General features: G+C 39.9%; 2 protein-coding genes across 22 annotated transcripts; both read right to left on the reverse strand.

Annotated features, from left to right (window-relative positions):
- Positions 1-1491: 1491 nt before the first annotated feature.
- On the reverse strand, positions 1492-55924 carry IPO8 (importin 8). Of its 3 annotated transcripts, none has more exons than XM_087722952.1 (25): positions 55746-55924; positions 48396-48477; positions 46887-47043; positions 45412-45570; positions 44037-44193; positions 42728-42817; positions 41901-41995; positions 41497-41581; positions 40241-40375; positions 38006-38105; positions 35906-35982; positions 33770-33886; positions 32574-32663; positions 29173-29338; positions 27482-27642; positions 26545-26670; positions 26179-26245; positions 24216-24341; positions 21674-21747; positions 19099-19194; positions 15251-15471; positions 13189-13394; positions 11962-12186; positions 10593-10709; positions 1492-7298 (listed from the first exon to the last, which is right to left on the reverse strand). In XM_087722952.1, the coding sequence occupies exons 1-25, from the start codon at positions 55827-55829 to the stop codon at positions 7204-7206; spliced, it is 3108 nt and encodes a 1035-aa protein (XP_087579078.1). In that variant the 5' UTR covers positions 55830-55924; the 3' UTR covers positions 1492-7203. The 3 variants fall into 3 exon arrangements, with proteins under 3 accessions (XP_087579078.1, XP_087579076.1, XP_087579077.1); XM_087722950.1 differs by having other exon boundaries at positions 21650-21747; XM_087722951.1 differs by having other exon boundaries at positions 10493-10709; positions 21650-21747.
- A 2561-nt stretch (positions 55925-58485) lies between these two features.
- On the reverse strand, positions 58486-93875 carry CAPRIN2 (caprin family member 2). Of its 19 annotated transcripts, none has more exons than XR_015697697.1 (22): positions 91919-92921; positions 90944-91006; positions 89671-89757; positions 88362-88600; positions 86229-86311; positions 85062-85217; positions 84433-84476; positions 80028-80738; positions 76708-76824; positions 75788-75919; positions 75166-75241; positions 74539-74591; positions 72961-73056; positions 71151-71303; positions 70319-70502; positions 68168-68353; positions 65414-65517; positions 64759-64822; positions 62416-62435; positions 59972-60063; positions 59559-59608; positions 58486-58665 (listed from the first exon to the last, which is right to left on the reverse strand). XR_015697697.1 is itself a non-coding variant. In XM_087722962.1 (21 exons), the coding sequence occupies exons 1-20, from the start codon at positions 92168-92170 to the stop codon at positions 60001-60003; spliced, it is 2886 nt and encodes a 961-aa protein (XP_087579088.1). In that variant the 5' UTR covers positions 92171-92921; the 3' UTR covers positions 58486-58665; positions 59972-60000. The 19 variants fall into 19 exon arrangements, 15 of the variants coding, with proteins under 15 accessions (XP_087579088.1, XP_087579080.1, XP_087579081.1 ...); XR_015697696.1 differs by having other exon boundaries at positions 62416-62438; XR_015697695.1 differs by having other exon boundaries at positions 62151-62438.
- Between the last annotated feature and the right edge of the window lie 12502 nt (positions 93876-106377).

The following is a 106377-nucleotide window of genomic DNA, read 5'->3' on the forward strand; positions in this document are numbered from 1 at the left end:
AATACTTTTAGAAATATAGTCTATTTGGTGACTGAGACCCACACCAGACGGCTCAGAGCCTGGGTGTGGCTTACCTATAGTGTACCTATAGTTTGTCCAAGAGAACTAATCTAGTCTACTCTCTGAATTGAAACTGGAAACCAATCTCTCCTCTCTACCACGTTGGAAGGATCTGCTGTTGGTATTGTATGTTTATTCATGTGTTATTATGTATATAAAGAAGTAAATCAATCCCGCTGAATCAGTTCTGTGTGTGTGCTTTCTGGATTTGATTTTTGCAACAAACTCTGACAGAACATAGAAGCATAGACCTTGGAGATCTTCTAGTCCAACCCCCTGCTCAAGGCAGGAAGCTTTATACCATCGCAGTCAAATGGTCATCCTGTCTATTTTTGAAAACTTCCAGTGATGGAGCACCCTCAAATCTGGAAGGCAAACTGTTCCATTTATTGCTCTGTCAGGAAATGTTTCCTTACTTCTAGGTTGGATCTCTCTTTAGTAAACTTCCACCCATTACTTCTTGTCCTGCCCTCTGGTACATCTCTGTCCCCTTCTCTGTGACAGCCCCTCAAGTAATGGAAGACAGGTGTCATGCCCCCAATCTTTCTCTGATAAGCTTAGACATATCTAGCTCCCTCAACCGTTCATCATACAATAGCTAGAATGTCCAGCTTTGAGAAAGGTCCCAATCCCACCTTTAGTTTGGCACAACTGGTTTGACCTTTTTTGAAGGGAGAACCTGAATCTGAATGGCCTCCAAGTTTTCAGAATCTCCTTCTACGATAGCTGAGACCGAGCTGCCATTCATTAGAGGGATTGCATCCAGGGATGACTGTCACTCAAGAATTTCCACTGATCTGAGGATGGGGAGAAATATCCTTCTCTTTTATTCATTTAAAACCCATCAGCACAGGATCTTATCTGGTATCTTCATGTATTTGTTTAATCAATATCAAACTTCTAGAAATATTTAAAAATGGGAAAGATTATTATGCGCCTAGTGAGATTCCCTATTTACTTAGTAAAGTTTACTGTGCTGGTTGAGGCTTTAAACTGGGAATGGGGAGATCCAGATTCCCCACTTTGGACCAGACATTCTGTCTAAGTCCAACCTATTTCACAGGATTCCTGTGGTGTGGAAAAATACAAGGAGGAAGTGCTATGTATGCACTCTGATCACCTGAATTAAAGGTGAGATATAAATCTAATACATAAATAAATACAAACCCTAACCAGTCCTATAATAGAGTTAGTTACGGTCCTTGAAAACAATTTCAGCTACCTTACTAATAAGTGGATTCCTACACAATGGAATATTTTAAGCAGGTTTTAATAAAACACTATAAACTGTATTCAACTGCCTGCTCTATGTTTTTCTTGTAGGACTTGGTGTAATGTTTTGTTTATTTTGTGGCAATAAATATGGTTTCTATTGTAAACTCGTGTATGTGTGTGGGTTGTTGGTGTGAGGGAATTGACACGCAGGAGCCATTTGCAAGACAGATCTTTATTAGTACCAGATGACAAGCGATTCAAAGATTCCCTGCAACTGTCAGGGTATTCATACTAGCCAGAAGCAACTGTCAAGCCCAACTGTCACGAGGCCAGCCAATCAGATGCTGTGCCTTGACCAACCAATTAGAATGCAACACAGGTTGTTGCTGGGTTATAACACTCCTTCCCCCCAGTTATTTGTATAATAACCAATCAATTGTACATTGTACATTTGCCCTTCTGTGTTGTACAATTCATTCACATTTTTTTTCTTCCAGTTTTACCATTTGCAATTGTGTTCTCTCCTTCCCCCCAGTCAACCTGATAACTGTAACCACTTGTAACCACTTTAATGTAATGCTTAACTTTGTAACATAAGTAGAAATTTAGCAACTCAAACAGAAGTAGAAATTTAGCAACTCTGTCCAGGAACATTCTGGGCTAGTAGCTTCAATTAGTTTTGAAAATTACATTTGCAATAACAAGCAACTTTGAAAATTACATTTTTTTTCTATTTTTCCCTCACAATCCTGCGCATGCCCAATGAATTCCCCAGTCCAGGCTCGTTGAAGGCCTCGATCAGTGTGGGAAGCAGGTTTGTATCTTAGGAGACAGGCAGGACAGGAGGATTTCAGGCCCTTGGAGGCAGCTAAGACAGAGGAACGACGGAAGGCCGAGGAGGCGTCGGGAGTCCGAGAAGGCAGGCTTCTCCTTTCCCTTCGTTGAGGCGCGGAGCTGAGGCCAGGAGGCCGAGGAACCAAGGCAGGAGACGGATGGCAGGGACACGCTTCAGTCCTCCTCCTTCTTCCTCTCTCTCTGTCCTGGTCAGGCAGGCATCGCGGGGAGAAATTCGTGCCCTGGAGGCAGCGAAGTGGAGACAGGGGCTTTGAGATGCTTGCAGAGGCATCGCAGGGAGGAATTCGTGCCCTGGAGGCAGGCAGGACAGGAAAGCAGGCCCTGGAGGCCTGTAGGCGCCGAAGGCTTGCAACGAGCGGCTTCGGCAGGAGTTGAGGCACGGCGGCAAGGCTCGCAGTGGGCGCAGGCAGCACGGCCGGAGAACGCAGGCAGCGACAGGCTTCTGGCTGTCCTGTGGCTCCTTACTAGTTGGCTGATGTTGTTTGGCTCCTGCGGGAATCACATATCAATCCCACCTTCATCGCCAGTATTGTAAACTCGTGTGTTGTGTGTGGGTTGTTGGTGTGAGGGAATTGACACGCAGGAGCCATTTGCAAGACAGATCTTTATTAGTACCAGATGACAAGCGATTCAAAGATTCCCTGCAACTGTCAGGGTATTTATACTAGCCAGAAGCAACTGTCAAGCCCAACTGTCACGAGGCCAGTCAATCAGATGCTGTGCCTTGACCAACCAATTAGAATGCAACACAGGTTGTTGCTGGGTTATAACAGTTTCAGCTATGGAAAGATGTTTTCGAGGATTCGTGGGTTCGAATTGAAAAAGCAGATACTGTATCAATTATGATAACCTATCCAAAAAGTTAGAGTCAGAGGTGGTATTCAGCCGGATCGGACTAGTTCAGGCGAACTGGTAGCAGAAATCGCGGGTGGGCCGGCCCACCCGCCCCAGCTCTATGCGGTCCTATTTAGCCACGTTTTTGAGGCCGGACACATGTGTGAAAGGCGCATGGCGAACTGGTGGTAGAAATAAGTGAAACCCACCTCTGGTTAGAATGACAGATACTTACCTTCATGTTGGAAAATGACCCAAGTGGTTGACCAAAAGAAATCAAGCACAGAGTGGGGAGCGATATGATTTATATCTGTAACGCTGCATCTATGATAGCTGATTCATACATGCATGAAGCACCAACAATAAACAGACACGTGTGAATCAATCACTCAATCTCTGGATTCCCAACAACTGCTTTACACATTGAGCTTTTTAATTAAGGAAGAGCTCTCTCAAGTTACATTTGTCATAACCCAACGTAACATAGGCAAAACAATGAAAGACATATTCATTGGAGGGAAGGAGGGAAATAGAGGTGGAAACGTGTCATCAGCTGATGGGCTCCTGATGTTCCCTAGGCATCAATGAAGTGTAGGTATCTGCATGCAATAGCTGACAAATCCATGCAATTGGACCTTCTTATACATCATCCCCAAATTGCATGTTTAAATGGCAGAATCCTAAATCATCTCTGCACACCCACACCAAAAACACCCCGAAAAACCAACAACTCCAGGACATAAAAGGAAGCGTGGAGGTAAAAGCATTTCATGCCTTTGTCCTCCTCCGTCTGATGAAGTCCAAGGGGCAAGAAATTTGCAAAGTTATGTAGCGATTTGGATGCCACAAAACCGATCCTCCCTGAATCCCCCAGTGATATTTTTTTGTGATTGTTGGATGCATTAGGATAAAATTTGGGCAAAATCCTGGAAGACAATTAGAATCTTAAGACGCAAAAACTAAAAGAATTTTTAAAAAGCCAAGCTGTTATCCCTATGAAGCAGTAGTCTTAAATGCTACTTAATATTTTAAAAATGGTTTCCCTTCACGTATAGATACAAACAAATAAAAAATATACTTTCTTTTGCAAACATATTTTTCACAAAAAATCCCAAGAGTCAGAGCAACAAATTCTCTTTTCGTTTCTTTTTTCCTCTTGCTTTCTTAAATATTTTCTAGCAAATGCCACTGGTCTATCAACTGTGCAGCAATAAATTCAAGACAGATGAGGGACCCAGATTTTAGCTGATTTCAACCAGCTAAAACACTTAACAGGAAATTTCTTTGGGACATAAAACACAGTATTAGTAAAGAACCAAAATAAATGTAAATGAAGGGGAACTTTTATCCTACTGTATTAGGGGGAGTAGAAACCAAATATTTACATTCTAATTCCTCTTCATCCAAAGTAGTTAAGAATTGTATCGCACATGTTTTTAAGTGTATCCCCAAAAAGCATCCCCACATCTAAATGTGACTATTGGGTGCTTGCAATAATGGTATTTCGGGGATATAAATTCCCTGTGTTAAATACAGATTTGCATTTGCCTTGTGTGAAGTAGTTTTAAGCTAGCATTTTGAGAAGGAGGTTTGATTCTCCATCTACGAAATGCCAGGTTAGCAGGAAAAGCTTTTAGTCCAAATTTGGTAAATGGTGGACTAATGAGCAAACTCTTACCTCAAAATTAGGTTGCTCGTTTCCCAAACTAGCATACTTTATGTTTCTCCTTAAAGATTCGAAGTTCGATATGTTTCCTTTGTATAGTCGTCCCTGAAATGGGCATTTTCTAGATGCTGGGCACTACAAGTCTCATTATCCCCGGCCAAGGGTCTGTAGCTTTATAAATGTGGAGGGTGCCAGGTTTGTCTTGATGTGGAAGCCTGGGATAGCTAATGTATCCCTATGGGATATATAAGTAAAAAGAGCTCAGGAAAGGAGATGTTTTCATCAAGCTTCCTCTTGATCAATTGATATAGGCTTCTAACCCCTTCCCCTTCTTCTGTCATGTTAAAAGGGGGACAGTGCACTTCCATAACTGCCAATGTACTGTTTGTCTGAGAAAGTTTAGGCTCCTAAAAAACTTGTTTTGGAGAAATGTAGAAAGTTTGCAGTGTGTGATGGAAAATAGATGTGCTTGTAATGGGTTAATGGAGGACAGAAGCTCAAAGGTGACAATCAAGTGTCTTTTGTTTTGAGATAAGACAGCTGGAATACAAAGATGCAGTCCATTGCCCTTAACAACATTTGTGCAAGGTAAGCCACTGAATGTGATCGCATTAGGCTCTCCTATAGAAACCTGGCAAACATAAGTCAGGAAGGAAGGAAGGAAGGAAGGAAGGAAGGAAGGAAGGAAGGAAGGAAGGAAGGAAGGAAGGAAGGAAGGAAGGAAGGAAGGAAGGAAGGAAGGAAGGAAGGAAGGAAGGAAGGAAGACACTTCCTTCCTCCACAATAGGCAGGCACTATTGTGTTATGACCCAAGCTGTGCCTTTTGGGAAGCATGTATGCAATGTCATGACCCCTATGGAAAAGAGGGGCTTGCATAAATAACACTGTATGCATCGTTTGACTCCTCCCTCTCCTTTGCTCCCCTGTGGTTGCAACTGGAATGGAGGGAAATGAAACCAAACTCAAGTGCTGGGCAAAAGGCAAAGACCTATATATGCAATTACTGAAAAGTTTAAAATCTCACCATAATATGGCTAAAAGAACGATAATCGTGTCATTGAAACAGTCCAAAGCAGCAACAGTACAGTACAAAGCTGATTAACTATTTACATAGTCCACAAGCTCATTACTGATACAACACAAAATCCACAACGGCACTGGGGAAAAGCTGGGGATCCACATTCAAAAAGATCCAGAGCTGGAGATTAAATCCTGTTAAAGCAGTGCTTTTCAAAAGGGTTTTGGAGAACCCTTGGAGTCCCCCCCCCCCCCCGGAGAGTCAACAGTGGCAAAAGAGAAACAAAACATATCCTGCTCACGGTTACTGATCTTGCTTTACAAAAGTGGGATTTGGGGTTGCTGCCCGCAGGCTTTCCTGATGGTTAGAAGTCGCAGGGTGCTCCGGAGTTACTCTGTGGCATCTGCGATGAAGTAAGAGCCAAGGAAATGCAGTCTGTAGATTGCAGATAAAGAAGAGCAGTAGCAAAACCTTAGATAAGCCAATTAAAAAAAATAGAGAGTGAAATTTTTTGGGGAAAAAAAACCTAATTAGCTAGCTAATTTGGAGGAGAATTAATTTATGCGTCCAGTCCTGATCGGACTAAGTCTAAAGCTGGGAGGAGTCACCAGATGTCACAGCTGCAGACTCAGTCTGATTGGTCACTGGACAGAGACAACCCCTTCTGGCTGCTGTCTCCACCAACTGGGGAGAATAAGGCCACTGTTCTTGGCTAGATAGGACAGGTGTCTTCATAGGCCAGATAAGGTCCAAGGTAAGCAGAGTGATCACTTTAAAAGGCTTACAACATGCAGATGGGAGTCCGTGGTAAGCAAGGAGGATGTTTTGCAAAGTTTGGAAGACAAAACAACCCCCCCCCCACACACACACACACAAGCATAAAGCCTGACCACTCTAAAGAAGAATTTTAAAAACAATTCACCATCTGGTAACAGCAGTGAATGCGAAGACATTTTTCGATAACTCAATGAGGCATGATGTAGAAGCCAACACACACGCAGGGATGTTAACAACGGTTTCTACAGTTAACTGTAAAATGCGTGACGGGGCACAATGCAGCCATGATTTCTTCCGAGGAAGTTAACGCAAGAGTATATGGAAAGCAAGATATGAATTATGACCTTTTTCTGTGCCTTTTCTCTTTTCTTTTAAATGGGAAAAAAAAAATTGCGTTCCAAAACTCTTTTGTTGGGCTATCCGTATATACAACAGAAGGCACTGTTATCCATAGGACCCCTTCAATGTCACACGTCAAAAACCTGAGAAGTGCAATTTCCATTCGGTTTCAAATAGCCGCCCCTTTCCCAAGGAGAAGGAAGAGGGGACAGAGGCTTTCTTTTCAGTCCAACAACTTATAAAAATACCCACAAGAATTTATACATTACAGCAGCTGGTTAGAAAGAATATCTTAATGAGAGGGGGAAGAGGGTCAAATGCCGCCTTTTCCAAAGGGGAAAACTTGCAGACCTCTTGATTACCTTCCCTATTCATAAGTCACCTTTTTTTTTTTTAATAATGAAATGTTTTTGCACAGTTCTTTAAGCTCTTTTCCCCTTCAGTTGCTTCCTGGAGCAGTGCCAAAGTTATATCCAGAGACCAGTCCTTTGTTATCAAATGGGAAGCCCGTTTGTTGTTCTATCCTCTTTGATTCTAAATTGAAAAGAAACAAATGAATATTAAGAGACAGGCTGCAAGGATATGCGTTACCAATGATACCGCCAATTTCTTTTTAAACAGATATGTTATAAAGGTAAAGGTTCCCCTCGCACATATGTGCTACTCGTTCCTGACTCTAGGTACTTGTACTTGACGCCTCTTCACCCATCGTGGGTATAGGCGACTTCCATGGAAATTTGACGCCACTGTTTTCGGTCCTGAGCTAGGGTTGTCAGGTGGTGCAGCCAGTCGCTATTATATGATTTTCGGCTAAGATTGAATGGGCGCATGACTATATCTTCGGCTTTCCGTTTGAAGTGACGCAGAGTGGTTAGACGAACACCTCCTTTTGGCCGTTTCTGATTGGAATGGATACGGCGATCCATGGAAGCTGTTTCGGCTGGATATACCCAAGGGGGCGCCAGTCCCAAGGGTCGACAGAGCCCGATTGGTGGGAACGGGGGGCACCACGTGAAGGCCGGGTTGTCGTTTGATAGCTGAGAGGCTTTGCAATAAGCGTTGCAATGTATATTTTGCGCATCAGCTATCCTTGCCCGCCCCCTGACTCTAGGGGGCAGTGCTCATCTGTTTCAAAGCCAAAGAGCCAGCCCTGTCCGAAGACGTCTCCGTGGTCATGTGGCCGGCATGACTAAATGCCGATGGCGCACGGAACACTGCTACCTTCCCACCAAAGGTGGCCCCTATTTTTCTACTTGCATTTTTACATGCTTTCGAACTGCTAGGTTGGCAGAAGCTGAGTCAAGTAACGGGAGCTCACTCTGTTACGCGGCACTAGGGATTCGAACTGCTGAGCTGCCGATCTTTCTTATCAACAAGTTCAGCATCTTAGCCACTGAGCCACCGCTCCCCTCTAAAAACAGATATGTTAATGATATGCAATTTCAGAAGACCCTCTAAATGAGGAAAAGTCAAAACAGTAATTTGAATTCCCTGTTATAGACACTTCTAGATCAATGTTAGAATAGAATAACAGAATTGGAAAGGACCTTGGAGGTCTTCTAGTCCAACCCCCTGCCTAGGCAGGAAACCCTACAACACTTCAGACAAATGGCTATCCAACATCTTCTTAAAGACTTCCAGTGTTGGGGCATTCACAACTTCTGGAGGCAAGCTGCTCCACTGATTAATTGTTCTAACTGTCAGGAAATTTCTCCTCAGTTCTAAGTTGCTTCTCTCCTTGATTAGTTTCCACCCATTGCTTCTTATAGCAATAGCAGTAGACTTATATACCGCTTCATAGGCCTTTCAGGCCTCTCTAAGCGGTTTACAGAGAGTCAGCATATTGCCCCCAACAATCTGGGTCCTCATTTTACCCACCTCGGAAGGATGGAAGGCTGAGTCAACCCTGAGCCGGTGAGATTTGAACCGCTGACCTGCTGATCTAGCAGTAGCCTGCAGTGCTGCATTTAACCACTGCGCCACCTTGGCTCTTCTTGTTCTACCCTCAGGTGCCTTAGATAATAGTTTGACTCCCTTTTCTTAAAGGACATGCTGCATATTTAGATCCCCTGCATCCTTCCTACAGCTTCTTTGTCGCTTCTTTTGGAAATGGTGATAGAGGTAGGTAGAGTAGAGGTGAGAGATTTAGCACTGGAGGGTTCCGGATCCCATTGCAACAGGTACTCAAGGTCTGGGGGGGGGGGGCAGATCTGGTCCGCGGAGTGCTTTAATCTGGCCTGTGGGGCTGCACTGAAAACAGCAAAGAACCAGGTCCTCTTGAGCTCCATTTTTATTGGCAAAGGGTTGCAGGACGTAGTTGCAACCAAAAACAGAGCTCAGGAGCCCATTTTCACTGGCAGAGGACTCAGGCCACCACAGGCGCTCCCCACACAAGTGATGCCAAGCTAGTCATGCCCACCTTGGCTCCCTGAGATCAAACACAACCTTGATGCAACCCTCAATGAAATCCAGTTTGACACTCCTGATCAGTGGTGTGTTTCTACCGGTTCGGACCGGTTCGGCTGAACCGGTAGCGGTTTGACGGTCTGGGTCGCTGGAACCAGCAGCAACCCAGGCCTGCCACAGCGCTGAACCGGTTCTCCGGGTGCCGCTATAGGCTCTGCCATCTTGTTTTTCGGTTCTGCGCATGCACACAGCAATTTTGCGTGCACATGAGCAAACCAACAGTAGTGCCTGCCAGAACCCATCCCTGCCCGATATATAGGAAGCATATGTACATACCACATAAGTCTATACCTACACACACACATACACACCACATAGATCATGAATGCTCTGTCTCATCGGAAACAGTTTACTCCTTGGCTATTAGACAGTTGTGTCCAAAGGAAATTAACGCCCAACTAGGCTGGTAAGCATCTTAAACTAAACTCTCCCTGGCACCCACCTCCACAATGTGAAGCTTCCTAACAGTGAGGACAATTAATCAGTGGAACAGTTTGCCTTCAGTAGTTGTGGGTGCTTCATTAGTGGAGGTTTTTAAAGAAGAGACTGGATGGTGTCTTATCTGGAATGGTATAGGACCGTGATGGCGAGCCTATGGCATGCATGCCACAGGTGGCACACAGAGGCCTCTCTGCTGCCACGTGAGCCCCAGCTAAGCTCCACCAAGCATGTGCTGCCAGCCAGCTGATTTTCGGGTCTCTACAAAACACTATATAATAGCAGTTAGCAGTTAGACTTATATACTGCTTCATAGGGCTTTCAGCCCTCTCTAAGCGATTTACAGAGTCAGCATATCGCCTCCACAGTCTGGGTCCTCATTTCACCCACCTCGGAAGGATGGAAGGCTGAGTCAATCTTGAGCCGGTGAGATTAGAACCGCTGAACTGCAGATAACAGTCAGCTGAAGTGCCCTGCAGTACTGCACCCTAACCACTGCGCCACCTCAGCGCTGTAAGCCTGTTGTGAGCACGCAAGGACAAAAAGGTGAGCCATCCCTGGTATAAGATCTCCTGCTTGAGCAGAGGGCTGGACAAGAAGACCTCCAAGGTCCCTTCCAGCTCTATTCTGATTCTGACTCACTGTGGATTCATTATTTTGCTTCCCAAAGCATCTGCTCTCGTTCTCTTAAAAGGAGTAAAAAGTATGTGACGGGCCGCCCCACACCTCCCAAAGCTTCCACATGAAACAATATCCACATGAAAAAACAATACATTTTTAAAAAAAAACTTCTCATAACAGACAAACACACAAACAAAACTAACTTGGGACAGTTTAGATTATTTTACAGGGCGGCAATAACGGAGAGTTCCTGTTGATAGACTTTAGCTTGTGAAGCTTTCTGCAAACGTCCTGGCAACAGACCTGCAGAGTTTCTCCGGAGTTCAGCTAATGCACAGATTTCCTGCAACTGGGTCTTCTGATCAGCGCTGAGTGGTCTAGTCAACAAATGGTACCAGCCAGCATCTCGGCTTTGTACAGCTGAAAACACAGAATACATTTCTTTCATGGGACGTGCAACTTGCCAAATTCCCAGTCTATATCGTTAAATCACCATTTTCTCAAGCAGAGAGACCTACTTTTAAAGGGAGTATACACTGAGCCGAGGTTTCTGCTGTGTGTGAGATGGACGGTTTTAATATTCTTAGTGACTGATCTCCATTAACCATTCAGTTCTTCCAACAGCTTTATTTCTAGAAACATGAACTCTTTTATAAATAGTATTATATCTTGCTGTCATTCTTAAGTTCTCCGAGTGCTTAATTATAGCTTTGGATAGTGAGATGGGAATTGTATAAATGTAATAAATGAAATAAAACAAAACAAAACAAAACAAAAATAAACAAATTATGAAGGACAAATAAAAGTAGCAATTAGCTGAGAAGGACTTACCCAGAGCCAGCCTCCTAGATTCATAGCAAGAGTTTGTGATTATGATTACCCTGAATATAACAGACTTTTGTACATCTGGCTGATGATTGATATTTAATGAGCTGAATTTTTTATTGAATACTGGTTAATCTTGTGCCCCCCCCCCCATGGAAAACACTGGAATCCTCTAGATCTGTGATGGTGAACTATGGTACAGGTGGCACATGGAGCCATTTCTGAGGGCATGCGAGGCATTGCCGTGTCAGCTCCAGCGTGCATGCGTGTGCTGGCCAGCTGTTTTTCGCCCTTGCTTTTAGGCCATTTTTAGCCCTCCCCAGCCTCCTAGAAAGCCTCTGGAGCCTGGGGGAGGGCAAAAAACAGACCTATTGGACCCACCAGAAATCAGAAAATGCGCTGTTTCTGGCCTCCGGAGGGCCTCCAGGGAGACATGCGTGCATGTGCGGGGCAGCGGGGGGGAGGGGTCATGCGCGCATGCACAGGGGACACAGCGTGGGGGGCATTAGATTATGGGGGTGGGCATGCCTGTGTGTGTGTGTGTGCTTTTGGCACCCGAGGTGAAAAAGTTTCACCACCACTGCTCTAGATGTTGCTGGCCTCCAACTGTCATCAGATAGAACTAGCACTGCTGTTGTATTTCAATAATTATTGTTGAATTATTATTTCAATAATCCTGGCAATGCTACAGGTTTTCCACTCCTGATGTAGCAGTTATAAAACTAATGTTATACAACTAATTGAAATTAGTTTTTTTTTTCCAAATCAGCTGGGTTTTTTTTTTAAAAAAATCTAAACATAATAGCAATCTTAGAAAAATCAGAATCACTGTAATAAGCATCTATACCTAACAATGCTTGTGTGAAGAACTGATATTCATCCACACCATCTTCTAGATCAATAGGCGTGCTGAAGCCTTCTAAAGCAGTTTCTTCTAATGCTTCATCATCCCAGTCTTCATCATCGTCATCATCATCATCGTCATCCCCTGTATCGCCACCACCACCAGCATGGTTCTCCTGCATGTCTTGATTTGTTTCATTCACTTCCTCTTCATCACTTGGAATCTCTTCTGCAAATATGTTTTTTTAAAAACAAGAAAAAGAAGACAAGGGAGACAAAGATGTATATTTTTAACCAAAAGCACCATTTCAAAATTAATGACTCCTCCAGGGAGTACCCTATGGACAAACATTGTTTAAATTACCATCTTACAATAGAATACAATAGCAGAGTTGGAAGGGACCTTGGAGGTCTTCTAGTCCAACCCCCTGCCTAAGCAGGAAACCCTATACCGTTCCAGACAAATGGCTATCCAACATCTTCTTAAAGACTTCCAGTGTTGGGGCATTCACAACTTCTGGAGGCAAGCTGTTTTATATCTTGATATAGATTGATCATGAAAACAAATTGTTTTTTTTTTTAAAAAAACTGAGGAAGGCTAGTTTATGGGGAAAGTCACTTCTGATTAATACAGCTCTGAATGGATGACCACTTTTTAAATAACCTTTTCCAGAGAAAGCTAGATTGAGGAGTGTATCAGGTGTGCCATTATGGGGATAATAACACACTTGTCCTTTAAAATAAGACGACTATTTTGTCTCACAGCTAAGGGAGTGTAATGGACTGGTGTTGAAAGAATAAAGTTCTATACACACCCAAAAAGTTGCAGTTAAGAGAATAACGTCTTGGCTAGTTTGATCTAAAATTTTCCTGTAGGGGAAACTGCTTGGGAATATTCAAAACTATTTGGAAAATGCAAATATCTTCCCTTTAAGCCTCAAGTCAATCTTGGGCCATCGTGATACAGTGGTTAGAATGCAGTATTGCAGGCTAACTCTGCTTACTGCCCAGGGTTCGAATCCCTCAATCCTGACGGACTCAACGTTGACTCAGCCTTCCATCTTTCTGGGGTGGGTAAAAGGAAGACCCCCAATTAATATGCCAATATTGTAAATTGCTTAGAGAGTATAAGTCTAAGTGCTATTGCTAAGCAGAAGTGAATTGTATTATAAGTAGCATGTTGTTAATAAATGCTTATCACAAAAGCCAGGAAACTGATATTTTCTCGTACCATTATCTTCGGCATCGTTCTTTTCAGCTTTCCCGTGCTCTTCGTGTTCTGTATGTTGCTGGGTGGCGCACATTTGCTTTAGTCCCAGGAATAGGAGGAGAACCGAGGGGACAATCTGGGCAGCCACAGCATCCACTGCAGGGGGTCGAGAGGGCAGCCCCATGAGGATGCTCAGTCCGATGATGCACATCTTCCTGTCATGAAGCCTGAACGTACAGAATTCACTGGTGAGAATTAATCTTCCCAAAAGAATAGCTTTCCGTAAGTTAGGCGAGGATTGTGAAACATGGGGTCAGAAACATCTGATGGATACTCACTTGAGAAGGTAGTTACAGAGGCTTTTAGGTAGAATCCTGAATGGATGTCCCTGTCATTTAAAATCCACTTGGAAAATTATATAGCTAAAACTCTAGGTTTTAGCTATATAATTGAGAGCAATGAGGCCCTAGTCACAGCTCTTTTAATGACAATACCACAATATTCTTTTCCAAAGAGACCTCAACTAGGATGTTTCTTAACATTGTGAGAAGCAGACACTGAGCCTGCCCCCCCTCCAAATCTGTGTGTGTGTATGTGTTTGTGATATGTATATATACATATACATCTATCTATCTATCTGTCTGTCTGTCTGTCTGTCTGTCTGTCTGTCTGTCTGTCTGTCTGTCTGTCTATCCGTCCATCCATCCATCCATCCATCCATATATCCATATCTATATCTCGTGTTTCAATAAGACAGGGTCTTATTTTCTTTTGGCCCCCAAAATAAGCACTTGGCCTTATTTTAGGGGAGGTATTAATAATAATAATAATAATAATAATAATAATAATAATAATAATAATAATAATAATAATATATTTTTATTCCTTTTTCTTAAAAAAAAAAAAAACACATACAAAACAAAAGCAAGAAAAAAAACCAACTTTCCTCCATTTCATCAAGCATGTCGTTTGGTTACAAGTTTTTGTGCATCAATTCTTAAGATTAAGAATAACATCACAGGTTTTGCATTAAACGTAACTGAATATTTCGCTGTCATTGAGCATTATGTGTTCAAATTACCAGGGAGATCTTATTATTTTTGAGGTGCAGGAGGCGGTGAGCGCAGTCACCACACGGCTTCTGCTACTGTGTTGCAATATTTTCGGGGAGGGCTTATTATCCAGGGAGGTCTTATTTTCCAGGGAAACAGGACTTAGAAAATAAAATACAGGCAGTCCTCGACTTACAACAGTTCATTTAATGACCGTTTGAAGTTACCTTGGCACTGAAAAAAGTGGGTTATGATCATTTTTCACACTTACGACCGTTGCAGCATCCCCACGGTCACATGATCAAAATTCAGATGCTTGGCAACTGATTCATATTTATGCCATCGCCTTTTGCAAACTTCTGACAAGAAAAGTCGGTGGGAAAGGCAGATTCACTTAACTGTGTTACCAACTTAAAAACTGCAGCGATTCCTTTAACAACTGTGGGGGAGAGGAATAGGTCGTAAAATGGGGCAAAAAGTCACTTAACAAATGCCTTGCAGAGCAACAGAAATTTTAAGCTCAATTGTGATTGTGAAGTTGAGGACTACCTGTACAAAGTAATTTACTTTTTAAAGACAAAACATATATTTAGTGTCATGTACAATCAGTAATAAGTGCCAATGACAAGTTGCCCAACTCACGAAACTCATCCAATTCCCCATAAAATACGTGTATTAAACCAACTGTAAAAGTCTCCCATTTTAAATGCATTACGGTTTTAAATATCTTGATTTGATTTGGCTAGATTATGTTAATGTATGTGCTTTCCTTCTGAATTTGACATCATCATGGCTAAATTCAAGCAAAATGAAGACCTCAAGCTGTAGCTTCGTGCACAGAATCTTACTCCGAAGAGGAGCACATCAATTCTATTTTGTCATGCTGTTCCAAAGGTTACTATGTAGTATTTCATGCTACAATCGCACACCTTAGGGGCAGGCAGGAAAGCAAGACAATCCTAGCATTTCCTCTCAAAGTAAAGTCTCCCAAACTCTCGAAGGTGTCGAAAAAGAGCGCATCACACACCTACCCAAGAAAACAGTCTGTATCGTTCATCCACTGGTTTATAAACTGCGCAGTGATAGGCTCTGGGTTATGAGGAAACCGGATGTTCTCCAAAGTGTGCAAAAGGAGCTCAGGGTTGTAGTAGAGGGCAGCAATGGCAACCTGGAGGCACATGGTGCGGAGCTCGCTGGTTTTAACCCCTCGCGTTAAGCGCTCAAGCACAGCTTCTACAAACAGAGGGATGCACTAAGGGGAGAAGAGAGATACGGGGAGAAATAAGTTGAAATATTTCAGATACTGAGCCTATTCAAAACAGGATTCAGACCTCTGGTTGAAATCAGTTACAATTCTGTTTTCAAAGTACACACTTTCTTAAATGACCTTGAGGGATGCCGAGTTTCCCTGAAAATAAGGCAGGATCTTATTTTCTTTTGAACCCCCCCCCCTCCAAAATAAGCACTTGGTCATATTTTTGGGGAGGTCTTATTATTTTTGAGGTGCAGGAGGCGGCGAGCGTGGTCAGCTCATGGCTGCTGCTGTGTTGCAATATTTTAGGGGAGGGCTTATTTTCAAACGAGGGATTATTTTAGTGCATGCGCTCAAAAGCCAGATTGGGCTTATTATCCGAAGAGGTCTTATTTTCAGGGAAAGAGGGTATATATGTTTTGTAATACTGGATGGGATACTGGCTACAGAATTCTCTTTCTTTCCCTTCCCTCCCTCTCTCCCCCCCCCTTTTTTTAAAGGCACTGTTGATAATCACTGTTGGGATTTATTACAGGAAATACCAGAAGCAAGAGGAACTCTTGTGTAAGATTGTCAGAGGTCAGGAAGTGAAGTAGCACTCTCCTTTCTGCTCCACCCCATGGTTAGGAAATTCTTTTAAAAGGGAAAAAGAAGGGCACCAAGTAGAAACAAATCAAACTCTTCTGGTTATTCAACCTTGATTAGCATCTTTTTTTTTAAAAAAAAAATTCAATTAATATTCATGTAATATAGGCCAAACCTAACATTCCTCACTTGGCAATCTCATGTGCTTTGTCCAGATGTACTGGACAATATAATCCTGGTTATATATAATGTGGATTCAGGTTAAAAGGTAAAGGTTCCCCTCGCACGTGCGCTAGTTGTTCCCGACTCTAGGGGGCAGTGTTCATCTCTGTTTCCCAAGAGCCAGCACTGTCCAAAGATACCTCCGTGGTCAAGTGGCTGGCATGACTAAATGCCGAAGGCTCACAGAACGCTGTTACCTTCCCACCAAAGGTGGTTCCTATTTTTCTACTTGCCCATTTTTTACATGCTTTAGAACTGTTAGGTTGGCAGAAGCTGGGACAAGTAATGGGAGCTCACTCCGTTACGCGGTGCTAGGGATTCGAACTGCCGACCTTTCTGATTGACAAGCTCAGCGTCTTAGCCACTGAGCCACCGCGTCCCTTAGGATTCACGTATAGCGGGATATAGCCACTATATCCCAAAACAACGGCAAGCTCTAGGTTCCATTCTGAACTCTCTCGATCTTACTCGTGAACCTCTCGTAGCAGCATTTGGGTTTCATTTTCAAAGCTTGAGCGCCATCTGATGGGTGAACGCAGAAAATAAACACCTCCTCATCAAATGAAGAGCAAGTAGTGTGGGTAGGAAGCCTCCAACTTGTGACCTCCTCAGTTCTTCCCCTAACTACGTGACTACTTCTTTCCCTTGTTTGTCCCGCCAGAGTCTCCTTCACACTTTCAACATCTTCTCAATCTTGCTGATTAGCTAGAGCAGTAAGTCACTGTTTAATATATTCCTCTATATGGCATTGAAGTCCACAAGTCTTAAAGTTGCCAAGTTTGGGGACCTCTGGTTTAAGAGAATAAGTGACACTCCTCTTATTGCCTATATAGAGACTCTTAAGGAGAAGCCACTAACATCTTTGGTACGAGGATGTTAAAAGAAAAAAAAAAAAGCCTATCAAATTCCCACCCTCGGTAGAGCCAAAGCTAAGCCATGTTTCGAGAGTTTTCAAGTGATCCAAACCAGCTTAACTTTTCCAGTGTGTCATGAAACAGTTCCATCGTGTTTTGCCCTCTTGTTAATAAATATTGTCAAGAAGTGAAGGCCTTCCATTTGGGAAGTCCTGCAGCCTTAGAGACATGATAGCAGTGTTCTGATATCTCAGAGGCTACCACAAAAAAGAGGGAGTCAAGCTATTCTCCAAAGCACCTGAGGGTAGGACAAGAAGCAATGGGTGGAAACTAATCAAGGAGAGAAGCAATGTAGAACTAAGGAGACATTTCCTGACAGTTAGAATAATTAATCAATGGAACAACTTGCCTCCAGAAGTTATGAATGCACCAACACTGGACGTTTTTAAGATGTTGGATAACCATTTGTCTGAAATGGTGTAGGGTTTCCTGCCTAAGCAGGGGGTTGGACTAGAAGACCTCCAAAATCCCTTCCAACTCTTGTTATTCTATTCTAAGATGCTTTAAGAGCAAATGGAACATTATTTTCACTCAGCTTAAGACACCCTTTCATGCATCTATGGAACTCTTCAGCAATCTTTCCCTCGGTCTGCAGATCCTTGTACTGCAGTTAAGTTTAAATTTTCTATTGTTATTGAACTATGACTGAGGAAAGGCACACCAGAAAAAATTCAAACCAACCCCACTTCCCTGATGGCTGAAACAAGGGAGAAGGGAAGAAAAAAGAACTCTTTTCAAACCAAGCTGGATTCTGTATATGAGACAATCCCATTCATCCCAAAAGGGAAAAAAACGTCACTGGGAAGATTGGCAAAAATGTTTAAAGCTAAATCAACAAGTGCTGGAAGTGCCACCAGAAGCCAGGATCATATTATCTTATGTGGTTGACATGTGCAGAGGCAAAAAAATATTGGGCAAAAATTCTTATGTGGTTGGAAAGGATGATACAGCAGTATATTGATTTAAAACTGGAACTGTTTTTGTTGCGTGTTTTTCCAGAGAAATATAGTAAAGAAAATGTATGTTTAATTATTCATGGAATAACTGCAGCTAGAATTGTATTTGCACAACATTGGAAAATGAAAAAAATTCCCTCAGAGGGAGAGGTAATTAAAAAAAATTAGACTGTGCAGAAATGAACAGATTAACGTTGGCAATTAAAGAGAAGGAAGAATCAGAGTATTATAAGATATGGGGGTGTTTTAATCACTGGATAGAAAATCAATATAAACAAAAAGAAACAGAAAGTTGAATAATTTGGAAAAGAACACAGAATTATAGAGGAGTTGAATTAAAAGGCAACTGAAATGTAAAGGTAAGATAAAAATAGATTAAAAATGATATAACTGTTAAATATGATGACACAAAGATTGCAGCCAGATGACACACACTGTAAGTTTAATGATGTAAGAGTGATTATGGGGGGGGGGGGAACTTTTTTTAAAAAGTGTCTGTCTACATAGCGCAAGCTTCATTCCATCTAAATTCTTTTTCTCAGACATAAAGGTTCCCCTCATACATATATGTTCCCAACTCTTGGGGACGGTGCTCATCTCTGTTTCAAAGCCAAAGACGTCTCGTTGTCATGTGGCCGACATGACTAAATGCCGAAGGTAACAGTGCACTGAGCGCTGTTACCTTCCCACCAAAGGTGGTTCCTATTTTTCTACTTGCATTTTTACATGCCTTTGAACTTCTAGGTTGGCAGAAGTTGGGACAAATAACAGGAGCTCACTCCGTTACACGGCCATAGGGATTCGAACCGCTGAACTGCCAACCTTCTGATTGATAAACTCAGCATCTTAGCCACTGAGCCACCACATCGGTTTCTCGGACATACAGGTCTCCAAAATTCCAGCTAATGCTTACAATCCAGGCAAAGAAAAAAAATCCAGTCAATAATTACCTGATCAATACCTCTTCCTTTGCATTGCAGTATAATAATCTCTAAGAGCTTGGCTGCATGGCATTCAGCATCTTCCCCTGCATCACCAGTTAGGACCTGTCAAAATAATCAAAGATCGTTTTAATCCTTCAGAGGTGTTGTTCTTGGTGATTGGAAAAAAAATTGTTGCAACACAACGTTTTAAAAAGTTGTTTCATTGGATTTGTGTAATATTTGACAACACTTTTTCTGAATAATCAACAAGGCATTTGAATGAGTTTCCTGACACCTGAAACCACTAGATATGAAAAAAAATTGCACTCAAACACCCAAGTGCCAATTATGTGACAGGTTTTGATCAGGCAATATGGCAAGAAAATTTATTTTGTGTCAAGAAAACACGAAATCATCACGAGTGAAGTTCAATTTCAAGGAATTTTTATGTTATACTAAAATAAGACACACAGTTGTCCTGACCAAGTATCCGGCCTTAATAATGTAAATATTTATATTTACATGTAACAACACTACCCAGGCTAGCAATAGCAATAGCACTTAGACTTATATACTGCTTTACAGCCCCCTCTAAACAGTTTACAGAGTCAGCACATGGGCCCCAACAATCTGGGTCCTCATTTTACCAACTTCGGAAAGATGGAAGGCTGAGTCAACCTTGAACCTGGTGAGATCTGAACTGCCAAATTGCAGGCAACTGGCAGTTAGCAGAAGTAGACTGCAGTACCGCACTCTAACCACTGCGCCACCGAAGCTGATCTAAGCTAATTCTCACCGAAGCTAATTCTACTTCCAAAATATTAAATAAAGAGAAATGTTGTCTAATTATATATTTGAATATGACAAATCTCCAAGGGACCAGACACTTGTCTTGCCTTAATGTCGAATCAGGATTAGAACACTGAGAATTGGTGATTTTAAGATATTTCCATAATGGATGTGCTTATTATATTCCAACATTTTATTTATTTATACTACTTTTACTTGTTCATCTTGAATACTGCCAAATACAGAGATACACAGCAGTTCACAAAATACATAACAAAGACCTCCATTAGCCATTAAAAATGTCCATGGTAAATAATAAACAACTAATAATTAATCAAAATTGATTCTATTGTAAACAATAAATAACTGGTGTTTTGTTTTTCACACTAGGAACATTTTCCAAATCAGATTAGATCTCTTTATAAGAACTGTTTGAAAAGAAAAGATTCCACAGAAATCAATGAAGGAAGTGAAGCAAGCGAAGCCACATTTTTCATTCTGTTCTCAGGTTTGGTTTCTCAGATTTATAGAAGCTTAATAGAGCAAAAGTCCATTTAATCCAAAACTCGTGAGTCAAAATCATCAATCCCCATACAGTGCCCTACTAACTCCATGAGCTACAAGCAGAATAAATACCGGGCCGAGCCTCTAGTGATTCAAATGTAACAAATCAAGACAGAGCCTTTTGCAGCAGGAAGATAACCCATATTTTCCTCAGCAGGAAGCAAGCACGGGCATTCAAGAAGAGAACTCATATTAGTCAAAAGCAGGAGGAAAAAACCTCCAATAGGGCTATGAAAACAAAAATGAAAAAATATTCTTGCGAATGTACGTGTCAGGCCTGCAGCCATCTTTTCTTTTGGGTCTTTGGCCAGCCACACTTTCTATTATTCTACTATGCATTTTCTATTGTGGGAAAATGGGAGATCGTAAGGAGTCACATACTATGTAGCCATAACAAAATTCTTTCTAGAAAGCCAAGGTCAGCCATCCTTTGTCTCTGCACCTCTGCCCCTGACCGGAATTGCGTGGGTGGAACTGCCAGCATGGCAGTGGGAGATTGGACCATGTGATGGACTTGTGAATGTGGGGGCAACATTTGGAACTTTCAACTGGGTGAGGAAAACCGGGGAGCTTTCAGATTCGGGTTTTCTCAGATGTGTCAATGTGGCTCTCTTAATAAATTGGAACTTTGAGGAATCCTTTGCCTTTGACTCTGATTTACTTTTGAATGCTATTTGGAACGCTGACAGTATGATATGAATGCACTAAATGGCAAAATGTAAGAAAATAAAGAGCTGGGATGGGTTCCTTCAAGTGGAAACGATTCCCCTACATTTTTCAGAAAAATCCTGTTTTAAAAAAAAGGCCCACTTCTAAATCGTGACATGAACAGTGCATGCATATTGTCAGCAGAAAACAAGGGCAGGCCTGAGTTCTTGGTTATAAAAATTGGAACTTTACCTGAAGACAGTCTTTTATTTGTTTCTATCTGTTCTGGCCTTTACATACTATATAATGTAATATTATATTGTATTCTGTCATGAGTACGTAAGTCTTAAAATGTAAGACTTCCTACCCTAAACCAAACACCTTAAGCAATAAACTGCACGTGCTACAGACTGGAGGTCTGAATAATGTAACCTTGATCATTAAATTATTATGAAAGCAAAGCTAAGCATGTCTATCTCATGGGCTTAAAGAGTATTCAGTCATACTTTTCATTCATGTTCTCACATTCACCATGGACAGCAGGTTGATCAAAGTATGAGAAACTTTGAAAACTTACCTTTTTACACATGGTATAAATTACCTCCAAATTTTTGGAATTTGACAATAAAATATCAGTATCAACAGTGATGTAGTTGTGCAGTAGGGGCATCATATCTAGAAGGAGACAATGAAATTCATCCTGAGAATGAAATAAATTAATTTACCCTACAGAATTATCTGTGTGTTGTTTTATAATCACTCACTAAATTCATTCATTTGTAAATTCTTTAAAATTCTATAGTTAGCACATACCCCAAGTCATAGCAATAGCAATAGCAGTTAGACTTATATACCGCTTCATAGGGCTTTCAGCCCTCTCTAAGCGGTTTACAGAGTCAGCATATTGCCCCCAACAACAATCCGGGTCCTCATTTTACCCACCTCGGAAGGATGGAAGGCTGAGTCAACCCTGAGCCGGTGAGATTTGAACAGCCGAACTGCAGAACTGCAGTCAGCTGAAGTAGCCTGCAGTGCTGCATTTAACCACTGCGCCACCTCGGCTCATGACATGTTAATGTATTGTAAAAACATTTACTGGATTAATTCAGGCCCTCCTAAGAATTTAAGAAAGCGTGCAGGACTTAATCCCACATTATGCTCACAAAGGCTCCAGTTAACCTTTGTACCGCAGATGAGGCTCAAAATCCCAATACAAACTTCCCACTCTCTTCATCAAAGATAAAAGTGCCTCTTGCACATATGTGCTAGTTATTCCCAACTCTAGGGGGCGGTGCTCATCTCCATTTCAAAGCTGAAGAGCCAGCGCTGTCAAAAGACGTCTCCGTGGTCATGTGGCCGGCATGACTAAACACCCTTCCCACCAAAGGTGATTCCTATTTTTCTACTTGCATTTTGTATGTGCTTTCGAACTGCTAGATTGGCAGAAGCTGAGACAAGTAACGGGAGCTCACTCTATTATGCGGCGCTAGGGATTTGAATCGCCAAACTGCCAACCTTTCTGATCGACAGGTTCAGCATCTTAGCCACTGAGCCACCGCGACCCTCTTCTCTCTTCATTACAACGTATCAAATAATATAAAGGAAAAATGAACGTAGCTAATACAGATTGTATTATTTATTCTGGGCTAAGCTTTCATTTTTATATCATTGTGGAGCTGTTGCTAGAAAGCTTCTTTTAAGAAAGGAACAACATTGAGGTCAACAGTGAACATGGATAACCGGGGGGGGGGGAGAGGAGAGGGAGAATATTTCTTCATTCTAATCCTCCCTCTCTCCCATGGGAAATTTAGCAAGGGGATCTGAAATGAATCTCTGCACCCAGAGAGTTCTATTTGCATGCTAGGGCAGCAGGCACGTAAAGCCACTGTTACCAGGACATGCCTGGCCCCATTTTTCCTCCCTTTTAAACACAGAAATCTTCAGCAGGAACAAGGACACAGCCAAGCCTTCTTAAAACCCAATTTTCTGGTGCAAGCGATAAAATGGGACTGGGTACAGGTAGTCCTTAAATTAGAAGTACGGTCATAAATTGTGATGGTGGTTAATGACCACTGTAGTTGTTGAATGAGTACAGTGGATCATTAGACTAATTCATTTTATCCAACGACCCCTTTTTGCAGGAAGCCAGAAGTAAATGCTGGAAATCGGCAAAAAAACCTACAATCATGTGACCGCCAGGCACCCAAAATGCAATCGTATGACTGTGATATGTGTATGCATAAACGTGTGTGGCTGTAAAACTCCAGAATTAGGTTGTAGGTACCATTTGGGGGTCCATTGTAACTACGAACAATCACGAAGCCACTGGTCGTTAAGCAACCAGTCATTAAGTGAGGACAACCGGTACAAAATTTAGCATGGACACGGTGTCTCAGTGGCTAAGGCGCTGAGCTTGTCAATGAGAAAGGTTGGCACTTTGGCGGTTCGAATCCCTAGCGCCACATAATGGAGTGAGCTCCAGTTACTTGTCCCAGCTAGCAGTCCGAAAGCACGTAAAAAATGCAAGTAGGAAAATAGGAACCACCTTTGGTGGGAAGGTAACAGCGTTCCGTGCCCCTTAGTCATGCCGGCCACATGGTCATGGAGACATCTTCGGACAGCACTGGCTCTTCGGCTTTGAAATGGAGTCATTCCTGCCCCCTAGAGTCGGGAATGACTAACATATATGTGTAAGGGGAATATTTATCTTTAAGGATCTTGGCTTTCTTCCTTGCTGTTTGTTATCTAAGGTGTCTAGTCTTGTAAATGACAAAAAAAGCAAAATGGGATAATTCTTAAAAGTCAGATGATTCATTGAATACGTTCTGAATAACTCAGTGGGCAAAACTTGAATACATTCCTGATCTTCCTCACAACCAGCAAAATTCTGACCCCAATACACCAATTTCTTCAACTTCGGCATTTTAAAGGCACACAACTCTACATTGGATATTTAAGCAAATCTAATCCTGAATTTATAGCACTGGGGGGAACAAATCAATGTTCATTCCACTAAGACAAAGTGACAATTGAAACATTCCATCAAAACTTCCCAAACCGCAGCTAGCCAGCATTCTTCTACATTCGATTTATTCCTGCTATTGATCGGTGCACTTTTTGAGGAAACGGCAAAGCTCATTTACCTGCAAAGTACTCAAAGCAATCCTGTTGAAACACCTCGTATAAGACACCCAGGAGGTGCCACATTTGGGGTGAAATAAGATGGCATGTCAAGCTGTACGCCAGAGAGAGAATTTCTTCGTAGAACTCTGAAAGGGAAAGGGGGAAGCAAGCAAACAGACATAAGAGATATAGAAAACATGCCCACAAATGCCACCCAGCCTATTCAAAGCTATTTTAAGTGAATTAGAGAAGATCGCCATAACGTATTTTGACAACACATTTCCCAGGTCTAAAATGTGGTGCTAGCCTCCCAACTTGGAGGCTAGCACCGCATTTATTGGCATTGTACAGTCTTAAGCCTGGAATTAATCATATTGCATTTGCTAGATACCAATAAAGATACTTTAGTGGGACTAAACAAAATTTCCTATGACTACACAATATGCCTCTAAATTTCCTTGAACATGGAATAAATAATGCCTACAGGTTTAATTTCCATTTATGAATGTGCCTAATATTATATGTATGATTACTTCTAATTAAAGCATATATCTCAAGATTTTCAGAAAGAAGACAGGAACGACATAGAATGCAATAAGGAAAACTTCTGAGAGACTGCTAGTTCTGAGGTAAGTTTATTTAACCTTAAACTAGTTTTCCATCCAACTGCAGCACTTAAATCCTAAAATCCACTCTGGAGGACTGAATCTCCGCTGGGACAGATCAGGAGAACCTGCAAACATGATGGGAGAAGTGACCCTGAATGGACACCTCTGCTACTCATGGACACTTATTATGGGATTCTACCTTCAGTGATATAACAGGGAAAAGATGGGAAAAACCAAGCAATATTTCCTCACTATTGTAGAAATACCCAAATGCCATCCTGATTTTAAATATAAGAAGTCAACTTTAGAAATAGGCCATTGACAAAGGGTGATTTCGCTTCCCTCTAAAGCTGCTACTTCAACAATTATTCTCATTTTTTTCCCTACAGAAATTACATCTAATGATATTCTTCCACAGATAAGATAACGTCTTATCTAAAATCAATGCCCAGTGTTCCAATATTTGAGTGGCTGCCACAAAGAAGGGGTCAACCTATTTTCCAAAGCACCAGAAGGCAAGACAAGAAACAATGGATGGAAACAAATCAAGGAGATAAGCAACCTAGAATTAAGGAGAAATGTCCTGACTTAGAACAATCAATCAGTGGAATGATTTGCCTTCAGAAGTTGTGGGTGCTCCACATCATTGGATGTTTTTAAGAAGAGTCTGGACAGCTATTTGTTTGAAATGATATAGGGTCTCCTGCTCAAGCAGGGGGTTGGACTAGAAGACCTCCAAGGTGCCTTCCAACTCTGTTGTTCTGTTCTGAAGAAGATTGTAGTCCAATGTAATTTGAACTGACATCCCCATTTGTCAAGTTTCAAATCTTATCTTTGATTCTATTGTCCCTCCTCTTTCTCCAGCCAGAAATGAATTGGCTATAGACTATGTTGCATTCTAAGGATGAATAAATGATATAACTTCACAGTAACTTTGGCTTAAGTCTAGATGGAGGGAAAATGGACCAGTGATGGGTTCTGGGCGGTATGGCCTGGTACGGGCATACCCGTGGCTGCTGGGAGCAGCAGCCACCATACCGGAACAGTCTTCCAGTGGGCCCATCTGCCCACTTGCATTCCTTACCTCTATTTGAGGGAAACGGGCCAATTGCGCCTGTGCACACAGAGTACGGCACCTGCGCGACCTCTCTGAGCAGCTGGGGTGTCGCAGGGCAGTGGCGTGCACATGTGTGCACAGCATGCATGCCCGAGGTGGATGTCCGGCCCCATCGCAGCGTACCAGTTGCAATGGGATCCAGAACCCACTACTGAAATGGACAATGAGCTGTATTGTTACAGCTGGGTAGAGAATAACTTAACTCTCTGCCACGTTAAATAAGAAAGCAAATATTGTCCGATTGGCTTTTCAATGTACCTATTACATGCTTCTGTAAGACAAGACCAATGATTTGCAGGCAAATGCTCTCCAGTTGTTGAGTTATCTGAAGAAAAGAAAGAAGCCACTTAAGTAAAGAAAAAAGACATTTTTTTCTTAAATAAGCAACTATTCTAAAGCAAAGAGTTTTTCTAAAGTAAAGAGTCAAGCAAAAAGCCCTCCATATTTGAAATGTTTTACATCATTACTAGGTACAAATTGCATGCAAGTATCTCATACATTTGTTAAGTCTACGGTGCCATCTCCTGGCACACAAGGTTTCCTTCGTTTACAGAAAGGATTTCTGTATCACATCTCTTTGCACAAACGCTTGAATTGAGTTTTCAAAGAGTTGAAAAGATTCACCTCCTTGTGATCCTGCACCACAGTTAGGATTGTGTCAATTGTATGCAGGATCCCCATGGCCATCACAGTTTTATCTTCCATTTCTTCATACTCTTCACTCTGAAGAACTTTAACAAAAATCTCAGCCTAAAGAAATTAAATGCAGAAAAAACTGACATCATAAATCACAAAATCCTTGCGTCAACTTCAAATTTGCATTTTGAGGTTTTTTTAAAAAAAAGTATTAGAGGTTTGCTTCCTCTAGCCCTCCCCCCAAATAGGAACCCATCACTGCTTCCCAAGAACATGAAGCAAAGTCCTTGTCCTGACAAAAAAAGGAGTCACCAACCAATTAAGCGAACTAATTGTCTCCTGCAAACTCCACTCCCCTTTCGCTCCTCTTTTATTTCCTCTGGGAGGGGCCATTCATCATCCACCTGTGACCTTGCTCCCAAATTGACCTCTGTTCTTTAGCTGTTCCCTTCGTCTGGCAACTCTGCGCATGCGCACAATGGCAACAGGCTCTTGCTGTTCATCTGCCTCACTGATGTTTGACTCTGATAACTGGCATATGATGATAACTGGCTGTTAACTGGCATATGGCTCTGGCCTCCTTTCTGCTTCTGGCACAGAGTCCTCATCAGAGCCTTCCCCAGACTCCAGGCCTCCCCAACCCCCTCACTGTCTGAATATGCTGCCAGCTCCGCAGGCCACTGGCGGGCCACAACAGCCAGTTTAATATGTTTGGTTTTATCCCCCACTACAATTGAATGACATTATTTTTCGCCTAACACTGAAAATTAAGTCTAGATTAATCTTCCGTAATCTAAAGTGATAATGGGAACCTTTCAGGATGGCTGGTAAACCTCCCTTTGTAAAAATGACGTTTTTACAAAGGGACTTAAAGCAAGTTTTATCAGTAGCCTTCATCCAAAAGGGAATCCCTGCCCTCACTTACCAGATGTTGTGTCATTTCCACAGCAATGGTGGCTACTTCTTGGCTGTATTCACAGATCAGCTTCTGAATTACATTGGTAAGTTCATCGTTCTGTGTCTCTCGAACTACAAGCAGCAGCTCCTGCATAACAGGCCTGATGTAGGGCTTAATGTATTCCTTTGCTAAAAAGAAACCAAACATACATTCAAACATAACACAGGGGAATTTTTTTTAAAGAATAGATACAGGAAGTTCTGGACTCACGACAACAATTGAGCCCAACGTTCCTGCTGTTAACAGAGACATTTGTTAAGTGAGTTTTGTCCCATTTTACAGCCTTTCTTGGCACAGTTATTAAGTGAGTCACTGCAGCCGTTAAGTTAGTAACATGGTTGTTAAGTGAATCTGGCTTCTCTGTTGATTTTTGCTTGTCAGAAGGTCGCGAAAGGGGAATCACGTGATTCCAGGATCCAGTGACTGTCATAAATAGGAATCAATTGCCAAGCATCTGAATTGTGATCATGTGACCATGGGGATGCTTCAACGGTCGAAAGTCACTTTTTTCACTGCCGTTGCAACTTTCAATGGTCACTAAGTGAATTGCCATAAGTTGAGGATTAAAACGGATTATGAGACAAATATCTGCTTGTCTGAGTGAGCTCTTTAATTGCACTTGGTATCTTTCTTTTGTCTTTGGTAACAATGTTCTGTATTTCTACCTGTCCATCTGCTTCTTTTTCACACAAAAATGCATTAACAGGGAATGCTACATTTGGAATCTTAAAAAAATAATCCCATAAGAGATGCAAATCCATACTGTTGACCAAAACCCCTAAATTCATAAAGTCACCAGGAAGACTTACTCTGATATAAATGCAATTATTATTTTTAAAACAGTTTGAAACTAATATTTTTGTATGTAGCAATCCCTGTATTCAACCACATCTAAATATATATATATAGCCAGATAGACAAAAACTGAGACAAAAGGTAGAGTTAAAATAGAAGCCCAAATAGTTTAATATTAATTTTTAAGTATATTGGGGAAAAACAGGAAATAGGATAATCTATAAACTAAGAAAGGTGTTTGATAAGGTGATGGATGGATGGATAGAGGAAGGAAGGAAGGAAGGAAGGAAGGAAGGAAGGAAGGAAGGAAGGAAGGAAGGAAGGAAGGAAGGAAGGAAGGAAGGGTCAGAGTGCACACAATGTGATATATGAAATAATCCAGGAGCAAATACAGTAAACAAAGGTTTGTATTTAAATAATGGTTTTATCTACAAAGAATATATACATATACGTACTTTAGTCAGACCTCAAACAAAGAGCAATCAGCAATTACAACACAGAAGCAAACACAGAGATATACCCCAACAGGGCCTCTTCTTATTACAGGTTCTTAAAGTGATATCAGCCCAAAAACCTTGCTGACTCAGTCCTAGCATTACATCATTGTAGCAGCTGGTCAGCTCCTAAATCATTACCCTGATAGATAGATAGGAAGGAAGGAAGGAAGGAAGGAAGGAAGGAAGGAAGGAAGGAAGGAAGGAAGGAAGGAAGGGCAAATGAACAGAGATAAGCAAGAGAATATTGAAAATAAGATTCATTGCATATGATGATGATGGTAGGAAAAGGAAACAAAAAAGATGGGACACAAATAAAGTCCATGAAGAGGAACGACGGTGGGCAACCAAGGAAAGTGAAAATCAAACCTTGCTCCTGATGGCTTATCAAGGACTGAAGTGCAATGGCAGCTTCCATTTTGACAGGCATTTCTTTGTCTTCAATCAAGCTCTTTTTTATCAGTTCAACAGCATTCTTTAGATTGAGCTCATTGTGAAATTTTAAGGTGCTGAATGAACGAATGGTCCAACAGGACTGTGGCACAAGAAAAAAAAGCAAATCAGATGCTATTAAAGATTAGATACTCTTGAGAAAGGTAAGGGAAGAAGGAAGGGAAAGGAGAGGAGGAAGGAGGAAAGGAGGGAAGGGAGGGAGGGAGAAAAGAAAGGGAAAATAAGGTGGTGTTACAACAGGAGAAAGGGATGGTAAACAAAGCAAACCAAACTGCATCTGTATATTATAACCTATAAAATGGAATCACAAATGTATAAAAATGATAAATGTAAAGAAGAAAAATAATTATGTGAATGTATACTTAAAATGATACGTAAGAGAATAAAAAAATAAAAATTTTCTGTAAAAAAATAAAATCAGATACTCTTACATTTGTGTGTTAACAGTTATGAGTTCATTATATTTTATCATTTTCAAGGCAGTCCTCTCCACAACACAATTGTCCACCCACCCCAAAAGAATTCATAATAAAGCAGCACTGAAACCAGAGTCCGAGATTCAAAGAAATCTTTGAACTTCTGCTCAAGGCTTTTCTATACAGAATACTATCCTTCACCTTCTATATGTAATTTAGAGGAAATATGGGAGACTGTGATAGAAATGAAGGACTGGAATTACCTATTGTGTTTTTCTAGATAACAACAAATAAAATAACTACAACTGCATAAAATAAGATGACACATGAAATAGCAACCAAGATATCATCTTGTGTGGCTGGTTTCTTTTGGGAGCTGTTATTTTTCTTTTCCATTGGTATTGTGCTACAAAAGCCCAGTCTAGCACAATACCAATGAAGAAGAAAAATAACAGCTCCAAACAGAAACCAGGATGGCTGCATAAAGAACTCTCTGACAAATTGAAAGACAAAAAAGATAAGTATAAAAAATGGAAAGAGGGGGACATAACTAAGGCAGAATATCAGCAAATAGCCCGAGCCTATAAAGATGAAGTAAGGAAAGCTAAAGCTCACAATGAAGAAAGGCTTGCCACAAAAGGAAAAAATAACAAAAAAGCTTCTTCCAACATGTTAAAAACAAGAAAAAAGTTAAGGAAACAATTGGTCCATTGCTGGGAGAAAGTGGCAAAAAAGTGACAAGCAACAGGGAGAAAGCAAAATTATTTAACTCATTTTTTGCATCTGTCATTACACAAAGAGATAAAACCGTCCAACCTATCAAAAACAGCACCACAAAAATCAGATTAGGAACACAAATTGAAATAGGGAAGAAAATGGTAAGTGAGCACCTCTCTACCCTAGACAAGTTCAAATCACCAGGACCAGACAGATTACACCCCAGAATTCTGAAGAAACTGGCAGACGAGATCTCAGAACCACTGAACTATATCTTTCAGAGATCCTGGAGCACCGGGGAACTGCCAGAGGACTGGAAAAGAGCTGATGTGGTTCCCATCTTCAAAAAAGGAAAACAAATATATCCCGGAAACTATAGAACTATCAGCCTGACCTCAATACCAGGAAAGATTCTGGAAAAGATAATCAAGCAACGAATTAGCGAACACCTAGAAGTAAACAAAGCAATAGTCAAAAGCCAACATGGGTTTGTCAAAAACAGATCATGCTAATCTTATTGCATTCTTTGACAAAGTGACAAAATTAGTGGGCCAGAGGAATGCCGTTGATATAGTTTACTTGGACTTCAGTAAGGCATTTGATAAGGTAGATCATAACCTACTACTAGATAAAGTAGAAGAACGTGGGTTAGACAGCATCACCACTAGATGGATTCGTAACTGTCTGACCAACCGCACTCAATTTGTAGTCCTCAATGGAACTGCATCTACATGGAGGGAAGTATGCAGTGGAGTACCCCAAGGCTCTGTTTTAGGCCCAGTACTCTTCAACATCTTCATCAATGATTTGGATGAGAGAATAAATGGGGAACTCATCGAATTTGCAGATGACATCAAGCTGGCAGGAATAGCTAACACTCCAGAAGATAGGCTTAATATACAGAAGGATTTTGACAAACTTGAACATTGGGCACTATCTAATAAAATGAAATTCAATGGTGAAAAGAGTAAGATTCTACATTTAGGCACAAAAAATGAAATGCACAGGTACAGTATAGGTGGTACCTTGCTCAACGGTAGTTAACTGTGAGCGGGATCTTGGAGTCCTAGTGGACAACCATTTAAATATGAGCCAGCAGCGTGCAGCAGCTGCCAAAAAAGCCAACACAGTTCTAGGCTACATAAACAGGGATAGAATCAAGATCACGTGAAGTGCTGATACCACTTTATAATAACTTAGTAAGGCCTCACTTGGAATACTACATTCAGGTTTCGTCGCCACGATGTAGAAAAGATGTGGAGACTCTAGAAAGAGTGCAGAGAAGAGCAACAAAGATGATTAGGGGATTGGAGACTAAAATGTATGAAGAACAGTTGCAGGAACTGGGTATGTCTAGTTTAATGAAAAGAAGGACTAGGGGAGACATGATAGCAGTGTTCCAATATCTCAGGGGTTGCCACAAAGAAGAGGGAGTCAAGCTATTTTCCAAATCACCTGAGGGTAGAGCAAGAAGCAATGGGTGGAAACTAATCAAGGAGAGAAGCAACTTAGAACTGAGGAGAAATTTCCTGACAGTTAGAACAATCAATCAGTGGAACAGCTTGCCTCCAGAAGTTGTGAATGCCCCAACACTGGAAGTCTTTAAGATGTTGGATAGCCATTTGTCTGAAACGGTGTAGGGTTTCCTACCTAGGCAAGGGGTTGAACTAGAAGACCTCCAAGGTCCCTTCCAACTCTGCTATTGTATTGTATTCTGGGAATCAGCCTATTAAACTGTATAAATATAGAATAATCTTTGTCCCAAACTTACAAAAGCTTATGCCGAGTTCTGCTTTTCAATAATTATGTTAAAGGGAGTAGTAATTTTTGTCCTAACATGCCGGCCTTCCAATAGGAGTGGTGCTGTGGCCTAGAGGTAGAACTCTCACCTCACAATCAAGAGGCTGTGAGTTTGATCCTAGGTAGAGGCAGATATTTCCCTCTCTGGGTACAATGAGAATGTATCTACTTACTCCACCCTTCAAAGGATTATGGGGTTGTTAAACAGAGATGATGATTGTGATGGCCTTCCAAGCAAGCTTTACAGCTTCAGTGTGAGAATGAGTAAGATGAATGTGTATTCTTCTAAACACATTATTAGCTCTCTTTGCAAATACCTATTTATCTCCAGGCACCAGGTAACCCAAACCCTCCTGTAAAAAAGCATATGTTCTATTCACTTACTCTTGCTCTTAAATATCCAAGATTTGACATGAATAACGGAAAGACATGATTCTGCAGCATCAACTCCATCTGATCCTTGAACACGCTTTTCTAATAGGGGTAATAATTAACAGAAAAAGAAGTGATTTGGTCTCAATTTTTACAATAAATATTCTCATGTAATTATTAAGCGGTTACACCAGCTTCAAATTAATTTTTAGAAAACATCCTGATATCAGCAAAAGAGCTGCCAAAACGTAAAATTGAAACTACTCAAACTTAAAATATCACACTACTTGGGTTGTCTAACAAAATGCGGTGACAATGTTTGTTACTGCAATCAGCTTAGCCACGTGAGCCTGAACAGGAGTAATCTAGTCGATTCACTAGCAATAGTACTTAAGATTTATATAGCGCTTCACAGTGCTTTTACAGCCCTCTCTAAGTGGTTTACAGAATCAGCACATTGCCCCCAACAATCTGGGTTCCCATTTTACCCAACTCGGAAGGATGGAAGAATAAGTCAATCTTGAGTCTGGTGAGATTCGAACTGCCAAATTGCAGGCTGCCAGCAGAATTACCCTGCAGTACTGCATTCTAACCACTGCGCCACCGTGGCTCTTAAATAGTTGGACAGAAGCCTACATGGAATGAGTACTTGTAAAGGATGTGGCTTTGCCATAACTCATTATTAAGAATTCTACAAGGGTATGCAATCATAACCCAAAGCTGAGTTCCTAATTATGAGAATTAGCTTGAGGAGATTCCCAATGCTGCATGGCTTCAGCACATGCCATGCAGATTATGAACTAAATACATAAGAAGCCCTTAAAAATGTCAAGGTACAGACATAGACATTCACTATCAGCACTGATTCCTCTGGCAGGAGGTTGAGAAATACAAAAATGAACTCAATCTTGTAACAGGGAGCAGAATTCATTGTTCAACTAGTGGACAAATTCAACCTTCCATTTTTTACAGAGGCTACAAAGCATCACTGAAGCCTCTCTTTTTTTGGTTAAGTCCAGGATGTTAATCAGGAGGCTCCGTTTCTGCCCAGCCTGACAGCTACATAATCACTTTTAATCAAGGACACTTTTATGCAGCTGGGCTCTTTCATAAGGCTTTTTTTTTTTTTTTTGAAGTATCACAAATCACGGGTGTCAAATTTCTAGAGACAAGACCATTATGCATTTCACACAACATCATTGCTTTACCTTCAGCAAGATATCTGCCAGTGATCCAATTACATGTAATGCCCCGTCTTTCTTTCTTGGGTCAATGTTGGGCTCAGTGAGAATCTGATAACAAAATGCCATCATTTTTGGTAACACCTAAAAAGTAAAGAAATGAAACCTCAAGCAAATTTATTAGGAAAGTCGCCAACGTTAAGTCACCAACATTTAACTACTGTAGATGATTGTTTCAGTAAAACACATTGTACAACATATAGTTTAATTTATAGCCTGAAATTCTGAAACTATGTACTTTTTTAAGAATAAAAAAAGTATAAATTCTAGAATTGCCTTGGGGTCAAATAAACTGACAATTGTCTTAGAGGTGTTTTTTACATTTAAACAAAACAGTCAAGAAAATTTAGCAGAGTCCAAGGGAAATCTATTAATATCTCAATATTGGAGTGGAGAAGGAACACCACTGTCTTCTATGGGTATACAAAATACTCCACATATTTTCCCTTGGATGCCAAAAAATACCTGCTGGATCTGATGGCAATTGAAATGTGAGCCCGCACTCTGGTATCAACACAAAAATAAAAATCCTAGAAGATCTTAAGCCAATCCTATTCCTTACCTTAAAATAATCTAGCGCATTTTTCAGAGTATAAGACACACATTTTCCCTCTTAAAAGAGGCTGAAAATTTGGCTGCGTCTTATAGTCCAAATGTAGCCCCGCCCACCCGCCGTCCCCTACTCTTCGCCTCCGTGTGTCCTCTTCCTGGCTGCAGAGATTGCCACCAACAATGGCTTGTGTTTTTGGGCTCCGCCCGTTGCACTTTCAGTCTCCAAATGCTCGACATGCGGTGCCCAAAATGGCTACCCAGAACAGCTGCAGCCTTCTCTTAACCCTTCCCCACTTTGCCTGCTTTAGTCACTGGAGCTCCCTCCGAGGAACAGCTGTGCTTTTGAAGCCCAAACACGAGCTAAACGATCTTCCGATCTTCTGTGCTTTGCCTGCTTTTCTAATTGCTGCTCCCTCTGACAATCAGCTGTGCTTTAGAAGCACAACTCCCATCATCTCCAACCTCAAAACCAGCAAGCGAACTTATGTGCTGAAGCTGATGCTAGCCAGATGAATACCTGGTAGGCAGAATCCCCCCCCCCCATTTTCCTCCCCAAAAACTAAGGTGTGTCTTATACTCCGGTGCCTCTTATACTCTGAAAAATACAGTAGTTACATACAAAGATAGCATTCCAATTGTAGAAATGGTACAAGCTATATACTCAAGCTAGGAGGTCCTAAAGATAAATATATATTTAATATTATTTTTAACAACTGGAAGGATATGAATATAAATGCCACAACTGCTGTTAAAGAACAGACAGACAAATACTACCGTGTTTCCCTGAAAATACGACAGGGTCTTATATTTTTTGACCCACGAAATATGACCTTGGGCTATTAGAGGGGGAAGGCTTATTGTTTTGGGGTTGCCGGGTGGCTGCTCCCTTGCAAGTGGGATCCCGAAGATGCCAAGCCATGTGGCACTCTGCCCACCCCCCAGCTCCCGCGGCTTGGCACATTTGGGATACCCCTTAGGTCAGTACATGGAGCTCTGCCCAGCTGGAGAGGGGAATTGCGCAAGCACCTGCTCCGTCCCCAGCTTGCATGCTCTATGGTTATGGACAGGCTGCCGGAAGACTTTGTCTGGCAGCCTGCCCATAACCATAGAAAACACTCCTAAGCGGCGGCTGGAAGAATCGGAAGCCGAATTCCGGAATTTGGAAGCCGGAGAAGAAGTTTTGCTCAGAGCTTGGCTGCAAGGACAGCTGGCCCAGGGCATGTTGAGGCAGGGAGGCATGCCGCCCGGCAGCTCCCCTCTCCAGCCAGGCAGAACGCCACTCCCCAACCTAGCGGTATCCCGAAGGTGCCAAGCAACGTGAGTGCCTTTCTTCCACCCCTTCCCCTAGCGCCTGTGGCTTGACACCTTCGGGATACCGCTAGGTCGGTGGGGGGGTTGTGCAGGAGGCTTATTTTTTGGGGGTGATGTATTTTTTTGCCCACCCAAAAAATGTGGCAAAGCTTTAGTTTCAGGATATGTTGTATTTTTGGGGAAACATGGTATTTGACCATTTAAAAAGCCATCCTATTTTGACAAAATTATGACACGTACCTCCTTTCGTTTTTTTGCCGCAGTGTACAGAAGAATCTGGGCTGCTGTTGTAGGGGATGCATAATCCTCAAGCGCATCTAGAAAAATTTGAAAAAGGATGTTATTACACAACCGCTGACAATTTAACAAATCATTATAAATGTGACAAAACATGGACAAGCTAGTAATTGGTTTTTCTGGAAGCTCTTCTTTTGCTTTAGTATATAAAAAAAAAAGTAAAGAGGATAAGAAGAAAAAGCAACAAAAGAAATATAAAGAGCAAAAAGCACAAAATCAAGAGTTTTAAAAGGCCACGAATCTCCATTACATTTTTAGACCTTTCATTAAATGCATGGAGTAAACATTGATCAGTTTTTCCCCAGCCTCAATAAACAGCCAATTCATGAATAGAAACAATTATATATCAATCGTATAAAATGGTAAATCTGAAGTCGGTCTTTCCATCATTGAAAAATAAGACTTTCTTTTACCCTCACACTCAATAAATTAACTAATTCTTAGTATAGTGACGAACACCTACATTTTTATATTCAATATTGGAATGAAGTGAGAAAATAGCCATGTGTAAACAAGTTGTTATTAACAGAAAACAGTTCTTGAACTTTTGTTCAAGAAATCTGATGTTAAATAAGATATGTTGGAATCTATTAACCACAATAAAGTTTGATTCTCTTCAAGCTTTTAGTATATTACCTTGAACTTCCTAAAGGTAACGGTAAAGGTTCCCCTTGCACATATGTGCTAGTCGTTCTTGACTCTAGGGGGTGGTGCTCATCTCCGTTTCAAAACTGAAGAGCCAGCGCTGCCCGAATAGGTCTCTGTGGGCCTGTGGCCGGCATGACTAAATGACAAAGGCGCATGGAACTGTGTTACCTTCCCACCAAAGGTGTTTTTTTTTTCTACTTGCATTTTTACATGCTTTCGAACTGCTAGGTTGGCAAAAGCTGGAACAAGTAACAGGAGCTCATTCCGTTACGCGGCGCTAGGGATTCGAACCGCTGAACTGCCGACCTTTCTGATCGACAAGTTCAGCGTCTTAGTCACTGATCCACCTCAGCATCTTAGCTACTGAGCCACCTTCAAAGTCCTTCTTTGAACTTCATAAAAGTAGTCTAAATCCTGAGCAGCACTGCACTGCCAAAGTCATTGTTCTATACATCAACCAAATACTTTACTATTTCATTCTTCATCACCTGTCCATGGCATAATCTTCACCTGGAACAAGCATGTTTATCATTATTTTATTTATTTATTTATTTATTTTATTAAGCATTTATAGGCCGCCCTTTTCCCTGAGGGGACTCAGGGCGGCTTACAATAATAGGGGAGGGGAGTGCAGGACAAAACACAAAAAGAAAATGTGAATAAAAATAAGTAGCAATAAAAGACCCAACATTCATTCAACATTCGGGAGGGGCGAGAGTAAAATCTTATCCCCAGGCCCGACGGGATAGCCAGATCTTGAGGGCTGTGCGGAAGGCCTGGACGGTGGTGAGGGTGCGGATCTCCATGGGGAGATTGTTCCATAGCGACGGAGCTGCAACTGAGAAGGCTCTCCTCCGCGTAGTCGCCAGTTGGCACTGACTGGCGGATGGAATTCGGAGGAGGCCTACTCTATGCGATCTGATGGGACGAAGGGAGGTAATCGGCAGAAGGCGGTCTCTCAAATAGCCAGATCCACTACCATGGAGCGCTTTATAGATGGTAAGAAGGACCTTGAAGTGCACCCGGAGACCAATATACTAATCGTTATAATATACTAATCGTTATTGGGGATGAACTACTCACAACAAATGTCTTATCTTTTTACTATATCCTTATTTTGCTTCTGTCAACTTCCTTTCCCGTTTTTAATACACTTTTCTCTACAATCATAGTTCACAAGGGTTATGGAAAACAGGAGCTTAGGAGGGGGATGGACTGCGTAAGGAATCAGATATGCAGGCATTCTGCAATACAGTACAATATCCCCTCCAGTTTTGTGCAAACAAAATACCCCCCCCCCCAAAGTGTTGGCTGACCTAAATGCACAGCAATGTGTATCGTCACCAGGCATTTTCCAGGAGCAGATACCAGGGACAACTGACAAATAAAAATTACCAAATTTAATGCGGATGTATTCATACGGGTCCTCCTGCCAGAGCTCTTCATCCTCATCTTTATAACACATTAGAGAAAAGATGACGTCTTCACATAAAGTCTAACAAGAAAAGCAAAGAGGAAATCAAATGTAACTGAATATGCTTGCTGTCCAACTTATATTTTTTATCTATTCCAGGGGTCGCATGTGGCTCTTTCATCCCTCTGCTGAGGCTCCCTGTCACTCAAAATACGCATCACAACCGCCTGTATGCGACACCCGCTGGCATGCGATTTATTGAGCTTTTTGACCCACAATATGTCAACCATGGATAAATCCAATAAAAGTTTCAGAAGAAAACAGAATGTTTAATTCAACTACTTATGCTAGTTTTGTGGCCACTCAGGAAATAGTCAGGCACCGGAAGAGTTTTGTGGCTCCCAGTGTTTTCTTTTCTGTGGGAAACGGATCCAAATGGCTCTTTGAGTGTTTAAAGTTGCCAACCCCTGCCTTAAAGCAACTGCTTCTTTTCCTGAGATTGTAGGCCACCTCATGCTCTATAACTCCACTTGATAAAATCTCAGGATTCAGGAATTACCATATTTTTCGGAGTATAATACGCAACTTTTTTCCTCAAAAAAAGAGCCTGAAAATCTGGGTACATCAAATACAGCATTTTTTGCCTCCCGAAGCCCCGCCCCTTCACCAAAATGGCCACGCATAGCCTTATGAAGGCTTTCAGGCTGGGGGCTGGGGAGCGCAGAAATAAGCAAAAAACGGGCTGGTTTTTTTGCTCTTCCCCTCCAACCCCCCAGGAACACTCTGCAAGCTCCCCCAAGGCTATTCATGCCTTTTATTTGAAAGAAAAAAAAACGTGCCCGTTTGTGAAAAACGGGTTGTTTTTCGGAGGTTTGCAGAGTGCAAAAACTTTTTTTTTCCTTTTGGAAAGCTCTTTAACTGATGAGAATTACACTGTTCAAGTGCTGTGCCAGCAGAAACAAAGTCTTAAGGTTTGTTAGCTATTTCCTTCTCCAGCACATGGATAAATACACCTGGAAACATCTACCTACCTACCTACTCACTCTCTCTCCCTCCCTCCCTCCTGTATTTCTCTCTCTCTCTCTCAATCCCTCTATCTATCTACCTACACACACTCTATCTCCCTATCTACTGTATTTCTCTCTCTTTCTCCCTCTATCTACCTACCTACTCTTTCCCTACCTATCTATTTCTCTCTCTCTCTCTCTCTCTTTCTATTTCTCTCTCTATCCCTCTACCTACCTACACACACTATCTCTCTCTCCCTACATATCTACTGTATTTCTCTCTCTCCATTTCTCTCTCTATCCCTTTATCTACCTACCTACCTACCTACCTACCTACTTATCTACCTACTGTATTTCTCTTTCTCTCCCTCTCTATCCCTCTACCTACCTACCTACCTACCTACTTTTTTTAAAAAAAATTGCCTCTTCAAAACCTTGGTTCGTCTTAAAATCCGGTGCATCTTATACTCCGAAAAATACGGCAGCACTTTAGGACTTCAGATGAATCTTTACATTGGATGGAGGAGTTTTAATGCTGGGGAGAGGATGGTGATTGCTACATCCCACTCCAGTTCCTTTATACAAGGATGTGCTATTTTCTACCCATTTAGAAACGGGCTTAGAATGCTAAAGCCAAGTTGACTACCCACCTTGGCACATTGTGACTAAAACGGCAATAATAGTTCTAGCACAATTTGTACAATTTGTGGGAATTAGCACTGCAGTGAATCATATCACACCTTTTACATAACAACGTGGGGGGATAAATGGCAAAAGAAAAGATTCACTAGGTAACAGCCTTACACTTGATGCAATAACTTGTAGATTAAACATGACTATTTCTGGAAATTGACCTTACAGGCACTGTGTAAGAAAGAAATACAGGCAAATGAAACAACTGTGTAATTAATTGATTATCTGAGCCGCAATGATGCAGTGGTTAGAATGCAGTATTGCAGTCTAACTCCGCCTATTGCTAAGAGTTCAATCCTGACCGGCTCAAGGTTGACTCAGCCTTCCATCCTTTTGAGGTCGGTAAAAGAAGTCCCAGATTGTTGGGGAAAATATGCTATCTTTGTTCCCGCGACCGTGTTGCCATTACAGCGATCACTTTCTCAATTGTTACCTCAATTTCAAAATTATCATAAACGTTCTAACTCATGTTTTCAGAGTTTACCCACAAGCTCAAATTGCTACTCTTATACTGACCTGCATATGGGGTTTCATCTGCTTCCAGGTTATACAGTGATGGACTCCCTGGTTCAGATAGTTTAATGTTTGTTGAAGGACACGTGGAGCTACGTAGTCTTTCTGCCTGTATTGATCCAAGATTTTTAGGAGTACCTAAAGGAAAGTTGAAGGCATTGTGACATAATCAGAACTCAACATTGACCCATCATGTTTGAAGTACTGAAAATAAAATCTGCACAATCATTTTAAGCAAAGGATAAAAGCTAATATGTTTCTCACACCCTAGATGATGTTTTAATTTTAGCTAACAGATTGATATGATGGAGAAAGATATGACTTAAAAAAGTAAAGCTGGCAATCACATTTCCATAGAAAATGTACTCTGGATTTTCCTAGACTCCTAAGGAGGGTATTGATCCATTAACAATTTCCTGAATGAACATGAAATCCTTTAAAGACGATTTCTGTAATAATATACAGCCTATTCCCGTGATGGGGAACCAATGGCATGTGTGCCGGAAGTGGTATACAGAGCCATTCTCTCCGGGCATGCTAGCCGTCATCTCTTGCTCTTCCAGATTCGCACGCGCAGCTGGTCTTCGTATGTGCAGGAGTGCTGGAAACTGGAAGAGCAGCTCCCTGGTGCACATGCGCACACCCAGGAAGTTGAGCTTCCAGTTTCCGGAGCACACATGTGCGCCAGCCAGCTGGTCTTTGCGTGTGCATGCATGTCAGAAACTGGAAGACCAGGTGACCAGCATGCCGGAAACTGGAAGCTCAAAGCTTCCCAGCATGCGCATGCACACTGGGGAACTGCTTTTCTGGCGCTCCCATGTATGTGCCCTGAGGAGCTGCTCTTCCAGTTTTTGCTGCTCCCCCCATGCGTGCTCCTGTTTCATCAGCTGGAAACTACGGGCCAAATCAGTTGACCTCCAAACAGTCAACTAACTGATATCTCAGAGATGAGAGCTACAAACATTGCTTCCCACAATAAAACTTTCTGATTAAATGAGGTTTCAGCAAAATTAGAGGCTTTTAATGGGTTCTAAATGCTAAAATGTAGGTTGTTTTGACTAAGAAAACACAAGCAACCTCATTATCCGTAACAACAGTTTTACAGGATATGATCAGTTTTCTTCCACACCTTCTTATCCGGGGCTTATCCAAGTGCTGTATTCATTTACTCTTTTACCTAACGATGTCTTCAGTGTATGCTACAAAAGAGCAAGTTAAAGTATTGTCATGTTATTTCACGAAATAAGACAAGCCTTTACCTGCTGGATTCCCGCAGCATAGGTTTTCAAGAAGAATTCAGAAAATTCAAAATATTCTTTTGTTACGTTTCCAGGACTACCATACCTTTAAAAGTGTCAAAGCAAAAGAACATCAATATATTACTTTATAAAAACATACTAAAGTATACCTCACTATCATTGAACTTCCCATTAATTTTCACTCATGCAATTAAAGGCCATCTTTATGGCAAAAGGAACGCACAAATTCCATTAAAATCGCCACATTTTTATAGCCGATAGAGTAATTTTTTTTATTTTTTTTTTAGATTTGCTGATACTTGAACTTGGGGCAATTTTTTAAAAAAACATTTACAATTTGGAAACATTATAAACATGCCAAAACAAGATTTAGTAATGTCATTCTTTGTTATTAGCATAATAACCTTTCAAAAAGACGAGCAACAATCCGAAAAGCCCACTTCTTACATTTCCACCACACCAATTCTGGCCGGTCATCTTCATCAACCTGGAGTGTTTCCTAACCAAAGGAAAGAACTATCAGCCATCAATGCAGTTAACATCAATGGAGCATGATAAGAAGAATCTACAGCCTTCGTAGTCTCTAGACACAACTTAGCAATAGCATTTAGATACCTGAGTGGCACGGTGGCCTAGAGGTGGAGCTCTCGCCTCACAATCAGGAGGCTGTGGGCTCAATCCTAGGTAGAGGCAGATATTTCTCTCTGGGTACAATGAGAATATATCTGCTGAATAAAATTCCGCATTGGTAACAGGTAGGGCGTCTGGCCAGTAAACACTCAGCTCCATTCAGTTGCCCAGACGCCATCTCACAAGGCGAAGGGAAGATAATATATAGGACAGGGCGAAGTGGGGCAGGGCGAGGAGGGTGGGGCTAGCTGGTGGTCGATTTTTACCGGTTCTCCAAACTGTGCAAAATCATAAGAACCAGTTCGCACGAGCCGGTCCAAACCGGCTGAATTCCACCACTGCCTTAGTCAGACCCACAATTTAACATACCTAGATTTCGAACTGCTTTGCTTTTAGTACATGATATTCTTGCTGAGTGAAAAGCAAGGGAGTGTGAGCAATGGCTCCACTTCCTCCTTACACCTTCTTTTAAAGTACAAGAACACGGCAGAAGCCGAACACGCCCTCCGTATAGTTGGATAAAAATGTTCCCCAACCTACACTTCCCTTTTTGCCAATGCACTCAAAGAATATTAAAGCTGTCCAGTAATGTAAACCTTACAGGAGGCACATTTCTGTCAATGACAGTCCGGAAAATCTCCATCCACTGAGTCATCGTTTGGTTATTCACCAGCTGAAGTGGCAAAGCGTACTGAAGTTAAGAGGAAAAAGAAAATATCAATATTATTGAATACGTAAAATATACAGTCCCTGACTGTATATTACAAAATATACACACAATATTTAGAGAATGTATTAACTGGAAGCTGTGATACCTTTTTTTAACCTCCAATGACCATAGACTATTTCTTTGTTGTCTTTGAAACCTATGTACTAGGACAGCCAGCTAGTTAGCCATTGGAAGCAGCCAGTTATCATCTCAATGTTTTTCTGTGCTAAAAGGCTTGGAATTTGCTTTTTGTTATGAGAGTGAGCTAATAGTTTTCGGAGTATAAAACTCACTTTCCCCCCGCCCCCAAAAGAGGGTGAAAATTGAGATGTGTCTTATAGACCGAATATGGCGCTTTTTGGCTTCCCGAACTAGTGGGTTCTGGATCCTGGCGCAACCAGCATGCTGTGATGGGGCCGGGCATCCTTGTCAGGCATGCACGCTGCATGCATGTACGCATGCCACCGCCCAGCGACACTCAGCTGCTTGGCGGAGGTCATGCAGGCGCTGTATGCTGTACGTGCATGCACAATTGGCCCGTTTGCATCAAAAAACGGTAAGCAACATGAGCAGGCAGGTGAGCCAAACGAACCACCATTCTGGTATGGTGGCCGCTACTCCCAGCTATCACCAGTACACCCGAACTGGGCCGTACTGCCCAGAACCCACTACTGTCCCATACCCTCCACATGTTGTGTTTTTATCCCCCCCGCCCCCAAGAAGCATTCTGCAGTACTCTGCACAGCCCGTTTTCACCAAAATGGGCCCATTTTGGGGCTTCCAAGCCCTCCTAGCGTCACATTTTTGTCCTCCCAGGCCCCCAGAAGCACTCTGCAATGCTCCGCACGGCCTGTTTTCGCCAAAAATGGGCCCGGCCCAACCCACCTCACAGGATTGCTGTTGTAGGGTAATAAAGGAGGAGGAAGGAATACTAAGTATGTTCGCTGCCCTGAGTTATTTAAGGCATGATAAAAATTAGATAAAAATCTAAAAAGTAAATAAATAAGATACAATCTTATTACATTTTTTAAATCAAACACTGTACGTCTAAAAATTAAGGACACAGGTTTGAAAGTAGCTGCTCTGAAATCAATGAATGCATACTTCAAAATATGCATTTGTGGGTCACAATTCTAAAAAGGGGTTCTTGCATTTTGGAAATTCTTCATACCGTTGCTGCTTTCAGTATACAGGGCCATACCTGAACGAGTGCATAGAAAATTTTTAAGATCTGTTTCTGAAGGAGCACAGAATAATGGGAGTTGTCAGGAAGAAGCTGGATCATCTGCTGCTGAATTCGAGGCAAGAATATTTGCATTGCGGCAATGAGAGGATCTCGTTCCTCAGCTTTCTTATATCTATGGAAGGAAACAGACCAAACACATTTCAGGAGTAAAGTTTACTTTTGTTGCATTTTGCTTCGTTTTGATTTTTAAAAAAAATCTGTGGAGATGAGAGAAGGTTGTAATCCTTCTCTCATCTCCACAGGACAATACAATAAATCCAAATAAAACAGAAAGGAGAAGCTATTTTAATTTTCCTAGTGCAGCACACTAGAGGTCATTTTAACCATTTTTCTTAGCACCCCAGATCTGTGGCGTTTTGGAACACAGCCTCAGAGTAAATAAAAAGATATGAGTTTGCAGGTCCGAAACAGAAACTTACAACTGAGTCACCCCTTTCACTTGATCTCTCATTATTTGGGTGATCAAACTTTCCCAATTTTACCTGGAGAAAATCCATTGTAGGCAAAAAGGGGAAAGTTTGTGTTTCCAGGAATTAGATTCTCATTCAAAACTTATTTTAGTTTGTGTGAGGAATCTTTCTCAACTTAAATATTTTTCTCTGTGTGAACAACACCTTCCAGTCTCCACCTGTATATGTTTACATCAGGGGTGTCAAACTCGATTTCACTGAGGGCTGCATCAGGGTTGTATTTGACCTTAGGGGTGGGCATGGCCAGCTCAACGTCACTCGTATCGGGGGTGCCTGTGGTGGCCCGAGCACTCTGCCAGAGAAAATGGGCTCCCGAGCTCCATTTTTGGCTGAGATAGCCTCCTGCAAGCCACTGCCAGCGAAAACAGAGCTTGGGAGGGCCGGATGCCAGTCAGTCCATTTTCTCTGGCAGGGGCACTGCAGGCCAGTCCTTTGTTTTTTCCAGGGCACCCACACAGGCCAGATCTAAGCATCCCGTGGGTCAGATCCATGTTCCAGGCCTTGAGTTTAACACTCAACCTTCAGGAGGCTTCCCTGAAGCCTCCAGAGGGTGAAAACAGCCCAACATGTAAACAGGAAGTCCATTCCCGAACTTCCGGTTTGCACATTGGGCAGTTTTTCACCCTCTGGAGCTTTAAAGGAAGCCTCCGGAGGACGAAAAATGGCCAAAAATCAAGGCCAAAATCAGCTGGCCAGCACACGCATGCGTCCTGGAGCTGACAGGGCAACACTCTCATGCCCTAAGAAATGGCTCCATGTGCTACCTGTGCATGTGTCACATAGGTTCGCCATCACGGAACTAGGAGGTTATTTCTAGACGTTTAGGAAAGGCACCTTCTCCTTGAGGAAGATCCACTTACTCATAGGTTTTTACCAATTGGTACAGGCACAGGAGGCTTCCAAGCCAGCTTCCGCTATTGGACGACTGCAGGTAATACCCAATCTTGTCCACCACTGCTGTCCAGTGGCCTGGGAAGTCATGCTTAATAATAGCACGAAGGCACATTGTCAACTGGGATCTGGGTGGAGAAAAAACAGCTTGAGAAAGGATGGAGTGAAGGCAAAAACTGAAAGAGGGTCTGATAAAGGACCTGCTTCATCAACTCCTGAATTACACTATACCAGAAACAATGCATGTATCTTTTTCTCTAATAAGAGCTAACAGCAAATTCTTCTGAAAAAATAAATATCAAAATGCTTTTAAAGCAGCAGTCCCCAACCGTTCCAGCTTTTTGTTCCAACCGGGGGGCAAGGGAGCGGGAGGAGAGAGAGGGTGGTTCCATGTGGATGGCGGGCCAAGCATGGCACAGCTCCACTTGCAAGAGTGGCGGGCACACACCTGCATCACTTGCGCAAATGGAGTTTCACACGCATGCACGCTCGCACAAGTGGAGCTGCACATGTGCCCACGCTCACGTGTGCTTCCGTGGCTCAGTTCCAAAGGGGCCACAGTCTGGTAGTGGGCTGTGGCCCCGTAGTTGGGGACCTATTTTAAAGGATAGGCCAAAAAAAAAATTTCAACATGAAATGTAATTGTAGAGAAAGGATCCCTCCTTTCTTCTCTCTGCTCCTACACTTATTGAATAACAAATAATATATTCAAATTAATATTCAGCAGACACAAAAGTCAAGACGTACAACTATAAATGGCTTTGGAAATAACAACAGTGAGATTTCCCAGCTTTCAGATAACAATCTCACTTATACAATCCAGAAACAGATAAACTTTTCCAAACCCAAGATATTCTGTGCTTGAAACTGGAGGTTTCAAATATAGGCTGGATCTATTGGGGATGGTGTAGTGAATCCTGCAGAATGCATGTGGTTGGAATAGATGACCTCTTCGCTATTGTTATTATTGTGTTGGATGTACAATTCTGAAATCTTAAGGTATTTCCTGAATTATTTGCAGTATTTTGTACAAGGTATTTTAAATTTCTACTCTCCTAGTTTTATCTGGAAAACGATTTTGCCCTGATGTCCTAAAAGGCACGAGGCATATTTTAAGAACTGTAATTATATTCTTCCCTTTTTCTATCCCAGCAGTTCTCTACGTAGACTTCTACAAAAATTGTTACTATCGTCTCATTTAGAAAAAGTTCTGGAATACGCTTCCACATGAGAACGATTTCAGAAGTGAATCATTTGGCTCACTATATGCTTTTATAACCTGATACCCGTTCAAAATACTATTTTTCAAAACAACACTCTGCTGAATAAACATCTATTCAAGTTATTTAAATCTGCTCACTTTATTCTAAGAAGAAGCATCTGTTTTCCTTAGTGTAAAATTCAGGCCTTTCTGGGGCCTGTCCCAGTGTGAACCTTGACATACCTCACTAAGTCTGGAGAACGAATAATTCCTTCTACAATATTATCCCGAATCTGCTGACGATCATTTTCATGAATATTGAATGGAAATATCACCTCCCCTGGCGGGGGCTCTCTGTCTGGCCAATATTGTGTCACCATGTTTTTCAAGTAAATAGCAGCTGTATTTAAAGAATGAGGTAAAGGAGGGGAGGGGAGGAGAGGGAGAGAGACATGCATAAAAAGGGCTATTGATAAATCTAGCTTTAAACAAGAGTCCGGTCCATCTTGTAAAAAGAATAACAATTCAAGACCAATGACATGCAGGAAACTAGGAACTTAAATCCTGGTAATGAAATTCCCAAAATGCAGATGCCATTGAGAAAAAGATAACTCAATACATAAAGTATAGATCTACCAGTAGCAATAATAATCAAAAATGGCTTTTCCATTTTCAGAAAATTCATACCCCTAAAATGAGCTTTCTTTGTTGCATGGACTGAGGTATCCCGTGAGATCAAGATGGCTTTCATACTGTTGGCCTTCCAGAGGGCCATAAATACTCTATAAACAAAACCCATAAAGTTGATTTCCCAGACCCTGGACTAGGGTGCCTTCAGCCCCTCTGTTGGATGATGGTAGGATGTTCTGGAGTTTCTGCAGGGTTCACCATTTTGTTCTTTTTTCGTCCCTGCTTTTCTATTTTGTGGTGTCTTATTTATATAGTTTTTATATTGTTTGATTCATTGTAAACTGTAGAAAGGTGGCTCAGTGGCTAAGATGATAAGCTTGTCGATCAGAAAGGTCAGCAGTTTGGCGGTTTGAATCCCTAGTGTCGCATAACGGAGTGAGCTCCTGTTACTTGTCCCAGCTTGTGCCAACCTGGCAGCACAAAAGCATGTAAACATGCAAATAGAAAAATAGGACCACATTTGGTGGGAAGGTAACAGCGTTTCGTGCACATTTGGCATTTAGTCATGGTGGCCATATGGCCATGGAGGCATCTTTGGACAGTGCTGGCTCTTCGGCTTTTAAACGGAGATGAGCCCCCTTTGATGGAATGACTAGCACATATTTGAGAGGGGAACCTTTACCTTTACCTTTAAACTGCCTGAAGTCATTTGAAGTCAGACAGCATAAATTGAAAATAGGTAGGTAGGTAAATACACAGACAGACAGACAAGTTTTTAAAAGTATAATTTCAGTTTGTTTCAGGGGTGGGTTCCGGCAGAGACTACTGCCGGTTTGCTCAGGGGTGCTTCACACGGGCGTGCATGCGCAGTACAACTAAAATTGCTCTGCACATGAGCAGAAGCAAAAACCAGGATGTCAAAACCCAAGATCTCTCCTACGGGAGAACCGGTTCAGGGGCGTGGCAGGCCTGGGTCGCTGCCAGTTTCAGTGACTCAGTCCGCCACGCTATTACCGGTTAGGCCGAACTGGGCTGAACCAGTAGGAACCCACCACTGGTTTGTTTACTAACAACTCAGTTCTAAACATAATAAATAAGAGGCAAGCTACAGAATTCACCTACCTGCTTGCCTGACTGGGAATTCCACTTGATCAGAAACAATGATTTGTAGCAGACTGGGAGCAAAGTTTATTATCTTGTAGGACTGAAAGGGACATAAAAGGTTAATCAGCAAAGTATAGATAGCAGCATTAAGGAGTCTTACGTACTTCAGAGAATTAAGCATCACTCTCCTATTGAAAAATAATTGAGTTAGACTCAACAAAGACCGTGTGGTTTTAAGATTAAGAAGCAATTCTGCTATCTTTTGCTGTGGAGGTCTCCAAAGCAAGTCAGGAATTTAATATCCAATCTGTTAATAACCGCAACACTTTTTAATACTAAAACATTCACTTGATATTGTCTGTTTTCATCTTATATAAGTATAAGTATAATCTTTATTGTCATTGCACTGGCTGCCTATTGGTCTCCGGATACGCTTCAAGGCGCTAGTCGTCACTTATAAAGCCCTTCATGGTATTGGACCTGGGTACTTGAGAGACCACCTGCTGCCAATTACCTCCACTAGACCGATTAGATCCCACAGATTAGGCCTCCTCCGAATTCCATCCGCCAGCCAGTGTTGACTGGCGACTACCCGGAGGAGAGCCTTCTCTGTGGCTGCTCCGACCCTCTGGAACGAACTCCCCGTGGAGATTCGAACCCTCACCACCCTCCAGGCCTTCCGCAAAGCCCTTAAAACCTGGCTGTTCAGACAGGCCTGGGGCTGAAGAACTATTGCCCCCGTCTCGAATTGGTATGACTGTTGTGTATTTTAAATTATGTATTGTTTTTGTGTTGTTTTTAATTTTCTGTTTGTATCCCCCTTCCCTGGTTGAGTTGTGAGCCGCCCTGAGTCCCCTTCAGGGGAAAAGGGCGGCATATAAATAAAATCAACATTCAACATTCATTGTACTTAAATACAACAAAATTGGTTATACAACAGGAATCAACAACCCAACTCTACATGTAGCCCTCACGCACCCCCAAGGTAATGCCCCTGAAATTCAACAGCAGAATGGTTTAATGGCTGAGGCACATGGCTGGTGTGCTGCTTCATTAATAAAGAAAGGAGCAAAAGAGGGAAGCTACCAGGAAGCAAACTATTACAATTCCCACTCTTAAAAAAAAAACCCATTTCCAGTCCAATTTTGTCTCATTTTAAGGATGGGGCTGGGAATGGTTCAATAGATCTTCTGCAAAGTTGGACACAGATGTCTCAGAACTGCATGCAGAGCCGCTTCACTTTGTCGGCTGGCGCTTTCTACAACCAGGTGTAGATAATCTGGGAAGCCATAGGGCGAAGGAAAAACTACACTGAGCCAAATGCATTTGGCAAAGTCCCCCTTTGAAAGTTCTGCTGTGATGGTCACAAGAGGCCACTTTTGGAATGCATGTAATTGTCGAAGAGGGGCTGAGGGAGTCATAAACTTAAAACTGCTACGGATTTAAAGTTTGTGTGTCTTCTCTGATTTACTTTAGACAGCATGTAATTATGTACATGTAATGGATAACATGAAGCTCTATGCTGACTTTATGTATTCAGATCCAAAGCCCCTGGAGAAGTTCTTGGCTCAAAGACATTCAACAGAAAATCTGGGTTGTCACCGTTCAGCAAAATATACTTTCTGTTGTGGCCCAGCAGAAGCCATTGGAGCTGCCACCAGACTCCGACAGCGAGGGGCCCGATGAGTCGGCTCTGGAGGACCCTGGACAGGGTTCAGACTCCGAGCAGGGCGCAGAGAGGCTGGTTGGCCACCAGGAGGCACCTGACATTGGACCAGTGGGGAGAAGACAAGGGAGAGTGAACCAGATGCCAATAGTGAGTTGTTCCTGGATGCACGCCATCGAAGAGCTACTAGGCGTCAGGAACAGTTGCGCAGTTACAGGAGGTAATTGCACTCAGCTGGTGGTCATTAGGCTCCTCTCTAGACTATAAAAAGACTTCTTGTGCACACGCCCGTCTTTGCAGAAGTCAACACAGGCTTGAATGTCAGAGGACATAACTGTGAGCTTGGCAGGCTGGATTGCTGCCAAGCCTTATCTGTGTTTATTGCTGCCCGAGCTTGTCTGTGCTGGTTTGCTGCCAAGGATCTGTCTGTCTGTTAATTAAATGCCGTAGCTTATCTCTGGCTCGGAGTGTGTGTTGGTGTGGGACGAGGGGGGGTCAGAACACTTTCTAACATTGAAAAAATCAGTCCATGAGTGTTTTGCCAAGTACAAACTAAGCTAGCTTTTTCTAAATGAAAACAAATGGAGTATATTAAAATGTAGAACTGCGGGATATTAAAATAGAGGGTCTCCTGCCTTTCAGTTAGGAGCAAATTGAAATATCACTAGATCTCTCCGAGAATAGGTTTGTGATGGTGAACCTATGACCCGCGTGGCACAGGTGGCATATCTCAGCCATATCTGAGGGCACGCGGGGCATTGCCCTATATCAGTTCCAGCGCGCATGGACATGCGGGCCATCTGATTTTCGGTCTTCCGGAGGAAGGGGAAGGCCATTTTCGCCCTCCCCAGGCTTCAGGAGGCATTCTTAAAGCCTAGGGAAGGGCAAAAAACGGCCCAACAGGCAAACTGGAAGTTCATTTCCAAACTTCTGGTAGGCCCGTTGGGCCCATTTTTTTTTTACTATCCACAGGTTTCAGAGGCTTTTCTGAAGCCTGGGGAAGGTGAAAAACAGCCCAACAGGTCTACCAAAAGTCCAGAGGCTTCAGTGAGGCCTGTGCGCATGCGCGCCGTGGGGGGAGGGAGAGGCGGTGTGTGTGTGTGTTGTGTGCGCATGCTTGCGGGGAGGACATTGCATTATGGGTGTGCACACTCTTTTGACACTCGAGCAGAAAAACCTTTGCCATCACTGGAATAGGTCATCCAGTTTTATTCTATTTTTTCTTCTTTTCTCCTCCTTCTTTATTTTCTATTTTATTATTATATACTTTTGAAAGAATGTAACAAATAGACGGCACAAATAAAACAGGTACAAGTACTGAAATATGGGCAAGAAAATCTACGATATGACAAAGAATTTAATTCTAATTGGAAACATTCCTGCACTACAATCATGCATGGAATAGAGAAACATCCAAAAATTGGATTTTAGCATTCATATGTTAATTTGATATATAATTTATAGCACTAATGGAATACATTATTTACTATCTGTAAGTTTCTCTATCCACAGTATAAACAACTTAAACTATGTCAACCAAGTTATTTTAGCTTGAAATTCAATAAGGAAGATTGAATATAAATTTTATACTATTTCAGTTTTAATTTTAATTTATTCCTAAGGGACAGACAACCAATTGTATTGTAGAGGATATTTCACTATCTCACTTTATCTTATTATAATCTAAATATCTTTTGATGCAATGTGCTTAACCAATTGTGTTTAGAATATCGTATTGTCTAAAACAAGGCCCTAGATTTCCCAGAAGACAATGATACTGGCATTTCTTGGAGATGCTCAACTCAATTATTTTTCAGAGTATAAGATGCACCTTTTTCCCTCAAAAAGGAGAGTGAAAATCTGGGTGTGTCTTATACACTGAATACAGCATTTTTAGCCTCCCGAAACCCTGCCCCCTTTGCAAAAATGGCCGTGCACAACCTTTAGGAGGCTTCCAGAGTGCTCCTGAGAGAAAAGCAGGCAGTCTTTTGCGCATTTTTGCCTCCCCACCCCCACCCAGGACCCAGGAGCACTCTATAAGCCTCCTAAAGGCTATGCATGCCATTTCTGTTAAACCAAAAATGGGCCTGTTTTCGTGAAAGACAGGCTGTTTTTGAAAGGTCTGCAGAGTGCAAAAACTTTTTTTAAAAATTTGCTTCTTTGAAATCTTGGTGCGTCTTATATTCTGAAAAATATGGTAATTCTTCAAGTTGCCATCATGCAAGTTGCTCTGCAAAATAAAATTATACATAACGGAAACCTAAAAGACATGTCAATGCATCAGCACTAGGTTCTCCTGGACAGCACCCCACAGACTACAAACTAAAGTTTTCTGTGAGTCAATCTTGACTCCTGCTGACTTCAAGAACATGCCAGTGTCCATGCAACTTTTATGACAATAGAAAAATAATTGGCCACTATCTTTTTTAAGGGTTAAAATAAATCCCAGTCTAATCTACAGTTCTGGAGTCATTCAAGAATCAACTAAGGCCAGACATTTTGATCTGAGACAAGGTTAGCGTAGAACGGTGGTGGGTTACGACCGGTACGCCCCGGTACAGGCGTACCGGTGCCTGCCAGGAGCACTGGGTACCGTTCCGGTATTTGAGCTCCAGAGCTGTAGATTAGACTGGAATTTATTTTAACACTTTAAAAAGTGGCCACCACAAGACAAACTAGAAAAACCTGCATATGGATTCGAGAACAAATGAAAATATGCAATGCCCTCAAAAGAGTAAAATAATTGAAATGGAAATGGGCTGGTCACGTAGCAAGAAGCAGGTGAACTAAGGCAGTCACAGAATGGAGTCCAGTTGATAAAAACGATCCACAAAAGAGGCCTAAAACAAGATGGAGTAACAACACCAGCAAGTATTGTGGGCCCAACTGGCAAAGAAAAGCTCAAGACCATATTGGTTTGAAACATGCGGAAGAGGCCTTTGTCCTGCCATGGATAGACAATGGCTAGGACTGTAATGGCGAACCTATGGCACGCGTGCCGGAAGTGGCATCTCTCCAGGCACACGAGCCGTCACCTGTTGCTCTTCCGGGTTTCGGTGCGCCGGCCAGCTGGTTTTCATGCACGTGGAAGCACCAGAAACAAGAAGAGCAGCCACCCGGTGCACATGTGCATGCTGGGAAGATGATCTTCCAGTTTCTGACATGCGCATGTGCACCGGCCACCTGGTCTTCCGGCACATAAGCATGTGCACCCCGTAAACCATGAGATTATCTTCCCAGCAAGCACATGCACACCAGGAGTCTGGTCTTCGGGTTTCTGGTGCATATGCCAGTGCAACGACCAACTGGCTGGGCATGCACATGCCGTAAACCGGAAGATCATCTTCCCAGCGTACGCATGCGCATCGGGCGGCTGCTCTTCCGGTTTTCAACACGCCCTCCCGTTTTGGCAATTCATTGCCAAAAAGGTTCGCCAACACTGGGCTAGTATGATGATGATGATGGTGATAGATCAAGATGTAAGAGATACCTGTATACTTTTGCAAACAGTCTATAACAAGAACATGAACGTGAACATGTTCACTAAGAACATGAATGATTTACAGCATACCATTGGATTGCATGCTGCAGTATGAACCTTCTTAGTTGAAAGACAAAGGTTTGAGAAAACATAGGGAAAATGAATGCAACATAAACAGCAACACGCTAGAGTAAATACATGCAATTGTCTATGTACCTTGGTAGAATGTTTAACAAAGGCGGGAATGGCTTGAGAAATTTTAGGACGCTTAAATAGTGGCAGAAAATGCATACTATATAATCTGCTGTGAGGAATCTTTTTTTAAAAGAAAACAACAACAAAGAAGTCTGTTTCTATCCATTTTCTTATACAGAAATGAGAGTTGGGTAGTCAGACAAAACAAACCCTTAATATAACGGAAGTGTGATGGGAACAGGAAGAAGAAGCGTAACTGGCAAAATGAGTAAACTATACATAAATGGGCACTGGATAAATGAGAAATGAATACAGGAACCCATGACTGGCATGAGGCGGTTACAGAAAGAGGTGAACTCTGATTGAACTGCCCACTAAATATATTAGGAAGGGGGGGGGGGAGAAAGCTGTGATAGACAGGAACAGATAAAATCCTGAAAATGTGAAAGATAAGAACAGGCCTGAGGAGAGGGGGGGGGTGCAGCCGGTACATTGTTCTGGGCGCATGGAGCTCAAAGGGGGGGCCATGAAGGGGATTTTTTAAAAAATTACGAAACCAATTTTTTAAAAAGAAAAACAATATTGGATATATACTTTGAACTCTAGACTTTGTGTGTATAGCAAAACCGCCTTGCAGCCTCGCTTGACATAACCTTTATCAAATTGAAACTCAGCAAACAGTTATTTATGTAATTTATTGAATTTTAATTTCATTACTTATTTATTTAAGTTTGTAAGTTTAGTTTCATTCTGTTTATGAATATATTTTATATTTCACTTCAGTTTATGAATGGTTATGAAATGGCGTCTCCAAAATCTGGAGCTCAAAAACGCTGTGCATTGTAAATGTACAATTAGGACATTATTGATTTATTTGCCCATGTGTAGGGGAGGGGGGGCCATACTAGTTCTATTCCAGCACTTAATAATCCTCTTGGAGGCCCTGGATAAGAAGTTTAAAGAACAAAAGGTGACACAGGCAGCAGGGAGAAATTGAGGTGTGTGTGTGTGTGCATGAACCAGATTTATACTACTACATAACCAATTTTGTTGTATTGATTATGTACAATGACAATAAACACCATACTATAGTTTCTCTTTTTCTCATCTCCTCCCACTTATGACTGCAGGACTGTAACTTTGTTGCTTGTGTCCTTATGATTTATATTGATATTGTTTCCTGATTGCTTATTTGTACCCTATGACTATCATTAAGTGTTGTACCTTGTGATTCTTGACAAATGTATCTTGTCTTTTTATGTACTGAGAGCATATGCACCAAAGACAGATTTCTTGTGTGTCCAATCACATTTGGCCAATAAAGAATTATATTCTATTCTATTCCCATTCTTTCCTATTCCTATTCCATTCCCTTCTTATTCTATTTCTATTCTTTCCTATTCCTATTGCTTTCCATTCCATTCCAGTTCTATTCTATTCCTATTCTTTCCTTTTCCTTTTCCTATTCCAATTCTATTCTATTCCTATTCTATTCTATTCCTATTCCATTCCCTTCTTATTCTATTCCTATTCTTTCCTATTGCTATAGCTTTCCATTCCATTCCTATTCCATTTCAATTCTATTCCTATTCCTATTCTTTTCTTATTCTATTCCTATTCGTTCCTATTCCTATTCCTTTCCATTCTATTCTATTCCATTCTATTCATCTGTTGCCTGCATTTCTTCAGCTTTTAGTGTCTCCCGTTGCTTTTGTGTCCCTTTGCACAACGTTGCCTATGCTGAAAGCGACAAGAAGATGTGGACCTTCTGGATGCGCCTGAAACACGGAACACCCTAAACTAACTTGGATTCACACAACCGCCGGAGCTAACCTACGAGGCTGTAGATTGGGAATTAAGGCGGGCTTTCTCCTCCGAGGCGTCGGCAAGAAGCAAAGACAGGCGCTCCGCCCGAAGGGGACGAGGCTGGCGGGCGGGAAAAGGGGCGGCGGATCTAGACAGAGACCCTCCGGAGCCCCTTCCCCACCCCCGCCCGGGCCGAGGCCCGAGCCCATCGCGGACTTACCTGGTTGAGCTCATTCTCGGCCGCCAGGCGCAGCTTGGGGTCGATGGTGCCTTTGAGCGCCTGGATAATTCGGTTGGGATCCATGATCTCTCCGCGCCTCAGCGGGAAGGACAGCGGCCGCCGCACACGCTCGCCGGCTCCCTCCTTCCCCCCACTTTGGCTACACGGGAGCCATTCACCGGTTTACGACAGCCAAACTGTCGCGAAGACGAAACTTTGCGGCTCCAGCGCGCCCACCTCCCTCCCACCCCCCAGTTCTCCCGACGCGCGTACGTTGGGCGCCATGTTGCTGTACGGAAAGAAATTGGGTGCCCGGTACAAGGAGCTGGTCGCTGCGGGGGGGGGGGGGGGGGGAGAGGATCGTAGTAGTTCCCTGAAGGGAAACTCAGGCTTTCTCTTATCTCGCCTTTTCCTATACAGATAGAATTCTCAATAGAATAGAATTCTTAATATAAAATATATATATTTATATATTATATATTATATAAATTAAGTAAATATAAATTCAGATAATCCTCAACTTATACCACTTCATTTATTGATCGTTCAGTTATAAGGGCAATGAAAAAAGTGACTTAGAACCATTTTTTTCAGTTATTTTTGTAGCATCCCCATGATCATGTGATCAAAAATTCAGAAGCCAGGCAAGGGACTCATGCTTATGACAGACACTGTCCCAAAGTCACATGATCACCCTTGGCAACCTTTTGACAAACAAAATCAATGCCGGAAGCCAGATTCACTGAACAATTGGGTTATTAACTAATCAGCTGCGGTAATGCACATAACTGTGGCAAGAAAGGTCCTAAAATGGGGCAAAATTTAAATGTCTCGCTTAACAACAGAAAGTTTGGGCTCAATTGTGGTCATAAATTGAGGACTATGTGTAAATTTCTATCCGATTAGAAAAATGGTGCAGACAAAAAAAAACTGCTTACAGAGAACTGCTTATGGATATATATACATATATATATACTATATACTATTTATCAGCACAAATATATACTATTTATCAGCACAAATTAAAAAAAAACAAACAATATATATATATATATATATATATATATATATATATATATATATATATATATATATATATATATATATATATATATATATATATACACTGTATATACATACATACATGAATATGCACATCCTCTAAGCCGGTAGGCTGATTATATATTAGATAATATCCCCGATTATATATAATCAGCCTACTGGTTGTTTAGAGGATGTACATATTCATTTTATTCCAATAAACGATAATCTGGGGTTTTGTAAGTTTGTTAAATGGAAGTCCCCTTCATTTCCAAACACCCGTACGTTATTCTACATTGGCTGAATGGCTGGTATATGTTAGAAGTCACTCGTGAAAATCAAGAGTTCTCCTTTGTAACTCATTGAACTGGATTGTGATCTGGGACCAAGTGGGACGCTGGCCCAGCATACTTTCAACATTTTTATTCTTCTCCTAAAGAAGCAGATAAATACCTTAGCTAGTTTGCAGCTGATGGAAAATGAGAGGGTAGCTAACAGTCGAAAACATAAACTTTTTAACTTACTGAAGTACTAAATGTAACAAGACAAATGCAAAATGCTTTTAGGAAATTGAAAACAAATATAGATATAGGATGGGGAACAATAGCACGTATGTTGTGTAAAGGACTAATTTTCATCTTTATCTAAGGTGGCTAAGGCCTAAATTTCTTGAATTTCTTGAATTGTTCAGATGCTATGTAACTAATACATAGCTTTCATGTTATTTACTAAATAAAAACACAATGAGACACATTGAAATGATTTTAAGCATTTTTAAGCATTTAATTCTGGCACTGAAATCTGCACAAAAAACCCTTGTAATATGCTCTGCATAAAATTCAGGATCCCAGTGCTACACATACATGTGCCAACCATGCTCAGAGACATTATCCCTGACATGAGTTTGAATGTTTCCAGTATTCTATAGAGAGATATCAGGAAGCTTCTTTATGTTCAACATATGCACATATCATTCAGTTAAAAAGTATTTGGCCCTTTGGATGTTCTCAATCTTTTTAGCTCAAATCAAGTTTGGCTCAGTTTAACTACAGATCCTACTGATATATACCTAATCTAAATGAACAAAGAACATGCTTGTTTCCTTTATTTCATAAACAAATCAACCAATGTGTAACAGTAGGAGAAAAATCATGCCATCAATTAAAGGGCATAATTATGGCTAATGATCAGAGCCCAACATCACTGATGTTCACACCACAAAAATTCTAAGGCACATCTCTCTCACCTCAGAAGAAATTTCTGAAGACATCTGTAAATCATCGTTGATACCCATTTGTCTGAAAAGGCTACAAAAGCATTCTAATCCTCAGAAGCTTCACCAGAGACAATCTTGCAACTAAGATCAATTGAGATAATTGTAAATCTTTTTTAAAAAGTGGCTCTTATCACTGGATAGAACTAGCTAGGAAGTCACAAAGAACCCTAGAATGCCATCCAAGGATCTGGCCAAATTTTGACTGTACCATTAGAAAAGGACTGTGTAAAACAGAGTAATGAGAAATGAGAAGCCATAGATATTTAAATTTTGCCAAGCAGCTGGATGAAGCTCCAGACTCCTGCAGAAGTGTTCTATGGGCCAATAAATCAAAGGTGGAACTTCTCAAGTCACACAGGTTCAATTAGGACTGGTGGAAGCCAAACACTGCATTCCACAATAAGAACCTCATATGGATGGGGTAGTGTCATAGTTTGGAGATACTTTGCTGCTTCAACCTCTGGATGACTTGGTATCATTGAATAAAGCATGATTCTACTTTTAATAATTCCTCAGAAGAGTATCAGGCCATCTTTCTGACAGCTAAAGTTGAGGTGAAGTGGTTCATGCAGCAACAGAACGATCCCAAACATACAAGCAAATCTGCAAGAGAATGGATAAAGAAAAACAAACTCAGTGTTCTTGAGTTGCTAAATCAAAGTTCAGGCCTAAATGCCATTGAATTGCAGCAGTTCCACTAAAAAAATCCTAGAATGCTACCAAATTAACACACTACACCATGGAGGAATTGGCCAAAATTCCTACACAGCAATATGAGGTTAATCTCCAATTATAGGAAGCATTTGTTAAAAGCATTCGTTATTGCAGTTAAGTACAATAATACAATAGTAGAGTTGGAAGGGACCTTGGAGGTCTTCTAGTCCAACCCCCTGCCTAGGCAGGAAACCCTATACCATTTCAGACAAATGGCTATCCAACATCTTAAAGACTTCCAGGGTTTGGGGCATTCACAACTTCTGGAGGCAAACTGTTCCATTGATTAATTGTTCTGTCAGGAAATTCCTCCTCAGTTCTAAGTTGCTTCTCTCCTTGATTAGTTTCCACCCATTGCTTCTTGTTCTGCCTTCAGATGCTTTGGCGAATAGTTTGACTCCCTTTTTTGTGGCAGCCGCTGAGATATTGGAACACTACTATCATGTCTCCTAGTCCTTCTTTTCATTAAACTAGACATACCCAGTTCCTGCAACCATTCTTCATGTTTTAGTCTCCAGTCCCCTAATCATCTTTGTTGCTCTTCTCTGCACTCTTTCTAGAGTCTCCACATCTTTTTTACATTATGACGACCAAAACTGAATGCAGTATTCCAAGTGTGGCCTTACCAAGGCATTATAAAGTGGTATTAACACTTGATCTTGATTCTATCCCTCTGTTTATGCAGCCTAGAATGTGATGCAACAAGTTACCGAAGGAAGCCAACCACAGTGATAGGCTGCAGATTGACTGACTTTGGGAAGTAAATGAAACAAGTACTTAACTTTTAAATTTCTTCATTCTCTTTGTTTATCAGATGGATCCACGCGAAGCCCTGATCATATTCAATTGCAAAGGAAAGCAAATATTCAGAACATCCAAAAGGGGCCAGACACATTTCCATACAGCTATAATTCAGGAATAACTTTTGTGGATTTGCTACTTGCAAATGAAACAATCCACAAGATTTTATCAATAAGATTGCTTATAACAGAAAACTGTTTTCAAGAAACAATTACTGTACAATTAAAACCCCAACTGTTTAAAAGAACTGCATACTAAACAGGCACATTTCAGGTGTGTTTCTTTTTTACTTTCAGTAAGTCCGACAATTATAGTTTAATATTTGTTAACCTGTTCATTGTTGTTTTTCTTAAAAAAGGGTAACACACAGAGCAAGTTTAAAATGTTTTATTACCTCACCATACTGAGATGTTTGCAAGCTTTTCAGTACCGCACACATTCACAAAAAGATCTGGAGGTGCCTTCAGGACATAAGCCAACTGAATCCTTTGATGGAGAGAGAGAAAAGGCTAGAGCTTGTGATGGAAGCTTCACAAATAATTCAACTAACATAACTGTCATTTGGAAAAATAGGAGGGCCTTTAAGAATTTATAAAATGCCAAGTCAAATTAAATGGGAACTTTTTAAAGAGAGAAAGAGGGGGGAGAGGCACTTTCTAGATGGTTAGTAGTTGTTCTTGTATACCAATACCAGGAAAATAAAATAAATCAGAACCAAAGTTGTAGAGAAAAGGTGGAGAATGCAGAGGAGAATTTACCATCTCTGCTTTACGGTATTCTTCCAATCTGCTCTTCAGGTAGTTTCAAATAAAGTCCTCAATTGTGATTATCTCCAGAGTGGTTCCACGGTGATGCTATAGTGCAGATCTTGAAGCCTTTAGTCTTCCGGTATCCAAGGCAACAGTTCCTAACAAACACCTTGAGTGACATAGCCACTCATTTCCAACAACAGAGTTTTATAATAAAAGGTGTAAAATCTGAAGCAAAGTGACCAACAGAACTAGTGGTTTAATAAAATAAGATGTAACATTCCTGCTTGTGTAAAGGTCTACCATCTCCCCATTTATTTAATTACCTGTAAGTTATTTTTCTGCTGCAGCATTGGCATCAAAAGGGCAAAGACTATAAAACTCAAGATCTCCAACTTTTAGGGCTTATGAACACATTTAGAACTTGAGGAACATCTTATGGTCTCACACCATGGTTAGTCACAGTGCCCAATTATATGGTGGCTTGCCCCATTTCTACCACTTTAACTTACTTTATTTTCCCCCAGGCAGTAAAAGTATAGCTCTTAAGCCCTGAACTACTGCCAGGTAAAATACAAGGCCAGAAGCAGTTTTAGAAATGATGATGATGCTTGCAGCTGATGTTTTGCTATGTGGGGTGCTAGTTTCCCAATCCTGGGAATCAAGAGATGTTCTGGCAGCTGCTGTGTTGAGAACTCAAATTTTCTACATAATTACATAAATAGGAAATGAATCTTAGTCTCAATATTCCTCTTGCTTTCAACGTTTAAAAAATAAAAATGTTGCTGCGTTACAGATTTGGGGGGGGGGGGGGAATGTCCATCTAATTTTTAGTAGTAATTCTCCAGGCAACACCATCATCTGCTATTTCTTCCTCCTACCAGAAGATTTGGGGGATCGAATCTGCAACTTTTCACCCACAAGGAACATACTTCCTAACCGCATCTGTTTTCTTTTTCCAGTGGAATCCTTTTTTTTTTATTTTTATAAACTTATATGGCCGCCTATCTTGTATGTGATAACCCTTGGCAGTTCAAAATAACATTCAATTAAAAACAGAATGAAATCTGGTCAACACCACCATATTAACTCAATCTCAGAACTATCCCACTAACTCTAAATTCACACTTGTATTTAGTCACTTCTATCCTAGCATAATGCCCGGATGAACAAGCCAAGTCTTCACAGCCCTCCAGAAAGTTAATATGACCCAGAATTATCACAGTAGCAGAGACATTGATACTAAGGCATATTAATTGTTTTTATTTAGGCACAAGGCGTTGCGAAGAGCCTAAACTTGAGGCAAATTTGAATAGCATAGTAAGCTGATAAATTACAGTTCAAGAGTAAGTGCAAACATAACATTCAGAGCTTTACTATCAAGGTTATATCACAACTGATAAAGTGCCACATTAGTGCTGATCCAACTCCAACTCGTTGCAAGACAGATCACCATTTTCCCACTTTAGTATTTAGTATGCAATGTGAAACTAGCCCACCAGTTTTAACCTTCCTTCACCAAACCGTTGGAGCAGCTTAATGTTCAGTCTTGATACAGGAGATATCCTGAGAAGGTAGAATATTTCCAACTACTTCCGTAAATAGCTCCTCTATGAAGGCGTAGCCAAATCTGGTCTCCTTGAAAGAGCTGGAGGACTGCATGGTTGCTTGCAGTCTCATGATCTGGAGCCCCATCATTGGCATACGCAGAGACTAAAACCTCTTCATTTTTCATGAGGTTCACGTATAATGGTACATTCACAGCTAGCTTCAACATATGGAATATGAATACATAAGTACCATTAACAGGACAATTGAACCTACCAAGTTGTATATCAAAGGTTTCGCCAAGATTGTTTAACAAGAGGTCAAACACGATGGGTTGATCTAAAGTTCCAGGAGCCAAGTTAGAAGTTCTAGCAGCAGAAAAGGCAACTCTCATCTGCTGTGGGAGGGGATAGACGTGTACAGGTAGTAGGGTGGCTGCTTGGCTTGTCACAGGTATATCGACAGGAGTGATGCTGCGGGAATCACCCTGCCCAGTCTCCCCACTGTTAAACATCTCATTGTCACGCTCTGGACTGCTCACCTGAGAAGAATCGTTCCATCCTGCTGTTGGAGATCATGAGCAATTGTTAGTTCTGATATAACCATTAAGAAATCCATTTTTAGAAGTCTTCAAAGTTCAGTTTGCCAAGATTTATAAAGTAGATCAGCTTTCCCCAGCTGAGCATCTCCAATTCTGTTGGAACTACAATTCCCCACTATTAGCCACAATCATAATATGGATGGCATCATATCTGAGAAGGCTGATATATACAAGTGCCAGTTACTGGTTCGTCCCTAGTTTTTACAAATTTATGTTCTTCAAATTGTGAAAAGAGGACATATGGCTTCAAAAATGAATACTGTATATTTTTTTTTAAGGCTGAGAGACGTAACACTGTTACCTCTGGCTCCAACAATTAATTAACAAGTATAACCATGACTTGTGAATATCCTACAGTTTACTAGGTTGTTTTATTTTTCCTGACTTCCAATTTTGACCATGCTTCTCTGCCCCAGTATTTTTCTTTGCCATGATAAAATTAGCTACCTTTGATTGGCTCATTAGTTTGCTTATTAGTTCCTTGTAAATCCAGACTCTCAGAATAGTACCATGTTTCCCCGAAAATAAGACAAGGTCTTATTTTCTTTTGACCCTTGAAATAAGTGCTTGGCCTTATTTTCAGGGTGGTCTTGTGATTTTTGAGGTGCAGAAGGTGATGAGCGTTGTTGCCTCATGGCTGCTGCTGTACTGCAATATTTGGGGGAGGGCTTATTTTAGCGCATGCACTCAAAAGCCTGATTGGGCTTATTATCCGGGGAGGTCTTATTTTGGGGGAAACAGGGTATTATTTCATGAAAAAACAATTCAATTAACCATGCATGTTTAAGCTAGAAACAGGTTTTTCAACCTTCATTCTCTAAAAGCTGGGTAGAGGTGATATATGCATTGAACATACTTTTGCAATGGGTTTTAGACACCAGAAATTTAAATACATCTGCAGTATCTTTAATACCATGTTGAGAAATAATTTTTTTCCATTCAGACATTTTTGTATAGTTATCAAACTATATTATTTTCCTCAAACTATTGCCCTGTAAATGTTCGGGGAATTCTGAAAATTATCATCCAAAACATACTTGGAAGATACCAGGTTGGAGACAGCTAGGATATTATGAGTTATTAAATTTGATTTCCAGAACTACTTCATGTTATATGATGCTCTTCAAATTAAAGCTTAATTCTCACAACTTCTGATCATGAAAACAGAAACTGAATGGTTTACTCCAAATTACTACAACCCATTGATTTACATAACAGAATGCCTAAAAAGTAAAAACCCATAGATAGAATTGCAATGTTATATGTATTTACATTTTATCATGAATATATAGTGGCTGCTAACTCACTCAACTAACCATAGATGCTTAAATATTATATTATACAATAGGAAATATATTTTGTAAGGATGCATTGCTCTTACTTCCAAGAAAAGACACATCTTTAAAAATGTGTTTTTATTTAGTGTAGAAAACCAAGTTACCAATCTGTCAACTATATTGTTAATCAGCACTAACTGAATTGGTGCATTTTGGCAACTACAAGATTGTTTTCAGACTCTGCTTCTTTCTCATTTTTCTCTGTTTTTCTCAATTCCCTTCTTCTGAAGTATTTTTTACCACGTGTTCTACCTCGAGCTCTACCTGCTGAGCAGTTTTCTTCCTGTCTGTTTTCTTGCCTGTAACCTAAAACACAGAAGCTTTAAGGATTTTATATTTTATATAAAGTTGATATGGCTAAACTGGAATTAAATATTTTCTTCAATAGCCTGAAAAAAATGACTGTTTTAGATGGGCAAAATGTTCTGTGCCTGGAATCACTGATTTCAGGTTATGTGAATCCAAATGGATACTTTTTAAATGTTTGCATTCAAACATTGAATAAAGTGGCTGCCAGGCACAGAACAAAAAGTAGATATCAATCTGGACAGAAGTGGTTCAGAGGAAGGTAAGAGCAGAAAAAGTTAAGAACATGTCATCCCTGTTGAGGAAAGGTGGGGATGGTCATTTTCCTCCCTGCTCTTTGCAAAAGTTTTGAATTCCTAGCAGTTATTAACTGTTCAAAATAGCACCTAAGTATGCAATTACTGTATATTGTTAACAGGACTGAATGGGTAGTGATTCCTTCGGAAGGGTCTCAGATTCCTTTCCAGGCATATATCAGATAAAATGCCTAAGAACATGGTATCTGTCCTTGATTGCTTAGGCAACAATGCACGTCATCCGTAGTGTGCTGGATTGATTAATCATAGTGGAATGCAACCTGAGCACTGCAGTGTGACTTAAAAGAGACTTACATTTTAAATCATGTTAATAGTAAACTTACCTCTTGAATTAGTTCGACCACTATTAATACCTCCTCGCTTATAGTTTGGTTGGTAATTCATATCCTAAAAAATAAACATTTGTCTAAATTTAGTAAAGGGCAATAACATCATTCTTACCATCACTTGAAGTTAGTAGAGTGGGAGGGAGCTGTGCTGTGTCCTGCATTAAAAGTCTGTTGTTACCTGGCAAATATCTGCAGTCCAATATCCTTAATTAGCACTAGTTTAATTACAATATATCATATGTCTGAAAATTTTAAACTACATCCAATTCTTGTTCTGATTTTCCAGCATACTTAATTGATGGTTATTTTCAAATGCATTATTCATAAAAAAAGACTGTTTAATATTCAAATAGGCAAAGTAAAAAAAAATTCAGATATAAACCCCAAATTAAAATTCATCAATAGGATACGATATACCAACCAGGTGTGAACTATGATATATTAACCATTATTTATTTATATTCCATTTATTTGCTCTAGATAGCACTTACTATTAACCATACTAAATTAGTAGCCACAACCTGCTGTCAGGTTTTATGACATCTCTTATGTCAAGTTAATGCTCGATTTTGACTTTTGCACAGAACATAGGGTGCCAAATTATATTAAAGCATATTTGGTCTGTAACAAAGCTTGTCAAGTCATTTACCCTCTGAGAATACTGCACTGAAGAATAATCTCTGCCAGGAAGCTGTAATTGGCTATAGGTTCCATTAGGGATTGAAGGCGATCCTCTGTAAGGTTCAAAACCTGCTGGAATAAAACATTCATTTAGTGTGAAACACTTCATATTTCCATTAAATATTTAAAATGTGCCATGTGCCTTTCTCCACTGGTGTGTTAAGAGAACTTTAATACTCCACACCTTGTGTCATGAAAAAGAACAGACCCAATTTGTTGTCCAAGAGGAAGTGACCACAATTTTGAATATTCAGTAACCTTTATTGTAGTAACCATGGGCAAAAAGATATGCAACTCTTCCAAGGACAGGGAAGCCAATGTCTAAGATGGACTTTAGCAACCAGCATCCTTAGCGTTTCACTGGTACCTTGACTTCAAGATTTGAGCATGTTAGACTGGGTCTGTTTTATGTGATTAAATTGATAATTCAAATATTCTGTGAAGTACAAAATAGCATCCAAAAATCCAGGCATTTGATACCCTTTTTTTTTTTTTTGCTTTATCCTTCTGAGATGGGTGGCCATATACAATAGAGAGAAAAAGAGAGATGGAGGAGGTAATGATAGATAAGTGATAGATAGATAGATAGATAGATAGATAGATAGATAGATAGATAGATAGATAGATAGACAGACAGACAGACAGACAGACAGACAGACATGGAAAAGAGAGGGAGGGATATTATCAGTTGTGGTGAAATGTGCATCTGGAGAAGTGGGGGAAGTAGTAGTTTTGGCAACAGCTTTCCAGATTAAGAGACTATGTGATCCTGAGTTGAGTTGGAGCAGGAGGAAGGCTCAGGGTGGTTCCACCCTAGAATCTCTCAGGATATATCTAGTAGCTTAGAAGCTTATAGTTTTAGTTTGGCAAGATTTTGTCCATTAAGTGTAAGCAAATAAAGGATTGGATTGGATTTTGATCTTGGACCTGACACCAGGGGTTAGTCTGATCATAAATACTACCCATTTAGTGCAAGTTGTAAATTGAAAAAAAAAATCCTAAATGTGTGGTTGCTAAGCAAGGACTGCATGTATAGGCCAAAAGCTTACTGGAATAGTAGACTTCTAAGTAAAATAAGGTTTGGAAACACCCATACTTCTGGGAGATGAGATTAGGTCCATCACTAAGAATCTGTCACCCGGATTACATCGAGTGAATTCAGATCTACAGAGATGCATAATCTGCAGTCTAGTAGAGTGTAGCCTCCTACCATGTTTCCCCGAAAATAAGACTGGGTCTTGTATTAATTTTTGCTCCAAAAGACACTTTAGGTCTTATTTTCTGGTTAGGTCTTATTTTCAGGAAAATATGGTACTAAATGCACCCATCTGGCTGACAATCTTACCTGGGGCTTATTTTGGGGGTAGGGCTTACATTATGATCACTCTGAAAAATCATCCTAGGACTTGTTTTCCAATTGGGTCCTATTTTGGGGAAACAGGGTATATTCCTCCTAGCTATTGGTTGTCAGCAAGAATTCAACCATCACTAACTGTGAGACTCTCATAGGTGAGAATATATGCATGCATGAGGTGGAGGATTAAAGTCTCAATATACATGGGAGAACATGAGTGCATGGAAGAATAATTTGGTGCTCGCACATTTATTGAATTATTTTAAATCTGAGCATCAGTGTAAATGCATAAGAAGAGAGCCACTGTGAGGGCATACTTAACTGTCAAATAATTAACATATAATTGACACCTGAAACAATATTTATATATTGCGTTATATATAACCTAATTCAAGCATGTATGCCGTGCCCTTTCTGCATTGTGCCGTGGACATGCTGTCTAGAGTGGTATTGTTCATATTTTAAAAATTACTCACTGATCCACCATAACTTCAATATTCCAAATGTGTAGGATTACTAATAACGCTAAGTATTAACACTATTTGATCAGTCTCGGGAGTGTATCTCAAAATCCTCACAAATTTCTAATCCTTACTATTTTAGATTCACATTATACTTTAACATACTGTTAATATTATTAATGCAATTAAATTACCTAATCCTAAATTCCTACCAATATTAAATGATAGGACTTAGCAGGGGATAATAAATGTAGGGTGCAAAGAAATGTTATTTATGTTTAAATGAATTAATGGGAAAATGATAAAGGATTATGGAAAGAGACTAATATTGTTGAAGTTGGAAGATTAGAATTATACATATTTATTTGTATCATTATTGTTAATGTTTAAAAAAGACTTGACAGTCAATGTACTGTCCACAAAATATGTATGTTTATACTGGAAAAAAAATTAAAAAATATTTTAAAAAAGAGTGGCATTGTTCTTGTTCCAATAAGGACTGTATTTCATATTCTACAGTGTAAGTCCACAGAATCTCAACTACAATTAATGATTGTTCTTTCAGGATTCATTTCTGAACAGGACTAGTAATAGATCTGCATGGATCCCGTTGCAACCGGTACACTGCAACGGAGCCGGGAGTCCACCACATGCACACGTGCATGTATACTTACCCCCGCGACGCTCCAGCTGCTTGGCCGAGTGTCACGCAGGCGCCATACGCTCCATGCGCCTAAGCCCTGATTGGCTCAAATACAGGTAAGGAGGGTGGGCAGGCCCTCCGGAGCGCTGTATCGGAACGGTACCTGGTGCTCCCAACAGGCACTGGTACGCCCGTATCGGTCGCATCCCACCACTGGGTCTACATCAAAATATACACCAATGTTTTCATAAAACTGGAGCTTACCTTTGTATCCACCAGGAGAGCGATAAGAATTGTTCATCGATCTTACACCCCTGAGAGACCCTCTGATAGATCCACGGTTTCCAATAAAAGGCTGTGATGGTCTAGGAAAAGTGGCTGTCTGTGCTGCATAAAAAGTGAGGGTACCATTGCTGACAGGAACAGCTCCCTCAGCCTGGCAAGTACCTGCTTAAGATGAGAAGTACACATCTTACATACTCCTGTAAGTGACTGCAAAGGAAAAGAATGTGGCTCCTGACCTTTTTCCTCAACCTTTATTATACAGGATTATTTGCACTCTGCTTGTTACACCCAGGAGTTGTTGCACACTTGTTATGGTTCATAACTGTTTAAAAATACATTTGTTGAATTTAAAACTTCATTAAAGTAGTTGGGACTTAACACAAACTAGTCAGTCTGGAGGCTTAGCAGTATTAAGACAGACAATGATAAGTTTAAATGTACCTAACGCTTCTTGCTACGAAACAAAACAATGTATTAAAATAAGACATTAAGAAAACAAAGTTGGCAATTTAAGTTTTCCTGCCATTCATCTCGTCAAAAGGGGTATCATCCACTCTCTACTTGTTACTAATTACTAAGGAATTAATTTCAACATTCTATTTTCCCACAGTAGAGAAGAGTACAAGGTACTCAAAAAAGCAGGGGTCTCCAATGTTGGGCACTTTAAGACCTGTGGACTTCAACTCCCAGAATTCCTTGTCTAGCCAAAGCTGGCTGAGGAATTCTGGGAGTTGAAGTCCACAATTCTTAAAATGTTCAAGGTTGGAGACTGCTGCTCAAAAGCAACATTCATCTCAGAAGTGAGCAATTCCTTTGCCTAGCTCCCACAAAGACACCACCTGCATCTAAAAATAATTTGGAAACATGCCAAAGCTGTCCAGAACATCTATTTCCCAAAAGAGAATATTCTACTATAGGTTCCCAACTAAGGGAATGGAGAAAATGGACACTTTTATAGCTTTGCAACAAAATTTACTGATCTCTCTCCTTGCCCATATAATCATAGCAGACAAAATCAAAACCTTTCATTGGAATGCATGGTATACGACAAGAAAAATCCCAGCATGGGGTGTGAGTGTGTTTGGGTGTGGAGGGGGGGAGATGTAGAAATGATAATAAAGAAGATGCCATAGTAGGTTATTGAAGATTGTTATGCAGTAAAAGCTCCGACTGTCTCCAATTATACTCCCATGGGAGGTATAAGTGAGATTACAGGGAAGGAGGAGGAGGAAGCTGAACATTTTCTAGCTTTTTAGATGTAGGTGGAGATTGGAGGACATAAGGGAGGACTGAAAAAAATCAGAACAGTCTGGCCAGGTTGGATGCTTCAGCTGAGAAATAAATCTCCTTCAAGAAGTTCAAAGCAAATGAAAACAATTCAAAGTTCTATCATAGAAATGCTTCCAATTTTCAGTGGTCATCATGTTTATCCTCTTGACTTATTATTAAAATGCACTTGCTTTTACAATTGTTTTCATGGGAGATACATACTGGTATATATCTATATCTCTATAAATGTAAAGGTTCCCCTCGCACATAAGTGCCAGTGATTCCCAACTCTAGGGGGCAGTGCTCATCTCCATTTCAAAGCCGAAGAGCCAGCGCTGTCGAAAGACGTCTCTGTGGTCATGTGGCCAACATGACTAAACACCGAAGACGCACGGAACACTGTTACCTTCCCACCAAAGGTGGTCCCTATTTTTCCACTTGCGTTTTTACATGCCTTTGAACTGCTAGGTTGGCAGAAGCTGGGATAAGTAACGGGAGCTCACTCGTTACATGGCTAGGGATTTGAACCACTGAACTGCCGACCTTTCTCATTCATTCTCTCTGTCTCTCTCTCATCCTTTCTCTATCCCCCTCCCTCTCTCCTCCCTTAGATCATGGGACTTTCCAGTATTGGGGTAAAAAAAATATGGTCAGTTTAAAATTTAATGTTCACTTTGGTCACATCAGACTACACTATCTTTTCAAAAGATGAAACCAAAAAACCAAATATAAAGACTTATGTTTTTCTGTCGTTTTTGAAGCAATGTGTGTTAAATATTATGGGATGTTCAAAATGAGTTTAGAATCATGGTCATCTCTTGCATTATCAGTTCAGTTACCAATTTGCACTAAAATTCTTACCATTTGAAAGAGACTCTTGGGAAAAAGTTGTTTGTTCTGCATTTTGAGTTGATGGTAATTTACATGGGGGTGGCGTCTGTGTGCTTGCTGTTGAAAAATTCTGATTGTATCCTGTGGAATGCAGAGAATTCTCTTTTGCATCCTGCTCTCTACGAGGTGGCAAAGGTGCATTCACTTTGAACACCTACAAAAGAAGACATAATGTTATGAACCATCTAGGGTTATATGTTGGGATTTCTAATTTACTAACATTCTAATTTCTAAAATGAAACATTGTGAAAAATAGATTACAGGTAGTTCCTGACTTATCATAATTGAGCCCAGAATTATGGTTGTACGCTGTGGAGTTCTTTAAGCAGGTTATTACACAAGTGTGGCTGATTTTACTTTATTTCTGGCAGTCATTAAATAAATGTGGTCATTAAACAAATCCATTATATCCAATCAGTGGTTTTGGCCAGAAATTGGAAATAATAATTGAAACGGGAAAAAAAGCCAAAAATCAGTAATGTGACCGCAAGATGATGCAAATGGCTGTAAATTCAAGCCAATTGCTAAACACCCAAAATATGATCATGACTGCAGTGTGTGCATGCGTGCACAGTCATCAGAACTCTGGTACCAGATCAAAAGTATCTTCTGAAAGGGGGCCATGATAACTTTGAATGGCTGTTAAGCGAAGATTATCTGAAATGTCTATTCAACAAAATGTGATTTTGTTGTCTTATATCTCATATGAAGACCATCTGTTCTTTGTAAAGGAGCTGCCAGAAGCAAAAAATGGGGCCAATATTTTGTTGTGTTGTCTAACATCTAATTATATTATACTTACAGTCTGCATAGCCTGAAAAGGAGGTGCTTTTACATTAACCGCATTGCTACTTGATGGAGGAGATTGAAAAACGTTCCCCTGATGTACTGGTGATACGGTAGTTCTTGAGGGTGTCAGTGGGGTCTGTGATTCACTTGAAAGTGGAGTAGGAACCTTGAAGAGAGGAAGCAGAGTGGAACAGGTTAGGTTGTTAAACTCTTGAATCAGGGGTGTCAAACTCGTGGCATCACATGACGTATCTCGACTCCCCCCCCCTTTGCTAAAATGGGGGTGAGCATGGCCAGTGTGTGATGCATCTGGCCCGCGGGCTGGAACTTTGACACCCCTGCTCTAAATGATCAAACATCAGCAGTTTCTGCAAGAAATGATATTGTATAGTTATATTTATCTTCAATAACCTACATTATTATAAATATTTGGAAGGATTCTCTGAAACAATGTTATATAAAAGTAAAAAGAGCAAAAGGAGGAGGTTTTTTTACTCAATTCCTATTCTTAATATATTGTTTTTTTAACTAGAATAACTACGCTCTTTTATGACATAAACTGCTTGGTAATTTCTTGACTTATGTTACACAAAGAATCCTCAACTTACAACTATTTGTTCAGTGAAGTTACTACAACACTGAAAAAAACTGACTTACAACTACTCCTCACATTTACGACCAGCACAGCATGCTCTCAGTCACATGATCAAAATTTGGCCACTTGGCAACTAGCTTGTTATGATGGTTGCTGTACCCCGGAGTCATGTGATCATCACCTGCAACCTTCCAAGCCAGCAAGCAGTCTCCTCAGAAATAAGATCAAATTAATAAATAGCTAAGCTTCTTAATAAACCACTTATTGAACAATATAATAACAATCCTGTCTAGTTCTATCTCTAGTAAGAACATTGTACAATTGAAAAAAAGCAAAGAATGGGCAAAAAAAAGCAGAGTTCAATTTGTTTTAGTGATCTTTTTATTTTATTTTATTACAAACCATAGATACCCTGAGGACTTCTCCTTTAATGACAAAAAGAACCACAAAATGGGTTTTCATTTACTTCTCTTAGAGCTCCCTTCTTTAACTATATGGGCTGGGAACTCTGGAAACTCTAATTAAGTCACATTCAGGAAACAGGACATTTGCGGAACTCATACCAAGAATTTGTTGTGGCCCACCAGCAGAGCTGGACAGTGAGGAGGCTGGGAAGGAACATGGGCCAGTCCTGGAGTCTGGGGAAGGCTCTGATGAGGGCTTTGTGTCGGAGACAGAGATGGGGCCAGAGCCGTGTGCCAGTTATCACATGCCTTCAGAGACAGACATCAGTGAGGCAGATGAACAGCTGGAGCCTGTTCCCAGTGTACGCATGCACAGAGTTGCCAGACGAAAGGAACAGCTAAAGAACAGGTGTCGACTTGGGAGTAAGACTACAGGTGGAAAATGAATGGGCCCCTCCCAGAGGAAATAAAAAAGGAGCAAAAGGGGACTGGAGTTTGCAGGAGACAATTATCCTTCATGCAGAACGAGATCAATATTTAAAGAAAGGATCACTAATAGTGTATTGGGGACATCATACTTCTCAGAGTTTATTGCACAGTAGAGATAGAATGTAAATGGGGCTCTGGAAAAGAGGTACAGGGTGCTTCCAACCTGCTCCCCCCCCCCAATCACCCATCCATTACTGGCAAAAGGCCACATACTTCTCAAAAGCTATCACAAATTGGTGGAGTTCTTCAAAGGCAATCCCTGATTGAAGGTGGGAAATACATAAATTAGGCTCAAGAGAATCAAAAACAGAGATGAATTGGTAAAGCTGTCTTACCTGTGGTGAATGAAGTTCAGTTTCTGATCCAGACAAGGTGTTATCAGAAATTAAGGAAGTGTTTGATCCATGCAAGGTCACAGGAGAAGAAGCACTCTGACAATAAAAGTTGCCACATGATCATTAAAGGAGATCTTTAAAAGTATAATTTGAAATACATTATGACATTTGCTTCATCATTAAATGTTCACTTAGACATTGTTCTATGATTTTTTTTTTAAAAAAAATGTTGTAAGCTGCCTGGAATCACCTATGTATTCATGGCTATATAAATTTGTTTAATAATTTTTTAAAAATCAACATTTGCCCATCCCAGGTCCTTGGGAAGGACTTGGTAGCTGGATAAAAATGGCAATTCCAGTTTGAACATTTGGCTGACAATGCAATGAACCATAATAGTAATGATAACTGAAGATACTGGGTTTCGGCAAAGGTTTATATTTTATCACAGTGAGAAGGCTAGACAAAGATAATTTGGCTGCCTGTTGAACGTTGTTATGCAAGCCATCCTCTTTTTTCCTTTCTCAATGTTATCCTCAATTATGTATAAGATGGCAGATAACTGAAGGCAAGATTTCTTTGGAAAGAATGACTTTTGTTCTGTCCAATCATGGAAAACATTCCATCACCGATAACTAGATTAAACGAGGAAGGAATTAAAACATGTCTAATTGTCCAACTTCCCAATGATTCTGGTTTGAATGTTGGAGCCTAATTTAGTTTCTCCTTGGTGTGCCATATAATAAGTAGGATTCAACAGGAACAGGTGTTCTGGGGAAAAAAATTCCAAAACTCCATTTATTCACGTCTCTTTTGGAATCAGACTAGATAAAACACTTTTCACAGGAGGAAACCCTAATCCTAATCTAAGAAAATACAGGTAGTCCTCAATTTATGACCACAATTGATTCCAAAATTTCTGTTGCTCAGTTAAGCCAGCTCATTTGTTAAGCCAGCACACATTTAGTTCTGATTGCCTTTATATGAATCCCACAAGTAGAACATGATGGAATATAATCTTCCCACTGAAGTTCTCCCAACAACTGGGAATCAGGCATACTGTCCCTGATAGTACAAATTATACAGATAGTCCTGAACCAATTATCATAATTGAGCCCAAAATTTCTACAGCTAAGCAAGACAGTTGTTAAGTGAGTTTTGCCGCATTTTACCTTTGTTGCCATAATTTATAAGTGAATTGTTAAGTTAGTAACACATTTGTTAAGTGAATCTGGCTTCCCCATTGACTTTGCTTGTCAGAAGGTCGCAAAAATGACCAGTGTCACGGGACACTGAAACTGTCATAAATGAGTCAGTTGCCAAGTGCCTGGTTTTTTATCAAGTGGCTATAATGGTCCTAAGTGTGAAAAAATTGAGGACTACCTGTAGCAAGGATCCAATAAACCATTTTTTTCCTATTGTCCTTCAAGGGGCTTCTACTTTTTCCTGACACAGAAGAGTAAATTTAGCCCTGACACTCAATGAAGAAATAAAAATAAAATTTGAATCAAATAAACCATATAATAATATATTTAAAAGTTGACACATTTTGTCACAAATGACAACTTTCGATTTTACCTGCATTGATTGTTCAGGGAAATCATTTTGGCTTGAAAGTTGTTCATTAGAAGCTAAAAAATAAGAAAAATATAAGAAAAATAAGAAGTACAACTGTTTCCAATAAATTAAGAAAACAGTCATTTTGTAAGTCCTATATTGGGTAACACAGTGTTACCATTTCTAGATTTAAAAAGGCTGACAGCTATATTTATATTTAGCATTATTGATTTCCATCTCAATAGCTAGTCGAGACTAGACAAGGATAGAGTTTTAAAGTCTTCAATCTGAAATCAAAATTAGAGATGTTTCATTAAATAAACAATAAAAATACTGCAGTGTTTTTTTTTTACACACCACATTATCTCTTCAATATGTTGATATAATTTAAATGCAGCTTTGATACATTCATTTCAATTAATGTTGAAATAGAAATTTTGGGCAAAGATTCAAAATTACGTTTTCATACAAACTTAGTATTTATTAAAGGCCATAAGTCATCTTTGTTTGCCATAAATGTAAACAACTAGTTAAAATTAGAATATGAATGCTAAGCAACTGTTTTATGTTATTTCTTATTTTATTTTATTGTTTTATTTCATTATAATATATGTACTTCATTTATTTAAATGTATTAAATAGAATTACCAGAAGAATCAACAGAAGATGCTTGTGATGAACAGCCAGCACTTTGTGAAGGTTTATCAAAATCCAGAAGTGATTCCTTAAAGACAAAGTTGTTACTCTTTACATGTGTGTATAAAAATATACACATTTATATACACAGCTAAAAGATGCAAAAAGCGAACATTCAAATAATCTAGAAGTGTAGCATTAGTTTAACAATGAAATAAATGGGTAAATATTACATATTTAAGTCTAATTAATGTCTTACTGAACACCTTGTTTTTATGACCATAAAGCTGATTATTGCCACTATAATTTTAGCATCCTAATTTATAAGTAAAATTTTAACATACTGAGAAATATTTCTCCCTGGTCTTGACTTTAAAATAATATCCTGCTGAAAATTCACAATGCAAAAAAATATAATTCACCTTTTCAAGATCATTGATATTTCTTTTGGCCAATATATTTTGAGAGATGGAAAATTTCAGAATCTGCCTTTTGGTATATTTGATGCATTCACAGATAGATATGGCATTAAAATTTTGATACTGAAGTCATTCTTCCTTTATATTCCTATCTTTCCTGGTTCATCATTAATTCCCAGTAGTTCCAAAGCTATTGTATTAACCAATAAAGCTACCTGCATGAAATTGTAAGTCCCCTGAATTTGAGTCATCAAATCTTGCAGTTTTTCCCTTCTGAGGATGGGATCCTTTGGAAGGCTAGAAGTAGAGCAAAACTCTGCAGCTGTTTGGTGCACAGGCTTAGCTACCTAATAGGACAGAAAAAGGCAAGCAGTGGGGAAGAGCATATAATTGCACAGAGCACTCAGCTCTTTTCAGTTTGCTTAAATCAGACTTCCTAAACTCTTATCCATTACATTTCCCTTAGAGTGTAATTTAAATGTATACCCCCTCCTAAAAACCCAAACAAGCAAATCTGAGCCATTTTATCTGTTGGAGGCTTACAACAGCCCTTATAGTGACTCAGTCCTCAGGACCTTCCTTACCTAGGAGGAAGCTGGCCACCTAAAAGAGGGCCACTGGCCAGCTACCATAGATGCAATGAGAGCAGAAAAGCGAAGCCATTTTGCTGCTCTTACTCTAAACTCAAGCCCTAATATAGACTATTACCAAGTTGGCACAAAACACCGAGTCAAAGCAAAACAAACGAGATTAAGGCTCAGCATAATATATGAAGCTAACCATTGTTTACTGTGTTAAAAGGAGCTTTTTAAATGTTTTTCAGTGTCTGTCTATTTGAGATCTTGCCTCAAAATTCTCAAGGGCTAGGAATAATATGCATAATATAAAGCTGTTTTGAAGGCAATACGTTAATTGATTTTTATACAATGATTTTTACCTAGTCAACAATTTGAACCTGGAACATGTAATCATTTAAAAACACTGACCCTCCTGGCCTTCCATAAGAGCCTAAAGACATGGCTCTGCCAGTTATTTTGAGCTAAAGCAGAAGACTGGATTTTATGCAGAAATATAACATCTACTCATAAAAATATTTTAAATAGTCCAAAATATTGTAATAATCTAACTAGCATACCTGCATGACGTTTTGGATATTCCTGGGTAATTTACATGGTTCTCCAATTGACTGAAAGCTCCCTTTTTTCTTTGACCCATCAATGCTGTGTTCATTTACTCCACCTGTCTTTCCACCCTATAGAAGCCAAAAAAAAAATCTATTTATTAGAACCCAATTCGGCAAGAAATTTTGAAAGCCAAGATTTCCTTCTGCTAAAAACTGATGTATGTCAAGTGCTTGTATTGTTCTGTGAACCTCAATAATTTTGTTTTTACATACAATGCCCAGACATCATTTTATTTCTACTTCTATTTCAACAAATAGATGAGAAATTTGTCGACTAGTCTAGAAAAAATTGATATACGTCTCTTTAGGCTGGACTGAGTTAAAAAACTGACCCCATCCAGTCAGAGGAGGCGTGGTCAACATTTACATAACTCAGTCTCTAGGGTAATGGACAAAGTTAACCCATGCTTGGATTCCCCAAGCAGTGCACAGGAGAAAACAATGTTATGGACAACATGCAAGATTAGTTTACTTTTACAAATTCCATCACCATATTTTTTTTTTACTTCACCCACTTTTTTCACACCTGATTCAAGTTTTGATCTGCATTCTCATCTCTTAAATTAAAAAGCATGCAAAATATTTGACTAAACTTATAATAAACGTTCTAATTTCAATGCCTATCAATAGACATAAAATCAGCTTACTGTATTTTGAAATATTCAAATAAGAATGAAGAACAAACAAGTTATCTATATTTCCCCCTCTTTAAATACTTTAAATTACTGTGTTTCCCTGAAAATAAGACAGGGTCTTACTTTCTTTTGACCCCCGAAATAAGTGCTTGGCCCTATTTTGTGGGAGGTCTTATTATTTTTGAGGTGCAGGAGACGGTGAACATGGCCACCTCATGGCTGCTGCTGTGTCGCAATATTTTCAGGGAGGTCTTATTTTGGGGGAGGTCTTACTTTAGCGCATGCGCTCAAAAGTCTAATTGGGTTTATTATCCAGGGAGGTCTTATTTTCAGGGAAACAGGGTAGTATTATTTACTAAAACATTTATATGGCTGCCCAACTCAGACTATGTGTCTTTGAAAAATGTCCAAAAGAAAAAGGAAAAAAAAAACCATAGAGCCCAACGTCTCATTAAAACTTACTAAAACACTAAATGGCAATTAGAACTGAAATACTCTGTAACCCATCAAATGGGAACACTTGTTCATCTTGACCCCAGACTAAGAGTAAGATACAAATAACTTGCCAAAAGGAAGTTTCAATAATGCATGCCAGATTGCCCTTTTCATCCTGGTTTAAATCCCAGATGAGTGAGCTTTATCAGACCGGCCTGGCATTCAGAAATAGCAGCTGGAGTCCAGAGCTGCTCAAGGCTTGACCATTGGAAAGCAGGAAATGGCGGGGAAGGCAGAACTAGTAACAGGCATTAGACTTCTGGCAATTTACAAAATTAACCCAAGCACAACGTTCTTACATGCTTCCTGTTTTGATCTGCTATCTTTTAAATTTATTGTTTTTAAAATCTGAATAATATTGTTGTTAAAGCTTTTAATTTTCTTAGTTTCACTGGAACTAAGCTTTTATATGGCAATGTTATCAATGAAATAACAATTGTTTATAGACTTTTCGCTTAAAAAAAAAGATGCAACAGTGAAATTTTGTTTTCAGTGAAATACATCTTTAGGACTAAAATCAGTTAAAACTTAATTAAAATATTACTATTGGTCAAATCTAATAATAGGGGAAGAAAGTGGTGTTCAATATATTTCTTTTCTATCATATAAAATTGAAAGCCTCTAAGAAATTATCTGCTTTGTCCTAAGTATATGTCTAAGTACACAAAGATTTGCTTTGTAATTCAAAAACAATTATTCTTTAGCAAATATAATCAATTAGAAATTGTGTGGTTTCACCCTGCATACATAATCATCTCAATACTTATGGATATCAATAATATATTGAAAGTTGTAACATAAAGAAAGCCACAATTTCATCTCCTATGCATATTTGTTATGAAGCTGCCATATGACTCAAAAGATGCTGTTACAGCTTTTAGACATAAGTGCCCATATGTTTTTTAACTAGAAAACTGCAATTCTCAAAGTTTAAATATAAATAAAAAAGAAGCTAAAGGTCCCAATTTCCACTGTTATATCCCTCAGACAGGGTTCGCAACTTGGGAGTCCTCCTGGACCCACAGCTGACCTTTGACCACCATCTGTCGGCTGTGACCAGGGGGGCATTTGCCCAGGTTCGCCTGGTGCGCCAGTTGCGACCCTACCTGAACCGGGAGGCTCTCACAACAGTCACTCGTGCCCTTGTGACCTCTAGGCTGGAATACTGCAACGTGCTCTACATGGGGCTGCCCTTGAAGAGCATCCGGCGACTTCAGCTAGTCCAGAATGCGGCCGCGCGAGCGATTGTGGGTGCACCTCGGTTCGCCCACATAACACCTATCCTCTGCGAGCTGCGCTGGCTACCTGTTGATCTCCGGGTGTGCTTCAAGGTGCTACTCACCACCCATAAAGCCCTTCATGGTAGTGGATCTGGGTACTTGAGAGACTGCCTCCTGCCAATTACCTCCTCGCGACCTATCAGATCACACAGATTAGGCCTCCTCCGAGTTCCATCCGCCAGTCAGTGTCGACTGGCAACCACGCGGAGGAGAGCCTTTTCAGTAGTAGCTCCGACCCTTTGGAACGATCTCCCCGTGGAGATTTGTACCCTCACCACCCTCCAGACCTTCCGCACAGCCCTCAAGATCTGGCTATCCCGTCAGGCCTGGGGTTAAAGATTGTAATTCGTCCCCACCCGAATGATGAATGTTGTTTCTATTTTTAATTATGTACTGTTTTTATATGTCACTGTCTGTATTCCCTTCCCCACAAGTTGTAAGCCGCCCTGAGTCCCCTCAGGGAAAAGGGCGGCCTATAAATAAACTTACAAATTACTGTGCATCAGGAAGAAAGAGGGCAGTGGACTAGCATAGAGTTTAGGCATGCAACGTAAAATGGAAGTTTTCTGCTTTGCCAAAACCAGACCGTTATTTTGATTTTGCTGTTACATTTAAAGCAAAAGTAGCATTCAAGGCAGCTACATTATCAGGGGCATTGGAAGATTAATGTAATATGAAATGTCAAGGTTCCCTTATATTCAGCCCCTAGGATCTACATAGAAAAACCATTGAATTATCCAATAGCATATTGATCAATGTTCCATAGCAATGGATAATAGGTATAGAAGCAATTAATTTTCAGTAAGCAAAATAATGTGAGAAAAGCACGTTAATTTGGATGCTGTTGTTTATGCTAACTCACTTCTTTCAGTTCCCCGTCAAGCTTCTTTGGCTCAGTCTGATCCTTTGGTACAAGATTCCCAACTCCCCAGATCTTAGGAGGATTCTGTAATGGCTGCTGGACCACTTGCTGTGATCTTTCAGATGTTTCCCAAGCTTTTGGAGGCTGGGATTTTTGCTCATCCTCTTCTCCTATATGCCCCACCCATGGCTTTTCAGGTTGCTGTTTCTCATCTTGGACACGTGCATCCCAAGACTTCACAGGTTCTGTTTTTTTCAAAGTGTCCATATTAGTTTGAGACACCCACATTTTTGGCTTTTCCTGGTTTTGTTCCAATCCTCCTTTAGTTTTAGTTACCCAAGGCTTAGGATCTTCTTGCTTTGGTTCCTGCTGTTCTTTCTCTTTTGTTACCCAGGATTTGGAAGAGGCCTGCTCTTCTCTAACTGGGGCCACCCAAGGCTTCGGAACATCCTGCTTATGATCATCAACTTCTTGAAGAGGCAATTCCCAAGGCCGTGAAAGTTCCAGCTTCTTCTTCCCTTCCTGGTTTACAGATTCCAATGACTTCGTGGTGTCTGGATTTTGCCTTTTCTGTTCCTCTTCTTCAGCATCAACCAGCATTTCCCAGGATTTGGGGGGATCACTTTTTGTAGTATGTTCTATTTCCCAGTTTTTGGTTCCTTCTGGCTTGACAGTACAGTCTGCTTCAGGCAAATAGCGCCTATTAAGAAACTGTGTAGTACAGACCAAAACAGAAACAGAACACTTCAGTAGAGCAGCATAAAATTCAGCATAAGCTGTATTAATATGCACAGTAGTTCTCATCAGAGAGGCCAATAAACATCAATCAAAATATACCTTATTGCTAAAGCAACAAGTAAAGATGATAGAATCTCTAGTTTGTGGGAGGGCATGTCTTAAGGCCAGTGAGGACATTTCCAAATTTTAGAATACATTCATGGTACTCGTATAAAATGGCAGTCGTTGCAGCAACACTTATTAATCCCAAAGTGGATACTGTATATGCAATCAAAACATATCCACTTACCAAAAGGTAAACTAAAGAGGCTGTTGTCAATCACTCAAACTTATTTCCCCCCTTCCAAATATACTGCCTTCTCCTTTTGCATTTAGGACCAACATAAAGCAACACACTACAATCACACACTTGTTCCAAAAATGCCTATAAATATGTTAAACACAAACACTTTGCAGCAAACTGGCTTCCCCTTTATTTTTTTTAATTAAAAAATATATTAAAGGCAGGGGGCAGGAAGCTATCAAGGGAAGTGTGTGAAAACATTGGTAACTATGGAAACAGTATCCTTTCCAGTCCAAAATTAAGATGCTCTAATTCTAGCATATATAGAAAGTCACCTAAGAACCAGCTTTTTGGGGTTCAGCAGAAGATAAAAATCTAATAAATCTACAGGTTAACAATTTGCCTGTGAAGTAAACCATCTACTTGCAAGCCACTGGTATCTAAAACTGCCATAATCCTGTAGTGGCTCAATCCTATATAAGATAACATTATTAGGGCTATTTACTCCAGTAAGTTGTTATAACAACTTGCAGTTGAAGAAATGAATTAGGCAGTGTATATGGACAAGCGGAGAAGGCATTAATAAGTGTATATATTTTGTGTATATGCAACATCAGTCAAATATTCATCTCATTCTTGAGCTTTATCATAATGCATCTGATAGAGGTTGCTATTTTAGAAATAGTACTGGAGTTTTGCTTTATATTGTTTCTTTCTTTAAATATATCATATTTTGAATAGGGAAATGGCAATCAACTGGACAACTCGTGATGGCTCGTGTAACAACAGAGAGCTTAATCAGATATTCTTAAATATGTTTCCCCAATCTAGTTTGGGAGGATTCTTACAGAGAAATTGTTATCTGGGATAAAAATGTTATCTGTCATCTTTCTGTTCTCTTGTATTTCAATTCCCTCATATAATTATTTGTCCCTACCACTTCCCAAAGCCCATTGCTGATATAGCCTCCCAAATGATAAAGAGGAAGAAAGTGTCCATGTAGACCGGTGGCCCATCTGCAAAAGGAAAAATATATAATGTATTTGTTCAGCTCTTCAGTTGTTCCTTGTTAAAATTTAAAATTAGGGGTATAAGGAAATGGAGGTTCACAAAATGTCTGGTTTCCAATTTGTGAGCTGAATTCAGCCTGCCAAGCCTAGTCATGCAGACTTCAACTGAGACCCCACTTTTCAAATGTTGTTATCTTGCAAATGGACTAACTCTTTGCCTTTTTCATTGGCAAAGATGACAGACAGATGAGACTGGAAGGAGGGGAGGAGAATGACACATTACTTCAAGGTATTCCCAGCTCTCTGCCGCAGGGCCTCCCTGTGAACTGTGTTTATTAGTGAATGGGGCTTTTAATTCCATCATCGTGTTTTGCTTCATGAGAAGTGGCCAACTAACAAGCTTGTCATTTCAGATTGGGTCATTTTCCACTCCACTATTATTGCATCTGTAAGAGATTGCCAAATTTAAGTATCTGCTCAGAGTTGTCTTCATAAATAAGCTGGGCCTTCAGTTCTTACTTCTGAAAAATTTAGATTCCCTTTTCTGCATAAAGTTAAAGGAACGGATCACTGTTTTAAAAATATTCAAGGAAACATATGAAAGAAATAAAACATGTTTCCTTTTCTTTATTTATTTGTATCCCACCTTTATTATTTTTACAAATAACTCAAGGCGACAAACATATCCAACTAACAGAACCTCCTCCTCCTGTTTTTCCCAAATACCAACTCTGTGAAATGGGTTGAGCTAAGAGAATGCGACTGGCCCAAAGTCACCCAGTTGGCTCTCATGGCTAAAGTGGGACATGAACTCATGGTCCCCTGTTTTCTAGATTGGTACCTTAACCACTTTATTTACAAACCTTTATTTAGGTCAGCTCAACAATTATAAATTTAATGTAATCTATCACTAAGATATAAAAGCTTAATTCCTGCTTTGCCTATATACTAAGAAGATAAATAAAAATAAGTTACTTGCATAGCCAGTTTGTATAGACAATTTCCAGTCCAGTTACTGCCTATGGCAAATCTAATAGATTTTAATGGATGTGAAATATTATTCTTTCAGAATTAATGAGATGGATTCCTTTTACTACTTTATCCAACTATTGGTTATTTTTTTTCATTTACTGATTATATGTCAGATCAGGGGTGAAATCCAGCAAGATCTCACAGGTTCTAGAGAACCGGTAGCGGAAATTCTGAGTAGTCTGGGGAACCAGCAAATATCACTTCTGACTGGCCCCCGAGAGGGGTGGAAATGGAGATTTTGCAATATCCTTCCCCGGGACTGGGGTGGGAATGGAGATTTTACAGTATCCTTTCCCTGCCATGCCCACCAAGCCATGCCCACAGAACCGTTAGTAAAAAAAAATGAATTTCACCACTGTGTCAGATCTTGTAATTGAACAAATTAAGGTTGAATTGTATGTTTTAGCTTCTTAAATAATTTATGCAATTTTCTTCTAATTAGGTTCAGTTAAACACAAATTTTGATCAAGGATTTAGGATAAATATAGTGCTGTATTAACAGATTTCTTTCAGCGTATTCTAAAAGTCTAATAAATCCAATTGTTGGATGTGACCTGGGACAAACAGGCCTGTTAAATCAGAATTCACAGAAAACTTTGAATCTTCCCAGAAGTAGCAGTTAGCTATGAGGAAGAATGTAAACATACTGTTAAGACCTGGGAGGAATCCAAGCCCCACAGATATAGTAAGTAATTTAGAGCAGGTCAAAACTTTGATTTTATATTGTACTCAGTTTATTTTAGACATTTTTAGTTTGAGCTTCAATCTATATTCTGCATGGGTCTACTTTTATTTGAACTTGCTTTGTGGCTCATTTGTGGGGATTTTTGCTGGTGTGGATTTATAATTTTACATTTTTTGTGCCAGTTTGTGTCATGGACCCTTGTAAGCTTGTAACATGCCTCAGAAAAACTTAGGATTCTTCAGAATTACCAAATACCGATGATGCCCTGATACTTTTTTACTTTTTCAAATAATAGAAATAGACATTTTCCATCATTGACCTTGCTCCTAGAGAGGAAGGAAGGGAGGGAGGGAGGGGGGGGAGGGAGGGTTTGTCTTTTTATTTTTATAGTTATAATGTACACCGAAGACAACATTTAATTTCGTTACACCATGTGCAATGACAATAAAGTAAAGTACACTAAAGGAAGGAAGGAATTTAGCAAACACAAGTTGAAGTCAATAATTACAAATGAAAATCAATTTATTTTGTTGGAACATAAAGTTCTTCAAGATTTTAAAGAGATCTTGTATTATGCAAACCTTATAATTAAAGTTATATTAAAAGCTACTTGTAACCCCACTATGTACTATGTACCAGATAATACGATGGACTTACTTCTTGAGGTTGTATTTCAGATTTAACATGCTGCCTCTGAGATTCTGGAAACGAAAAAAAAAAAGCAACTTTAATTCAAGTACCTGTACAAGCAAGTGCTGTAATTGCATGAAGAGGGTGAAGTTAATTAACACAATATATTGTAATTTGTTAACCATAATTTGATGAAGACACATTTGGCCTCCTTCACACAATGTATTAAGCCCAAATCATTACATTACAGATTAGGGTAAAATATGAAGCTAGACTCAGACTTTGGATTGAATGGCTTCAACCCCAATTCTGTTTCCTACTCCAAGTTAGCAATGGGCAATTTATCTTGGTACAAAGCACACACATTGTTACTGTTGCATGCATAGGTTTAGACAATCTTGGTCAAAACGCATGTTCAGTAAATCTCTAATTGAGCAAAAGATGACAAAACAATTCCTGCAGATTTGTACTTAGGCTTATGATTTTTGTGCAGATTCCTACCAATGCTTTATTACTGTTATATTCCTCAAAAATTCTTAAAATCCTAAAAATGAAGAGAGCACCATAAATGCATATAGCCTTGATACAAGCCCATCTTAACCTGAAAGTCCAGACAAGGTCAATCATATAATTTAAGATTTAAATGTATACATTACCTATTTCATTGACAGACTCTGGTTTTGATAATTGTTTTGGTTTTTCAAGCATTTCTTCTCTCAGTTCTTTTTTTTCTGGTTTGTTGCAAGGGGTAGGAATGTTTTCAAAATATCCAGAATCTATTAGTTTTGATAACAAATCTTTCAGATGCTTATCTAAAAGAAAAAGTGATCAATGTTGAATGATATTACTAAAGTATTTCAAAACTTTGGCTAGCAGAAATCACTCATCTGAAAAAAATAAATATTTCATGTTAGTGACATGTATTTTACAGCTACCTAAATCAGGGTTTCCCCAATAGCCAGTATCCCACATTACTGTAGAACCTCTGGTAGCGACCATAATTTGTTCCATAATTTTGGTTGCAACTTGATTTGGTCGTGACTCAAAATTTGGCGCTTACCAAAAAATGATGCGGAAGGGAGAATCGGCCGCGACTGTGTTTGATCACCGTCCAAGCATGTGTTTGTGACCAAATTCAAAAATTTTGTGAATTTTTTGATCGGAACCCGATTTGGTCATGGTCAGAAGCGTTCATGACCAGAGGTTCTATTGTACTAGAAACACTCACACACGATACAGACAAATGCTAAGCAGGGATTTCAAATCATGCTTTGCTAAACAAGCCATAATGACCTAGTTTCCAATAATAGGTGGATTTTCACATGCTAAGTAAAAAGCAACTAAGCCATATTATAGTTTGACAAAATGTGGGATTCAGTGTTAAGCCAAATGAGATCACAAATTAACAGAGAAAACCCTTATATATCCCATGACCATGTTCTCAAAAAAATATACCTTAACACAAGGGTATCAAGGTCAAATTGCTTCACAAATTAAAAGTTCTATCTTCCACACACAATGTATAGATGCTAAAACTGATATAAACCACAGGTACTACTGATGATACTACAGCACTACTGAATCCCATTCTTCTAATATGGTCTTCTCTTTTATGCCTGATTAAAACCTTTGCCCTAGTGGTCAACAACATTTGTAAGTCTGGCAATATTCCATTTCAGAGACAATGGAAAGACCAAGCAATGTAGGCAATAAGGCAAAGGCCTTATGGACTGAAATAAAAGTTGCTATCTCAGTTCTGCCTTTTACCTTAAATATTTACATCCCACTATAACAACAGAGCCTCTTTTTATGAAGCTACTCACAGGTTGTCCCAACCACTACTTTTTCACTGCCTTCTAGCAGGTCCCAGAAATAGAGTGATGACTGCTCCATTTGGTCTTCAATGCTTAAAGCAAAAAGAAAGAAACAAAGTTTTCAAAAAATAGCTTGCAATTAAGTTTTAACTAATAGGCCAGCTTGCTATTTATTGCAAACTAGGGTTAATTACCATATTTTCCTGAAAATAAGAAGGGTCTTATTTTTTTTGACCCACGAAATATGGCCTTGGGCTTATTACAGGGGAGGGCTTATTATTTTCTGGAGCAGACAAGAAGCGAGGCGGGCCTTTTACCTTTCCAGCTCCGTCGTGTTCCTCGCCATTGTGTCCAGGGAAGCTGCTGGTTAAAAAAACCATCCCTTCTCGCGAGTTCAATCTAACTTCTTGAAGTTGCGAGAAGGGTTCCTTTTTTTCTTTTTTTGAACGAGTTTTTTTTACAAGGGGCTTCACTGAACGAATGGGTGAGGAACACAGCGGGGCTGAACAGGTAAGAGGCATGCCTCGCTTCTCCCCCACCTGCCACCCCTTGCTAAAGGGGCGGCGGGGAAGGGAACCAGGCAGGCTACCTTTACCATTGGGGCGAGGTAGGCAGTGTTGGGCCGTAAGGCGCGCTCTTACCTTTCCAGGTCCGTCGTGTTCCTCACCCTTTTGTCCAGTGAATCTCCTTGTAAAAAAAACCTCGCAAGTTGAACTCATGAGGTTTTTTTTGCAAGGGGCTTCAATGGACGGAAGGGCGAGGAACACAGTGGAGCTGTCAGTCTGGTAGCACTAGGGCGCGCGCTTTGCTCCTCTCCCCCCCTCACCTGCCACCCCTAGCTAAAGGGACGGCGGGGAAGGGAACCAGGCAGGCTGACTTTACCATTGGGGTGAAGTGGGCGGTGTTTTTTGCACGAGAGGGAACAGGCAGGAGAGGGTGATCGCATTGCTGGCCTGCCACTCTTTTTGCGGCGGGCTCTTTGCACAGGAGGGAATGAGGCGTGAAGCACTTTGCTTGGCCTGCAGTTCTTTTTCCGGCCCTCTTTTTGCCCTGGAAGCTGTACCAGTAGGTGGTACAGTGGTAATGGCAGCAACCAGTTGTGCATGCACTTAAATAGTTGGAGGTGGGCTTATTTTGGGGGAAGGGCTTATTATGGCGCATGTTCTGAAAAGCCTGATTGGGCTTATTAGCAGGGCATGTCTTATTTTCGGAGAAACATGGTAGCTGGCAACAGGCTTTTTCTTAGTAAAGTTTGAACCTGGCAATTGATATAAACTTCATTCCAGCTAAAAACGCCAATCTAATTTCTTGTGCTGCCACCTCAGTAGGAATGGATACTAAAACAAAGTTCATTTTTTTCAGAATACTAATAAATAATACATTTTTTGTCTGAAATCAGGTTTTGTATTTGATGGCAGTATGACAATGTCCATTTATATACTCCAATCTAAGAGAATTTAGCTGAGCCTAAAAGGCTACATTTTAAGGAATAATACATTTTAATAGGAAAATCATGTTTGTAAAATTTCTGTAAAATTAGGCACATCAATCTGAATTTTTTGACTATGAATGTGATTGAAAAATGTTATACCATAGTTCTAGACTGAATAGGTTAAAATAACATCTAAGAGTAATAAAACAATATATTGATAAGTCCCAAAGTAGTCATAATAGACCGCATATTACTAAAATAAATTTGTTTCATTTGGTACTGTATGAAGTTTCCTTGTCAAGGCAAATGAGTACACATGGGCACCAAGTTATCTTAAGGTATGTATTATGCCAGAATTATGGAGGTTCTCCTCCTACAGGTTTGAAAGGTTAATTTAATCAAACCCCATTGCCCAGTAAAATCTACCTGTTGCTCAAGGTGATGTCTCTTATGCTGGAAGCATAGCAAGCTAAGAGCAAATAACCACTTTTCTTGCAGTTATGCCACACAAGAGAAGTGAGACAAAAAATACAAAAAGAAATATTTCGTTACTCTTGGTCAAGGAAGCAAACTATTTCAGGGAATACATCCTGAAATGGTGCCCAAAACTGAACCCAGCAACAAGACAATCCAACAACAGTTTAAAACCAAATTTTCAAAATGCTATTGGCAAGATGTATTTGATTTAAAGGTAAAGTAAGAAAAGTTACCTAACAGTTTCATTTCTTTCTGAACATGTCAATTTTGCAAACTTAATGAGGTAGTCTAATTCTTTAGAAGGCAAGTATATTGCACCATTCAAGCCACTTCTGAAGTCTTTCTGCACATGCTCTTGAGTGAAATTCTGCAGCACATACTGGACCTGCAGTATTGTGCGGAGTTTTTTCTTCTCGGCTTCAAGTTTCAGTAAGGTTTCTCTTCGTTGCGCTTTCCGCTGTGCTTTTAGTAGCTGTATCAATGTGAGGAAGAAATTGGCAGTGGGTTCATAAATAGTTTAAACAATGGACAGACTGAAGCTCAGGAAAATAACTTCAGTCAATGATTATTTTAATCACATTTATGAGGAAGTTCCCAAGTCCCAAATTTCAAGCCTTTACAAACATTAATGCCTAAAATGCAAGAAATTTAATTGTCACAATAATATTCTATATCTGTGATGGTGAACCTATGGCACACATGACAGAAGTGGCATGCAGACCCATCTCTCTGGACACACCAGCCGTTCCGTTGCTCTTCTGGGTTCCAATGCATGGGTGGGAGTGCCAGAAACCAAAAGATCAGGTAACGGGCACGCATGCGCACGCCGGAAACTGGAAGCTCAGCTTCCCAGTCCACATTCATGCAGGCCAGGGATTCCCCCATTTCAGCACTAGATGCAAAAGAGGTTCACCAATACTGTCCTACATCAAAGCAATAGGAGCCATATTATGCAAGTTTCTTTTGACTGTTTGTAGATACAGGTAGACTTATGACAATTGAGCCCAACATTTCTGCTGTTAAGTGAGACATTTGTTAAGTGGGTTTTGCCCCATTTTATGACCTTTCTTGTCCCAGTTGTAAAATGAATCACTGCAGTTGATAAGTTAGTAACACGGTTGTTAAGTGAATCTGGCTTCTCCATTGACTTTGCTTGTCAGAAGGTCACAAAAGGGGATCACATGTCCCTGGGACACAGTAATGGTCATAAATATGAACTAGTTGCCAAGCATCTGAATTTTGATCACATGAACATGGGGATGCTGCAAAGGTTGTAATTGTGAAAAATGGTCATAAGTCACATTTTCCAGAGCCGTTGTAACTTTGAACAGTCACTAAACAAACTGTTGAAAGTCAAGGACTTCCTGTACAATAAAACATCCTACATATCATGACTGGTCAAAAGCAGCTTCTCTGCCATGAAAGAGGCATAATTCAAGACTGTGATTATCTTAGCAATGGGGAAAAATATATCCAATTCTTCACACATTTTCTAATGAGTCAACTTAATTACCTAATAACACAATTATATGCTCTGCTCACCTCTTGACTTAGTCCAGAAAATGTCTTCTGAAGTTCTTTAGCAAACTCCAAGTTATGTATAACTTCTTCATATTTTTCAACAGCTTCCTGCAATTAGTCAATTTTTATTCATTTAAAAATGAATCTAGGTTTACAGAGATGGGTCTTGAAGCATCTCAAATAAAATAAATGTAAGGCATCTTTGGGTGGATTAAAACACTAACTTGATTTTACTATGCAAAGTGCATATATTGAAACAAAATGTTTTCTGCCCCTGGCTTACACTCAAAATGAAACATGTGAAAAATCAACCAATCTTATTTGGTCATGCATGATTATAATAATGCATGATTATTCACCAATAATCCTAATTTATTTCTTCTGAAGTTTCTGCATTATAACTTTTCTGTGTTTTTGTTTACCAATTTAAACGCCATTCATAAAATCTTTAGCACAAATTTCCTCTCATCAAAACATTAATTCGTCTCCCATAGACTCCTCCAAGTGTCATCACATTTCATTACTTTTTGCTATTCCATATGAGGAATTTTAGAAGCTGTGGTCCCAATACAATGGAAAGCTCCCAGGTTATAAAAATCTGCATTACGATATTATTTGAAAGATCATGGCTATTGATTTTGCTAATACATACAGATTAACCAACTTTGTTCAAGTACCTTAAATTTTGAAATCTCTTGAAACACCCAGAAACATATTATTTGGCTATATTGCAAGGTACTCAGACAATGCTGCAGGAAATAAGAGAAGGCTGTAAAAGAGCAGATGAGACAGGTCCATTCTATGGCAATATCCACAGCTCTTTTGTCTAAGTGTTATAAGCTATGATTTGCACAACCATGCTAAGTTAACATGTTGTTGGCTAGTTTGTTGATTAGCATATTGTTTGAACCCAGTACCACTACTTTATCCCTTTATCAACTAGATTAATACAACAGGCCAATGTTAAGTAAATTATAGGTTAACAATGGGGTGGGAAACTTGAACTACAGTTTCACTGAAAGGAGTACATTTCATTTCCCAGAAGCCTTCTATTCCATTAGTGTCAAACTCCATCCCATTTTATTTATTAAAGCCTATAACATGTCAAGTCTTAACAAAAAAACAACACTATATACACTCGGTTTCTAAAGTTAAACAGAAATTTAGCCTAGCTAGCTAGATATATGCACAAGTGCCATTCCCACCAAGTGCCATTTAACTGATCAAGAAAAGCGTAGATGTAAAAAAATGTTTACAAAACAGTAAAAATGAGGTATAAAAACAGAAATCTTACCAACTGATCTTGATTGAGGACCTCCCCCCTTTTCAGCCGATCCCTGTAGTCTTCTAACTTGAGCTGCAAACACAAGTATGAACAAGTTTTTTCTTCAGGTACAGGCCAAGTTTGAACCACTCAAACCCATCATTAATTGCAACCTTCATTCCTACCATATACTATACCATGCTATTGCAAGGTTAACTTTCAATCTGGCATCTCTGGAAAATATATTTAAGTACACTGCCTTAGGTATCAGTGAAACAATGAATAAAAAAATACCCTTTATAATTCATTGCTGCAGTCTAGGCTCTATACAGGCAATTGCAAACAGAGCTAATATGACCTAGCATTTCTCTAAACACAGAAACAGTGTTTTAAGACTGTTGATGAATAGAAATGTTAGAACATCAAAAGCACCATTGTGATTCAGAGATAATATATATTTATAGTTAAAACTATAGCCTTTTAACATATTTAAATTCAAATCTCTTGCAGCTGCATTGTAAAGCAATCTTTCAGCAGAAAGAAAAGGATTAATGAAGCATGAAGTAATTTCCAGTCAGGCAGGTTTCATTATACTGACAGCACAAAAATTACCCAGTAATTCTATACAACTTAACTTATATTTTTTATTACAAGGGACTGTTGTATAATAAAGGAGCAAAGAAATGAATGTGTATGTCATATCTATTTAAAAGCCATTCCTGTCATCACAAAGCTATTTTAAAATTAAATGTAAAGTCCATCTTAAAATTTATTTTAAAAGCTGCAAATATCTAAAGTAATTACCTATACACTTATTCTGGACCAATGGATAGAGCAAATTATTATTTTTTATAAGCAGTAAGTATAGATTAGTTTTCCTGAGCACCTTGCTTTCCAAATCAATAAAGGAAGATATAGCCATAAGCAAAGGAAGCTTATTCAGTAAAAGCAATATGGTCTTACAGTATTATTGAACTCTGTTAATTTAGAAAAAAATATACCTACCTTTTTTTTTTCAATATTCCTAATTTTGTGTTTCAAGCAGATAAGTCCATTATCAATGTAAGTCTCGTATGCCTGAGAAGCTGTGGCTGCAGAATTCAAAGCTGCCTGCAGGGGGCTCATGGGAGGCTGGTTATCCCCTCGAGGACCTTGGGTCACCTGCTGCTTATCTGGCTTCATGCTCTTCTCTTCCCCTTCCTCAGAGTGGCATGAAGGTGAAGGGCGGCGGAGGGGGGACTGTGAAAGTTGCACCATTGAAACGGCTAGGGCTGCAAAGAAATCGGCACTGATTAGCTGTTCCCTTCCTCACAGCAGCTTTAAAGCAAGCGTTATGCGAGTGCAATCCAGGGAGATCTGCTGTGTGCCTTCAGCAGAAAAATTGCCTTATACACTGCATTGCAAAAAGATGTTTCCAGAACCACAGAACTTTCAAGCGACAAACTATTTTCTCCTTTAAACATGAAATGACGGGCATCACTTTAGAATCCTCAAAGACACCAACAACAGCATTTCAATGTTAAAAAAATTGCAGACTTTATAGCTCCTTAATCAGAGTCCTAGAAGAACCAACATCCTTCATGCTTTAATTTCTCCCGATTTGCTGTTATTGCCCTAGTTATAGTGCTAACAGCCATATCCACCAAGGACCATCCACAATTCACACCAAGCTAAAAGCACAATATCGTTTCATATACAGAATTCAATTCCAGATGCTTCTTTGTTTAAAATTCCAAAGATATTTAAAGAAGCCTGTAGGATCTTGTCAAATGCACTAAAAACACAAGATCTGGAATGAAATGTTAGCAGCAACCTATAGGGAGAGACAGAGGGGAGAGAAAACAGCATAACCTCTGCCCTTCCTGTCTTCCGATGACCAGGGAAGCATAAAATAATTACTACTGACAGTTAGCACATAAGGTAGAAGAAGGCTACACTGCACCAGCATCCCTCGAAATAAAAATACAAACTTCCAAAGGGCTAGAAGAAGCCCTCCAGATGCAGAAGAAAACAGATCTTGGAGTACCTTGGTAAGCATGTGTGTGCTTGTATGCATGCTTCTGGGCATAGACAGTTTTAAGTGTGCGTAGAGTGTGCTTTTGGAAACTAAAAGTCCCATTTTACATACAAATGTTATACCAACATCCAGTGCAATGACCAGACAAGGAGTGAACGATAAACCAATCAGCATTTTTCCCCCTCTTTCCAAAGAGAAACAAGCAACCCCTTACTCTAAAGATAATTAGAGCAGTGTTTCTCAACCTTGGAGACTTGACATCCTGTGGACTTCAACTCCCAGAATCCCCCAGCCAGCACAGCTGGCTGGGGGATTCTGGGAGTTGAAGTCCACAGGATGTCAAGTCTCCAAGGTTGAGAAACACTGAATTAGAGGACTGCAGCTCCACACCACCTCATCCAAAGTCTACTAGGGACTCGAATAGACCATTTTCCTAGTTATCCTCTCCATCAGTCTAATTCCCACCCAGGTGGAGACACCAATTGGCAGCCCACCTCCCATTATTATTATTTCTGAAAGCAGGTAAGGGCAAAGAGAGAAGCCAGGAAAGTCCCATCCCTGCCAGAACCGGGGAGACGGGGGGGGGGGGAAGAGGGACTTTCATCAGTGCCCCTCAGCCAGCTTGGCGGACACTAGTGACGAGGCAGCGCTGGGTCATCCTCCGCTGAAAGCCGTCCATGTTGTTGGCGGACCGGAGCTGCCTGCCGGAGACATCCCTTCGTCGAATCGGATTGGGACCGTGACAGGGCTCGTCTCCTCTTCCCTCGACATCCTTCAGTCAAGCCAGGAACACGCGCCCGCAAAGGCTCCGCGATCCGTCGGCATGACAGCCCCCGAGCGGTCCCTCACGCCCGTCCCGCCTCTACCCACCACCCACCGGCGACGACTCACCTCAGCAGCCAAAGCAGCTCAAGCCCACCCGCCCGCTCGCGTCCCCGCTTATAAACCCTACGCCCCCGGAGCTACGAAAGGGGCGGGGCCTCCGGGGAAGGTCAGCCGACGGCTCGCCAATCAGCAGCCGGCTCCGGCCGCCCTGTCCCACCCCGGCAACCGCATGGCCTTCTTCTCCGGCATTCGGGGCGTCGCCACGTGACTAGACGGACCGTTAACCGCGGGGGGGGGGAGGGAGAAAGGGAGGGGGAGCGAAGGAATACCGAGTTCCAACAGCGCTGAGGGGAATTCGGCGCTGCGGTTCTTCATGGGGTCCCATAAGGGTTTTGAAGGAAGAAGGGGAGGTTTGCGAAGCGAGGCAGGAGCCGCTCCCACCAAGTTAGGGTGTTGGGGGGGGGGGGGGAAGCATCCTTTGGCTGGGTCGGCGCAACCCGGCTTGGAAAAATAGAGCGGCGTGTGTCAGAAACGGATGAGCCAGCAGACCGTAGTTTTAAGCTTCTGTGCTTCTCTGTTAACGCGTGGAAGCCGGCAAAAATGCATATTCGCCTCGCTTCTCATGGAAGGAAAGGAAGCCACATTCAGGAGTGCACCGAAGTGGGGGGGAAGCGATTGGGGTGGGGGACTGAATGGGGCTTGCGCTAGGAATGAACAGTCCTTGTGCCCCTTACTCGTTCAAAGTTATATTACGTGCAATTTTAGTGACAAACCTAGAATTGTTTTTCCATCAGAAGAAGCAATATTTCCCCTCACTCGGAGCTACTGCTCCCCCGTTTCAACGTAATTGTGTGATGATCCTAATCCTATAGGATTGTAGGCAAGATATAAACCGCCCCAAAATTTAAAGGGATTTTTACTTGTAAAGCATTCCGGCTGCCTTTTAAAGTTGCTTGGTTTAAGACTGGCAATTGATTCTAAGTACTTTCGATACTCGCCTAGGTTTTTCTGTCATAATCCATGCTGAATATTTTATGGAAAGGGGGATGACCAAAGATTAGGGGGTCCTAGGCCATAAAGCTTGACCCTCATTGGTATCTAAGAGTTTTTCTTTTTAAAAAAAGCATTTCTTTATACCAGGGGTTTCTTTTCTATACCTTGCACCCATAGAATGTTTCTGATACATTATCACACTGTTAAAAATAATTATATGCATATAATTATACACACACACACTATAATTTTGAAACTTCTAAACCCAAGTTTTTGCACCCTCTGGAATATCGTCTTGCACCCCCGGTTGGGAACCCTTGCTCTATATCATTATATTTGGTATTGTACAGTTGTTGCTTTTTTTTTCCACATAGGAAACTTGAAAGGCAAATTTTGTCTTCAGAGAACATGCTCTAAAATAATTATAACATGTTCTTGCTGAGGAACAACCTGGCAAAAATATGCTCTTATATTCATACAGCATTTGTACAAATATAAAAGCAATGCAAATAATATTTGAAAATACAAGGATTAAGTCTTCATGTATACATGTGCATTCTCCCCAAATACTATTTTACAGGCTTCATGAATCCATTTTTTTATATTTTATAATTACAAGTTAATTAAAAATTAAATTTCAGTTTGACATTTTTAAGAACTACCAGTCCACCATCATTTCAAAGGTTGAGTTGAATTACATCAGAGTAATGTAACCAGAATTTTTTTTTAAACCATTTAAATGTGACAACTTTGTCTCATTTCAATGTTTTTAGGAATTTGGTTTATTTTTTTAATTCCTAGCTCAGGGGAACATTTCAATTGTTGTAGAAAGACTATGAGTCTAATTCTTGAAAAAGCCTCCAGTACTTCAACAGTCCATCCCCAGAAACAAATACTTACCCAAGGGCCATAAAGTAATGACCCAGATGAGAGATTCCAGCTTTTCAGCAAAATCTAAAAGTAGAAAGCCAGGTAGAATTGCTTCTAAATAGCTTCTACTACTTGCCCAGCCTACATGGTTTTTACTTGTTTGGAAGCAAGTAGGAAAAAAAATGGAGGAACCAGCTGAGGGGAGGAGTTAATAAAAGAATTGGGAGGAAGGGAGGGGTTTTCATGATTAGGTCTACTGAAAAGAAGCCCATTTAATTGTGGTTGCTAATCTGCATCTACTTATTCTAAAAAAAAATAATAAGATTTTTCAGAAGCTGAAGCCGATTTGCTGAATATTTGTTGTGATAGTCTGAAATCTTGGCTGGCTAATTGCTGCTTTTTAGTCTCTGTTCATCTGGTTTAGTAGAATGCAGTTGTTTGTAGTTTGGTTTAGTATAATATGTGAATGAAATTGTGGTATGGCTATTAGGTATGTTATTGCTAAAACAACCCATGATTTAATATGATAGATCTAGTAGCTCTAGATCTATCTAGTGATAGATCTTCACACAGTAGTGAAGTCTACTAGATTTGGATTGTGAATAATATCACCAGTAGATATTTACCTCTACACAGGTATTAAAGTTGTGGAATTGTTTTGCTTCAGGCTCCCTCTCACTCTCTCCATCACCACCAATACTAGAGTGTTCTTGAGCAGAATTATGGTTTGTGTTATTTTTGTTTTTACTAATTTTGACTTCACTCAAAGTTTTCACACAACATAGTATCTCTGGTTCAACACTGCAGATTTGTTTTTGGTACCAGAACAGAAATTGCAATCCATTTGTAACATAGTTCTAGAATCATTTTTCTGTAAAACAGTATTTCTCAAAATGTGGTCCAAGGACCCCTGGGAGATCCCCCCAAATCCATTCAGATATATAAAATCAAAATTATTTGCCAGCCTATATTGAAAAATATTATAATAAAATCCCACCAAACAGCTATGAGAATAGTGGTAGTGAATGTACCAATTTTAAATTTTTAAACAGGAAATACAGGAAATTTTGATAAACATCCCAACAATCAAATCTCCTTTGGTGTCCATAATTTTTAATAGTGGGAAAGGTGGGCAAGGATAATTGACGCGCAAAATATAGCCTCTCATTATCAAGACAACCCCTGCCTTCTCGAGGTGCCCACCGTTTTCCAACAGAAGGGGCTCTGTCGACTCTTGGGCCCGGCGAGCTCAAGTAGTACTCAGCCTAGAATCATGGATCCCGTTGATTCGGGATGCATGCGACTCTACAGCGAAGGGATTGGCGATGCCGTACCGACACTAAAGACTTAAGTCAAGTAAGTCAATAGTGGGAAAGGGTCCTGAGAGAAAAATGTTTTAAGAAACACAATTCTAAACTGTTTTAATTAAAACTCCTATTTATCTACTTTTTAAGCAGCTAATCTTTTGGTAATCTGAACTCAGGGTTATTTGCGTGTGTGTGTGCGTGCGCGCAATATAGTATGGAAACATTGTCTTCAAATGAATATTTGAAATGCCCTTAGTTATCTTAGCTATATTGCTCTAGTCCAGGGGTGTCAAACGTCATGGTGGTGTCATGTGACATATTGGGAATTCCCCCCTTGTTAAACTTGATGTGGGCGTGACCAGCACATGATGCATCTGGCCCGTGGGCCAGGAGTTTGACCGCCTTGCTGTAGTGGAAAAAGTGTTTGCATTTGAAGGGTTAACAGCCTGAAGGTGCCAGGGGACTGGATAAATTTTGTAATGGCTCCCATTCTGTGGTTAATTGCCCTTTTTATAGTTGTTTTAAATTGTTTGTTTTTATGTATTTATTGCTTTTTAATTGTGCCACCACCCACAGTCACTTTAATGTGAGAAATGTGACTATAAAAATATAATAAATAAAATGCAGCATTCAACAACATGATTATATATCGGTAGTGGGTCTCATTGGAATCAAATTGAAGATTGTTCGATTAGTTGCTTTAATGATGAGTGTACTGGATAACTTACAACACAAGCACAGTAAAGAACAAGTGAATGGTTTATTTAGGTAACTCAATTTGCAGGATGTTTTTTTCTTCCTATTTTAAATTAGAATCTATTTGCCATTTTGCTCTAAAAAATATCCATTTTGATATTTGCATCTGTGAGTCCATAGAATATTTATCAGAATCATAAATGTTCTTGTTTACATTTCTAATTATTTGAACTGTATCTAAAGGAGATTATTTTCCCCTTTCATTTTTTCTACAGCAGTATATGTGGGGCTTCAAATTTACAATGATGTAACAACAATTACAGTATTGGAGAAAAGACAAATCTATTCATTGAGAAAACAAATTAGTCCTTTACAAATGAATAAATGAAGTTTGAAAGCATCTGTTTGAAAAGAATCATTTGCAATCATAACATGAATTATTTGCAAGTGCCTCTGCTGCAGTACATAAAAGATTACAATTGCAATATTAACCTAAAATAGGGTTAGCTAATTTGTGCCTCACAAATTAAGAACCAAGGTAATTGATTAAACCCTAGTTAAATTAGTCAAGGTTGTATGGCTGCAGCCTTTCCTTCTTTGCTAAAGAACTAAGATATCTCTTAAATTTTGTGTTGCATAACAGTAAAACATAAAATGGCAGGATAAAAAAAGTATTCATTAATTCAACTATCCCAGATTTCTGGACTATACATGGCATTTCAACCCGAGCTAACCAAAACGGTTGGATAGTCATAAACATGCTATGCTAAAATTTTTGGTAAACAGGCCTGCTGTTTGAACACAAGCTATAATCTCCTGTGTAAGTGAGCTTGTACCTTATGAGTTTCTTGGCCATTTGTTTTTAAAAACCTATTTAATTTAACTGATAATGTTGATATTTTATTTTAGTAAGTTTGTCTGTGTAGGAAGTTATCACCCAGCCCTCTCCCAGAAAAATGAAATATCCTAGGAAATATTGAAAAGGCAGCATATTTCTCTGGATGTGAAAAGGAAGAAACATGTTTTAAAAGACAGGATAGCTCCCTGCAGCTTCCTACCTATCCCCCTTTGTCAATGAGCCATTAAGCCTGAGCTAGTCTACTTTACATAATAAAGAGTTCTCCCCTTCAGGTCCAGGGGGATGGGATTAAGGCATGACTAGCCTTTACCCACTCACCACATGGCATCTGAGAACTCAACCAAACCTAGATTCAAAACACAGCCTAGAGAGTTGCCCCTGCATGGCCCCATGGGAGTCTGACAACCAATCAGAATACAAGCTCAAGATCAAAGGCCAGAGAGGGCATAAAACCAGGGACTCAACATCTCAGCCTCCCTTCTCTTTTTCTCCACCAAGATTGAACCCCTGGTCACCTTTTCTTTTCAGGACTCAAGCCATGTGGTCCTGTCCACCATTAAACCATCTTTCCAAGCAGCCTCCATGTCTCCAGTGTCTTTTTCCCCACTTGGAATCGAACCCAGAAGGACATTTCTTCCAACATCTGTTTTAACTTTTATTAAATTTGTTTTAAAATGAAGAAGGGAGGGAATAATTAGAAAAATAGGGTATTTAATACCAATATATCAAATATCTATTTAGATATTTTATAATATCCAGATTTGCTTTTGCCACAATACTATGTAAGTTATTGGAGGAGAGGGAAATTGAAATGTGGTCTTTAATCACATTCCAAAACCTCATCTGTGATTTCCCTCATATTTAATATAATTATCCCTTGTTACATCTAAAAGCATGTTTGGCTAGAAGCTGTAATTAGTTTTTATTATAAAAGCTTAGTATGGCTACCATATAAGTTAACTGCTTTTAACATTGATGGGAAAACCACACTAAAGCTATAATCCTGTATTATGGTTCTTTAAACTAAACTCTGTTAAACTCAATCATGGTGGTTGTTATTTTTATTCTGTGTAAGCATGAATAGATGTGTGTGAATATTCATAACCAGGCAGGCATTTAGTTAAAGAGAGTTATGAGCTTGAATACAATTATTAATTGAACTAAAATGATTATAAATTTGTTTTCTGCATCAGGTATCAATAAAGTCATAACAAAACTTAAGGCCAATAGAGAAAATTATGCTAATTTGTCTGTTGACCGTCTTTCTAAACAGCTTACAAATTGTAAATCTATATGGCTAGTCACTTTTGTTACTAGGATTACAATTAATTTGAACTATTGCACTCGGCATAATTATCACCATTATTTGAATATGTAGAAGTGAAGTAAGAATTCTGTACTTTTGTGAAGTGGTAAAAATGTTTTTTCCCCTCTTATTGTTGCAATTTCTTTAATTATCTATTATTTTCAAAGAAATTGCAAACCATAGGCAACAAGATTTTATTTAGCCCTTCACAAAAGTAGAAAATTCTCTTTGCTTAAAAACCTTTTTTTTAATCCACATAAAGATGCAGTCAACAATGTAGAAAGCTTACCATCATATCTAATTCTGTCAAAAAATGAAAAAGTACAGGCATTTGCTTTTTTTATTTAAATGGTACCTAGTGCAGTAATATGTTCATCTATTTGTAGCCTACCTTGTGTTCTGTTCAACTTTAAAGTATTAAACTTTAAATTCTGTATTCGAATGCTGGGTGGGAAGTAAGAAAGCTGCCACCCACTAGCTCTGAAGTGTAGACTAAATTAGGCATAGCCAGTCTAAAATTTTAAGACCAACACTAAAACACCACATCTTTTCGTTTAAAATGACAGTATCTTAAAAAAAATCTGCCATGCATTCACAAATTATAGAGTTTTGGCTGAAGTTTGCATGATGGCTTATTAAAGGCTGAAGCCTTCACATTTCCACTTTTTTTTAAAGGACTACTTTTTAATCTTCATCTGTTTGATGAAGGGATTGTATTTTCCATTTTAACTATTCTGTGACATCTAGCAATGAATGCTATGTATTGCTTTATGAATTAGTTGTCGGAGAACAGAGTTATCAGTCTGATGTACCTTTGCCAAATAGTAAAAAAAAAAAGTTGTTCTACATGCCTTACATATATAAGAGTGGTTCTCCTATTTTGCTGTATAATGGAGACTTGCCAAAAGAGAATGCTGCTGCATTTGCAAAACTGTCAAGCACTTACTCAGAACAAGCGTGACAGAGGCCTACATTGTCAGGGGTACAAAGAACAGCTTGAACATCATTATATTGTTTTTCCAGGAGGAATTAGAAAATACAACTGTGAGTTTCCCTTTGTTAATCTTCTCGGGCTTTGCCTTGCAAAGTTCTAGTTGCCATTCAGTTCTGGGTCAGCATCTCGAACTAGTCCTACAAAGCTTAATCCTAACTTGTAAAGTAACAATATAAAGATCTTTCCAATGCCATTTATGTATATGCCCAGTATTATTTAGCAGTAAAATTCTTTTTTTTTTTAGTCACTATCCTTCAATGTAAGTAATAAAAAGCGGAGTTAATTTAATGGGTGTCTGAATATAAGCTGTGATTACATTGCAAAACAAGGAAATACACTCCTACACTGCATCAACTGAAGTGTAGAATGTAGGATATGAACAAACTGTAACATGTTCAGAGGAAAGCAATCAACCACAAAAAAACTGGAAGGAAAAAATTATGAGGAATTCCCTAACTAAATGCTGTTCAGTAATGGAACTGAAGGCAAGAGACTCCTTCATTATACTTATTTAAGAAATGGTTGGATATCCATGTGTCAGGAGTAATTAAGTAAAAAACTCCTGCCTGGGCAGTATGTTAATCAAGATGTTCTCCAAAGTCCTTTCCAATCCTTACCTTCTTTGATTCTATAAAAACCAAGTAAATCATACTTCCACTTAGTGCAATAAGTAAATTCAGCAATTGTGATTTCTTCAATGAACCGTAGGTAGCCATGTTTATTATCCAGTAAAATGTCTTTTTCGGGAGTAAAAAATAATTACTTTTCTATGTCACTTTTCTTTTATGAGGTTAAGCAGGTGCACTCACCCCCCAACCATCTTGCAAATACTTATCCTGTTTGCTGCTCTGGTTGACAATAAGGACACCTGAAATCTGACCTTTCTGGATTACATCCAGTTGTCAAATTTGGCTCCTCCATTGCTTTTTTCCTAGTCTCTGTTGAAATACACATTTATTGGCAAAGTATTTAATATTTATGATTTTAATAGTTTTTAGCTGATTTTTTTTAACTTGCCATCATTTTACTGTATTACTATTTAGTAGTTTTTACTGGATACATTTCTTAATTGTTTAACATGGATTCCATATGTTGCAAAAACAGATGGAGCTATCTTGAGAACATTTGCCAAAAGGATAGTAAGTAACCTCCTTGATGAAGCGGGGAGGGGAGGAATCGGTGGTGACATTTTTCTAATCACACAAATCTCTATGTGATTAGCTTTATTGAAATCCAGTGTCCAAGTAATATTCAGTAAATAACTAGCAACCACTTCATGGATCCAGTATCTATTTTTGAAAGCCCCCATGCCCCGCAGCCGAAAGATTTCATTTCAATATATGACACTTTTCTTTTTCATCTTTGCTTGTGAATACAATGGCCAGTTTGTCCTGCTTGTGTGAAGAAGCCAAGACAGAGAAAAAGGGAAATATATATTTCATTCCCTGTCACCTAAACATAGAAGGATCCTTTGAAAGGAGAATATACCAGTATACATCACTGGTTGTTCATTATCAGCAGGAGAAGATGCTTTTTGCTGCAACCTTCAAATTAACTGGAGCATTATCTAGAAATGATAACTTAGTGAAAATACTAAGAATGTTCTGCAAATAAAATATTTCTCCTTGAAATGGCTTCATGGGATTGTTTAAGGACAGTATAATATCTTCTGCTTTTTCTGAATGTCTTTTAAAATGTTACTAGATAATCCATGGCCCATTGGGTCATCGTTCAGAAATATTTCCTTATCAGATTCCTTAAGGCCTTCATAATGACAGAGTTTGTAATGTATTGTCTCCACTGGAAAATTTGGGATCCATCTAGAGATTTATCTGCCTTGAAAATAGCCTGTATTGAATTGTATAGTTATAGTACAGGGTGGGGCATAACCTTTTCCTAGGGGGTCACAGCAAGATCGACAGCAGTTTACAACTTCCGCGACACCTCATTTTAAAGCCCATAAAAAACTGAATTGAATGAGCTATTAAATGTTAAATTTGCTTTAAGAATGGCTGGAAAATTCGATTCGGAAATGCAAATGCGACTCAGCAATTGTTAAAGGAAAACAATGTCGAATTTTGGGGCAATGACGTCTGGCCGGGAAATTCGCCAGATCTCAATCCGGCAGAGAACATTGGGGCCATAATTAAGGATTAAGGATGAAGTGGAAACTCTGATGATTCAGGAGCAAGGTCAAAATCGATATTCGGTTGAAACTTTGAGAATGAATTTGGAAACTGTTGAAAAATCTGGAAAATCGAACGGAACTGTTTGAAGATTTGTTGTGTTCTTATCCACCTCGTTTGAATGCTATTGGAAGGGCTAATGGTGGTCATACTGACTATTAAATCGTGTCAATAAACTCAGTTTTTGATGGGCTTTCGAATGGTGTATGAATTATTTGTGTTGTTATTACAAGTGTTGCTGTGACCCCCTAGGAAAAGGTTATGCCCTGCCCTGTACAATAAAACATCAGCACAGGAAGCAGTTTGACATTTGGTATTTTGTCATAAACTGTTTTATACTTTTTAAATGTCATAAATCGGTTTACAAAATGTACCAAAATCAGCAGGGGTCATACTTCCAGATTTTTGTCCCATTCTGTAAATTAGCCCACTTGAGGTACCTTAGTTTCAAAAAATGTTGCCTATGTGCACCATTTCACCAAGTTAAAAATTAAAGTAATCAGAGTTTTAGTAAGTATATAGACTTTAGGAGATGTTACATTGGCTTTTTGGTTGCCAAATGTCCACTCAATGGATCCAAAACTTTGTTCTCTAAGGTCTTTAGAGAAACCAAGAGTTCACAGGATAGTTCCCTGTCTGAATTCTCAAAATGGGCATGAATATATTCCTACTTCTTTGAGAATTAAATGAAAGGCAGGTGTTCTAATCCAGACAATGGATTATAATCCAGTTGGTTATAGGATATAAGAGCCCTAAAATAAATTGTCCCAATGTTTTTGCCTCTGCAAGGCATTACAAAGGAGGTCAAGAAAACCATCAAATGGGATTTGCATCCTAAAACTGGCCACCCCTTAAGCACTAACATGCCTCTTGCTTTATAGCTGACAATGCAATTTCTTAGCTATTAGATGAAAATGCTTTTGCATGGTATTGGTTTTAGTCACCCTAATTGCAGTGGGAAAGTGTGCAACCCTATTGAAATTTTTTCTTAATTTTATTTTATTCAGAAAATTCAACTACAAAATCCAAAAGAATTTTTTTTAACAAAGACAAAAGTAGACAAGAACATTAAAGAATATGTATTAAAAAGAACAAATGACAAAAACACATATTATCCCCCAGTAGAACACTGACAAATCTATTGCAACAATAACAGCTTCCCTCACCTTGCAAAACAGGTCCAAAATTTATAAGCTTCTGCATCTATTTGCAACCCAATTGACCTGTCACACATTACATATAAAAAAAGAAAAAGTTAGGTTAAACAACACCACAGATAAAGTTCAAGGCATTCTGTTAACAGTCTCTTATTGTGATTTACTCGTAGAAAGCTTGCATGGTTTCTTATTTACCACAAATCACACCAATCATTATCTCTGATCTGTCCAGGATGAAATATTGAGAACTTTCCCAACAATTGCATCTCATTTCCAAAATTTGTAAGTCTAACTATTTCTCTCTTGCTTTTGGATATCATCTTCAGTTCATGCAAGTGCTATTGGCCCCCTCAATTTTTTTTAAAATAAAACCTGCAAGTTTGTTTGTTTGTTTGTTTATTATTTATTTATTTATTTGTCTTGTATGCTGGCCACTCCCGGAGGACTCCGGGCGGCTCACAAAAGACAAGGGAAAGGGGGAAAACGAGACAAAGACAACATATTAAAAACAAAACCAACATTCACAATTTCCGTGGAGGTAAATGCTTCTTAGCCCCCCCCCCCCGCCTGCTGGAACAGCCAGGACTTGGTGGCTTTGCGGAAGGGCCGGGAGGGTAGTAAGGGTCCGGATCTCAACAGGGAGCTCGTTAGAGAGTATTCTTTTTTTCCCAAATGCTTTCCATAAAATTTTATCTCCTTTTAGAGACATTTGAGAATCACACTAATCTTTTTACAAGGACAAGAGAAGCAGGTAAGTTAAAGCCCAGGAAAAGGTCCACACCCCCTCCACACCTGAGGTTAAAGAAAGGGAAATTTTCCCATCCAAAATTAAAAGATAAATATCAACGCTCTTTAAAAAAAACCCAGAAAGAGTAACATTTGTAATATAAATCTGCGTAAATGTAAGTCCAATTTGATGATTTTTTTACTACCAAAGGAAATATATTTTCACTGCAAATAACCTTACAGCTAAAGTGAAAATCATTTGGAATTTAATAGTAAACAGTAAAAGAGCAGGAAAAAAAGTTGTAAAAGTCCAGCGAGGAGTTATAAAATAGGTCCGAAGTCAGTTAGGCATAACTCAAGAGATAGTAAATGTTGAAAATATATAATTAAAACCCAGGCATACTTTTAAAAAACCCTGAACAGCTGAAGGGAAAAGGTTGCAAGAGAGTAGACCTGATCTGAGCTCCTTACTTACTGAGTGAGATCTGCAGCCAGTAGGATCCCCTCTTCTCCAGGGGCCTTGATCTTCTCCAAACGGCAGGTCCATTTGAAGGTTGCCTTGGATCCCCACCTAGTCTCCCCTTTAAAAAAACGGAGCAGACACACCAAATAACCAGCTTTGGTGGCAATCAGCTGTTTGTCAGCAGGAGGAAAAATAATTGCTTGTTATTTGGGGGGAGGAGCGCCATGTTTTTTTAAAAAAAATCTTTTGGCAGCTTTTGATAGCAATTGACCATGGTACAATGGAACTACAGGTAGTCCTCGACTTACAACAGTTCATTTAGTAACCGTTTGAAGTTACAACGGCCCTGAAAAAAGTGACTTATGACAATTTTTCACGCAACTGTTGCAGCCTCCCAGTGGTCATGTGATCAAAGTTCAGAAGCTTGGCAACGGGTTCATATTTATGGCGGTTGCAGTGCCCTGATGTCACGGGCTCACCTTTTGCAACTTTCTGAGAAACAAAGTCAATGGGAAAGCCAGATTCACTTTACAACCATGTTATTAACTTAACAGCTTCAGTGATTAACTTAACAAATGTGTGAAGAAAGGTTGTAATTCCCCCCTCATTATTTTAATTAAATGTAATATTACTGTTTGGGTAATGAAACGCCTGCAAGAAAACAACTGAGATGAGAGCGTACCAAGGACCTTTCATTTCAACCCTGAGCTATGAATATTCTCTTTTACTGGTACATTGAATATTGTTTCCCATATGTTTTCTCATTTTGTTACAATATGAAGACAGTGGGAATTTCTTATGCAAACTGCTCCATCTGGTGGTTCTTGATCATCTGATACCAAATCATACTAAAAACAGTGCGCTTCAGCTCCTCAGTCTATCTTAAATTGTCTCCCATCCAACTGTGAATTAGGGCTGAATTAGGGCATAGTCATATAATCTTTTGACAGCGAACCTGATGAGGTACAGCAGTGTTTCTCCATCTTGGCAACTTTTAAGATGGATGGACTTCAATTCCCAGAATTCCCAAGCCAGTTGAACTGGGGAATTGAAGCCCACCCATCT

The sequence above is a fragment of the Thamnophis sirtalis genome, unplaced genomic scaffold, assembly GCF_051295495.1.
Source record: "Thamnophis sirtalis isolate CommonGarterSnake01/CBP01778 unplaced genomic scaffold, rThaSir2_p1.2 scaffold_9, whole genome shotgun sequence".
NCBI classification, from domain to species: Eukaryota; Metazoa; Chordata; class Lepidosauria; order Squamata; family Natricidae; genus Thamnophis; species Thamnophis sirtalis.

Coding starts and splice junctions, on each gene's coding strand:
- IPO8 (XM_087722950.1), bottom strand. CDS start 55,829: ATGGATCCCAACCGAATTATCCAGGCGCTCAAAGGCACCATCGACCCC. Junction 27,643..29,172: donor GATAAGCCATCAGGAGCAAG/GTTTGATTTTCA, acceptor GTTTCTTTTTAG/CAAAGGAATACATTAAGCCC. Junction 13,395..15,250: donor GATACAGACTGTTTTCTTGG/GTAGGTGTGTGA, acceptor CTGTACGTTCAG/GCTTCATGACAGGAAGATGT.
- CAPRIN2 (XM_087722954.1), bottom strand. CDS start 92,170: ATGGTGCAACTTTCACAGTCCCCCCTCCGCCGCCCTTCACCTTCATGC. Junction 75,920..76,707: donor ATATCCAAAACGTCATGCAG/GTATGCTAGTTA, acceptor CTGTCCTATTAG/GTAGCTAAGCCTGTGCACCA. Junction 75,242..75,787: donor GGACTTACAATTTCATGCAG/GTAGCTTTATTG, acceptor TTTGTCTTTAAG/GAATCACTTCTGGATTTTGA.